The sequence below is a fragment of the Lissotriton helveticus genome, chromosome 8 (assembly GCF_964261635.1).
Source record: "Lissotriton helveticus chromosome 8, aLisHel1.1, whole genome shotgun sequence".
Classification (NCBI taxonomy): domain Eukaryota; kingdom Metazoa; phylum Chordata; class Amphibia; order Caudata; family Salamandridae; genus Lissotriton; species Lissotriton helveticus.
The window spans coordinates 1,703,323,521-1,703,467,699 of record NC_136069.1 but is presented as its reverse complement, the minus strand read 5'-3'; the positions used below and the strand labels follow the sequence as shown (position 1 = coordinate 1,703,467,699).

Here is a 144,179-nt window from a genome sequence, read left to right as displayed (position 1 = left end):
CCCCCGGCGCGCACTATTTGGCCGCGTGGCCGTGCCCTGGAAGGCCGCGCAGGGATTGGCTGCCGGAAGAAACCGGCCGGCGGTGTCGCGGGGCCCCCAGTGAGCTGAGGTGAGCCCCGATGGTGTAGGAAGACCGGAGCGGGAGCCTTCCCCCGCTGGTCCGCGGCCGCGGACAGAAGCTGTGGAGGAGGCGGGGCCGGGGCACACTGTCGGTGCCAGCCCCGCCGCCACAAGAGAAGCACCGCCGCCAGCTCGGGGCCTGTACTGAGACCGGAGAGGGTTCGGAGGAACCAGAGAGCCCCTCCCCTCCAGCACCATCGCCGGAGGGCCCCAAAAGAAGCCTGGGCCCTCCCCACACCGGAAACCCACGCAAGGGCTCCTGTGTGAGCCGAAGATGTCAGGTAAAGCCCGGTGGGTAGGATAGCGGCCCAGTAGCGGGAACTCCTAGGAGCGAGGTGGAGTACCTGGAACCGCCCCTCCCCTCTGGGGAACACTGCGAAAGGGCCCCGTTGGCCCTACTCAGCCAAAGGAAACGCCGGAACTGGGCAAGAACAGGGACAAAGCCCTTTTAGTGACGGCCTGGCCATAAAAGTTAACCCCTGGTTGGTTCCTGACAGGCGGAGATCAGGTCGATGCCTGATGAAATGCTTGATTTCTAGAGAAATATTGGGATCCGAAGAAGTGTTTTGCTTCCTGTCTATTCCTGCCTGATAAAAGTTGCATTACTGCCTAATGAACTGTGGCCTCCTCTTTAATGAAATGTTCCTGCCCAGTGGCATACTCATTCTGGTCTTAATGGAACGGTTGTTTATCCGTTGAAAGGGTTATATCCTCATGAAATGGTAGGCCTGATTACTCAGGGTAATGCACGGCTTGTTCCTGAGTGAGGAAAGGTTAACTTACTGCCTACACTCTTACAGTGATTCTTTAATGGTTGTTTCCCAGTGAAATGTTATCTGACCTCTAAAAAGTGTTACATTTGAGCACACGTTTTACATCTGCTGGAATGTTGCCTGGCCAATTACCTGAATGGGTCTACTGCTCCTCTAGGGAAGTGTTAATTGCACGAGGAGATGTTTGCGTTTACCCTGATGAAATGTGTATGCCCCATGTTAAGGAGCCAGCTGCGCTGATCCATTACAGGTGTTCCTGTCTGGTATTATATGATGTTCTTCCCTTACAGTGGTTGGGTTGGTGTTGTCACGCATGAGGTGTACTTACGCTAATGTTGCAACTTACACTTTCAGCAACCCCCTAAGGATGAGAGCCTGAGTTTGCCCCGCCAGATTGGCCCCAGGTCTACTGATAACTTAATCACAATTTTCTTTATTTCAGCATGGACTTTGGACTCAACCTTTTTGTCCCTTGTAAATAATTCCTCATGATGTACTTGGCTCTGGCGCCAGTTGGCGCCTTGTTGTGATTACCAGTGTATTTTTCCTTTTTACCTTGCAGGTTGGAGATATCACTAAATTTATTCTTTTTCCAACCAAAGGTGGTGGCGTGACTCTTTTGTAGTGTGATTGGTGGGTCGTCTGTGGGTACTGCGTGAATGCTTCACATGTCCTCGAAGTTTGGCCTGCCCGCTTGATGCCATGCTACCCCCTTGGAGACTTGGGCAACCCCCATTTCCAACAGTGAGCTATTCACTGAGAGACTGATCCGAACAATGCAGGCAATACCGCCTCCTAGTCTATCAGGTCAGTCTCGTCTGGTGATATCATGATTGGGGTAAACCAGAATGTCTAGGATTGGCGTGTTATCAATAGTTATGATATCATTATAATGTCACTGCAGCAATTGTTAACAGGTGGGGGAGCGAGGTTTAGTTGCCATAGGGCACGAGATATAGTTACTTTTTTCAGTGATACACATATCAAAAGATACAAAGTCATTTAACCTTTTTAATCAGACTGTTAATTAAACATCTAAGTGATCGGTGGACGGGGGCCCTCTCCTCTTCAGACCAATATCTTCTGCATCTTTCTGTTGCTATTTACTCACTTTTTTCTTACTATATTTCTAAAATACTCAGCCTGCCTATCTTAACCCTCATCTCTTTCTCCTCCTGGACCCTATATTCATCGTGTCCTGCAGGCCCGTCCTTGCATTTGATTCACTTCACCACTCCCCGCATGCACACTGCACCGGCTCTCCTGCATGCACGTCCTTACATTTGATTTACTTCACAACCCACCAAATGCACACTGTACCAGCTCTCCTGCACACACGTCCTTCCATTTGATTTACTTCACAACCCACCATAAAATCTGCTCTATTTTTTATAAATTGGTGTGAGATTTCTTTCGAGTTATGTGAATTACTTATTGTCCATATTGGTTTTGTGAAACGCTTCACACATGTTCCTTCAAGTAAGCCTGAATGCTCTTTGGCACTCTGTCAGGACTCAGCTAAGGTTACTCGCTGTGGAGTGCACGCAGCAATTTTCCAGTATGCCAATTATAAATGTGATTATGTGTGTAATTTTAGGAAGAAGCACGCAGCTGTCAAAATACTGACTGAGCGAAGGTTAAAGAAAATTGAGTGCGTACAGGAGAGCTGGTGCAGTGTGCATGTGGGGAGTGGTGAAGTGAATCAAATGTAAGGACATGCATACAGGAGAGCTGGTGCAGTGTGCATGCGGGGAGTAGTGAGGTGAATCAAATGCAAGGACGTGCGTGCAGGAGAGCTGGTGCAGTGTGCATGCGGGGAGTAGTGAGGTGAATCAAATGCAAGGACGTGCGTGCAGGAGAGCTGGTGCAGTGTGCATGCGGGGAGTAGTGAAGTGAATCAAATGCAAGGACGTGCGTGCAGGAGAGCTGGTCCAGTGTGCATGTGGGGAGTGGTGAAGTGAATCAAATGCAAGGATGTGCGTGAAGGAGAGCTGGTGCAGTGTGCATCCGTGGAGTGGTGAAGTGAAGCAAATGCAAGGACGTGCGTGCAGGAGAGCTGGTGCAGTGTGCATCCGTGGAGCGGTGAAGTGAATCAAATGCAAGGACATGCCTGCAGGAGACCTGGTGCAGTGTGCATGGGGGAGTGGTAAAGTGAATGAAATGCAAGGACGTGCGTGAAGGAGAGCTGGTGCAGTATGCATGCGGGGAGCAGTGAAGTGAATCAAATGCAAGGACGTGTGTGCAGGAGAGCTGGTGCAGTGTGCATGTGGGGAGTGGTGAAGTGAATCAAATGCAAGTACATGCGTGCAGGATAGCGGGTGCAGTGTGAATGTGGGGAGTGGTGAAGTGAATCAAATGCAAGGATGTGCATGCAGGAGAGGTGTGCAGTGTGCATGCGGGGAGTGGTGAAGTGAATCAAATGCAAGGACGTGCGTGCAGGAGAGCTGGTGCAGTGTGCATGCGGGGAGTGGTGAAGTGAAGCAAATGCAAGGATGTGTGTGCAAGAGATCTGGTGCAGTGTGCATGTGGGGAGTGGTGAAGTGTATCAAATGCAAGGACGTGCATGCAGGACAGTTGGTGCAGTGTGCATGCAGGGAGTGGTGATGTGAATCAAATGCAAGGACGTGAGTGCAGGAGAGCTGGTGCAGTGTACATGTGGGGAGTGGTGAAGTGTATCAAATGCAAGGACGTGCATGCAGGAGAGCTGATGTAGTGTGCATGTGGGGAGTGGTGAAGTGTATCAAATGCAAGGACGTGCATGCAGGAGAGCTGGTGCAGTGTGCATGTGGGGAGTGGTGAAGTGAATCAAATGCAAGGACGTGCGCACAGGAGAGCTGGTGCAGTGTGCATGCGGGGAGTGGTGAAGGGAATCAAATGCAAGGATGTGCATGCAGGAGAGCTGGTGCAGTGTGCATGTGGGGAGTGGTGAAGTGAATCAAATGCAAGGACGTGCATGCAGGAGAGCTGATGTAGTGTGCATGCGGGGAGTGGTGAAGTGAATCAAATGCAAGGACGTGCATACAGGAGAGCTGATGTAGTGTGCATTCGGGGAGTGGGGAAGTGAATCAAATGCAAGGACATGCATGCAGGAGAGCTGGTGCAGTGTCCATGTGGGGAGTGGTGAAGTGAATCAAATGCAAGGACGTGCATGCAGGAGAGCTGGTGCAGTGTGCATGCTGGGAGTGGTGAAGTGAATCAAATGGAAGTACGTGCGTGCATGAAAGCTGGTGCAGTGTGCATGCTGGGAGTGGTGAAGTGAATCAAATGCAAGGACATACATTCAGGAGAGCTGGTGCAATATCCATGTGGGGAGTGGTGAAGTGAATCAAATGGAAGTACGTACATGCAGGAGAGCTGGTGCAGTGTGCATGCGGGGAGTGGTGAAGTGAATCAAATGCAAGGACGTGCATGCAGAAGAGCTGATGCAGTATGCATGTGGGGAGTGGTGAAGTGAATCAAATGCAAGGACGTGCATGCTGGAGAGATGGTGCAGTGTGCATACATGTAGTGGTGAAGTGAATCAAATGCAAGGACATAACTGCAGGAGAGCTGGAATTTACACTCAAAATAAAGTGAATACTTTGCAGGAATGTCAAACTATCATTGCGGTCAATGGGAAAAACAATTGGTGACACTCAGCCACTTGCTGGAATGATTCCAGGAACCCTCTTAGTATTAAGGTTTTGCAGGTCGCAGACCGGGAGTCAACAGCCAGAATAATTTGACCTTTCCCAGAGAGTCCAAACGCAAAGGTGACTTGGCTGTCCTCGGTGCTGAACCGGATCCAAGGACACTGTAAAAAATGCAGCACTTGACAAAGCAGTACTTGGCGGTCAAGCTCAGAGGAGCCCCTTGGGTGCAGAGCTTGGAGGGCACCCAGGACCAGGAATCGGCAGGCAGAACAGTTCCATCTAGCTCGGGCATCTCGGTTGCAGAGATGTTCCTGGCTATCAATGGTGCTGAACAGGCCTGCTGAACCAGGTGTGCCAATGCAGACCCATTTGGGATGCAAGGGCTCAACAACTGCACCTCAGAAACTAAGGAGGATATATGCATATGGGCCCCTGTGAGTGGGGCATCAAGTGAGGCAGTCAGTAGTCAGCCAGGTGACCAACACGCCTTGTTCCCAGCAAAATTCATGACGAGATAACGGGTCTTCCAGCGGTCCCAGGAACGAGGTAGGATGCAGAAAGTTTGTGAGTTTCAGCACTACTCTTCCTTAAATGCTTCTGACCATTTACCTTCAGGCTGTTCCATGACGGAGCCCGGCAGAAGGTACTTCTTGGAACTTGGAAGTGTGGGTTGTGTCTGCCGACTGCGGAGGATGAGTACCGCTAGCACTAGGGAGTTCTGGTGAAGCACTTGGGCTGCAGATGGGTTCACCTTCCTTTTGGAACCGGCCCTCTGGTCCTTGATGAGTCGTTGTCCGGCCTTTGCAAAGAGTCAGCCACAGGTGCAGTACTCCGCAACTCTCTTTATGGAGTCCTGACAATGCAGACACTCTTGTATCTATTCTTTTTCCTTATTCTTGAGAGCAGATGTGCGGTTCTGGTGTAGGCTCCTTAAATCTTTGATTTAGAGGCCGTTTGAGAGTGTGAAGGTCAGTGGCCAAGGGACGGTTGACCCTGCGGAAAATTTGCCCCTGAGATGACCGCACAACGGTGGTTGTATGTCATCAAACTACCCAGAACCCACTATTTTTAGGTAAATCCAAGATGGCATAGGCCATCTTTGGCTGTACATTCCAGCTGGTCAACCCTAGAGTTGTTGTCAGCCTTAGAGGAGTGTACGTCTCCTGACTACCTAATTTTCCCAGTATAAATACAAAAAGACCTAGTCTGCAAAGGCACCTCTCTTCAGGCTATACAAAATAAGCAGAGGTCGGGATTCACAATCTTTAGTTCCCATATAAGCCTCTCTTTACTGTTATGAGGTTGTAACCTCCCGCTTTTTGCCTTCAAGTTTTAAAAAAACAGACATTTTTACAGATGGCAGTTACCACATTTTTACCCCTGACCAACATACAGGAGAATTGCTGTGAATGGTGCACACAACTTAAGCATCACATAAAAAAAAATGGCAAGATGACCCCTCACGTGTGCACCACCAATGGATGTATGTCATTACAACGCGTTCTTTACACCGCGATACCTTTACGACGCGCTCATCACAACATAAGTCATTACAATGACTTGCGCTAGAGGCGCTGGACTTAGGGATAGTGTAATTTACTATTCCAACTCCAGACCACGTAACAGTAGGGAAGGTGTTGGAATAGTAAATCATACTATTCCTTTGTATATAGCGCCATCCAGCGCAAGTCGTGCGTTGTGATGACCGCGTTGTAAAGGTATTGCGTTGTTAATTCCGCGTTGCAATGGTTGTCTCCCACCACCAATTGATCTCGCTGGTTGGTCCTCACCAGCTGTGCCCACTTTTATCACCATAGGTAGCCATCTTGCCTTAAAGAATAATAATAGTGTCCAAAACCCAAAACCAAAATAAGGTGCTGTGTAAAGAGTGAGGTGAATAAATGAATCACATCCCACAATGAGATCATGTGAATCTAAAATTAAACAAAGTTGCACTTAACTCAATATCAACTTTAATTTTTACTGTGCACTTTCATTCAAAACTAAAAACTACTACTAAAATAAAGTATACTATGTAGAGAGTCCGAGGAATCCCCAATAGGTAGTCAAAGAAACAAAAGGATAATACCAACTCTCTTTTTATTGTAGTGTGGGCGAGTAGTTAGGCTTATCAGAAGGATGTGTTAGGTTTTTGTTGTACTCACAGATGCAATAAATGAGACACACACTCAAGAATAAATACGAGGCCAATTTGTAAAAATGCTATCGCTTTTTATATAATTTCTAAGACAAAGTACACAGTTCTAAGTAAAGTACTTTCGGAGATACGATTTTGCAAATCATTTTAGCATATCACTTCTATATGCTATTACGCACCATAGGAATCAATTGGGAATAAAATATATAGAAATTCAGGTGATGCTTTCATGAAGTTCACCATTTTGTTTTAGGTTGATGTCAGGCCCAGGTCCAAATTCCCAGCAGGAGAAGTTCGGGAGCATCCCGGATCGTCTGGGAGTAGAGTGTTGAGGTCTTGAAAGCTGATGCGCAAAGACGAAGGAGGCCACTTGAAAATGCACTGCACAGAGGGACATTCAGGCAAGTCCAGCAGTTCTCCTTAGAGGGAGGAGGTTGGAAGGGCCTAGCAACCATGGGAGCATGGCTGGTTGGTTGGTGCTGTGGCCGGTGGGGCCAGGTGCAGAGCGACCAGTTCAGCCAGGCTTCGTGCATCTTGAGGTCCTCGCGGTGAACAGCAGGCAACTTGGGGAGGTTATCTTGGGACAACCGGGCCATCAGGAATGTGTTCTCACATGTCTTGATGTCCCTCCACAGGTGCTTACTTCTGGTGTTTCGGGACTCCAGAGCGGACTCTTCTCTTGGTGTTTGCTGTGCAGGTATGGTACCCCAGGTATTAGTATGCCATGGCCCGTAGGTCCTGGTGTCTCCAAACTTGGTGGGGAGATGAATCTGACCCTCCAGAGCTGGTGTACCTTCCTCTGCTTCTGTGCTGCATTGAGGTCGACAGACAGCAGCAAGCCGGCAAACCGGACTTCACAGGATCAGTGCCTGTGGTGTGCAGGGGAGTGATACCTTCACTCCATGTCAGCTTTGCTGTGATTTCTTGAAGGTTGGGGTTGCTCTAGGGTACTTGGCATCCTCTATGGTTTCAGGACAACACATCAGCATCCATTGTTGAGTCCTGCAAGCAGCAGGCATGGTTTGGCGCCTTTTTCTTTCTGCAGTAGGGCTTCATTTCTCGTGCAGTCGGTCTTGTATGTCCTGATCTTCTCTTGTCTGTTGAATCTAATGTTCCGGTCTAGGGTGTAGTGTAGTTCCTATATTCCCAATAGGCTCTGCTCATTGGAATATTATAAACAGCAGTGTAGACGTAGGACTGAGGTCGACTAGGTCTCTACTGACTATATTAGACTTAATTAGTTTTGCCAGCTAGCTCAGAGGTCACTAGAAACTTTCTCGAATGTTCAGGAAAGAGTAAACTCTCCGGATGTAGACAAGAAGGGATTAGTTTCTGACAACCGCATAAACATGACAACTTTGCTCCCTCAGAATAAAGAGTGTATCTCAAGAATCGTGTGAAAACAATAGACGGTTATTTCACTCAGTCAATCGTGCATACTTAGTTTTACCAGAGCGCAGAGAAATAGAGAGACGGGCGTTTTCAATAAAAGGTGTTATTTGTTGAGCAGTCTTCTTTCTCATGCAAGAGAAATTAATTGCCACACTTGCAATACTTAACATGAAGTAAAGTACGTACAGTAAAAGTAGTATTATGAAATAATACTGTAAAAGCATTGATATAGTTTCTTAGCCATATGATACTTTAAAACGGATAAAATATATACATACATAAAAACATTGACTAACGTACTCAGCTGGTGCTTCTAAGATACGCCTACCCCGGTGTACCTGACCTAAGCCTAATACGTGGGAAGGAGTAAGTAAGTAGCAGTTTAAGTTAAGTTGGTTTTTGCCAAGGAATCTGAATCAAGAATTCTCTTAAGGGTTTAGTCAGATCCGTACCTTGGTAATAGAATGTAGGAGGTCTTGTATCTCTCTCTCTCAGGACTCAATATCCCAGCAACCCACAAGGGTGACTGGAAACACCGGAGCTGGAGTTTTCTCGGCTGGAGAAAAAGACAGCATCTTTCTCAGTGCGTCAAAAGGGGAGGGGCGGCTTCCGTCGGCTCTTGCATCAGCTGGGCTTCCGGGCAAGTAGATAGCCGCTTTGCTCCAAACCACCATGTGTTTGCTTAAGGCAACGTTGGTATATTTATACCTGAAAGGTGCCGGGTTTGACGTAAGGTTGGACATAAGACGTACGTTCTTTCTGGACACCAGGAGTTCTTGTGCAAATCAAAACAAGAGCAGGGGGATTTCCCGAGCTGCTGGAGGCTTGGTTTGTTTAAAGAACACGTTGTACTTTCTAGGAGTCTAGGGAAGTAGCCTTGCCGTATTTGGACTGCATGGGCTATTACTAAATATGGATATGATTCTTATGCCTTTATAAGGATATTATTTATTATAACCATATAAAGGCATACATTGGGAATATCGAATTAGGGTCCTAGATAGAAACACAACACCCACTCCACGTATTAATGTCCATCATTACTAAAACTAAGCAATATTAAACATATAACGATGCATGTGTGTTTTCCAACCCACCCAAAAATACATAATTCGCATTTGAAATAGTATATGGTAAATACACGAAAAATGAGTATTGGTACTGTACGCTTTTCAAGCAGTGTTATCATTCAGTTAAATGCATATATATATATATATATCAGCTGAATGAATTGCGAAAATTACACATGAAATGGCTCTGAATACAGAAAAGAAGGTCGAGACCATGTCATCACTTATTTATACAAATGCTGTACATGTGCTAGAGGCTGAGGTAAAATATTCTCTCTAGAGTTCCTAAAATAGAAGCTCTGTTCTCTAAGAATAGTTCTACTTTAAGCAGAGTAACTTGTGCCACAAAAAGGGTAAATATTTTGGAAGAGAAAAAAATAATTTCACTTTCAGGGGAAAAATAGTTCCAAATGTTTTCAGTAGCTGTGTTTATCAAAAACTGAAGGTCGAATTCAGAGTTGAGGGAACGCTGTGTGCTCGTTGTTTTTAAAAGTTATTCTCGTTGTTCAGGGGAGAACATCATATCAGACAGGCTTGCAAAAAATTAGTCTACATCATCAGGTGAAAGTTCGACCAAATTCAAAAGTGCCGAAATTGTGCATATGTGAGAATGATTGCTATCATCGATGTCAGGATCAGCAATGCTCACAGAAGGTTGTACCTGTGTGGTGCTGCTTTCATCTCGTACTTCACTGCCACCTACTCATAGTGGTGAAGTCTCAACGAATGCAGTCATCAGAATAGGTAACCGCTGGGGACAACACGATGCATGAGTCGTTACCGGATCTAGCAAGGTATCTATATCCATTGGCACTGCTGATGGTAGTTTAAGACAGACGTTCAACACGCATTCTTCTCCGCAAGCATACATTGAAGCACAGGTAAGATGCAATCTTGCCAGATTGGTCTGAATGAAAGAAACCAAGTTGTACTCAGATCTCTTAGCCAGGCTAATCTGAGGACTTTATGATGCGGTCCCGGTAGCATATAGCTAGGATCGTTTCTCCCATCGTTGCTGGAGTCTTGTCTGTGGCTTGGCTTGCCATATCGGAGCAGAAGGATCAAAAATAAAATTCCTGCTATGAGTCCCAAAAGTAGAGGCAGGCCGCCAAATAACGAATGGACAAAATTCGGGAAAATGCCCAGAACTGTTTCAAAGGGTGTAACAGTCCCGAAAAAACTGTCTTAAATACATGTGCGATGCCACTGGTATCAGATATGTTTAAGATTTGACTCAACATTTCTAAGAAATGGACGGGGCAATTTGTTGATAATAGGGAATGTATCTCTGCCGCTGCCCTTGCAACTTACAGATCATACGTCTCTTTGGACAAGATTAAAGGCACAGTTGTCTGTAAAAGAATGGATTTCATTCTGCTTAAAGTATCAATTCGAATAGAAGAGATATTCAAAGAAGGCCAAAATGCAGCCTCCATGTCTGGATTGCTGTGTGGATACAATACTTGCATACAGCAAATGACCCTGGAAGTGACGGTTACGAGATAGGGTTTTCCTGGCACCATGCCACAACAGCTGTGGTCACTTATTAGAACATAACTGCCGTTGGAAAGTTGTCTGAAAAATGGCTCTATCTGTTTTGCAGGAGTGCCATGCAGGTGACATGAAAGGTTATTTGAAGACCCTTCGCAGGCTCCATGCAAGTTAATACCTTGACACTGAATTGTACCACTTAGTGATTTTTTACAATTTTTACCACTAAGGAATACCTCCTTTTTTCCTTCACTATAACATTTGTGTGTGTAAGGTAAATCCCAGGTTGATTTGATGTATCCTTTACCCAACCTTTCATACTGGCCTGCTGGTATATACTCTTGGCAATATTTAAACTGGAAAGTTGTTATCGGAATTGTAATTGTTCCATGTATTATCCATTCAATGACAGGTCTTTCTGACATTGTCAATGGTAATCTCTCAAGTTTTTCAATGCTCAGAATCATATAGTCTTCTCCTTTTTGTGCCAAACTGATTTGTTTATCAGTAAGGTTAAAGATAGAGAATAATGACGTTATGTTGATTAGACGCCATGGCACGTAGCCTGAACGCAGATTTTGCAACGTCCAGCCAAGTTGTACAATAGAACGCAATTGAGACTGACCATGTTGTAACATTAGCAAGTCCTGCTCTATTATATCAATAGCAGATGATACAATGCTGTCCAGTGAAAATATTCTGGAGGACAGAGTCATTAACCCATTGTCTACTACAGAAAGGGATATTTCCAAATTAATACGATCAATTTCTCGTATTTTTTCTGCCGTTTCAATTTGTGTTACATTCGAAGCCTCGTTGTATGCAGCATATATACCGGCCGCTATGAAACGTTTTTGACGCTGTTTGCGTGGTCCCAGTATGAAATCACGCAAATCAGCACCGTCTTTCAGTAAATTCAAGTGTTGCTTAATTTCAGCCAGTGTGGATTTCTGTAGCCACTCCAGGCATAGTTTCCCTACACTGTATGTTGTAACTATCCCTGGATGTTGTCTCTGGGAGTATATTGGGTCTGGCCTGTTCTGTTTTAACCCCTGTGTTTCGTTAAGGAATCTATCTTGACAGTTATTTGTGTCTGCAGGCCAGATCAACCATTTTTTCCAATCAGGATTTGTTCTGTTTTGGATTAAAATATGGGATACGTCTATCTCCATATCTGTAGTGCTATTACTATCAGGTATGGGTTTTGGAATAGACGGTTTATTTAAGTCTTTTGTCTTAGCTAGGCCAAGACGAGTCGTTTGTTGAATTGTGTCATTCAGAAATATTATTTGTTCTGGGATCATGCAGGCCCTAAATAATGCTTCTAGGCCTTGTACCTGCCATTCTTTTGAACCCCAGATGGTTTTTGTTTCAATCTTGTTTTTCCGAAATTCAAAACCAAATGTAGACATTTTGTCACAAAATTTTTCTGAATAAATCAATTTAGTATTTGTCAACATTGTTTTCATTCGTGTCTTATTTAACATTTTGAAATAAAATGTTTCTGGATCACTGTCATTAAACCCTGAGAAGTATTGGAATTTCTCATAAAATGTTTTCGAGCTGCCTTTTGGCAGAGTTGGACAATGTTCCCATTGGTTATAAGTAAAAACATTTCTAGGCTGAGCAGTTTTATGTAAATAGTGATCACCAAAATGATTATAACAATATAACTCTTCATAATTTGATGAACCCTGTAAATAATCATGTTCTGTGAATTTTGCTGACATTACTAAATCTGACATCATATTATTAATGTTTTCAAAGTCCCAATCATCAGAGAAAGTACTTGGTGTCACAAAGTCACTTAAGGAAACCTTAAACTGGTGTGGATTTTTCAAGAACTCAATCGGGCCAAAAATGTCATAATCCGTTTTGTCCCATGCTACCCCACCGGGTATTGGATTGGCTGTGATGTTCACTGATGATAGTTCTCTTTTCTCGATGTGAGAGGATGTGTGAGGCTTTAGGACCAAGTTGATGTTCTGACTTGCTGTGTCCATTGTACTATATTTTCCATCAATAAATCTACCCAAACATAGAACCATGATGTGCCAAAGCAGGAGGAAAAGTACACCTAACACAATCCAAAATTCAATCCATGGTGAAATCAGATATGTTTCTTTTAGTTGGTGAAAAAGTTCAGTTACTTTGTCTTTGAAAGTTTTTGTTGCTGGTGTTTCTTCATGCTCGCTTGGATCTTCAGAAAAGTCATCAAAATTGATGAAGTAGCCAGATGCAGTTCTGTCAATTGTTGGAATTGCTTCATGATTTTCAATTGCCTTTGGATCTTTCTTTGTTTCATCAGCATAGTCTGAGGCTACATCGTTGTAGATTGGTGTTTCTTGACGAACTGTTGCAATTTGGGTTTTAAGAGGCACAAGTTCCATGGCTTTGTTGCATAGTCCTTTTTTTATTCACTGCAGGTTTATCAAATGTGATTAGTATTTCAGTTTGAACCTCTTGGATTGTAGCAAGATTTGGTCTTCTGCTATTTCTTGGGAGTCCACTGGGCCTACTACTTATTATTGGCCACATGATTGTGGTTTTACCACGTAGATGGATACAACTCGGTTCTCCTTTTTACCAGCAAGGGGCGGTAGTACTACTGATCTTGTTCCACTGACAGCTAAGACAGGTACTGCTTTCTGTAAGAAGGCCCAAATTCCTTCTTCACCGTGATCTTCTCTCTGACCAGATCCCCAATCTTTGGTTACAGACCGGTCTTGCTGGGACAGGTGGTTTTTCTTGAGTGGCTGCTGGCTTTAACTTTATATTACTCAGATTTCTTCTTGTTTCATTTAAGTCCTGTAAAACAGCCAAACGGTCTTTGATATCAAAGGCTTTTTCTTCTACCACTGAAGTGTGATTATCTAAGTCCTGAATGTGCATTCTAGTACCGAACAATAGTTCGTAGGGAGTGAGACCTTTTAGATAATTTCTTGGGAGATTGTTAAGACTCCGTTGGACACTTGTTAAATGTTTGACCCACCCATCACCCGAACCTAATACCCTCGCCGTTATAGATTGCTTTATGTCCCGGATTTTCTTTCCACTACCGCATTTCCCTCAGGATGGAAGGGAGAAGAGTACCGCAATGCAATGCCCATGCTGGCCATGGCCTCCTTGTAAGCCCGAGAGCTAAACGCAGGACCCTGATCTGAATGTAGCATGCCAACTGCATATATGCCGATAAAGACTTGCAAATCTTTTATAACAGTTCTGGCATCAGCCGAGCACTGGTGTCTACATTTTAAGTTATCTAGTCTTAAATATTATGGGGACGCATTTCTCCTGCTGGATTTCTGCGTATAGATAGCCTGATGCTTTCTAATAAAGGGGTCCTGGCAATAATCCGATCGGTTCACGACTGCGATCTCTGTTGCAGTCTGGACAATCCTTTGCAAATTTGTAATGTTGCAGGCTCATCCCCGGCCACCAGTATTCTGATTGTAATTCTTTTAGAGGTTTCACGATCTCTTGGTGCCTTAAACTCTCACCCATGTGTGCGTCTGCTATCAATAGAACTCTCCAGTTCGTGTTTGGAATTACTCTATCCCCCACTCCAGGGATTTGAGCAAAAGGAACGGAGTTTGCATCAATTATGTATGTATTACTGAGTGCATAGTTCAGAGGTAATGCTGCATAGTCACTTTTACCGCCAGCATGGTTTCTCCGTCTATGTTTTTTTTAGAACGCTTTTTTTGTGGCTACGGAAGCTGGTTGAACCGCTTCCGCTGTGGGTCTGTTAGCCAATGAATTCCCTGCAACATGAACGCCATCACGTCGATGACTCAGTGTATGTATCACGTGAGTCTTTTGTAGTTATTTCTGCAAAAGAACTACTTGTTCCCAAAGCTTTTTATGCTTTATTGTGGCATCTGTGGCATCTTTGTAATCGTTTTGAACCCAGTTCTGCAAGTCATTATTGTAAGACCTGACACAGAAATGCGAATCACACACTATTAGTGTCGGGAATTCACAATCGGCATTTTCAAGCACCATCTTTAAAGATCTGATTTCAGCTCGCTGAGCTGAACAGTTTCTGAGTGATTCAGTTTTGGTGACTGTCGGTCTGAATTTACCAAAGCGCCAGCGACCTTTAACAATCGCGCACGCTGCATTGTAGGATTTGTTATCCACATTGTAATGTTGTGCAAATCTGTCCATGTAGATTACACATGTGTACTGTTCAAGAGGCAGAATTTCGATTGGCAGAGGATATTCTGGTTCGTATTCTAGATCTTCTAGTTTTTTCATTTTTGGGTCAAAATAGTATTTCACGTTTTCTGCAGCAAGAGAATTTTCCCATTGTATCCTTTTTGGATCTAATGCCACAGCATTCAAATTGCATGGGCTTGTTAATGCCCCAAGGGCTGATTCTGCTGATAAAACAGTTATCTTTCTGCCTTGGGCTTGGGCTTGGGCTCTTTCTTTTGCCACAGCAGTTTGAACCGCTATTAGAATTTTTTCAGTAGAACTGAATTTCATTTCAGCTTGTGTGTACAAGTGTGATTTGTAAGCTATTGGTACCGTTTCTCCCTCATTAGAGGTTAGGTACGTGAATCCGCATCTTCCTGGGATGACTCTGATTACAAGGTTGCGTACGTTTTCGCGAGTTTGCAATTTATTTTAAGCTAACATGTTTGTTTGTAATGATCTTAAAATTTCTGTGTGTTTGAGTCCAATTTATTGGTTTGAAATCAGGTTTTATTAATTCATAGAGAGGTTTAACCCTTTCTGCATAATTAAGAATGTATGTTCTTCCAAAATTTAGGAAACCTAATATTGATTGTAAGATATTCAGCGTTTTTGGTGCTTGGAGTACAGCGCACTTCTCTAAGAAGTGGTCTGCTAGGCTTTTGCCTTCGCTTGATAATTCATATCCTAAAAACAGGACAGTTAGGTCGGCAATTTGTGACTTTTTAAAGTTGAATTTGTACCCTTCAGCTGCGAACCCAAGTATTATGGTGTTCACTCTTTTCAAGTGTGTCTCCAGGTCATCATCTGTGAGATAGATGTCAACGACATAAGATAATGCCTCATCATTATATATTTGTAGTAACTCTGTTACCCTTGCTTATAATAATCCTGGGCTATTCTTGAATCCCTGTGGGAGTCGACAGAAGTGTTTTTGTGACCCCTTTATTGAGAAAGCGGTCAAATACCTGCTTTCAGGTGCAATGTTTTGACAAAAGAATCCATTAGAGATATCTAATGTTGTTTTATATTTTTTGCGCACAATGTTATTCATTAGTGCTGTACTGTGTTAGTTTTCTACTGCAAATGTTTTACAACAGGAGTTTAGGTGTCTGTAGTCCAAAACTAGACGATATAAGTCATCTGGCTTGGAGACTTGAATCAAAGGATTGTTCATTTGTGAGGTGCATTTTTCAATCACCCCCTGGTATTCAAGTTGATCTAAGATCTCCCTGACTTGCTTTTTAGCTTCTTGTTTAACTGGGTACTGCCTTTGTGCAGTGGGTTGATTTTTTAACTGGATTTTGTGAGGAGGAGAATCCTCATCTCATCCCACATGATTTTTATATAATGCAGGTGCTTGGGCCACTGCCCATTTTCTTGCATATATATATTTTTTATGAATTGGAATATGATTTGAGAAGGCAGGCATAATCAATTCTTCGCCTTGAGGGCACTCCCTGACAAACTCTGGTGGCCAGTCTTTCTCAGCTAACAGGATGTCATAGCTCTTTGAAAGGTTATCCCAAAAGAGACCCCTTACTTTCCTAGTTTTGTCCCCCTCTATACGCAATGTTATTTCGTATAATTTATGAGGTTTGCTAACCCTGGTGTCTGCAGTTTCCACCTGAATGTATTCATTTGTGTCCACTGGCTCCAGAAGAATCATCAGGATCTTGCGAGCTATTGTCACTTCTGCTGCGCTGTCTAGCATTGTCTGGGCCCACTCTCCTTTTTTCAGTTGTGTCCTCAGTATCCTCGGCATTTTTTATTCTAATACTTGCTACCTTCTTTTTTGGAAATTGTAATTTTTTACTTTGATGAGCAGGTTCCTTGTCTTTGGACTTGACGTGCTCTTCTTTGTGTTCTGACCGTCCTCTTCGTTCCGATTTCTGTGAGGAAGTCAGAAATTGGTGGTGATTTCGAACTGCTCAGGAGAGGGTTCTCAGTGTTATAGCAAGTAGCAAGTGCAGAGGCGTAATAGCGCGCTCTTTGTGCTCGTGTCTGAGGCATTTTAATTTTAGGTGTTTTTTAATCCTGTAATATTGTACACTGTTCAGTGTTTCTTGCCCGCTTACCTGCACGTTAAATTGTTCCCCCACCGCTATTTTGCGGATCTTTTCCCCACATCATCGCCTATCACCGCCATCTTGGGGATAGTTGGGACGTTTGGTTTTTGGCCGCCATTTCTAGGGCAGCGTTCTAGCTGTCAGGAGGCTCATCACGACGTCGATTTAAACCAGCCGTATGAAAGCGCGCAACGCAGCCGCGCAGCGTGCTCGTCGTGGGCTCGCCAGAGGCGAGCCCATCTACGCCCATCCACGACCAGCCGGGACCAGGGGCCATAACCCCTGGCCATTTTATCAGGTATAGCAAAACTGCTTTGATAGAGCTACAGCATGCTGGGGATCTACCCTCTCAGGAATGCAGAACGCTACTACAACAAGAGGGTTTGTACAAAACCACACGATTGAAGGAGGAGAGGAAAAGTGGCCGGACTGATACCATCTTGAGGTACGGCTTATTAAATACCCGCTCCCTGCAAAAGCACAATCTAGAAATATTCTCACTATTACAGGGGGATGGCCTTGACATTCTGGGAATCACGGAAACGTGGCTCGAAGATGTCTCTAACCCAGATTTGGTGGCCTCGCTTCCCCCGAACTATAAGGCTATCTGCCTCAACCGCCTGGGTACCAAGAGAGGAGGGGGGGGGGGGTTGCGCTCTTTCACAATGGCCACTGGCGGACAGAAAGGGTGCGTGCAGAAAATTGTGGAGGAGCAGAGGTACTGGGAGTGAAATTTGAGATGGGTACCACCTGCTGGGTTATTTTATTGGTATATCGTCCTCCCTGGGCTAAACCAACTTTTTTGGATTCTTTTATGGAAATTGCTCATGATTTTAGATCCCGTTATGAAAATCTACTGATCATGGGAGATTTTAATTTTCACTGGGAGCTTTCCCCAAAAGAAGGGCAAGCTCTTTATTTAGAAGAGGCCCTTGGGGCCATAGGGATGACTCAATTGGTAACTGGCCCTACCCATGTCAAAGGTTATACCTTGGAACTGGTTTGGACCACTGATTCTATATCAGGTCAGCTCACCACTGTACCGTGTGTCTGGTCAGACCATTTTTTAATCACAGGCCAGAAGAAGCTTGGTAAGGGGGTATACAGACAGAAAATGAAGTGGAAAACGGTTAGGAGATGGAATCATATAAATAAGGAAGATCTGATTGGACATCTAGTGAATTCCACAGTTTTAAACATGGCCAACGAGAACGTCGAGGTGGGTAGCCAAAAGCTCCTCGATAAACTGAAGAGAGCCATTGACGTAGTCGCCCCAGCAGAGAGGGTGAAATGGGTAGACAGAGGACCGGGGGCACCTTGGTTCGATGAGATCTTAAGAGCCAAGAAACAGGCCCTTCGGAGATTAGAAAGAGCGTGGAGAAGGGATTATAGCACGGTGCACATAATCGTTATGCACAGGAATTAGTGCTGTATAAAAAGGCTATCCTGTCCCACAAAGCAGCTTTCTTTGAGACAAGAATAGCGTCAGCACGTGTCCCACAGAAAGAAATCTTCAAAGTACTTAATGAACTGAAAAATGTTAAAGAACAGAAACCGGAGTTCTCCCAGGAAGACTGTCAGAACTTCCAGGATTTCTTTACAAGTAAAATTGAGGATCTTCAGGGTGAAATAGCCCGGACCCCTATTTTTGACTGCCCACCTTGTACTCTGCCAATTACCCAGGATATACACCAATCTCTTGACACTTTCCCCTTGATTACTAAGGAGAGGTTTTCTAGTTTGGTGGAGAGAGTAAACTCAGGCTCTCAGGCAGATCCCTGCCCCCTAGTGTTTTTAAGGTGGCTATTTTGGGTTGCGAAGGAGATGTTCTTACTCTCCTAAATAAGTCGTTGGAAATGGGACAGGTTCCGACGTCTTTTAAAGAAGCTCGGCTGATTCCGCTCCTAAAAAAGCCTGGGGCGGATGTAAAAACTTTAAAGAATTACAGGCCCATCTCCCAACTACCCTTCTTAGCTAAAGTAGTCGAGCAGCATGTTCTGACACATCTGTCACAACACCTGGAGACCTGCGACCTACTAGAGCAAAATCAAGCTGGTTTTCGTAAACATCACAGTACTGAGCTGGTGATAGTGTCCATTCTGGATGAATTACGACGCAGAGCTGACAAGAAGATCCCCGGGGCCCTGGTGCTCTTAGATCTCTCAGCCGCGTTTGATACGGTGTGTCACAATCTACTGTTGAAGCGTCTGGGAGATCTGGGCATCGGGGGGACCGTGTTAGGCTGGCTAACCTCCTTTCTGCAGGGAAGATCGCAGAGGGTCCAGTTGTCAGACTTTGTCTCCACTGCAGCAGCCATAACCTGTGGGGTCCCGCAGGGGTCAGCTCTCTCACCGCTCCTCTTTAATATATATCTCCAGCCACTGATTTATGCTCTTAACCACATGGACTGTCAAGTCTATAATTACGCCGACGACACCCAGATCATCATACAAATAGAGGATACATCGGGAGCCCAGGATAGATTACATAACATCTTAAAGTTCACAAGCAATTGGATGTCCACCAACTCCTTAAAAATCAACCCAGAGAAGACCGAGGTGTTGCCCATCACCAGCTCGGGTAACCCTTGGAACGATCGCTTCTGGCCAAAGGAGCTGGGTAGGACTCCGGTACCAGCTGCGGTGGTGAAAAGCCTGGGCATCCACATTGATGGGAATCTGTCAATGAAAAATCAGGTGTCGTCGGTGGTGGGTACATGCGTTGGCCTCCTTAGGCAACTGCGTAAAATCTCGCAGATGCTATCTTTTTCTACCTTGAGAACTGTGGTGTCTGCAACAATTCTAGGCCGTCTCGACTATGGAAACTCTCTTTATGTAGGACTTCCCCAGCAACAACTCTCGAGACTACAAATCGTGATGAATGATGCTGCGAGACTGATTTTTGGAAAGTCTAGAAGAGCACATGCCTCTCCTCCCCTATGTCAATTACATTGGCTCCCAATTAGGCAGAGGATTATATTTAAGGGCATGTGCATTGCGCATAAGGCAGTCTATGGCAATGCCCCAGATATATCAAAGACAGGTTGATACATTATCTTCCAAAAAGAACGCTGCGCTCATCCGAGGAGTCTTTTTGGTCTGTCCTCGCTATCGCATGAAAACCTATGGTGGACGTGCTTTTTCAACCACTTTACCGGCAGTCTGGAATAAATTACCTCTCTGCCTGAGGAAAGAACCAAACTTACTGTCCTTTAGGCGTAAGCTAAAAACGATCCTCTTCCGAGAAGCTTGGGGCTTGGTATGATCTGGGTGACTTTTCCTCTGCATTGATCAGTTTTCACACCATAAGCGCTTACAGACCTATTGGTGATAATTGCGCTATATAAATTTAATAAATAAATAAAAAAAATAAAAGATCGAGAGGGACGTGTATCGATATCTATCAGGTTTTCTCAATTTATCCCTATCTATAAGGTTGTATCTTTTCTCAGAAGGCTCCCTCTGGGGAGACTGGTTTCCTCGGTCCGGAGATCTTTCTCTCCGTTGAGGAGACCTTCCTCTGGACTGGAATAGTTTTTCTCTGGGAGTGGATTGTTTATTACCATCCAAACTCTTTTTTGGAGTATTCAGATTATTCTTAAAAAAGGTTTTTTCAGGATTTTTCAGTTACAGTTTCCCACCCAAACTATCTCTTCCTAGTTCTGCATAGGATTTTTCTATGATTCTGGCAAGTTCAAATGGTTGTTCTGCTATATCTGTTTCTTTCAATTTCTGGCGTATCACCACAGATGCTGCTTCTCCTTTTATGTTGGCTAATAATATAGCCGAGACCTGCTTGAAGTCTTTCAGTAATTTCATACCCAGAGTTAAAGCAGGTTCTGGACCGTATTCATTTTGAATTTGTCGTAGCACATCTGGTATTATCGCCATAGACGGAACATCATGTGTTTTTGTGTATATCGAAGCAAAGACTGTGCCCCAAGTGTCACAGTCCTCCACATGTGGGGCGACCCCCATTGGAAAACAGATAGTCAGAATTCTGTGTTTCTCATGAGGTGTAGTATCAGGAAATACTGCCTCTATCTGAGTGATTTTTTGTGCTAACCAGAATGGAATTTGTTCCTGTTTTGTGGGTATTTTGCCAATGGCTGATTGTATATTCTGTGGTGTGATTTTATTTGTGTTCCCCTGGTGAGGGGTGGTTTGTTGAATTCTTATTGCTGGTTGGACTGTTGAAGTCCGCATGACATATTGGACCAATTGTCTATGTATTTTAATTAGTAGTGTAGTGTAGTTCCTATTATCCCAATAGGCTCTGCGCATTGGAATAATATCTTCAATAGTATAGACGTAGGACAGAGGTTAACTAGGTCTTCTACTGACGATATTAGACTTAAGTTTTGTGTGCCAGCTAGCTCAGAGTCCACTAGAAACTTTCTCGAATAGGCGAGGAGGATTTTAACCTCCCTGGATAGACAATAAGGGATTTAGTTTCTTACAACCATAGAACATGACAACTTTGCTCTCCCTAATCAAGAGTATATCTCTAGAGTCGTGTGAAAACAAAAGACAGCTATTTTACTCAGTCAGTACGTGCATACTTAGTTTCACCAGATTGTAGAGAAAAGGAAGAGACGGGCGTTTTCAATAAAAGGTGTTATTTATTGATCAGTCTCTTTTCTCATACAAGAGAAATGAATCGCTACAATTGCAATACTTGTAGTTAAGTAAAGTGCATACGGTAAAAGCAGGATTATAAAATAATACTGTAAAAGCATTGATATGGTTTCTTAGGCCATATGATACTTTAAAATGGATAAAAGATATACATACATTGACTAATCGTACTCAACTGGTGCTTCTAACTACGCCTACCCCGGTGTACCTGACCTATGCCTAATACATGGGAGGGAGTAAGTAAGTAGCAGTTTAAGTTAAGTTTGTTTTGCCAAGAATCTGACTCAAGAATTCTCTGTAAGGGGTTAGTCAGTTCAGTACCTGGGATTTTGAAGGCTGGAGGGCTGGTATCTCTTTCTCAGGACTCGGTATCCCAGTCACCCGCAAAGGTGGGCTGGAAACGCTGGAGGCTGGATTTCTCGGCAAGAGAAAAGACAGCGTCTTCCTCAGCGTGTCAAAAGGGAGGGGCAGCGTCCGTGGGCTCTCGCATCAGCTGGGCTCTCCAGCAAGTAGTCACTGCTCCTAGCTCATCACCACCGTGTCTCTGCTTAGGGCAACATCGGTATATTTATACCTGAAAGGTGCCGGGTTTGACGTAAGGATGGACATAAGACGTCAATAAAAGATGTCATTAAGAACTGGTCGTTCTTACATTCTTTACAGGAGTTCTCGGACAAAATCAAAACAATAGCAGCGGGGATTTCCCAGGTTTGCTGGAGGCTTGGTTTGTTTACAGAACTCTGTGTGCTTTCTAGGGGGGCTAGAGGAATAGTGCTTGCTTAATGTGACAGCATGTGCTATGACTAATTTGAAACGGGTTTCTGTGCCGTTGTATGGATATTAGTGAATTATAACCGGACAAGGGTCAGAAATAGGAGTATCGATATAGGTACCTAGATAAACACACGACACCCACTCCACGCATTTATGTCCATATTTACTAACCTAAGCAATAGTAAACATAACTAATAGTGCATGTGTATACCGAACCACCCCAAAATACATTTTTTGCATTTGAAAAATGGCATATGCGAAATACACGAAAATGAGTACAGGTACTGTATGCATTCAAGCAGTGTAATCATTCAGAAAAGGATGCACATTTTATATCAGCATGAATGATTTGCGAAATTACACATGAAATGGCTCTTAATACAGAAGAAAAAGTGTGAGACCACTTCATCACATATAAATACAATTACTTGTAAATAAGCTAGAGGTTGAGGTAATGTATTGTCTCTAGAGGTCCTAAAAATAGAAGCTCTGTTCTCTAAGAATAGTTCTACTTTAAGCAGAAGATAAGTGCCAAAAAAAAGGTAAATATTTTGGATTTTGGAAAAAAAGTTTTCTTTTTCAGGGGAAGAAAAAAAAATAGTTCTCAGTAGCTTTGATTTCTAAAGCGGAGGGCCAAATTCAGAGTTCAGGGAACGCTGTGTGTTCGTTTGCTTAAAGTTATTCTTTCTGTTCCAGTGAAAACATCATATCAGACAGACTCTAAAAAAAAAAAACAGTCTACCGCCTCAGGTGAAAGTTCGACCAAGTTGGAAAATGTCGCTACCATGCAGTCATGCGCATGTTCGCTTTCAGTGATGTTTCAATTCGATCAGCATTGCTTACAGAAGGTCGTACCTGGTTGATGCTGCTTTCATCCTGTACTTCACTACCCTTCAATCGTAGTGGTGAAGTCTCCACGAATGCCGTCATCAGGATAGGTAGCTGCTGGGGACAGCACAATGCATGAGCCTTTACTGGACTCAACAAAGTATCTGCATCCAATGGTACTTCTGATTGTAGTGTAAGACAGGTGTCCAACACGCATTCTTCGCCGCATAGCATGCATCTCAATACAGGTAAAACACAATTCTGCCATATGGGTCTGAACGAAAGAAACCAGGTCATATTCAGATCTCTTAGCCGGGCTAATCCAAGGACTTTAGTTATGCGGTCCCGGTAGCGTATAGCTAGGATCGTTTCTTCCATTGTTGCTGGAGTCTTGTCTGTGACATGGCTTGCCATAACGAAGTAGGAGTAGCAAAAATAAAATGCCTGCTACGAGTCCCAACAGGAGTGGAAGTCCGCCAAAGACAGAATGGACAAAATTAGGAAATATTCCCAGGACCGCTTTGAATGGAGTTAACAGTCCCGAAAAAACGGTCTTAAATACACTCGCGATACCATTTGTATCAGAAATATTTAAGATTTCGTTTAGCATTTCTGCGAAGTGTAGGGGGCAATTTGTCGATAAAAATGTATGCATCTCTCCCGTTGTCCTTGCAACTTGGAGATCATACGTTTCTTTTGATGACGTCAATTGAACTGGCGTCTGTAGGAGCACAGTCTTCATTCTGCTTAAAGTATCAATTCGAATAGAAGAGATATTCAAACTGGGACAATTTTTTTCCTCCCTGTCTGGAGTGTCATTCGGAAACAATACTCTTTCACAGAAGTTCCCTGATAAAGAAATCCCTTTCGCTGGACTTTCTCTACGTTAGTTCTGATTTGATGGCTCTCCAATCACGGATCACGTTGAAGCAACATGTGGCCAGTGTTCTACCGCCTTGGACGGACGCCATCTCGTTCTCTGCCCTCGTCCATCACAGTGCCCCAAATGAGTTTCCTATTCATGGTGCGTGTCTTGCCACTATGTGACGTGACTTCGGTTTACAGTTACTGATGAAATGGTAAACCAATAATAATCCATCCTTAGAATGACGTGCAGTTCATGCGGCCGAGGGACACCACTGAGGGGTGGGTAGCTGTCAATGGTGCTGCAAGTGCAGTGGTACCGGGACCTATGGAGAGCACTAAACCCTGGTTATTACAGTAGGGGCCAGATGTAGGTATCCAAATACCGGTCGGTAGTGGCCGAAAATACTGATTTTCGTCCGTTACTGACTGGTATTTGGCTACTGAGATGTAGGGCATCTTAAAATGCAGATTCGGTAATTTTACTGAATCGGTAAATTTACCGATTCGGTAAAATTAACGATTCAGTAAAATTACAGATTCTGTATTTTAAGATTTAGGTGGCACTGTAAACAGTGCCACAGGGCTTTAAGAATTCGTTATTTACCACCAACTATTAGTTGGTGGTAAATAACGTATACCTGTGTATATGCAAATCCGTGCTCAGGGGTGCAACAGGGTGTAAAAGTGACACCCTGCCACCCTTGAATTATTCGGTATTTACTGAATCAGTAATTACCGAATCAGTAATTACCGATTCGGTAATTGACCTTCATTCCTATGGGCCTACAGGCCCATAGGAATGAAGAGCAATTATCGAATCGGAATGGCAATTACCGAATCGGTAAATACCGATTCGATAATTACCGAATCTTAACGATTCGGTAAAAAATATCAAAAATTTACCTACATCAGATTTACCGATTCTAAAATACCGAATTGGTAAAATTCGATATTTTAGAATCGGTAAAAATGCTTTACCTACATCTAGCCCTAGGTTGCTATCCAGCCGAAGTCATGGGGCCTATTTTCTTTGCCTACACTAGGCACTTTTACTACGCCAGGGCTCACCCTCTGGCGAGTTGATGCACATTGGGCCTGTCATGACTGCATTCAAGCTTTAGAACCTCGAGTACTGTCGATAACCAGGAACATAGTGGCCCAGGACTCCTGCGCTCTTACTCAGCGGTAAGCTGGGGTTCGCTCAGTTTGCTAGCAAATAGATGTGTGTTTATGTGTGGTTATGTGAGCCCTTATGCACCAGGCCTGGTGATAATTTCATCATTACTTGCACCGCACCGAAAACATAGGAATTTGAGCCAGAAAGGTTTGAAAGCTGCACGTTTCTTCATGTTTAGTAGTAGTGCTGCTGGTACGACTTAATTCCCTGACCCTGGCCCCCGATGGAAACTTATGCTGGCCTCTCTGGGGGAGGCGGGCACGCACCTTATGTAATTGTTTAATTTTTGGAAAGTGTTAAAATTAGAGGTATTTACAGTCAATACACGTCGAAGAGGCCCCACAATAACGTGTACCTTAAAAAAGCAGTACTTTATTTGTTTCCTGGCAAAGGTTATATCATAAAATGAATCACCGTCTGCCACAGCCCATGCGAGACAGTTCGCAGTGCAGAGCTGCTCCGAGGCGTGCGGGTGCCTCCTGCTGGAGGATCGAGAGTATTGTCGCTGTACCTGGCATCTTTAAACTTGCCCTGTCCTAGGATACGGGGGAGGAGTTAACTTGAGAGGTCTCTAGTCTACATGTTTCAATAATGAAGCTCTGAGGCATTGTGTGCGCTGGCTCTTCTAGGCTTTCCTGTGCCATTCATGTACACACTCCCTCTCTCTACGCCATTGGACAGTGCCTACGTTAGTAGAGCGCATTGATTTTTAAGAGGAAAAGATGAATAAGCTCCCAGTTGGTAAATTTTTTTCATGGTATTGTTTTATTATATCTATTCCTCGGTATTCATTCTGGGCACCTTCTTTGGCACGCGGCAGCTTCAGCGGGAGATTCTGTGTATAAATGATCCGCCCCCGCTGAATTCTGTGGTGGAAAAGCTTCAAGTGTGTCAGGGGGCTGTCAACAACGGGGATGTGTTTAGTGCATACTTTTGTGATGTACTCAGAACACTCGCACTTTACACAATAAAGAGTTTTAGGTACCGTGTGTAGTGAGCCACCCGGCGACTGCAATACTCTGTAGTGCAGTCAACTCCCTGGGTCGGGCGCGGACCAGGGAGTATGCAATAAAAGGTGATGTCAGCGCACGTGGATGACGGCACAAACCGAGCAACTGAGTAGACGTCCCTTATTGCAGCTCCGCTGTCAGCAGTTAGGCCTTCCCGGTCCCTTACTGTTATGTATACAACCATATACAACCATACACGCGCTCACATTTGTATCTACATTCCAATGTCTCGCGCACACATTACACCATTCTAATGCATGTTCATTGTGCGCGACCCGCGCGTGTATTTCCTTTTGAATTCTTCACGTGTCATGTTATGAATTAAATATGCATGTCTCGCTACTAATTACTGTTTGTATTAAATGTATTGCATGTATAAACTGTCACCGGACTTGAGTTACTGCCAACGACTGGAGCCTCCGGATGTATGCTAGAGTGCTTCTTCTTTTGCGAATAAACTCATTATAAATATAATAAATCTTGTGGATTTATACATAACAATTTGGCGACGAGGGACGGAGCATTTTAAACCCTTCGGAAGAAGCATTTCTGAGCATTTCACGACCGATCTTGGATTTCATTATTACTTCCATTTTACATGGTCGTCGGAGCATCTCCTTTTACAACGAAAGCTATTCCTGATATCTACAACAGAAGCATTCAACCCCTGGTCTGGAATACCTTTTCACTGCTTCTCACTTGTAACAGAGCGTCTGTGTGGCGGCTTTCCCCTAACGCCGAAGGAAATTTCTCATCCGTCCTGCGTTTGAATAACGGAACAGGCGGAAGTGAGAACTACACTTCCTTTCAAGACGCTACTCACCGTCAGGTTGACGAACACTAAAGAGGTGACTTCGTTTTCACCATCGGCACCCGTTTCAACGACGATTCCCCAGTCACAGATAAAAGAATGAAATCCATGACACGATTGGGAAACTACATCATCTGAAACAGGAAAACTTTCATTTATTTCTTACATCGTTGGATTAACTCTTCTACATACAAGTAACTCTTATTATTTGATTTTATTTTTATTAGAAAACAAACATTAATTCATTTAATTACAAAAAGTATATTTTATAAATACTTTACATAACTTGAATTGAATTCTCACCAGTATGTGTGCTCAGGGTTACACCCTTTCACCACCACAAAGTTATTGGACAGCTGGTAGCTCTCCTTGTATGCCCTGGATCGAATGGAAAGCTTATTTTTTAAATTATATTGAGACATTAGATACCAATGGGAAAATGAAGGCCCCAGAAAAGAAAGGCATCTTCCTACACTGCTTGGGACCAGAAGGATTAAAAGCCTTCAATCAATTACCTACTTCACAAGCAAGTGGTGATATGAATATTTTTGATAAAGCTATATATGACTTTGATAAATACTGCTCCCCTAAAGTATGCATAGGGATTTCGAGATATAAATTCTTTCAGAGAAAACAGATAAAAGAAGAATCTGTTGATAATTTTGTTTCTTCTCTTAAAACATTGGCATTAGATTGTAAATTTGGTAACTTACAAGAAGATCTCATCAGAGATCAAGTGGTTATGCATTCCAGTAATGACACAATACAAGAAAGGTTGTGGATAAACGGTGATGAAAATTTAGATTTCATAATATCCATTGTTAGGAAAGCTGAACTTTCTTGTAGGAGTGCACAGCGAAAGCTATTCCTGATATCTACAACAGAAGCATTCAACCCCTGGTCTGGAATACCTTTTCACTGCTTCTCACTTGTAACAGAGCGTCTGTGTGGCGGCTTTCCCCTAACGCCGAAGGAAATTTCTCATCCGTCCTGCGTTTGAATAACGGAACAGGCGGAAGTGAGAACTACACTTCCTTTCAAGACGCTACTCACCGTCAGGTTGACGAACACTAAAGAGGTGACTTCGTTTTCACCATCGGCACCCGTTTCAACGACGATTCCCCAGTCACAGATAAAAGAATGAAATCCATGACACGATTGGGAAACTACATCATCTGAAACAGGAAAACTTTCATTTATTTCTTACATCGTTGGATTAACTCTTCTACATACAAGTAACTCTTATTATTTGATTTTATTTTTATTAGAAAACAAACATTAATTCATTTAATTACAAAAAGTATATTTTATAAATACTTTACATAACTTGAATTGAATTCTCACCAGTATGTGTGCTCAGGGTTACACCCTTTCACCACCACAAAGTTATTGGGCAGCTGGTAGCTCTCCTTGTATGCCCTGGATCGAATGGAAAGCTTATTTTTTAAATTATATTGAGACATTAGATACCAATGGGAAAATGAAGGCCCCAGAAAAGAAAGGCATCTTCCTACACTGCTTGGGACCAGAAGGATTAAAAGCCTTCAATCAATTACCTACTTCACAAGCAAGTGGTGATATGAATATTTTTGATAAAGCTATATATGACTTTGATAAATACTGCTCCCCTAAAGTATGCATAGGGATTTCGAGATATAAATTCTTTCAGAGAAAACAGTTAAAAGAAGAATCTGTTGATAATTTTGTTTCTTCTCTTAAAACATTGGCATTAGATTGTAAATTTGGTAACTTACAAGAAGATCTCATCAGAGATCAAGTGGTTATGCATTCCAGTAATGACACAATACAAGAAAGGTTGTGGATAAACGGTGATGAAAATTTAGATTTCATAATATCCATTGTTAGGAAAGCTGAACTTTCTTGTAGGAGTGCACAGCAAGTTAAACATAAGGACGTTTCCATTAGTAGAGAAATTGTTTCCAAGATCAATCATAAATATGATAATAAAAATAAGGATTTCTCTAAAAAGAAACAAACATTTTCCTCCAAAGGAAATTCTGAAGATTTTAAAAATAACTTAAAATGTTATAGATGCAACAGCAAATCACATTTAGCAAATAGCAAAAATTGTCCAGGTTTAAAACAAAAATGTACAAACTGTGGCTTAATAGGGCACTTTACCTCTGCATGCAGAAGAAACAAAGCCAACCAAAAAGTGAAATGTATTGAATTGAGTGACAATAGTGATGATGAAAATTTTACAAATGATTCCAACAACTGTTCTTATGTACTAAACATAAAAGAGTCCACAATTTTGAATGTAAGTGACACAACCACTAAGAAAAAGCCGTTATGTGATATGGTTATTGGAGGAGTAAAGATCAACATGTATGCTGATTCCGGTTCACCCTATTCTATTGTATGTGAATCAGTTTGGAAAAAACTGTTTGTACCGAGATTAAGTAATCACTTAGAGAAAAGTGACATCAATCCTGAAGGATACTCTGGAGGGAGGATAGACATTTTAGGTTTCAGAACTTTAGTTTTCAGATTTAAGAATAGGAAATGTATTGCAAAGTTATATGTTTCAAAAAAGGGTCCTTCAGTTCTTAGCTGGTTTGATTGTGGTAAACTCGACATTGTACTTGATCCTAATAGCCCCAACCCCGTCATGTTGATTGATGAACAAAATGGAATATCTTCTTTAATGTTAGATAAGTTTCCAAAAGTTTTTTCAAAAGACATTGGAAAGTTAACTAACTTTAAACACGAAATCCGTTTAAAAGGAAATGCTTGTCCAAAAATACACAAGGCCAGGAATATTCCTTTTGCCGTTAGGGATGAAGTTAAAAGTGAATTAGACATTCTAGTCAAAGCAGGCATAATAGAGAGGATAGAATCATCTGAATGGGTTTCGCCCATAGTTGTTGCCAGACGAACCAATGGCAAGGTAAGACTTTGCATTGACCTTCGCCACCTCAACAATAATATTATTGTTGATCAATTTCCACTTCCCCGCATTTCAGAAATGTTGTCTGTTGTGGGAGGATCAAAGTTTTTTTCAACAATTGATTTATCAGCAGCGTATCATCAGGTTGAGTTAAATGAAAAAAGTAAGGACCTGACTGCATTTATTACACCTTTTGGATGCTTCAGATTCAACAGAATGCCATTTGGTTTAGCATCTGCAGCAGCAATATTTCAGAGAGTTATGCAGGACATTTTGAAGGATTGCAAGAATACCATCTGTTTTCAAGATGATATCTTGGTGTTCAATGATGACAAAGATAAACACATTGCTGCTTTAGAAGAAGTTTTAGGTGCACTCAATGCGCATGGTCTTACCATCAAACATGAAAAATGTAAATTTGGTGTTCATTCTGTAAATTACTTAGGCCATGAACTATGTGAAGATGGTATCAAACCAAAACCTTCACTTTTAGAAGCTATTGAATCCGCTCCTCATCCTCAGTCTAAAGATGATGCAAGATCTTTTTTAGGCCTAGTCGAATTCTACGCCAGATATGTGCCTGAATTTTCATGTAGAACGTATAATATTAGACAATTAATCAAAAACAGTTACTTTTGACTGGACAAATGAATGTGAAAAAGAGTTTTGTGATGTGAAAAATGCTATTTGTTCCGCTAATGCACTTTCCTGCTTTGATCCCGCTCTACAAAATATCATTACTGCTGATGCCAGCTCAAAGGGTTTAGGTGCTGTGTTTACTCAGAAAACTGAAAAAGGAAAAGAGGTTGTCATTGCACATGCTTCCAGAGCACTTACACCGGCTGAGGAAAAATATTCCACAATAGAAAGAGAAACATTAGCATGTATCTGGGCCTTAGAACATTTCAGAGTTTTTGTTTGGGGTAAAGAATGTGTTCTAAGGAGTGATCACAAACCTTTAGTAAAACTTCTCACTACAGAAGATATGTTGAGAGCCTCAGCTCGCATTGCACGCATGTCCATGCGTTTACAGGACTTCATTTATGATATACAATATGTACCTGGTAAGGAAAATGTTTCAGCAGATTTCTTGTCTAGAATGCCTCTACCCATACAAGAAGATTTACATAATGAATGGGATGATTTCCAGATTGCTTTAATTCATGATGAAGGCCCCATTTCAATTGATCAATCTTTGTGGAAAAAGAAATTTGAAGAAGATAAAGTTTTGAAGGATGTAGCTACATACGTCAACACTAATTGGCCTGATAAGAAATGTTTAGATTCTGATTTAAAGAGCTTCTGGGAAGTAAGAACAGAGCTTTCATGTTGCAAAGACATCATTAAAAGAGGGGAGCGCATTATTCCACCCATAGGTATAAGAAAAGATATAGTGTTACAAAGCCACGAAGGTCATAGTGGTATAGTCAGAACCAAACAACAAGTTAAAAATTTATTTTGGTGGCCAAGTATGGACATGTTCATTGAACGAATGATCAGAAATTGTGTTGTGTGCGCAAATTCTGATAAATCATTAGTGACTCTTAAACCTAATATGAGTACACACAACATTCCAAACAATCCATGGGAAACTATTGCTATAGATATCATGGGTCCCATTGGTCAAGAATCCAAATACGTCATTGCAGCAATTGACATTTTTTCAAAATGGCCCATCATCAAAATTGTTCAGAAAATAGACACTGACTCTGTATTAAGTTTCCTAGATAGAGTTTTTATTGAAGAAGGATTACCAATCAGAATTATTTCTGATAATGGTGTACAATTTTGTTCTAAGAAAGCCAATGATTATTTTACCAGACTTGGGATTATTCATTCCACCACTTCCTTATATAACCCCAGTGGAAATGGTACAATAGAGAGATTCAATAGGGTCCTCAAGAGTGCCATACAATTTACCAGTGGTGATGAAAAAAGATGGGAAGTAGAAATATTTAAAAAAGTATGGATGTACAGAACAAATGTAAATACCATGACTGGATATTCTCCTTTTGAAATAATGAGAGGAAGAATTCCCAGAACTATTGTAAATCCATCATGGTTGATTAGTTCTACATCTTCAAAAGTTGATCGAAGTGTAGTTAAAGAAAATCTTATTCGCACTCATTGTACAAATAAGGAATACTTTGATGGAAAATTTGGCTCAAAAATAGACCCTATAGTAGAAATTGGTATGTTAGTAAAGGTAAAAAAACCATGGAAAGTCAAAAAAGGAGAAAGTTCATTCATGGGTCCTTTTGAAGTAACAGAGGTTCTAAAGAATTCAGTGAGGTTATCAGACAATAAAGTTTGGAATCTCAGTAGAATTGCCATTCTCAAAGCAGATAAGGATATTTATCATAAAGAACCAAATTCTTGTCATCCTGATATGTCATTTTTGGATAGAGAATCAAATGAAGGTATCACACCTTGTTATTCAAACAGTGATTACACTGAACAAAATTCTACTACAGATTCTGATTGTCAAATGAACGACATCAACACTCAAAAAGTTGATATCCAAAATGAAATTTCTGTATCAAAAAGAACTAGAAAACCCAAATGGTTGTCAGACTTTGTTGCTTACATATCTGGCAAAAGTTTAAAAAAAAATTGTGTGTTTTTTTTAAAAAAAAATTTCATTATTTTATAAGGGAGGAAGGTGTGTTATGTATACAACCATATACAACCATACACGTGCTCACATTTGTATCTACATTCCAATGTCTCGCGCACACATTACACCATTCTAATGCATGTTCATTGTGCGCGACCCGCGCGTGTATTTCCTTTTGAATTCTTCACGTGTCATGTTATGAATTAAATATGCATGTCTCGCTACTAATTACTGTTTGTATTAAATGTATTGCATGTATAAACTGTCACCGGACTTGAGTTACTGCCAACGACTGGAGCCTCCGGATGTATGCTAGAGTGCTTCTTCTTTTGCGAATAAACTCATTATAAATATAATAAATCTTGTGGATTTATACATAACACTTACTTCCTAGAAGTCGGTTGAAGCCCCAACCGTATGTCCCAGGGATTGCCCCGTAAGCTCCTCAGACTACTGGTGCCTCTCGGGGTGTTAAATTGGCGACGGGTTGAGAGTGGACCCCGCGGGCTGCCACGTGCCTGCGCATGGCCGGCCTTCGTCTTCGGACGAGTGGTTGGGGCCTACACTGAGGGGTGCTGCGAGCCCGCCCCTTCCCTCAGCATGTTCTCCTGGCCTGCTCAGCTGGTTGCCGGGTGGAAGGTGTCCGTGTCTGCCCTGGGAAAGGTGAGACATGGCGCCTGGCGAGGATGGAGTGGAATAGTTCTTTCGCCCAGCGACCTGGTGAATCAGCGACTGCCCAGGTAGGGTAATGGTATTCGGCTGGGGACGTGGTGTACCCAGCAGTGATGCCGGACTCGCCAGACAGGGCCGCCTCCCTGGTAGTGGGTGCGGTGGGTGGGCGGCCTTGTCACACAGCCGCAAAATCCCTCCTGGATTTCAGCCAATTAGCAGAACTGGTGACGGCGGCTCCGTGCTGGCGGAAATGACTGGGGCAGCTGGAAAAATATTTTGTTGCCACACGGGAGATGGACAATTCAGTCAAGCGGTTGCTGCTGCTGCTGCTGGTGATGAGCTGTATGACCTGTTCCAGGATCTGCCTGACACTGGTGACAGTGACGACTATGAGGAGTCGGACCGGGCCCTGAATCGCCATTTTGATCCGCAGGTGAACCCGGATTTGAACATTTCAAGCTGCGGCAGGCAAAACAATGTGACGATGAGTACATCAACATGTTCTTCGCACGGCTGAGAAAGTTGGCCAGCACTTGTGTGGGTATCGATCGGCAGTTTGAGATCAGAGGCCAGCTTATTTCGGGGTGCAAGTCCATAGAGCTCCGCAAGCTGATCCTGCGACAGCCGGGGATCAAGTTGGATGATATTCTGGTCTTGGGACGGTCGCATGAGTTGCCCGACAGACATGAGGGAGGGCGAGATGGAAGTGGCTCTGGTGCAGAGGTCCACGGGAGCACCGCTGCTGTTCCCGGTGCCCATCAAGGAAGAAAGGGTCGAGGCACTCAAGAAGGGACATGGCCGAGAGGCCGGAGCTGGCGCCAAACGGGAGGAGAGGCGCCAGAGGCGCGAATGCCGGAACTGTGGCATGGCAGCGCATGCACCGAGAGTGTGCCCAGCCCATGGGAGGCAGTGCCTCAAATGTAGCAAGTATGGACATTTGCGAAGGTGGCCCAGAGTGGGACACTGCAAGGTGAAGGTAGGCCTCCGGGACAGGGCCTCCCAAAGTTTGCAAAGGCGGTGAAGGAGGAGGGCCACCTGAACAGCCGATGTCAACAGCTGGCAGTCACAGAGGACGAGGTGGACAATGTATTTGTCATCTCCCACATCCTGGGGGTCAACACTGCCAGGAGGATACCTCCTACCTGCCAGGTGTGGATAGGGGAGTCGTGTGTCCAGGTGCTGATTGACACTGGGGTGTCTGAACATCCTGGATGCTGATCAATATAGGAGGCTCAGCCCGAGGCCTCGACTGATGCCGACCGCGGCCAGGATTCTAACGTATGGAGGATCCACCCCGATCCCACTGCAGGGAGTCATGGATGCGGAGGTCAAGTACAAGGACAGAGTCACTAACACTCAATTCTATGTCACATGTGATCGGGTCGCTGCTGAGTTGCCACACAGCTGAAGATATGGGGTTGGTGATGTTCGCAAAACATATCCACCAGTCGCAGCCAGACCAGATCCTTGCAGAGTTCCCTGAGCTGTTCCTGGGGTTGGGATGCATGAAGGGAGTAGAGGTTCAGCTGCACATTGATGAGACTGTCAACTGGTGGCACTTCGCCACCGAAGAGTGCCGTTCCATCTCAGACCACAGGTGGAAGCCGAGAGGGTGTCAGGTCCAACGCCATGGGTGTCGCCACTGGTAATAGCACCCAAGCCCAAACACTTGGTGGCCATTAGGCTGTGCAGAGACATGAGACTCCCAAACAAGGCCATCCGCCGGGAGAGGCACATCATCCCGACTATTGACGAGATTTTCACGGACCTCAATGGGGCACAATATTTCTCAAAAGTATAATTGAAATCTGGGTACCATCAACCGATGCTGGCGGAAGAGAGCCGATAAATCACCACTTTCTCTACACATGTGGGACTGCGACGTTTCAAAAGAATGAGATTTGGGGTGTCCTCGGCGACGGAAGTGTTTCAGGAAGCAGTCCGAGAGGCGCTGTCGGGCATGGTGGGCGTCATCAATGTCAGCGATGATATCCTGATTTACTCAAAATCGCTGAATGAGCACCACGTGAGGTTGAGAGCTACTCTTCGGAGGCTGGTTGAACAAGGGCTGCCCCTGCATCACACCAAGTGTGACTTCTATGCCACAGAAGTAGAGTTCATTGGGTATCGGTTCTCGGCCCGGGTGTTGCAAGTAGATCCAGCTAAGGTGGAGGCCATCAGGACAGCGGCTATTCCCCAAAAGGCCTCCGAAGTATGAAGTTTCCTGGGAATGGCCAACTACTGTGGCCGGTTCATTCCTCATTTGGCAACCATCTGGGAACCTCTCCGGCAGCTCACCAAGGACGTCAAGTGGCACTGGTCTGACAAGGAAGCACAGGCGTTCGCCGATGTCAAGAAGGCTCTGCTGAAAGGTGCAACCGTCGCATATTTTCAGCCGGGAGCGGCCACAGAGCTTATTGTGGATGCTAGCCCAGTGGGGTTAGGAGCAGTGTTACTACCGAGAACAAATCAAGATGAGTGGGTGCCCATCGCCTATGCCAGCCGTGCCCTTACGGTGGTGGAAACCCGCTATGCACAGATAGAGAGGGAGGCATTGGCCATCCGGTGGGCATGTCAGCACTTCAACATATACCTGTGTGGACACACGTTCACGGTGGTGACAGATCACAAGCCGCTGGTGCCCCTCTTTGCGGGCAGGGCCAGAATTGGGCCTCCACTGATTGAGAGGTAGGCTGTCCAGATTCAGCAATACCGGTTTGAGGTAGTATACGGCCAGGGAGCGAGAAACCCGGATGATTATCTGTCATGGCACCTGCTGGCACCGAGTGGAGTTCAGGGGCAGGAGGTGGATGAATGAGCAGAGGCATTCGTAAGATAGGTGGTGGAGGAGGCCCATCCCCAGACCTTGCTCTTAGAGGACTTTAAGGAAGCGTCGCTGCGAGAGGAGTGTCTACAGGAGGTTGCCCTGCCCGCATGCAACGTGACTATCAGTGGAAGTGGTTCCTAAGGGGAAAATGACAGGCGATCAACCGATAAGGAATATTGGGAAGGTCTTTGGAGGTGCCAAAAGGAGCTGAGTGCTTCGGGAGATGGCATAATCTTGAGGGGCCCTTGCTTAGTGATACCGGCAGCGTTACGGGGCCGAACAGTTGAGCTGGCACACCAGGGGCACCAAGGGATAGAGAAGACCAAGGCCCGCTTGAGAGCTAAAGTGTAATTTCCAGACATGGATCGGCTCGTGGAGGACAAAGTAAGAAAGTGCCAGGCATGCCTAGTGACGGGGGTCGACCCGCCTGAAGCGCCTATCATAATGGAAGGGCCGAGCCAGTCACCATGGGCGCGAGTAAGTTTGGACTTTGGGGGCTTCCGAGATGGATGGCAAATGGCAGTGTTCATAGTGAGCCATTCAAAGTTTCCCGTGGTGGAGGGGGTCGCATCAACAGCATTTGAGTGCATCCAGCCGGTACTGGAGAAGACTTTTGCCTTGCTGGGAATGCCAGAGGAGTTCCGAACAGACAATGGGCCACTGTTCCAGGGACAGGAATTCCATGCTTTCCTCGATAGGCATGGCATACGACATCGGAAAATAACTCCCCAATGGCCACAGGCGAATGGAGATGTGGAGCGTGTCAAGAGGACATTGAACAAAGCCTTAAGGATTGGAGTGGCTAAAGGCAACAACCTGGTATCATGTTTGCACCAGTTTCTAAGTGCGTACCGTCAGACGCCTCACTGCACGACCAAACATGCGCCAAACGACCTCCTGCTAAAAGGAGCAGTGCGGGATGGTATACCTAACAGAGAAGTATGGACTCCTGAGGTCCTGGATGTGGAGCGGTCCAAGGCCCAGCCGTAGACAGAACAACGACCAAGCCAGCAAGAGGAGAAGGGCTCGACGGGCGGACATCAAAGTAGGGGACTATGTGGTAGGAAAAGACCGACACCAGGGATCCAAGTTTCGCACGCCGTTTGAGCACGAGCTCTGAAAGGTAGTGAAGGTCCAAGGAATTCTCGTTGTTGCGGAGAAGGGAAATCAGTGGATAGCCAGGAACATGCTGTGGTTCAAGAAGGCCTGTGGCCCGAGTGAGGCTGTTTGAGTTTGACAGAGAGATGTGGGAAGAAGTGGAAACTGAAGTGCCGATGGAAGGGAGCCAGACAGTCGAAGCCACCCCGGAAGAACAGCGGGAGGTAGCCGAACAAAGTACCTAAGGCCACTGCTGTGACCGTCATCACTCGAGTGCTGAAAGCAGCGAGGACCAGGGCAGGCACCCCCACTATGGGCTATGTAATAATCCGGAGCCGAGTTCCAGGTTGCGGGACTTCTTATGTTAAGGGCTGCTGGATAAAATGCTGAACATGTGACTGCATTGGAGACGCCTCGTGAGGCGATATCTGTAAGTGACTATAATGACATTCTGTTTCGTTGTTTATTCTAAAATCCATAGATTGGGTGGGATGTAGTGAGCCACCTGCCACTGCAATACTCTGTAGCACAGCCAACTCCCTGGGCAGGGCGCGGACCAGGGAGTATATAATAAAAGGTGTCGTCAGAGCACATGGCTGACGGCACAAACCGAACAACTGAGTAGACGTGCCTTATTGCAGCTCCGCGGTCAGCAGATAGGCCTCCCCGGTCCCTTACTTCCTAGAAGTCGGTTGAAGCCTCGACCGCATGCCCCACGGATTGCCCAGTAAGCTCCTCAGAGTACTGGTGCCTCTCGAGGCATTACACCGTGCACCGTAATAAAACTATGACTAAACGTAACTGAGCTGCCCAGGATGAGAGTTCCCGCTGTGAGCCCGCCATGTTATAGGCAGGCAGCGAGACACCTCAGTTTCTCTTAAAGAAGACTACGAAATTCAAGGAATTTCACCATTTGCGGTATAGAATTCTGTTTGCAGCGCTGCCCAGGGCTTCTTCCAACCACTTTACTAAAACAGTGCTCTGGTGGGGAAATGTGATAGTACTATTGGTTTCCTAACAGAAATCTACCAGTGTTAAAGGCGCTTTCTATGATTTTGAGGCCCTGCTACTGCATTTTTATGATGCTGAAACTAGTTAGCAGAACCCTCCCACGACCAAGATCTTTGCAGTGGGACTGAAAGGCATGAATGTCAGAAGCTCAGTATTAAAGTAGATAAAGGAATCCCCTAGTGTCCCCCTTTTTAATGCAGTGCTGTGTTGGGACGTTGTTCCTGCTGCCTGCAAGCATTACTCAAAAGCACATTGGTGAAAGAAAGGCAGGGAGGCTGGACCCGCTAACAGTGAATGGTGTCCAGCAGAAGCATTCCTTTCCTATGCTCTTTGGTGGCCACGGCAGTTAAGGGCAGCTGCAGGAGAAACTTTTAATGAAGGCAAGGGCAGCGATGCAGGGACTTATTCTTTGGCTGGACCCAGTTTATGGCAGGCCAACTGATAAATATTCAGCCTTTCTATCAGACTCAGTGAGGACCTCTTGAAATGGGACCGTCTAGTGGATATGGTCGTCAACATTATCCTTCTCAAAATACTATCAGTGTAACAGAGGCAGCAACTTCTTTCCAGTCGCGCAGCTTGCTTGGATCTCTTTTGCCATCTGTGGGAAGAGCAGGCTGTAGCTTTAACCAACAGTGCCAATAGACCCATGGGTTCCTCCTCCGTTCATTGGCGAATACGGTCGTGGTGTTACCTGGTGTGTTCTTATAGGAACTTGAACCCTTGGTTCTGTCTTGGACAACAGCACAAGAGCCACCCTCCTAAGCTCTGTGCCAGGTCACTGCAGCTTCTGGAAAGATGGGTGCAGAAATCGGTGCATATCACCAACATCATTTGATGGAATGTTCTCTACAACAAATGCAGGTGCCTTTTTAGCTTTCTCTTTCCAAAGGTAGCAATTTTGGGCCGGTTAAAGATCCTATTGCAGTGTAGTACTGTTTTCCGCTCCCATGGAGGGATTGGCACACAGAGGTCCAGGTCTTCTAACGTGATGGTAATGAAGCTGTGCATGAGATAGTACTCTGCAGTGAGTGGAAGACATTCCCCAAGTGAAGTGAACACAAACGTGGGCAGGGCAAAGGGGATCACACTATCTCTTCCATCACCCAATTCATTCTCATAAAAGGGAGAAGAGTCTTAAGGTGATATAATTTTTAGGTCGAGGCTAGCGCAGCGCATGCGCTGCACTAGGAAATCAACCTCTTGGAATCACTTCAGCTTTCTTACGGTTTTGTAGAAGCTTGTGCCTGTGGTGCTCACACACAATTGGCCTTTGCGTCGGGCTTCAGCACGCAATTGGCCAAAGGCGTGTGGATGTCCCAGCTTCTTTAGAAAGATTTACTCCCAGAGCGTTTTGCTCTCTGGAGCCAGCATCGGCGTGCAGAGGCCATCTGTTTTTAAGTAGCGTGCCCGTGCTTGTCTCCCACGCAGTGTCTCTCCCCCCTCGTGCAGGAAATGTATCCAGTTGCCCTCCAGTGTATGTGCATTAAGGTAATGAGATGTTGCCAGAACCTTAGCTTCCAAAACTTTTGTCAAAATAACGATAATGCGTATGTGCCAGGAAAAGCAGCGGGCACTGTTTTACTTTAGGTGGACGGGGCGTGTGGAAATTAATCCGTTCCGCATGAGTTTGTGCTGATGAGACAATAGCAGACACTGTAAGCATCCAATATGGGGCAAACCATTAAGGCTGCGGGAGGGTTGTTTGACAGCACAAAGCAATTTAACAAGTTATCCGTGGGGTTAGCTCCTCCTGCCCTCACCGACACAAAATATCAATACTATCAACTTGTTGATGAGTTTAGGCGATGATGTGTACTTTGGCTTGAGGATGAACCCGTGTTTTGGTTAAGACACCCCCTATGGGTTAATGGATAATCCACGCACTCTTGGGCCGTCCATTGCTTACTACCCTCAGCGCAGGGCTCACCTTCGGTTCCTCCGGTGTGTGTTCCATGAAAAGCCCCTCGACCTCTACAGCAGGTGAGACCCTGAGCTTGTGGCAAGCACTTTCTCTGACCATGGGTCCGAATGCCCCACTTTGATAAACATGGGGATTTGAAAGTGTAACTTTTTGCTTGGGTGTCTGCATTTAACTTTCCTTGCCTTCTCGCTATGACGTGTTTTGTTTCTACATTTTCTCCTTTATGTGCAGCCTTGGGGCCCTCTTTCCCCGATTCAGGACCGCGTGGCTTATTGCTGGTAGTATAGACCCTGTTCTTCATGTCCACTCTATCTTACATCTGTTTTTTTGCTGCCGGTTTTTAAGTTGAATGAATGCATTAGTGGCGGCTGCGAACAATACTTTTGGAGCCTGGGAAGTTGGAGATCTCTGTGTGAAGGCAGGGGAAGGAGGGGAGGCTCCGACGTCCCTCCCACGGATGACATCCCGAGGTGCCGAGTGCTCATCACCCGGACGCCTTCGTGCCCAGGGCGTTTCTCTGGTCTCCTCCATGCCAGCAAATGTTGCAATACGAGTAGCTATAGAGGAGTTTATTATTCATCTGTTAGTGCATGAAAAGAGGGCCTCCCAGTTAGATGTTGAGCCTTGATAACATTTGTTTTTTAGGCTAACAGGGACTCTCAGAGCTGAGGATTCAGTTGTAAAACGACAGACTCGCTTTACTTTTGTAACACTTGCATCAGTCCCACCTGACACATTCCTTCCCCCACAAACTCTCTCTTCATTTCTGTTTTCCTCTTCCTTTCACTCTTTCTCCGTCTTCCCCTCCCCATTAATTGACTCTCTCGCTCACTGGATTTTCTACAATAGCTCTTAAATCTCTTGTGGTACAGCACCCAGGATAAGATGCTGCATAGCTAAACACTTATAAGGTCCCAAAGGCGAGACCTATTGGCTATGCCAATGCTTGTTTTTGATGTATGCGAGTTGCTGGCTGACATGAGACACAGGCATATAATAACATAAGACAAGGTTGGGTTATTTTGATATGAGTGGGTTTTGTGAAACCCGGAAACGGAGGGTTTAGTGTAGCTTTTGTGGAGCAAGCAGTGACAGTGCATAGTTGCAGGCGGATGTGAGATACAGGCAACAGTGTATGCTAGCGCAGGCGTGGTAGCAGTGATACAAGAGCCTTCAGCCTCTGTGGGGGATGGATAGGAAAATGGATAAATTATGAGGATTTGAGACGGTATGCGAGTCACGGGTGGACACGGAATATGAGGTCAATCGAAATAAGACTAGCTGCATGATGATGTAAAGGGCTATTCTGAGATATTAATCGGAACACTACCATATAGATCTGTTTACATTGAGCATTAGCATGAACACATTGGAAGTATCCTACATGAGCACATTGGTGATTAGTAGTGGGGCACAAACGGATAAACAATGAAGGATGTGTGACACCAGATAGTGAGAGAAGAATGTATGAAATGATGCGTATGAAAAACTGTAGTTGACAGACCAATTATATTATATGTCCGTTTAACACTACAGAACTAGATAGAGTGGTACTGGGTAGTATGTTTAAATACAACATATATTTCTCTCTACTATTTCTCTCTACAGACAGATTGGTATGACAGTCACACAGCACCCTAGACTCCACACATGATTGTGGGGCCACATGAGGTAAGAGTTTAGATTTATTTTATTGTATACAACCATACTCTAGCTCATGTAGAGGCAGTTTCTGAAGGTGTTCCCATTCATTTACGGACAATACTCGAGGACAATCCAACTTTCTCATTTGCATACATTACCTGAAGACTAGACGAGTCTGACCTTTTGTGACTACTACGTGGACCCAGGGGTCACATCTATGAATGGCGACTCCAGTATGTGCATGTCAGAGGGTGACTTGACAAGTACCTTGACTTAATGAATAATAGTAATGGACTCAATGTTTAGCAACTAATACCATATCGATGGGAATTTGCAAATACATGGACTCACAATGTTTTTAATTCTGACCTAAAGTGCTCACTCTTATAGACATAGGGCCGAAGTTGGTCATGTGATAATTTTAAGGGACTGACCCAGGGGATGGGATCTTAAATACTTAATTGCTCCTCCCTAAATTGTGATTATATTTATGTTTGTGGCCCTGATGAGGTCTGAGGCAACATTATCAGCAATAGAAGAAACACCTGTTGTCGAGGGCAAAATGCATTAATGGATATCTAATAAAGAACATATGTTAAAACCACGACCTCCACTCTGAATTCTAGAATTCTCAAACAACCCCTTTTTGAACATAATAGTGATGCAACTAAACTTATGTTTGTGTGCATCGATTGTGTTGAACTGAAACCAGGAAATGGTGTTAGACTAGAATTCCTGACTAAGTTGGAATTGGAGTACATTATCTCATTGGAAACCAACTATCCGGGAGGTCTGAATCTGGGCAAAGAACTGTGGGTTCATTTGGATCAATAAGGGTATATCAATGTAGCAAAACAATGACAATGGACTGATTGATAAGCTGTCTCCAAATTGGAACAGTTTCTCCTTTCATTTACTTATTTTTCTTGTATATGTAAAATGTCATCGTTTGTTTCTTTTTTGTATACTTGGTATGATATACTCAGTTTTGAACAGATACTCATTTAGAGTGTAACTTTGGGGATGTTTATGTTTGTGTTGTAAAATACGTGGTCTGTATCACTATTCTGTCCACGTCAGTATTTGAATGTATCATGATAGGTAAAGTGTTTTTTATGAATAAATATGTATTTTTTTAGATTTTTTGTTCTCTCAGATTTATCTTTGATAGCGACCCCTGTGTCCATTGACATCCTACTGGTGAGAAGCAGTTTGTGTACGTCTTTTGTACGAATGGTGTGATAAGTGTGTATCAATCCAAAGGGGCTTTTTTTTTTTACTTTGATGTTTTTGCCTTTGGAGTATAAACCATCTATAATGACAAAATGTCCATTGGGACTAGATTGGTATAATTTTTAATTTAAAGAAATCTTTAATTAGTGATTGTGAGTATTTTCTGAAAGTTTGAATATGGGAAAGTATATGTGCAATATTATAGTGTTTGACTTTCAGTAATATATTAGATATAAAGAAACCCAACTCAAATTTGGCAGCTGTTTGTATCCGAAAGTTGTAACAAAGTTTGTAATCCTATTTTATGTACTGTACTGTGACTCAAGATGGCTGAATAAGTCAAAGTTTTAGAAAAACGTACAAAATTCTGGTCAGAGAAAGGTTTTGTTTAGACTGAAATGTGTAATCTGTGTCTAACGCTATGCAACTGAACATATATATGCTGATTTTTTATTCGAGACATGTTCTGAGTCTCAGTTGCATCTGAATTTCGTATCAGTTGCCCAGCGGAAGTCAGCGATGGCTGTGAGAGAGGGTCGTGGGCTGAACAGGGCAGTGTTTTTTTCGTATATACATATAAGTATGATTAAAATTTAAAGTGATGCCAAAGTTAGATGTAAATGCAAGTTAAAAAATAGCATTTTAATCTCAAAGAACATTTGCCATGGATGGTGATGTCATTAATCCTGTCTTTCAGATGTAATTATGGCTGTTATCGATGATATCACAGAACAAGTCCTGAGCGATGTAATAGGTGCTGTCATATGAGCGGGCAAAAGTCATACGTGGCTAGTAAGCAAGTTATAGTTACTTCATTCATCTATAACTGGAGAATACCCAACTATAATATCACTTAACCATGAAAAGCATATACTCAGGAGCCCAGTCAGATCCTTGCCAGCACGACATCTTCCACAGAGCAGCCGCCTCCATCGCCCCTCAGCTTTGCCGCACCATCAACTGTTCCCTCAAATCCGCCACCTTCCCACATGGCTGGAAACACGCCAAGATCAACCCCCTGCTAAAGAAGCCGTCCTCAAACCAGACTGACCTCAGGAACTCCAGACCCATCTCTCTCCACCGCTTCCCAGCCAAGGTCATCTAGAAGGCAGTTCATGCTCAACTTCGTCCGCGTTCCTAGAAGTAAACAACGTCCTGGACACCTCCCAATCCGGATTCCGTAGCAACTAAAGCACAAAGACCACTCCTCGCCACCACGGACGACATACGCTCCCTCCTCGACCGGTGTAAGACTGCAGCACTCATCCTACTGGACATCTTGGCCACCTTCGACACTGTCTCTCACTGCACCCCAATGACGAGACTCCACGACGCCTGCATCCGCAACAAGGAACTGGACTGAACCCACTCCTTACTCGCCAGCCAGATTCAGCGAGTCAAACCACCCGCTTCCTCTCAGACCCAACAGAGTTCAGCTGTCGAGTGCCACAGGGTTCCTCCCTGAGCCCCACCCTCTTCAACATCTACATGGACCCCCTCACAATCATCGCCAGAAGCCACAAACTCAACATCGTCTCCTATGACAACGACACCCAGATTAACCTCTCCCTCACCAACGAACCCAAAACTACCAGATCCAACTTCCACAGCGGAATGAAGGTCGTTGCTACCTGGATGAAAGGTGCCGTCTCAAGATGAACTCAAACAAGACTGAAGTACTCATCCTGGGACCCACCCCTTCAGCCTGAAATGACTCTTGGTGGCTAGCCGCTCTGGGATGCCCTCCCACCAAGTCGGACCATGCAACGCAACCTCATCATGCTGGACTCGTAGCTCACAATGAACCGTCAAATGAATGCGGATTCCTCAGCCTGCTTCCACACTCTCCGCCTACTTCGAAAGACAATCAGATAGATCCTCACAGAATCAAGAAAGAGTCACCCACTCACTCATCTCCAGCAGACTCAACTAAAGCAACTCACTCTACGCCGGCGTCAACCAGAAACATCAAGAAAGTACAGAAAGTCCAAAATGCAGCAGCCAGACTGGTCCTCGACATCCCCCGCCACAGCCACAACACCCAACTCCTCCTACAACTCCACAGGCTCCCAGTCAACAAGAGAATCACCTTCAAGCTCCTCACACATGTCTAAAATGCTCTCCACAATGAAGGACCAGCATACCTGAACCAATGCCTTGCATTCAGGTACCCACCAGACAACTCTGTTCCGCCCAACTTGCCCTAGCCTCCGCCCCCAGGATCCACAAGACCAGAACCAGAGGAAGATTGTTCTCCTTCCTTGACACAAAGACCTGGAACACCCTGCCCCTCCACCTCTGGCAATCTGCGTCACTGACCCAATTCAAGAAGGCCCTCAAGACCTAGCTCTTCTAATGATCCTACACCCTGAAGGACCAGCAGCCCCCTCCCCCCCCCCGTGACTGGAGGACCTCACGGGTGAGTAACTGCGCTATACAAGGCCCTGATTGATTGTTTGACTTCACCAATAACAATATAAGAATTTAAGTATAAACTTAGAAATGTTGTAATCTTGTTTCTGTTCTATGTATTTTGAATAATTTATTTTCAAGTTGTATTTTTATATGAAAATCTTATTATATACTGCTCACCCAAGCCCACAAGACCCTTCACAACAACGGTATGCATCATGAATGCGTATGTTATGAATTTATGAAGATTTTTGTAGTCAACGCATGAAACTATCTGCAATATATTAAAGAGCAGGATTCTGATATTAAAAGACATCTCTTTATTTTTCCTGTTCTGCATCAGTGTACCAAACAATATCATAAATAAAAAGTTGCGACAAACAGCATCCGCAAACAATGCCACAACTGCTCCATCCTCAATTCACGCGAAGAGACAAGAGCCAGGGCCTAGTGGACATCGAATGTTGAGACCCTGGATGCAGATGATCCTATTAATCTGAAAAACAAGGATACAATTCAATAAAAGGCCATGCATGGTTTGTAAGCAGAGTTAAGGATCAATGAGGTAGCACAACAAAGTAATCTGAATAGGAACGGTTAACCTGGCCAATGTTGAACCTTGACCAGAAGCTCTGGACTAGTTTAGAAGGGTACTGAAAAAATCTCCACTTCAGTCTGCCACATTCACAAAGGGATTCCTGGCAGCAACAAATAGATTTACTGCTGTGGATTCCTCCACTATGAATGGAGAGACACCCGCAGTCATAAATACCACTAAGGGGAACTCTGATATCACCCCCTCCCCCCTCAAAATGGCCAGAGATTAATTTGAGCCAAGGGCTGGATCACACTCAGTTTTGATGGGGTGTGGGAGAAGTGCTTTCTCCGAAGGCAAAATGTTTTACTGAAGAACGTAGCAAATATAAAAATATATATGTTTGCACAGCGGGTTCCATTACACCTTTGCCTAAATCTATGCTTAGAAGATTTCCATGTAGAGGAAAGAGGAGCACAGATACCATGGGACGTTCTCAGTAGTTTATTAAACACACAAAAGATGATGGGAGACATGCTTTCAAAGTGTAGGACGACTGACACTCACTATCCTTCTAATCCAGCATTCTCCCCCCCCCCCATCATGCCATCTCAGGTAGCACAATATGCAAACCAGTCTTGACCCTGCGCCAATAGGAACAGTCCAGCCCGTACAGCCAGGGGAGTTCCTTCCTGAACCATAACACAAGTAACGCAAGACTAGTTTTGCACTAATTTGGGCTCAGTCAGGTGTAGGTTGCTACTAGTCGCACTGTGAGAACTGGAGCCGCGTCTTAGCAGAACTTTGCCACTTAAGGCTGTGCATCAAACATACAAAATGTGATGGGAGGAATGCTTGCACCTTGGCTAGACCCAGGTCAAGCTGGTTGTAGGGCTCAGCACTGCACTACTGTGGGCCTGATAACTGTTCAAAAAGAGCTTTGCATGATCATTGGCCGAGGAAGAGCTGCCACTGAGTCTTCTTGACCTTTCTACAGCCAATGACCAGATTTATCTCAACTTGTAAGGCCGGGCGTCAAAGAGGAGTCCAAGGGTTGGACTGGTCTTTTAGTGGGCTGTACCCAGGAGCTCTGCATCCCACCCCATAAGTCATTGGCTACCAACATATTGCAGACACCAGCAGGAGTCCTCATTAAGCAGGACTCTTCAATCTGTATGCAACTCCTCCCACTCTCTTTACTACATACCATCTTTCATGTAGGTCTTACACCCTGTTGGTTCCAAACCTTGATAGAAACACCACTGGGGTCCATAATACATTACAATGGGGATTCACAGCACTTGCATGCTGGATGACAAAAATGCCTTAAGCTTAACTCAAACATAACTCTGCTAGGGGTGCTGGGTGGTCCTTTGTCTATTTGGTCCTCAGGTTGCTGACTTGACACACTGGGTCTCAACCCAGCTTCTTTCAGGACTCTTACAAATCTTGGGATGATATTTGATGAGGACATTTCCTTCAAGATCCTGAAGTGATCATCAAGTAGTGACGATCATGTGGCAATAAGCCTTCGTATATATGCCTCAGTGTGTCTTTCAGCTTTGAGGTATACCAGCAATTGATATCTAGAATCTGATTTATAGAATTGTAAAGCAAACAAAAAATGGATTTTTTTAAAGTTTCTTTGGGGTTATGCTAAATTGTTGTTCATTTCAAATGGACTGGTTTAGTTGCAAGTGTGGACTATTATGAGAGTTTAATATATATATATATATATATATATATATATTATATATATATATATATATATATATATATACACACACATACACATATAGACGTCCCTGTTAGTGACATCATTGTGATTTAAATATGGTAACTTGTTTCATTGCTATATTTCCCAGGACTTGTGTCCAGTGTTAATGTAGTTATATGTGTCGGTGATTTTGACTTCAGCAGCACCATTAGTCTGGTTTGCTTTGAACTGCCAACAATCACCAGACTTAAATAGTAATATTGCCCTTTATAAACACAAAACAAACATACAAATAAGACTATACCATACTTCTATATTAATGCAGACTATAAACAAAATATGTACAACTTTCACATCATGTTTTTTCATCTTAGCCAGTGATCCATCTCATGATGTCATCACATGCCTCCATTTTACTATAAGACACTGGTGCATTGAAGCTTTATTGCATCAGATAAAGGCTCAAGGCAGCATCACAGCCCAGGGTGGGACCCTCACAACCCTTGGGAGGAGGGGTTCCACCATGGCAGGACCACAAGACTTGCTGCCAGCCTGCTCTTCTCAAGCTGCCCATTTCCTATCATGCATGAACACTCACCGAGTCCTGGTACGCAGTGACGTCCACAAATATTGATTTCGCAGGTCTGACCCCTAGGACAAGGTTTGCCTGGTCCACACATGTCAGCACACATTCCTACACCTAGAATGGAGAAATACAGCAGTATGAATAGACATTATTACCATGTTAAAAACCTGTGAGTGCCCCATTCTTTCACCATAGTAATGAAATAGCATCTTATTGATTGGATTTGTTCACGGGTAATGGCAGGCGGGAGTCGATACGCCATTCCCTCAGAACCTTGAACCTTTATTGGGGCATATCACTAACAACCGGCGATAATTATCGCTAAGCGAACTTAGCGCTAGGATAATGATGGCCAGCTATCGCTGGTTTCCATCACAGAGATAGCGCTATCAGTATACATATGATTAAATAGGCAGGTAAAGCAAACTAAATTTTTTTTAAATTTCTTTGGGATTCTGCTAAAATATTGTTTATTTTAATTTGGCTGATTTCATAATATATTGGGATGTTCTGTCTAAGACATCATTGTGATTTAAATATGGTAACTTGTTCCATTGCTATATTTCCCAGGTCTTGTGTCCAGTGTTAATGTAGTTATATGTGTCGGTGCTTTTGAATTCAGCAGCACCTGTAGTCTGGTTTGCTTTTAACTGCCAAACATAGCTGACTTAAAAAGTAATCTTGCCCTTTATAAACACAACAAATAAAATATACAAATAAGACTATACCTTAGTTATATACTAATGCATACTATAAACAAAATATGTACAACTCCCACATGTTTGATCATCTCAGCAAACGCTGTGTGTCCAGTGATCAGTCTCATGACATCACATGCCTCCATTTTACTATAAGACACAGATGCATTAAGGCTTTATTGCATCAGACAAAGGCTCAAGGCAGCATCACAGCCCAGGGTGGGACCCTCACAACCCCTGGGAGGAGGGGTTCCACCATGGCAGGACCACAAGACTTGCTGCCAGCCTTCTCTTCTGAAGTTGGTCATTTCCCATCACGCATGAACACTCACCGAGTCCTGGTACGCAGTGACGTTCACATAATTTGCTTACGCAGGTCTGACCGTTAGGACAAGGTTTGACTGGTCTACACAGTACAGCGCACAGTCCTACAACTAGAAAAGAGAAATACGGCATTATGAATAGACATTATTAACATGTTAAAAACCTGTGAGTGCCCCATTCTGTCTCCATAGTACTGAAATAGCATCTTATTGCCTGGATTTGTTAATGAGTAATGGCGGCGGGAGTCGATACGCCATTCCCTCAGAACCTTCGCTGACTTTTCTCAACACCGAAATCCAAATCCCACCTGCCTCATTCTGAATCCACCCCATAGAGAAACCCACCCTCGGTATGTTCCAGACTCAAACATGAACAGGTCACCAAAATGGAGGCTGTAAAAGAAGTGACATCTTTGCTTTGGGACTCATGACATCAGATGTTTCCCCCTTCTCCTAGCCCCTAAGCTTGAAGTAGTCTCCTACTTGATGCTGAGGGACAAGAGAAGGGTAAACAGATCAAATTGTATAAGACAAACTGTGCTCAGAACGACTCTGTCCTTTCCCTTCATATCTACCTTCATATGTTAGCTTTTGGAGATATTCGCCCTTAGCGCAAATATCTCCAAAAGTTGGTAATAGGAGATAGCGATGTTAGCGACTGTTTCCAGTCGCTAACATCTTGGCACGCCCACTTTGCATATCATTAGTGATAAATATCACTGACATGCAAAGTGGGGCCCAAGATGGTCGCTATCTCCTATTAGCTGTTGCTAACTGGTGTTAGCGATAGCTTGGTAATAGGGAGATAATTTTATCTCCGCTTTCTTGGCTTTTAAAGCCAAAAAAGCGGAGATAAAACCCCTTGATAATATACCCCTATGTTACCCAATGCATTTGGGATTAAAAATAGCCCTTTCTCAGGGGTTCACTATAAAATAACACAACGTGGCTGTTGAAATTTGGTTTCAAATTACTGTGCTTCACATGCCAAAAACTGTACCATATATCAAAACGACCCATGTATAGCGCTCTCTCTAAACCCGGTGCTACTACGCTACCATTATTCAACACGAAAAATCATTGCACCACCCTCGTCGCTCCTTATTTAAACCTTCCTTCATCTTCCAAAACATCCCCACTGCTTAACCCTATACTGATCTCATCACAAAACGACTCTTATCAAACTCCTACCTTTACAGCTTCTTTCAGCGCTCGAATCTTTCTCCTTCACTTCCTCTGAATGGCAGCGTTTTGGTGCACGCCATCATTTCCAACTGGTTTCACTACTCTGGAGTTGCCCCGCCTCTTAAACTTCACCTGCCGCTCAATTAGCAGTGATGAAATTACTCCTACCTACAACCCCCATAATACATCTCGTCATGAAGGTGAAAGATTCGAGCGCTGAATGAAGCTGTAAAGGTAGGAAAAATGTCGGGGCTCCTTTTTTGGCGGGGACTGGCTCATCCTGGAACAAGGGGGGCAGGCAATGGGGCTCTGGGCTGGAGGGAGAGGGGGCCCGTCTGGCTGGTGGTCCTGGACTCTCCGGCCCTACCCGAGATGCAGGTGCTTGGAAGAAGCAATTTTGGGAAAGCTAGGACGCAAGGAAAGGCGCAAAGCAGTACCAGGTGGCCGCGTCTAGGGGGTAGATGACGGGTAGTTACCTGGAAGGGAAGAAATGGAGATGGGTTGTGGCCTGCTGGTACAACCCACATTCAAGGTGGATCTGGAGATCCTGAATTGTAAATACAATTGTAACCTGTGGTGCAAACGAATACTGCACGACCCTATGTTTATCAATGTGTGTTGGATGGTTTTAATAAAGTTGATCTAATGCGGACAATGCATCAACAAATACAGAGGGCGTTATCTGAGAGAATTAATGAAGACTACACAGTGAAAACCAGCCACTATGGTGCCTTTTGTGGGGGGCAAAAGGGGGGGTAAAGAATGGTGAGACGAATTGCACGTTATATGCCTACTATAGAAACGGACGGATATTTGATCTGTTAGTCCGTGTGTGGATTTATTGGGGGCACTAAAGCCATAAATGGTGACCACGAGGCTGTGGAGCCGGAGGGGAGCTGTAGGCATTACCTACACCCACCCTTGTCTCCGCAGGGGTGGGGTTGGGACTGCAGCCTTACATGTGCCTTCTCCACACTTCCTTCTGTGCAGTCAGTCTTTCATTAGACTATGATGCTGCGGACGTGAGCCGGGGGGGGGGGTAGACACCCCTCCCTCTATATTTAGAGCGGGGACTCCCTTCCTTCCCCCTACTTGAGGCAAAAGGAATCAGGGAAGTGTCCCCTGTACCCTGGCAGTGTGTCTGCTTGGATGTAATGACGCTGTACTGGTGTAATCTGGCTTCAGGGTGCTTTAAACCCCATTGGGCTTAGTAGCGCTATAGAAATCTATTTTCATTTCATTAAACCCAGCCCACTGGGAGCAGCCTCTGGATGTGCACCAGAGGCCCCGCGGGGGGCTGCTTACGAACATTAACACTTCCACTTCCACTTCCTAACAAATACCTTGTTTACTCTCTAAACACAATTTAAAGTTGTGATACTGTAATATCCTGTATATTGAGTATATACATATCTCCCACTACTCCATCTGTAGAACACTCTGGTATGATGTCATTTGGAGTGTTCTATGAAGCTGTCAGTTGGAGTAGGGCTGAGTGCCTAGCTGGGCACTCCTGGTGGGGCTATCAACTAATGTATAACTGATCTCCATCAATATTCAATAAATCTACCTGAATATCACTTACCTGCGTGGAGTAAGTTACTACATTTATTTGGCGACGATTTGGACTAAAGAATCTGCTACCTCTGAGGACCACTGAGGACATCCTGTTCCTACTATCAACCTCAAGTAACTTCAAGCAACCTATAATTTGCTCCAACACTTCATCAGCCCCACCAGTGACCACCCACCGGTCGCCCTCAACGCTCAAGTGCCAGTTCAAGATCCAGTTTCTTCAATGAGGCGTTCCCTATTTACAAGAAACGAGGAGTTGCACTTCCTTTTGCAGTTCAAGCCTCTGCCTGGTAAGCCTGCCAAAAGAAAGGTTTGCAGTCAACAAGAAAACCAGGTAAACAGGGCTGTGTGTGTGATAGTGGCACCTGAACTGTTTAAAAGTCGTTTTAAGCCAAAGGCATCCAGTTAAAATTTGCGAAGGAACAATTAAAATACTCATGTTATACGAGTGCTGTACATCTTGGCATTGACTGTATTTTTTTAATTATACCTAAAGACGGCATCCTTTTGAGAGCACGTTTGAGATGTACAAATTTACACATCGACATCAACTGTCAACCCGGCATCTAAGAATTAAAAGAGCGTGTATTGTTAGGATAAAAATAAACAGTAACTGCATCTTGCCACATTTTGAGTTTGACTGGCGATTTAAAGCTATCTCGTCAAGAATGTACATTTTATTTACATTTATTTTGAATTCCTTATGTGTGGCTGGGAAAAGACTACAGTTGTTCTTCTTTTTCAAATTCAAACCCGACTCGTGCTTCTCACCTTCTTTGTGGTGCCGCGTGAAGCCTCTCCACTTCCATGACGTCTCCTTCATTGTTTAGTCTATTATGCTGCCCGTGGATGTTTTAGAGGCAGAAGCGTGCCGTAAGCCACACGGTGTACGTCGCATGTACGTGCAACCATTTTGACATTACTACGTTTTGACTTCGCTTTCAGTGTTGTCATCAAACAATGGATTTCACATCGGAAACAAATGTCAGTTAGGGTTTGTCAATAAAGTTATTAAACATGACAAACAGAAGGTCAACGTTACTTCTACTTGAATGATGCTGTTTTGTTTTACTCAGCGTAGATAAGAAACATTTGATATATGTTTATTCGGCAACTACATTCTCTAACCAAGGCAAAAAGGCAAATCATCCGGTGGCAAGTTTATTTCTTTAATTTTTCCCTCGTCGTATAACTGCAACACACAGATGTTTGGAGATGCTTATTATGAGAACGTTTTTCCAATACTGCACATTGAACGCTGTACAAAGTCAAAGGTACTGTGTTTTATTCTTCTTGGTGAGAGAGTTGGAGGTTTACCCACAGACTGTTTTTCTTTACTTTATGGATATCTTTCTCGGGGGCTAGTTTCGAGCTCCGGTGTTCCCTCCACGTTGCCTCCACTTATACACGGTGACAGGCACACCACTGTCACAAAGATATGAGGGTTAAAAGTTTATTTGTACTTCTCTATCATTTGAAACTTTCGTAATAATATGTCTATCTTACCAGTTTATGAATGCAATATATGGTTGGTGTTTTTTTTTTACATTACCTATATAGATGATATTATTGTCTCCTTTACTTTAGGGACACTGGTAGTGAATGTGATAAACACACCAATTACATGTTTTAACATAGAAATGGAAGATAAGAGTTTGTTTACGCTTCAAAGTCAAATTGCGTTCTTCATGATATGTTTTTTTAAAAAGTACATGAATGTTAACGGAACATGCGTCTTAGCATGTTTTGAGGTTTATTATATGCAGTAGTATGTCCCGGTGTACTTTAGTTACCTTGTGCCGCATTCATATGTTGTTCTCTGGGTTTTATTAGAACCTTATGTACCCTTACTTGAGGGTTGGGTCTAAGTTTTATCTCTTGTTTTCTGCACAATTTTGACCTCTCTAGAGGTGTGTGTTCATTGGGTCCGCCCATCATCCTGTGCATAACTTGACCTCATGTCGAGGTACGTTTTAAAAAAAATACATGTTTTTTACTCTTGATATTACATGTATACCTTCACTTCAGTGTAGGTTAATGTTTTTTTTGTCTACTATGCACAACTACTCATTATTCCATGTGTTTACCTTCATTTTAGTGCACGTTTTAAACCTTTCTTAAGGAGTCAAATGAAGATTATTAGTTTTACGTGAATTGTGCACAAGTTTTAAGTATCTCGTTTTTCCTCTGCACGTTCATATTTTACCCTGTTGGGTGTATGGTTTAGCTTTTACTGCAGAGGTCTGCTTAAGACTGGGCATTTCTATATTGTGTTTTTCAAACTTATTTCGCTGTAGCCCAGTACTTTTCTATTGTATTATTTATTCTAATGTTTTTTATTGTATAGAGAGGAAGGAAGTCTAGTTTGCTTTTCACTTCTTCTCTATCATCTTAATTTCTCCTGATGTGGTTTACTCTTTTGTGTACTTTCCTGGCCAGTTCGTGCACAGAGGGTTCTCATTGATGGTTTCTGTTTCTTCTCTTTATTTCTTTTCGCATTCATCAGAAAAGAGGATGGGAAACGGGTCTTGTATTTCTGTTTCTTATTATCCAGCTTTACTTTACTTCTCTTTTCAATTCTCTCAGCTTTAGTTTTTCTTGTTATCCAGCTTTACTTTGTTTATCTAGTTCTCTTCTCAATCCTCTCAGCTGTTGTCTTGTTTCTATACGTCTTCTCTCTTTATTTCTGTCTACAGCTTTGTTTCTACACTTCTCTTCTCTTTAATTCTGTATACTTGGTTTTACACCTAAATATCTTCTTTTGCTTTCATTAGAAAAGAGGATATGTAATATCCTGTATATTGAGTATATACATATCTCCCACTACTCCATCTGTAGAACACTCTGGTATGATGTCATTTGGAGTGTTGTTCTATGAAGCTGTCAGTTGGAGTAGGGCTGAGTGCCTAGCTGGGCACTCCTGGTGGGGCTATCAACTAATGTATAACTGATCTCCATCAATATTCAATAAATCTACCTGAATATCACTTACCTGCGTGGAGTAAGTTACTACAGATACCAACTTCCACACATCTGTTTAAGATCAGTCTGGCTTTCAGCTGTTTGAGGCGTGCCACCAATTGACATTTTGAAAAACCTACAAGTGATTTATAAAATCGTAAAGCAAACCAATTTTTTTATTTTTTTTATTTCTCAGACTTAAATAGTAATCTTGAAAAATAAAATATACAAGTAAGACTATATCTTAGTTCTATATTAATGCACACTATACAAAAAGTATGTACAACTCACACATCATGTTTGATCATCTTAGCCAATGCTGTGTATCCAGTGATCAGTCTCATGATATCACATCTCATGCCTCCATTTTACTATAAGACACAGATGCATTAAGGCTTTATTGCTTCAGATAAAGGCTCAAGGCAGCATCACAGCCCAGGGTGGGACCCTCACAACCCCTAGGAGGAGGGGTTCCACCATGGCAGGACCACAAGACTTGCTGCCAGCCTTCTCTTCTGATGTTTCCCATTTCCTATCACGCGTCAATACTCACCGGGGCTTGGTCTGCACTCATGTCCACAGCCATTGCTTACGCAGGTCTGACCCTCAGGACAATCTTCTACTAGTCCACACATTTCAGCGCACACTCCGTCATCTAGAAAAGAGAAATAGGGCAGTATGAGTAGACATTATTAACATGTTAAAAACCTGTGAGTGCCCCATTCTGTTACCATAGTACTGAAATAGCATTTATTGCCTGAATATGTTCATGAGTAATGGCAGGCGGGAGTCGATACGCCATTCCCTCAGAACCTTGAACCTTCACTGACTTTTCTCAACACAGAAATCCAAATCCTACCTGCCTCATTGTGAATCCACCCCCTAGAGAGAAACCGTCCCCCGGTATGTTCCAGACTCAAACATGAACAACAAGTCACCAAAATGGCGGCTGTACAAGAAGTTACATCATCTTTGCTTTGGGACTCATGACATCAGATGTCTCCCCCGACTCTTAGGCCCTAAACATGAAGTAGTTTCCCACTTGATGCGGAGGGACAAGAGGAGGACAAACGGATCAAATTGTATAAGGTAAACTGTGTACAGAACAACTATGTCCTTTCCCTTCATGCCACTGGTGTCCTGACCTCAGAGCAGGGATAGCAAGGCTGGTGACAGGGTTTAAAAGGCTAATGCAGGGGTAGCAGTGCCTGCCTCTGAATGGATGACCGAGGGCTCGGATAAGATGATGCCCTCCTCGTATGGACAGCTGGGCAGGGCGTTCACCTCAAGCTCCCTACGACTCCTCTCCCCGCTCTGTGGCACGCTGGGTCCTGCCATGCGATGTGATATGAAAGTGTATGTGTGAATGTGATGGGGCATGCATGAAAGTGACTGGGCATGTTTGAATATGACATGGTTCATTTGAAAGTGTATGGTATGTCTAAATGTAAAAGGGTATGGGAGAACGTGAAGGGATATATGTGAATCCGAGTGCCACGTGTTAATGTGAAGGGGTGTATGTGAGTGGAAAAGGGTATTGTTAATGTGAAGATGTTTATGTGAATGGCATGTGCGAATGTGAAAGGGTATGTGTGATTGTGAAGGGTCATACATGAAATTCAATGGGTATGGTTGAATGACAGGATTCTTGTAAAAGTGAACGGTGTGTGCCTCTCTTCTACGTCTCTCACCTGTCCCCTCTCACACTCCCCTCATCATCTCTTTCCATTGAATTCTTCATTTGTCTGTTCGTCTGTCTGCCTTTTACTTTCCTACCCATCCGTCTCACCGCCCTCTTGCTTTATCTCTTTTTCTCACTAACTCTCACTCAGTGCCTCGGTCTCATTATTTCGTGAATGACTGTCCATTTCTTTCTCGCACTGAGGGGCAAAATACCAACAACTAGCGATATTTATCGCTAAATGAGCTTTACAATTTTTTTTTTTTCGCCAAGCTTCGCCGGATATTATCGCAGAGATAACGTGCTATTAGCAACGTCTAGCTCCAACGCGATAAAATATTCAGCTATAGCGGCAAAATGCGTGAATATCGCTGGGAATCCAGCGATATTCAGGCATTTACGCCAATAGGTTCTTAACCTGAATATCCAACTTCCATTGGATATACAGGCTAAGAAGTGGTCTGAGCAGGCGTTAGCTTTTGAAGATATTCACGCTTAGCGCGAATATTTTCATTGCTACGCCTGCTTTGCTAATAGGCGATAGCGGTCGCTAACAGGTTGGGTACGCCCACTTTGCAGGTCAGCGACATTTATCGCTAATGACATGCAAAGCGGGCCCCAAACCGCTGGCTATCGCCTCAAAGCTGTCGCTATCAGTTAGCGACAGCTTGCTAATAAGGCGATATAATTATCGCTGCTTAGCGGCCTGAAATCTTCCCTTCCCACGCCTCCATCCTTCTCTCGCTGCATCGCTCACACTTCCCCTTTCACTGTCATACTGTTCCACTCTTCTCTCTCTCGTGTTTCTCCATCGGTCCTCTAATCTCTCAATCTCTGTCTTTCCTCACTCTCTGCATCTTGCTCTCTCTTATCTCACTTGCCCTCTCAATATCTCTTCTCTCCCAATTTTTCTATCCTTGTAACTCACAAATTTCCCTTTTTCATTCTACTTTCCCCTTCTCACCATCTTTCTGCCCATCTATCCATCCATCCATCCATCTCTCTGTCTCTGTCTCTCTCTCCATCTCATCCCCACTGTGGGGCAGAGAGACAGATACCCATTGAAAGGGTAAATCACACCCATATGAACACAGCCAGCTCACACCTCTGCAGAGGGGAGGGGCAAAGCACCCCCTTGTTTTTGTCTTTTGATCTGCAGACCTCATCATTTAGGGTTCACCAGGGGGTGCGGCTCTGGGGTTACCCCTTCAGACCCCTAGCACTGCCTTTGCAAACTCTGGCCTCACAGGTGGCAAAAGAGGCATGAAGAACAGCATGTAACCCATGCAGGAATTGTGCCGTTTCATTTCTACAGCTCTGATTGGGGCATTACACTTTGTTTGGTAAAAGAAATGCATGTCAAATCAGCACTCTTAGGATATATCATGAAATGAAAAATGAAAAATGCTAATTTTTTTTAACCTGTTTTCATGCTTCGGTACGGTTGAGAAAACAAAAAACAAGCAATGGCAAAGTCAATAGGTTCGACCCTTGCAAACTGGTGAGATGTTTAGGTTTTATTACTGTGAGAATATAACACCAGGAAATGCTGATTCAAAACAGCACAATAAGCTGGAGTATAATTTTTATAGAGCAGAGGGGGTCCTTTCAGCAAGCAACTGTACATAAGACAGACATTGAATTTACACCTGGGTGACATTTTAATTATGCTGAAATATTCAAAGTAATTTCACATTAATCTGATGTGAAATCACTGGAAATTAAGCGATTATGTCCACTTGCATAATTATGAGCAAAAATGCCTACACAAGAGTACAGCAACAGAGCACAGGGGATGGCTGGCCGCTGCTCTTCCTGTTCGGTTGCATTTAGCGCTATTTTCTCAGCGCAAATTGCATCATTGGGTTCATTTGGGAAATGATGCATTTTGTGGTATGAAAATAGCACTAAACTACACGCGAGTCCGAATATTTTGGCTGTAACTTGCCATAATAACGCTATTGCAAACTATGCGTGTTACACTCACGCTTAATAGAAACCCTTTTCACCTGTAATTCACCGTAATTTAGAACATTAATGTTGTGTATATAATCTTGTGTAAGGGTTAATTTTTCTTTTTTGTGGTGTTCATGGACTCAGGGGCATATTTACAAGGTCCTATTGCCACAAGAATGTCACTTTTTTTGACATTCCTGAGGCGATACGGGCTTCACCTTATTTAAAAAGCAGTGCTAAGCTACTTCACATAGCTAAATGCGGTCTTGTAAATAAGGCACCCTTTCACGCTGTGGTATATAAATAAATAATACCGGGACTATTTTTGACTATATTAACAATAACAGATAGCTCAATAAATAAGAGGCAGGATCCGATGTGTCCGAGTCAAAAGGATTTATTCAGGCAAAAGGGAAGGGACTGGAACGGGACAGCCTGAAATAAAACAGGAAGGACGGAAGGCAGCTGCACCATTTCATCGACAGTGCCGCATATATATAGTAATACATTTCCAATACATTACATACAGTAGGCGTAACTTATGACAAACGTAAGATAAGAGTGCATGGGTGGAGAAAGAAAGGCGTGTACAGGGCGTGTAATGAAACATGTGGTAGGAAACGTCACGGAAGTGTCATGAATGGGGCGGAAACATGGAGGGGGCTACTCGAGCAGCTGGGACCTTTAACCTAGTGGTGCGCACAAACGGGCAATGACGTGTTACCAGGGAGAACTGGGGGCTATGACTTCTGCACTAGAAGAGGAGACTAAAGTCTGCGGTGTCAGGACGACATGTACCTATGGCATATCTGGTATCTGGTGTTTGGAGTACATGTTGATAGAATCCAAAAGTTATCAGGGCAAAGGCTACTTCACACTAAGACTGGTGCATGCATTATTCTACATGTATTGCGTGTGCTAGGAATATTCTATGAATATTAATACAGTATGTCTCTTACATGGAGACAGAAAGACTAGACCATAGCTGGAACTGTTGATGCAGTTCAGTAGCTTAGGAATGCAGAGAAGGAGGGCTGGACTGATAACTAGAAGCATAACATACTCTTGGCAGACAGGCAGGCAGAGCCAGGCCGGGCCGGGCCGGGCACCGCGAGGCAGGAAATAAGTGAAGGGTCAGGGATGCAGGTGGGGGCTGCATCGCTCCTCGGAGAGGGTTCAGGAGACTGGAGCTTGAATCTGATGTCCGGGCCCTTTTGAGGCCTAGGAACGGGGACAATGCAATGAATTAATGTGCACATTGTGAAACGGGGCAACATAGGCCTAATACTCTTTGCTTTCACGAGAACTGGAAACTGGCATACTAGAGTTGGACACAACTATGATTGCGTCTTTAATCGATCATAGGGGATACATGCATATCGATCATGCACATAGAACATAGAGTGGGGAACACGTAGGCACATATAACATGGCAAAATTTACTTTTCCACATTCCCTCCTTGTGCCCTACGTTTCCATCAGGAAACATCAATATTCATGATAACATCTATCTGTTCATATAGCATCATTTGCTCGTCTCGAATTGTCTTAGAACGGGACATAGGACTAGGAATACAAGAGGTAGCACACATGCCGCAAATCGCAGGGCCACATTGTAAACAGAGGCAGCAACTGAATATGATAATTACTGCTATACCTAGGAATGACAATACTTTCCATCCCCAGGCAGATATGATACTCCAGAGCCAACCGGACCATGTCCAGGTGCCTGGATTCTGGTGTAACTGATGGGCAATTTTATGAAGTCTGGTTATAGCTGAATAAACAGACGGCGCGTTATTTGGAATGAAAATGCAGCAACTAGATCCGATGACTCTACAAGCTCCTCCTCTATCGGCCAGTATGACGTCAAGAACGAGACGATTTTGGAGCACAACAAAACGCATAGCAGATTGCTCTTCGGTTAAGTTGCCTAGAGCGGAAGTAGTCTCATTCACTACTGCTTCAAGGGTTCTGGTTAACCTACGTATTAACTTACTATTCTGGACAGGACCTATAAAGAAAAAGAAACCTTTGTTGAAGTCTTGATACTGTTCTAGAGCAGTTTCAGTTTGATCGACAATTGGGGACTCGGTCTCCCTTTTATGTCTAACGTGTACTAGATGTGTGTTTCTGTGATAATCAGATGGGGCTAGAAAAACTGGTGGCAGTAGGAAGGCAATGTAACATGTTCCATCCCAATCGAGGGGCAGGCGGATATATGCGGTTTGACCACAAACAAAATAGGAATGACGTGAGGCTTTGAAAATAGATTTCCCACTGTCACTATACTCGACCACAGTAGTACAATCACTATGTCCTACATGTGTGGAACCATTCTTTCTGACACATAATTCGCCTTTGACTGGTAGTACTGAAATAGCAGGCAAATCTGGAGTAGTATCGGACTGGACATTCAAAACCATGAAATTCGAGGAATAATTACCTAAATCATATACTTCATTTTCTAGATCTAACCCTGTTCTATGGGTAAGACATTGCTTGTCTGGGAAACATTTTCGATTCAGAAGGGACATATCAGTTGAGGATGACGTTAACGTGGACCATGCTCCACACGAACCATTATGTGAAAACGGATAAGGAAAAAGTGGCAGAACTCCCTTCGGTGTCTGGAAAGGGGGGAGTCGACCACACACCCAACAATTAGTGGCATTGCTGGTCTGGTGTGAATAGTGCAACATTCGGATAAAAGTGTTGTTACGCATAGCAAGACGATAGGATAACTCGTGAGGAGGCAGATCACTAAATGTGTGCTCTAGTGTAACATTAGAAAACATATGTACATGTGAAATAGGAAAACATAAATGTAACGCATAACTTATGCATGTAACCATAAGACTTAGGAACAACAAAAAGAATAGAACGATAATACATCTTTTAGAGTTTTGACTAACTCTCTCACTGTGTGGGTCTATCTCATACATGTCAGGAACCTGTCTAACCGTTTCACCCGAGAGGGACTTAGACAATTAAACTGGCTGACTTACTTTACTAGACCGGAGCTTTGCTTTATACTCCTGCTGCGGAGTTTTCTCTAACAGGGGTATTTTAGATTCATAGTCTGGACAGTCCTTGGGGACGGGGCAGTCCTTGAGAAATGTCTTATTTCTGAGTCCATGAAATTTCTTGATGTGGCTCATATGTAGCCACCCCTTGCGGTTTTCGAGCTTCACTGCAGTCCGGGTGGTAAGGAGGACAAGACGGGGCTGCTTCCAATGGGGCTCCAGCGGACTTGAACGATCAAAATTGCGAACCAAAACAAAATCCCCCGGAACGACTTCATGCGGTTTCACTTCGGTGTTGTCTGGAAATGCAGCGGCAACCTGTGAACGACAAGATTGTAGTGCAGACATCAAGGAGGCAAGGTAATCTGTCAGCATATTACTGTCAACATCGGTTATGCTACGGGGTCTAGGTGCACCCCACATGTTAGGGGGGCGACCAAATACTATCTCGTAGGGAGATAGACCTGAACGGGAGTGAGCGACCATTCTCATGTAAAAAAGGGCAACTGGCAGTGCTACTATCCAATCTACACCTTTCTCTGCACACACTTTGGCTATGCGGATTTTCAAAGTCTGGTTATGTCTCTCTACGAGACCGGCTGCTTCAGGATGGCGTACACAATGGAACTTCCACTGGTACCCTAACAAAAGGGAAACTTGTTGCATGAGCTCGGATGAGAATGGCTGGCCGTTATCTGAATACACGACCCTAGGTAGTCCATAGCGGGGAAAATACTCACGAACCAACTGCCTGGCAGTGGTCGCGGCTGTATAATCTGGAACTGGATATGCCTCTGTCCACCTGGACAAAGCACATACAACTACGAGAACATACTTGAAACCTCGACATCGCTCCATCTGAATGTAATCCATTTGGAGGACCTCAAAAGGGTGGTCAGGAGGATGGAATCCACCTTGTTCCACCGGGACACTTATACCTGGATTGAACTGACAACATATCATACAGGTACGTACTTTCTGCTTGTCTGCTGCTCGTAAATGCTTGTTGAACCAGAGGTTCTGGATACTGTCTAACATGGCTTTTTCTCCTAAATGTGCTGGACTATGTGCGGTGTTAATAATGATTTGAACCATAGAGTCGGGGAGAAACCGTGTGGCTTTTCCCTTCGTCAACCATCCTTGATCTGTCTGGACCCCTCCTTGTTCGGACCATTTCTTGATTTCATCGGGAGTAGCATGTAACTGTATGTCTATGACATCTTGTGTAGGGTCCTTAACTGTCATACAAGTAGTCTGTTCTGGAGTGAGTGTCTGTGTCGTGTTAACTGGAATGTCTGGAGTCTGAGCTGTAAGCTTGGCTGTTCGATCTGCTAGATCGTTACCTTGGGAAATGATATCAGTGACTTTCGTATGTGCCTTGCACTTCATGATAGCGATAGCTGTCGGTAAATGTATTGCATCTAACAGAGCTTGAATGAGGAGACCATGCTGAATCTTGGTTCCATGAGAAGTCATGAAACCTCTCTCCTGCCAGAGCACTCCAAAGTCGTGTACGACTCCGAATGCGTAACGTGAATCTGTGTATATGTTTACTTTCAGGTTCTAGGCACTTATGCAGGCTTGGGTCAGAGCGATAAGCTCTGCTGCTTGAGCAGACAGGGTGTCAATACGATGTGTTTCTATAACTTCGGTTTCAGTAGTCACTGCATACGCGGCTACTAGTTCTCCTGTACTTGTTCTCATACATGAACCATCCACATAAAGTGTCAGGTCGGGATCTGGTAATGCAATGTCTGTCAGGTCTTGTCTAGGCTTTGTCATGATGTTAACAACTTCCACACAATCATGTGTGGCAGGATTTGAAGTAACAGACGGTAACAGTGTAGCTGGATTTAAAATGTTGCAGCGTCTGATTTCTATGTGTGGCTGAAATAATGTCAGTTCATAACCTGTTAAACGTGCAATTGTCAAATGCTGAGTCTGTGTTCGGTTTAAAAGAACTTCCACGGAGTGTGGAACTTGTACTGTCAGGGAGTGTCCTAACACTATGGAATCACTCTGCCTGATAGCTAGAGCTGTGGCTGCAACGGACTTGAGGCACGCAGGCAGAGCCTGGGCCACTGGATCTAATGTGCTAGAAAAATAAGCACAGGGCTTGTATTGTCCTGCTTGATCTTGTGTGAGAACAGATAATGCAGTACCATCACGTTCTGTGACAAAAAGTGTAAAAGGCTTACTGTAGTTCGGTGTTGCTAGAACGGGTGCATTACATAAAGCTTTCTTTAACTCATTAAAAACAAGTGTATGTTCCTGGGTCCAAGGGAGGACAGTCGATACGGCTGCCTCCTGTGTCGTTAACTGTATCAGTGGCTTGGCTAGAAATGCATACTGAGGAATCCATTGTCTGCAGTAAGAAGTGAGGCCGATAAAAGCTCGCACCTCCTTCTGTGTCTTGGGCTGTGGAAGACATGCTATTAACTGGATACGGTCAGGTGTCAACTGCCTACCCCTCTTGGACAGTAAGTGTCCTAAGTAGACCACTTGCTGGACACAGAATTGTAATTTAGAAGGGGACACCTTGTGCCCCATCTCTGCCAGAAAATACAGAACTGTAAGTGACGCACACTCGCAGTCACGTTCAGAACGGGCTGTGATCAGTAGATCATCGACATATTGGAGCAGGGCAGTGTCAGTTGGCATGTGAATATTGTCTAGTTGTCTCTTAAGTGCTTGACTGTAAATGCTAGGACTTTCTGTGAAACCTTGAGGTGCTCGTGTGAATTTATAGCTTCTTCCATTTAAACAGAATCCGAAAAGGAACTGGCTGTCTGGATGAATGGGGACACTGAAAAATGCGTTCTTGAGATCGATAACTGTAAAGAACGTAGCTTCAGAATCAATGGCTGTCAAGAGGGATGAAATATCTGGGACCACCGGGTACTGAGGTATGATACATTTATTCAGTTCTCGAAGGTCAATCACTAATCGATAAACTGGAGGTGCATTTGGATCCGTACGTTTCAGGACTGGAATGATAGGAGAATTACATATATTGGAGTCAGTTTCTACAACCACTCCTTGAACAATAAGTTAGTCAATTTTGGATAAGGCTGCTACAGCCTCAGGTGGCAATGTGTACTGTCTGATTCGTGGCAAAACAACACCTTGCTTCAGAGTCACACGATGGGGTGTGATATGCATACAACCTACATCAGTTGGACCTTGCGCCCATAAATGCTGTGGTACATTCAATAATCTTGGATCAAAATCACGTAATACATAGTGACCTTTAAAATCACGCAAGAACAGGCGGACCCCTTCTGGGGAGCAGCAAATGACTGCCCCTAATTCTTTCAATGTCTTAATGCCTAACAAATTTTCTGGACAAGATTTCGTGAGTAACAAATCTGTAGTTCGGGACAATGGACCAACTTCTAGAGTGACTGGTTTCGATATTTCATTAACAATAGGCTTTCCTGAAAATCCAAGGGAAATATTTCTAGAGCCTGAGAGTGGAGCCCCTGGAACCTCGTCATGACTGATGGTAGTCCTACTTGCCCCTGTATCAATCAGAAACTTTCTGTCTTTCCCCAATACTTGACTGTGTACATAGGGACCCTCTTGATCTACAGGTATCTCGATGAGAGGCAAGCCTACCTCCCTCTCTAGGCTGTTTCATGAATATGGCTGATAATCTGGATACTCTGTCTGTGCATACTGGTACATCTGCTGTGTAACATGCTGTGTTGCAGCTATAGGCTGCGGTGCGGTAACTGACTGTTGTGCATTCTGCGGTGGCTGGGAAGTCTGTGAAACTTGTTCTTGTCTAGGCGGACGTGGTCTTTCTTTAGTTTTACCAGTAGCTATGTTGTGTTTCAGAACTGCACACTCGTTTATAAAATGACCTGGCTGTTTACAGTAATTGCATGTCCCTTTAACGGGAGTTGCAGGATGACTGGCTTGATTCGGACCCCTCTTCTGACTGTCCTGTGGAACAGATTGTGCAACTAATACTTTCATTTTCGTGTCTTTCATACGTCTCCTTTCGTGTTCCTGCTCTTCCCTGATTCTGTTCTGGTGGTACTGGAGCATTTGTAACATCTGTGACGGAGTGTTAGCTTGCCAGGTACTTTCGACTTTCAGGACTCGATTTTTAACTTGTGGACTTGAATTCTCGACTAGTTTGGTAACAAAAAGATGAGGGTACGATTCACTACTTGTTTTCAGACCACTATTAATAATAAAACATTTTTCAAATCTAGAATAGAAATCACTAGTATCTTCGTCTTGTTTCTGTTTACAGGCTGAGATAGCATCCCAGTCTTCCTTTTTCGTGGCTAGTGATCTTGGCAGAACTTGTATCAATAACTCGGGCAATTCTTTAGCTTTATCCCCAAGACCGGTACCTGGTACTCGTATATTATCTTCAGTTTCTAGAGCTGTCCAATCTATCTTTTTCTCTCCCACCTCCCATTCTTTTTCTTTGAGTTTTTCATATATGCCCGCAGGCAACAGGACCTTTAGCATTTTAATGATATCAGGATACGTGTATTCTCCCATACGGAGCATGTCTTTTAATTCACGGTGGAACCCTGCTGGATCTTTGTCGTGACAGGGAATTAACTTTTTCATCTCTAAGAGCTCCATCTTTGTGATAGGGGTGTAAACAAATACTCGTTCTAGACCACCACCATCTTTCTTGACTGGATGTACTTCTCGTAATGGATTCTGTCTGTCTATGTAGAATGACTTTCTGGGGGTGAGACGTGAACAAAATGTGGATTCAAAAACGTTCGGTATTTGTGGCGCTGTTCTAGAATGACGCTAATTAAATCGGTACCTAGACCTTTCCATCTGCACTGGAGTAACTCGTTCAATACATCGTGTAGAGGACCTGGATCAGAATGTTGATCCTCATACAGCGTAATGAGGTGCTGGATCATATACATACCCACCAGTCGCTGTTCGGCCGGGGGCAGTTTCAGAAACATTTGTGCCACTATTTCGTCTGGAAAAGTGGTAGAATCAGTGGTCCACCGGACTGCCGATCGGGCTAGTTCTTGTTCATGCATTGTACTAAGCTCGCTATAACCTATTCGTGATTTCAGAATGTGATCGGTAACTTGGAATACTTGCTCAAGAGAACACTGTTCTGGTGCTGGAGGAGGAACAGCTTTCTTGTAATCTGGGCGTGAATGTCGGTCAGGAAGTCTAGTTCTACCTACATACGCTATTCTGGAGGGATTCTCGTCGTCTACCTCTTCACTAGAAGAGTCATTCTCTTTCTCGGTTGCTTGTTTTGCTTCTTGTTTCTCGTGTATCTTTATGATTTCCCTACGAATTTTCTTGTACATACTCTCTATACAGTTCTGTGTCTTGTGTTTTCCCTCGGCTATATTGTCACTCCACCTAGTCAGGGCTTTCATTTCTTCTTGATCTTTTTCTGGACAATCTTGCTCTCTTATTAAACAGTTAATCAAAAACTTTAAAATCATGAGCTGAGTCTCGACTTTTCTTTGAACCATGGCTTCGTGAATACTTTCTGGATTCACTCCTGTACGGATAAAACGATATATTCTGTCTAGATGTTCTCCCATATCGGGGAGGGTGTCCAAATAGTCGACAACCCGTCTTAAACGTAATGAATATATGACCATATGACCTTCGCCTGGAACTGGATCATAACGGCATTCAGTAAGGGCTCGCTTGATATCTGCGTATGTAGTCATTTTTGGCGTACGCTGTAACGCTAGTTCATGTAGCGTCAGCCGTCTGGTTTGAGGCGGGGTACGAAGAGAACCTCCCCCCGCGGCTCCTAAACTAGAATCGTCGGTGTATACTGTACGTGCTGGTAGAGTGACTGGCAAAGCGGGTACATGTACTGTGGGCTGGGTCGGGGGTGCTGTAACAGATGCTGTAACGGGTGCTGTAACCTGAACTGAACCCACGGAACCAGCGGCTGGAGGAACAGGAATTACATTATTAACGGGAACAGGCGGAATAGGATTTGTATATTCTGGGACTGTATCGTCCAAATAGGACGAGAGAAAAATATCAGCTGCGGTCGGTTTGTGACGTAGCTTAATCGGGACCAATGGCGGCGGAAAATTACAGTGTGCTTCCGGGGTTGCTTTTGGCAAGCCCTCGGCAAGAAGAGGATACATGCCTTTAATAAGGGCATTTCTCTGTCTGTCTGACTGTTCTGCTCTAACACGTTCACCTTCTTCAATTAATTCCCTTTCCTGGGCTTTTTCTGCGGATTCCCTACTTAATTCTGTTTTTCTGAATTCTTTTTCGGTTCTTTTATGAGATTCTTTGCGCCATAACTCGATGGCATCTTTCTGGGACTGTCTGGCTTTCTTTTTCCATAATGCTTCTTCTACTCGCATGATGCACTCGGCATCCCATGTACCTGATACGGGCCATCTATATTTCTCTTCTAGTTCCTTGGTATAGTCCGCCCATAAGTCTAGATATATTATGGCATCTAAGCCATGCTTGTGATACATAAAATGTCCTGGACTGTCCCTAGGAGGGACAGGAACTGCTTCTTCGAGCAACCCTCTTCTGGTCTTTAACTGACGTAATTTCGAGAATAAAGGCATTTCCGGAATATACTTGAAACACAATACACAATAATCACAGTAATAAAACAGCGAACAAAGCACTCATACCACGACATAAAAATACATTGATAACAGTTCGAACAGAATATTACCTGACACACTGAAAACAGAACACATGAATTTCTCGAGAACTGAACTTTCTAGAATTACTGGATGCACTGCTAAAACAGTACAGAACATACCGGTCCCATAAAGAGACACGTCAGGACCCGTATCCACCTAGGTGAATACTTCGTACTGGATCTGCGTACCCAAACCCATCGGACCAGGGACAAACTAATGCTCCTGTCTAGATACTTCCCCTGCGACGGTACTCACCGGGAAAGCAGAAACTGGAAGGCCTCGGACTGGACTTGACTGGACTGCTACGACGTCGGACTACGAACTTCGGAAACTTCGGTTACAGGTGGGCCTCCGGACACTTCGGACCTTGCTCTCTCGGCTTGGGCTCTGGTCGGGACGAACCGCATTCCACACCGCTTCGTCTGGATGTCGGACCGCAGACGCCGTTTCCTCCGTGGGCCTGAGGGAGACTTGAAGCAGAAATATCTGCCGGTGCGCAGTAGAGTTCCGTCACGGCTGTAGAGGGTCAGGGGACCTGCGTGGCATCGCCAGCGCGTGAGGAAGGGGCTCGTCCCTATTCGGGCGCCATTATGTGGTATATAAATAAATAATACCGGGACTATTTTTGACTATATTAACAATAACAGATAGCTCAATAAATAAGAGGCAGGATCCGATGTGTCCGAGTCAAAAGGATTTATTCAGGCAAAAGGGAAGGGACTGGAACGGGACAGCCTGAAATAAAACAGGAAGGACGGAAGGCAGCTGCACCATTTCATCGACAGTGCAGCATATATATAGTAATACATTTCCAATACATTACATACAGTAGGCGTAACTTATGACAAACGTAAGATAAGAGTGCATGGGTGGAGAAAGAAAGGCGTGTCCAGGGCGTGTAATGAAACATGTGGTAGGAAACGTCACGGAAGTGTCATGAATGGGGCGGAAACATGGAGGGGGCTACTCGAGCAGCTGGGACCTTTAACCTAGTGGTGCGCACAAACGGGCAATGACGTGTTACCAGGGAGAACTGGGGGCTATGACTTCTGCACTAGAAGAGGAGACTAAAGTCTGCGGTGTCAGGACGACATGTACCTATGGCATATCTGGTATCTGGTGTTTGGAGTACATGTTGATAGAATCCAAAAGTTATCAGGGCAAAGGCTACTTGACACTAAGACTGGTGCATGCATTATTCTACATGTATTGTGTGTGCTAGGAATATTCTATGAATATTAATACAGTATGTCTCTTACATGGAGACAGAAAGACTAGACCATAGCTGGAACTGTTGATGCAGTTCAGTAGCTTAGGAATGCAGAGGAGGAGGGCTGGACTGATAACTAGAAGCAGAACATACTCTTGGCAGACAGGCAGGCAGAGCCAGGCCGGGCCGGGCACCGCGAGGCAGGAAATAAGTGAAGGGTCAGGGATGCAGGTGGGGGCTGCATCACTCCTCGGAGAGGGTTCAGGAGACTGGAGCTTGAATCTGATGTCCGGGCCCTTTTGAGGCCTAGGAACGGGGACAATGCAATGAATTAACGTGCACATTGTGAAACGGGGCAACATAGGCCTAATACTCGTTGCTTTCACGAGAACTGGAAACTGGCATACTAGAGTTGGACACAACTATGATTGCGTCTTTAATCGATCATAGGGGATACATGCATATCGATCATGCACATATAACAGAGTGGGGAACACGTAGGCACATATAACATGGCAAAATTTACTTTTCCACAACGCCATATTCAGCGTGAAATGGGTCAATGAGGGTTGTGGTGGATTCCCACCGCAACACCCATTGATTTTGACACTGCCCCATATTTACAAGGGTGGCCTAGATATAGGGCAGCGCCAAAATTAAGACCAAAAAAACCTTGTTTTAGCATGGCGCAACAAGGAGACATGCTTTATTTCGCCTCATATTTGCTGTATGTTGCAGTACATATTAACAGCAAAACACCATGCATGATTGTTTCTGTGCAGGAAGGTGTCCCTTCCTGCACATAAACTATCATTTAAAAAACAAGCATTTGCAATGCCATAGGTCTCGCATTTACACGCTTCTGAACTATTGGCATTGTAAATGACAATGCCTTTTATTCATGTTTTGGTTTTTAAAACCTAAATAAAAGGCATTGGGGCCGATTCACAGAACTTATCTGAGATAAAATCCTAAGCTTACTACTTTTAGTATTTACAGAAGGCTTTTAGTAGTAGTAAAGATAAGACTCCTAACTGTCCATTTTTTGTATATGCGGGATTCACTGTTCAGAGTGAGTAAGTCGTGTGTGTGTATGTGCGCATGTGTGTGCTTTGAGTGTGTGTGAGTGGTGTATGTGTATGCAGGCCTGTGTGTGGGGATATGTGCTTTTTTATTTTCTGATTTTTTTCATTGCATGAAGCTTGACGAAACTTCTAAAACGGTCTCACGGACAGGACACCTAATGATATGTTTCAAATACCCAGTCCCCTCTATGTTTCACAAGTGTGGCACCTCCTTACAAGTCATCAAAACTCACATGTAGACAATGAAACAGGCTAAATCAAGCCAATAATGGAGGGTATATTTAATGGATTGTTGCATATTGATTTATATTGGTGGGGTTGACCATTTTCTTAACTATGTTTTATGTAACTGTCCCTTTTAATTATCAATACATACACTAGGTGCCACATTTATCAAAGTGATGCGTTGCCCTTGCATCGCGCAATGTAACGCAACAGTAATGCAAAACTAAAGTCAGATTTATCGAGCCACGAATGGCCACCTTGGACGTCCCTGTGGGGCTCGGTAAATCTGGAGTAACGCAACAGTAATGCAAAACTAAAGTCAGATTTACCGCGCCGCACATGGTCCCCTTGCATGTCCCTGTGGGGCTCTGTAAATCTGGAGTAACGCAAGAAAGCAGAAGTCGCAGCGTCCATTACTCTGCCCATGGAGGCATTCCATGGGTGGTCACATCCGCCATAAATTTAGGCGCAGTCCCAGATTTTCCATAAGTGTTAAACCTGGGAATATGTCAAAATCCGAAGCCTTCCCAAGGGAGGTGTAACGAGGAGAAATATCTGGAGTTTTCCTTGACTTTTATTCCTCTTTCTATGTGTGCTGCATTAATGAGGAAAATCATCAGGTGCCCCTTCCTGCCCCAAAACAATCCTGCTTACAAGCAAGCACACTTGCAGCATGATGCAAAGCGGCCTTCACTGCGCTGGACAGCCAAAAGTACACCCGTGCAAGGAGAGGACAGGAATGCACCATATAATGTTATATATGGGGCATTCCTGCCCTCTCCCTTTTAGGCGGTGCAGCACCGCAAAGTAGCTGCTGCGTTGCCTGAAAAAAGTAATCATTTCGTTCTTGAGTGGAGTGGCATCAATTGTTGTGATGTCATCAGGTTCAAAGTCATGTCGCATCACTTTGAGATTCAAAGTCATATGTCACTGTAGTGTAGTTCCTATATTCCCAATAGGCTCTGCGCATTGGAATAATATCTTCAATAGTATAGACGTAGGACAGAGGTTAACTAGGTCTTCTACTGACGATATTAGACTTAAGTTTTGTGTGCCAGCTAGCTCAGAGTTCACTAGGAACTTTCTCGAATAGGCGAGGAGGAGTTTAACCTCCCTGGATAGACAAGAAGGGATTTAGTTTGACAACCATAGAACAGGACAACTTTGCTCTCCCTGATCAAGTGTATATCTCTAGAGTCGTGTGAAAACAAAAGACAGCTATTTTACTCTGTCAATACGTGCATACTTAGTTTCACCAGATTGTAGAGAAAAGAAGAGACGGGCGTTTTCAATAAAAGGTGTTATTTATTGATCAGTCTCTTTTCTCATACAAGAGAAATGAATTGCTACAATTGCAATACTTAAGGTTAAGTAGAATGCATATAGTAAAAGCAGGATTATAAAATAATACTGTAAAAGCATGGATATGGTTTCTTAGCCATATGACACTTTAAAATGGATAAAAGATATACATACATATATACATGGACTAATCGTACTCAACTGGTGCTTCTAACTACGCCTACCCCGGTGTACCTGACCTAAGCCTAATATGTGGGAGGGAGTAAGTAGCAGTTTAAGTTAAGTTTGCTTTGCCAAGAATCTGACTCAAGAATTCTCTGTAAGGGTTTAGTCAGCTCAGTACATGGTATTTAGAAGGCAGGAGGGCTGGTATCTCTTTCTCAGGACTCGATATCCCAGTCACCCGCAAGGGTGGGCTGGAAACGCCGGAGGCTGGATTTCTCGGCAGGAGAAAAGACAGCGTCTCTCTCAGCGCGTCAAAAGGGAGGGGCAGCGTCCGTGGGCTCTCGCATCAGCTGGGCTCTCTGGCAAGTAGTCGCTGCTCCAGGTTCATCACCAGTGTCGTAGCTTAGTGCAGCATTGGTATATTTATACCCGAGAGGTGCTGGGTTTGACGTAAGGATAGACATAAGACGTCAATAAAGATGTCACTAAGAACTGATCGTTCTTGCAGTGCTTTACAGGAATTCTCGGACTAAATCAAAACATAGCAGGCGGGGATTTCCCAGGTTGCTGGAGGCTTGTATTTGTTTAAGAACTCGGTGTGCTTTCTAGGGGGCTGGAGGAATAGTGCTTGCTTAATGTGACAGCATGCGCTATGACTAATCTATGAAACGGGTTTCTGTGCCGTTGTATGGATATTAGTGATTTATACTGCAATGTGGAGACGTTCCTGCAATGGCCTTATATTTTAATTATACAATTCCATCTATAAATTTTCTAATTGGGTGATAAATACAAATAACATACTAAATAAATTCAAAACATTACAAAATTTATTTTTTCATTTTTTCAGTTCATTTAAATACTGTTTTTCATCCAAAAAATCACAAGAGAAAGAATTACAATTCATATCAAAAACCTTGACAAAAAACAGAAGAATCATAAATATATACAACACGAATAATATCTAAAAATTATTACCCCTTGGTACCAAGCATATCTCTCAACATATTCACATGCTAACAGTCATACCACACTCAACCTCATACTCAAATGGAGAAGGAACTGAATAGACAGTAAGCAGAATAACAATGCTAGAATATTGGCCACCAGATGTACTAATTGGCCATCGCAGCGATATCAAGGTTTTTGATATGAATTGTAATTCTTTCTCTTGTGATTTTTTGGATGAAAAACAGTATTTAAATGAACTGAAAAAATGAAAAAATAAATTTTGTAATGTTTTGAATTTATTTAGTATGTTATTTGTATTTATCACCCAATTAGAAAATTTATAGATGGAATTGTATAATTAAAATATAAGGCCATTGCAGGAACGTCTCCACATTGCAGTGTTCATGCTCCCCTCTGTTCCTGGGCCAAATTTAACCTTTTGAGGGGGTCCCTTCGTACATGTTTATTAGTGATTTATAACCAGACAAGGGTCAGGAATAGGAGTATCGATACAGGTCCCTAGATAAACATACTATACCCACTCCACGCATTCATGTCCATAGTTACCAACCTAAGCAATAGTAAACATAACTAAGAGTGCATGTGTATACTGAACTACCCCAAAATACAAAAACATTTTTTTTTTTCTTATTTTGCATTTTTGAAAAAAATGGTACTTCCGAAATACACGAAAATGAGTATAGGTACTGTATGCATTAAAGCAGTGTAATCATTCAAAAAGTATGCACATTTATGTCGGCATGAATGATTTGCGAAAATAACATGAAATGGCTCTAAATACAGAAGAAAAATTGCGAGACCACTCCATCACATATAAATACAATTACATGTAAATATGCTAGAGGCTGAGGTAAGGTATTGTCTCTAGACTTCCTAAAAATAGAAGCTCTGTTCTCTAAGAATAGTTCTACTTTAAGCAGAAGATAAGTGCCAAAAAAAAAAAAAAAAAAGTGTAAATATTTTGGAAAAAAGTTTTGGTTTTCAAGGGAAGAAAAAAAGTTCCAAACAGTTCCAGTAGCTTTTGTGTTTTCAAAGCTGACGGCCAAATACAGAGTTCAGAGAACGCTGTGTGCTTGTTTGCTTAAAGTTAATCTTTTTGTTCGGGGGAAAACATCATTTCAGACAGACTTTCAAAAAAAAACAAAAAAAAAAAAACAGTTTAGCGCCTCAGGTGAAAGTTCGACCAGGTTGGAGAATGTTGCTACCATGCAGTCATGCGCATGATCGCTTTCAGTGATGTTTTGATCAGTACTGCTTACAGAAGGTCGTACCTGGTTGATGCTGCTCTCATCTTGTACTTCACTACTCTTCAGTCGTAGTGGTGAAGTTTCCACGAATGTCGTCATCAGGATAGGTAACCGCTGGGGACAACACGATGCATGAGTCTTTACTGGACCCAACAATGTATCTGCATCCAATGGTACTTCTGATTGTAGTGCAAGACAGGTGTCCAACACGCATTCATCGCCGCACAGCATACATCTTAACACAGGTAAGATACAATTCTGCCATATGGGTCTGAATGAAAGAAACCAGGTCATATTCAGATCTCTTAGCCGGGCTAAACCAAGGACTTTAGTTATGCGGTCCAGATAGCTAGGATCGTTTTCCATTTTTGCTGGAGTCTGGTCTGTGATGTGGCTTGCCATAACGAAGCAGGAGTAGCAAAATAAAGATGCCTGCTACGAGTCCCAACAGGAGTGGAAGGCCGCCAAAGACCGAATGGACAAAATTAGGAAAAATGCCCAGGACGGCTTTGAATGGTGTCAATAGTCCTGAAAAAATTGCCTTAAATACACTCGCGATACCATTCGTATCAGAAATGTTTAAGATTTCGTTTAGCATTTCTGCGAAGTGTAGGGGGCAATTTGTTGATAATAATGTGTGTATCTCTGCAGTTGCCCTTGCAACTTGGAGATCATACGTTTCTTTTGATGACGTCAAGTTACAGGCGTCTGTAGGAGCACAGTCTTCATTCTGCTTAAAGTATCAATTCGAATAGAAGAGATTTTTAAACATGGCCAAATTTTTTCCTCCCTGTCTGGAGTGTCATTTGGAAACAATACTCGCTCACAGCAAGTGACCATGGAACTCACGCTTACTAGATAAGGTTTTCCTGGCAGCAAGCCACAACATCTGTGATCCACAATTAGAATGTAGCTCCCGTTAGAAAGCAGTCTAAAGAATGGCTCTATTCGCGTTGCAGGTGTGCCGAGCTGGTGACATGAAAGGTTGTTTGAAGTCCCCTCACAGGCCCCATGTAAATTTATACCCTGACATAGACGTATACCACTTAGTGATCTTTCACAATTATTACCACTAAGAAATACACTCTGTCCTTTATTACTATAACATGTGTGAGTATAAGGTAGGTTCCATGTTGACTTAATGTATCCTTTACCCAACCTTTCATACTGGCCTGCCTGTATATATTTTTGGCAGTATCGAAATTGGAAAGTTGTTATCGGAATAGTTATGATTCCGTGTATTATCCATTCAATGACAGGTCGTTCTGACATTGTCAATGGTAATCTCTCAAGTTTTTCAATGCTCAGAATTGTATGTTCTGCACCCTTTTGTGCCAAGCTGATTTGTGTATCAGTAAGGTTAAAGATAGAGAATAATGACGTTGTGTTGATTAAACGCCAAGGCACGTAGCCTGAAAGTAGATTTTGTAACGTCCAGCCAAGCTGTACAATAGAACGCAATTGGGACTGACCGTGTTGCAACATCAGTAAGTCTTGCTCTATTATATCGATTGCAGATGATACAATACTGTACAGTGAATATATTCTGGAAGACAGTCATTAACCCATTGTCCACAACAGAAAGTGATTTTTCCAAATTAATGCGGTCAATTTCCCGTATTTTCTCTGCTGTCTCAATTTGAGTTTCTTTCCAAGCTTCGTTGTAAGCTGCATATATAGAGGCCGCTATGAAACGTTTTTGACGCTGTTTGCGTGGTCCCATAATGAAATCACACAAGTCAGCACCTTCTTTAAGTAAAGTCAAGTGTTGCTTAATTTCTGCCAGTGTGGATGTCTGTAGCCATTCGAGGCAGAGTTTTCCTACACTGTATGTGGTTAAAATCCCTGGATGTGGTCTCTGGGAGTATCTAGGGTCTGGCCTGGTCAATTTGAACACCTGTATTTTGTTCAGGAATCTATCTTCACAGTTATTTGTATCTGTGGGCCAGATCAACCATTTTTTCCAATCAGGATGTGTTCTGTTTCGGTTTAAAATATGGGATACGTCTATCTCAACATCTGTAGTGCTATTACTCTCATGTGTTGGCTTTGGAATAGACGGTTTGTTTAAATCTTTAATTTTGGCTTGGCCAAGACAGGTTGTCTGTTGAATTGTGTCATTCAAAAATATAATTTGTTCTGGGATCATGCAGGCTCTGAATAATGATTCTATACCTTGGACCTCCCAATCTTTTGTGCCCCAGATTGTTTTTGTTTCAATATTATTGTTCTAGAAATCAAAACCAAATGTATTCATTTTGTCAAAAAATGTGTCTGAATAGATTAAGTTTGTGTTTGTAAGCATTGTTTTCATTCCTGTCTTATTTAACAGTTTGAAATAAAACGTTTCTGCATCACTTGTGTTAAACCCTGAGAAGTATGAAAATGTATCATAAAATGTTTTTGAACTGCCTTTTGGTGGAGTTGCAATGTTCCCATTGATTATAATTAAAAACATTTCTAGGTTGAGCAGATTTATGCAGATAATGGTTACAATAGTGGTTGTAACAGTACATCTGGTCATAATTAGATGAACCTTGTAAATAATCATGTTCTGTAAATTTAGCTGACATCACTAGGTCTGACATCATATCATGAATACTTTCAAAGTCCCAATCATCAGAGAATGTGCTTGGTTTTACATGATGAGGATACTTCAAGAGCTCGACCGGGCCATAGATTTCGTAATCAGTTTTGTCCCATGCTACCCCTCCGGGTATAGGATTGGCTGCAGTTTACTGAAGAAAGTTCTCTTTTCTCGATGTGCGAAGACTTGTGTGGTTTCAGGACCAAGTTGATATTCTGACTTGCTGTGTCCATTGTAACATATTTTCCCTCAATGAAATGTCCCAAGTATAGTACCATGATGAGCCAAAGTATGAGGACAAATACACCTTGCCACCCAAAATTCAATCCATGGAGAAATCAGATAGGTTTCTTGTAGTTGATGAGAGTTCTTTTACTTTGTCTTTAAAAGTCTTTGACGTTGTTGGCTGTTCCTCAGGTTCGGTCGGATCCTCAGAAAAATCATCGAAGTTGATAAAGTAGCCTGATGCAGTTCGGTCAATTGTTTCAATTGCTTCTGGATTTCTTTTTGCTTATGAAATTTGCATTGTTTCATTAGCATAGTGAGTGGTTACATCATTGTAGATTGGTGTTTCTTGATGCATTATTGCGATTTGGGTTTCAAGAGGTTCAAGTTCCATGGCTTTGTTGCATAGTCCTTGTTGATTCACTGTAGGTTTATCAAATGTGATTAGTCTCTCAGTTTGAACCTCTGTGTTTGTAGCAAACTTTGGTGTTCTGCTACTTCTTGGGAGTCCACTTGGCCTACTACTTATTATCGGCCACATGTTTGTGGTTTAACCAGGTCGATGGATACAACTCGGTTCTCCTTTTTACCAGCAAGGGGCGGTAATACAATTGATCTTGTCCCGTTAATAGCCAATACAGGTACAGCTTTTCTGTAAGAAGGCCCAAATTCCTTCTTTACCGCGATCTTCTCTGACCAGATGCCCGATTTTTGGAATCCAGACAGACCTTGCTGGGACAGGTGGTTTCCCTTCAGTGGTTGTTGGCTGTTTCAACTTTATGTTGCTCAGGTCCTTTCTTTTTTCATGTAAGTCCTGTAAAATAGCCAAACGATCTTTGATATCAAAGCATTTTTCTTTCACCACTGAAGTTTGACTATCGAGGTCCTGGATTAACATTCTAGTCCCGAACAATAGTTCGTACGGACTGAGACCTCTCAGAGAATTTCTTGGCAGATTGTTAAGACTACGTTGGACACTTATTAAATGTTTGACCCACCCAGCCCCCGAACCTAATACCTATGCTGTTATAGATTGCTTTATATCACGTTTTTTTCTTTCCACAATTCCGTTTCCCTCAGGATGAAAGGGACAAGAGTACCGCAATGCAATGCCCATGCTGGCCATGCCCCCCCTCTAAGCTCGAAAGTCAAAGGCAGGACACTGGTCAGAATGTAGCATGCCCCTTGCGTATATGCCATTTTAGACTCGCAAATCTTTTTTATAACAGTTCAGACGTCAGCCGAGAGCTGGGGTCTACATATTAAGTGAAGATAGTCTCTATATGTTAATGTGACGCATTATTCATACTGGGTGTTTTATATGTATTGCTTAATCCCATTTTGAGCGAAATGCCATGGCAATACACCGTCTGTCGCCACTGCGATCTCTGTTGCAGTCCGGGCAGTTTTTCGCAAAACTGTGATATTGCAGGCTCATTCCTGGCCACCAGTATATTGATTGTAATTCCTCTAGTGAATCCTTAAGCTTAAGGTGTCTAAGACCCTCACCCATATGTGCATCTGCTATTAACAAGATTCTCCTGTTCGTGTTTGGAATTACTCTATCCCCCACTCCAGGGATTTGAGCAAAAGGAACGGAGTTTGCATCGATTATGTATGTATAATTGAGTGGATAGTTGATGGGTAGCGCTGAGCAGTCGCCTTTTGATGACATTTTCACCGCCAGCATTTTTTCCCCGTCAATGTATTTTTCCGAACGCTTTTTTGTAGCTACGGAAGCCGATTTAGTTGCTTCCGCTCTGGCTGTCTCAGCCAATGAATTCCCTGCAACGTGAACGCCATCACGCTGATGACTCAGTGAGTGTATCACGTGAGTCTTTGGTAGTTCTTTCTGTAAAAGAATTACTTGTTCCCAAAGCTATTTTTGCTCAATTGTGGCACCTGTGTCATCTTTGTAACCGTTCTGAATCCATTTCTGTAAATCGTTATTGTATGATTTGACGCAGTAATACGAATCACACACTATTAGTGTCGGGAATTGGCGATCGGCATTATCTAGCGCCATTTTTAACGCTACGACTTCAGTTTGTTGTTCTGAATTATTTTCCACTGAGTGTTTTTGTTACCAGAGGTCTCAATTTACCTCCGCGCCACACGTTTTTTACAATCTCGCATGTGGCGTTATAGGCTAGTTTTCCCCAAACTGAGGGTTGAGCATGTCTGTCTGTATATTTTACACAGGCATACTGTTGTATGGGCAGAATGTCGATTGGCAGAGGATATTCTCTTCCATATTCTAGATTTTTAAATTTTTCATGTTCGGATCAAAATAGTATTTTACTTTGTCTGTAGCAAGGGAATTTTCCCATTGAATCCATTTTGGATTTAATGCCACGGTAGTTAGATTACACGGGCTTGTTAATGCCTCAAAGGCTGATTTTGCTGTTATGGGGAGAAGACTGAGATCATGGTACTGGGTAACCCCTCCCCTACTTCCTTAGCCTCTAGCTGGCCTTTATGCCTCGGTGTCCCCCCTCCTCCTAAAGACCAGATAAAGAGCCTGGGAATCTGGCTTGATAGAGCGCTGAATTTCTCAGTCCAAGCTACCAAAACTGCCTCCACTTGTATGGGGTTAATGAAAATGCTCCGCAAAGTGCTCCCCCTACTTCCTTTCCAGGCGAGAAGGGTCCTGGTCCAGGCCCTGATACTCTCTCGCCTGGATTATGGAAATGTGTTATATCTAGGAGCCCCGGTAGCAGTGACTAAAAAACTTCAAGTCACCCAAACTGTGCCGCCCGTCTATTGTTCAACATTCCCCGCTGGCGATCAGCGAGGGATGCTTTAAAAGAACTCCACTGGCTTCCAGTGGCTGCCAGGACACAGTTCAAGGCCATGTGCATTTTGCACAAATCTTTCCATCAAACTGGTCCGGCGGTTCTGCGCCCTTTAGTGCTACCTTACTCACCACCCAGAGCCCTTCGCTCGGCCTCATTGCATCTGGCAACTATGACAAAAGTCAGAAAAGCCCGTTGGGGTGGCCGCTCCTTCACTCACACGGCGGCGAAACTCTGGAACTCCCTGCCCCTAACTCTCAGACAAAATAGCAATAGAATGTCATTTAGGAGAGATTTAAAAACTTACTTGTTTTCAAAAGCGGACTAATTTCCACCCAGGAGCCTCGACAAACCAATTCAGTCTAAAGCGCTGCGAGGCCTCCGGGTGGTTATGCGCTATATAAGTGGAATTTTTCATTTCATTTCATTTTATTTATAACAGTAATCCGTCTGCCTTGGGCCTGGGCTCTTTCCTTTGCTATAGCGGTTTGAACCGCATGTACAATTTTTTCCTTTATACTGAATGTTTTTTCAGCTTCTGTGTACAAATGTGATTTGTATGCTATTGGTACCGTTTCTCCCTCATTAGAGGTTAGGTATGTGAATCCGCATCTTCCTGGGATGACTCGGATTACAAGGTTGCGTGTGTTATCGCGTGTTTGAAGTTTTGTTTTAGCTAACATGTCTGTAATGATCTCAAAATTTCTGTGTGTTTTTGAGTCCAATTGATCGTTTTTAAAATCTGGTCTTATTAAGTCGTAGAGAGGTTTAACCCTCTCTGCATAATTTATAATGTAAGTTCTTCCGAAATTCAGGAAACCTAGAATTGATTGTAAGTTTTTCAGCGTTCTTGGTGCTTGGATTACAGCACATTTCTCTAGGAAATGGTTAGCCAGGCTTTTGCCTTCACTTGATAATTCATATCCTAAAAACAGGAAGTTAGATGGGCAATTCTTGACTTTCTGAAGTTGAATTTGTAACCCTCTGCTGCGAACCCAAGTATTATGGTGTTCACTCATTTCAAGTGAGTATCCAAGTCATCATCTGTTAGATAGATGTCATCGACATAAGATAATGCCTCATCATCATATATTTGTAGTAACTATGTTACTCTTGCTGAGAATAATCCTGGGCTGTTCTTGAACCCTTGTGGCAAACGACAGAAATTTTTCTGCGAGCTATTTATTGAGAACGCGGTCAAATATCTGCATTCAGGTGCTATATTTTGACAAAAGAATCCATTAGAAATGTCTATTGTTTTGTATTTTTTGCGCACTATGCTATTCATTAGTGCTGCACTGTGTGAGTTTTGTACTGCAAAAGTTTTGCAACATGAGTTTAGGTGTCTGTAGTCCAAAACTAGACGATATGAATAGTCTGGCTTGGAGACAGGAAACAAAGGATTGTTCATTTGTGAGGTGCAAGTTTCAATCACCCCCTGGTATTAGCTTCTTGCTTAATTGGATTCGGCCTCTGTGCAGTTGGTTGAGATGTTAACTGGATTTTGTGAGGAGGAGAGTCCTAATCCCATCCCACATGGTTTATATATAATGCAGGAGCTTGGGCTACTGCCCACTTTCTTGCAAGCGTATATTTTTTATGTATTGGAATATGTTTTGAGAAGGCAGGCATAATCATTTCTTCGCCATGAGGGCACTCCCTGACAAACTCCGGTGGCCAGTCATTTTCTGCTAAAAGGACGTCATAGCCTTTGGAGAGATTATCCCAAAATAGACCCCTTATTTTCCTAGTCTTATCCCCCTCTATACGTAATGTTATTTCGTATATTTTATAGGGTTTGCTAACTCTGGTATCTGCAGTTTCCACCTGAATGTATTCATCAGGATCTTGCGAGCTATGCTCACTTATGCTGCGCTGTCTAGCATTGTCTGAGGCCATTCTCAGTTTTTCAGGTGTGTCCTCAGTATCCTCGGCATGTTTGATTACTTTAATACTGGCTACCTTCTTCTTTGGGAATTGTAATTTTTTTACTTTGATGAGCAGGTTCCTTGTCTTTGGACTTGATGTGCTCTCCCTGTGTTCTGACCGTCCTCTTTCCGATTTCTGCGAGGAAGTCTGAAAAGATCGAGAGGGACGTGTATCAATATCTTGATATCTATCAGGTTTCTTCAAGTTATCCCTATTTCTAAGGTTGTATCTTTTCTCAGAGGGCTCCCTCTGGGGAGACTTGTGTCCTTGGTCGAGATCTTTCTCTCCGCCGAGGAGACCTTCCTCTGGACTGGAATCTTTTTTCTTTGGGAGTGGATTGTTTATTTCCATACTAGCTCTTTTTTGGAGTGTTTAAATTATTTTTAATAAATATTTTTCCAGGATTTTCAGTTAGTTGGGGTTTTACTGGTTTCCCACCCAAACTATGTCTTCCTAGTTCTTCATAGGATTTTTCTATGATTCTGGTAAGTTCAAATGGTTGTTCTGCTATATCGGTTTCTTTCAATTTCTGGAGAAAAGTTATATCCTCTGTTGCCAATTGAACTAACTCTATATGCCTGTGTTAAATCATTTATTTTAACTAAGAGTTCGTTGCTTGACATTTTATTAATGTCAGGATGTGATGTGTAGCTGGCTAGAACCGGCCATGTTGCTCCTGGTCTACCTAGTGGACCGAACCTGGTGATGTGATCATTATGTTTTAGGGCGCCTTTAAACCAGAGCAGGTGCTCTTGGTATTTTAATGGGATTTCCACCTCCTCAAAAGGAGTGTACTCATCCGGAGGTTCCTCTATTTTGGAATAGTGGAATTTTTTTGTTACAGCGTTTGCTGCTGGAAAGTTTATCCATGAATAGAATACCTCTGTCTGCCGACGAATACCACCTCTCGATGTTAGTCCATTTTCTATAAGTTTTAGTGTTCTAGTTTCTTATGTTGACCGGGATGAGTATTGCGTCCAGGTCAGTCTGCAGGAGACTTGTGTCATCCGCTAGGAGTTGAGCTGCTAGTCTAGCTGGCTCCCTTTCTTCTTCGTTGTCTGACATTTTACTGACACAAAGGTTTTTTGTTGCAGATCAGGTTTCCAAGGAAACAAAGATTAGGTGCACAATATTTTGGAACACTGTGGCCCACATGCATCAAGCATTTTTGTATTCGCAAACGGTGCGATTCCTTAAAATCGGCCGTTTGCGAATGCAAAAGTGCTTTTTGGGATGCATGAAGCAATTTTAGAATTCGTAACATGTGTGCGAATTCTAAAAATGCGGGTGCTTTTAAGAAGTTGCAGATGTGCGATTTCTTAAAAGCAATGCATCATTTTTTTTAAAAGTGAAAATTCGCAAATAGGGTGCCAAATTTACCGAGTGGTTGAACCACTCGGTAAATTTGGAAAAAGTGTGTAAAATGTGTAAAATGTTTTTTTTTCAACATTCATGTTACGGACACACATGTCCTTAGGACATGTGTGTGTGCAACATGATGCGAAAAATACATTTCAGGGGTGCATGGGGGGGTCCTTTGGACCCCCCCCTGCACCCATGAAATTTTCTAAGTGCCACTCGCAATTTGCATTGACTCCTATGGGCCTTTTGGCCCATAGGAATCAATGGGAATTGCGAAAATTAAGTTAAGAAATCGGTATTTCTTTGGGATTCGGTAAAAATTGCGATTTTTACCGAATCCCAAAAGAATACCGAAAATATTGATGCATATCACTTTGCATTTCTTAATTTGCGATTCCTTATTTTTCGCAAATTAAGAAATGCAAAAAGACACAATGATGCATGTGGGCCTGTATCCTTCAACGTTGAATAAACCAAAAACTATACATAGGAGTCTCCTCCTTCTAAGTTTGGCGGCATTTAACCTTTGACCCACTCCAGACGTCTTTGGAGTATGTACGGGAGAAATGGTCTGTGTGAAAAAGCACGACTGAGTTACTCTAATGCCTTGCGTTAGATTTATCGCCTTACCAAACGTTGGCCGCCATGTAGTGTAGTTCCTATTTTCCCAATAGGCTCTGCGCATTGGAATAATATCTTCATAGTATAGACGTAGGACAGAGGTTAACTAGGTCTTCTACTGACGATATTAGACTTAAGTTTTGTGTGCCAGCTAGCTCAGAGTTCACTAGAAACTTTCTCGAATAGGCGAGGAGTTTAACCTCCCTGGATAGACAAGAAGGGATTTAGTTTCCGACAACCATAGAACATTACAACTTTTCTCTCCCTGATAAAGAGTATATCTCTAGAGTCGTGTGAAAACAAAAGACAGCTATTTTACTCAGTCAATACGTGCATACTTAGTTTCACCAGATTGTAGAGAAAAGAAGAGACGGGCATTTTCAATAAAAGGTGTTATTTATTGATCAGTCTCTTTTCTCATACAAGAGAAAGGAATTGCTACAATTGCAATACTTAAGGTTCAGTAGAATGCATATGGTAAAAGCAGGATTATAAAATAATAGTGTAAAAGCATGGATATGGTTTCTTAGCCATTTGACACTTTAAAATGGATAAAATATATACATACATTGACTAATCGTACTCAACTGGTGCTTCTAACTACGCCTACCCCGGTGTACCTGACCTAAGCCTAATACGTGGGAGGGAGTAAGTAGCAGTTTAAGTTAAGTTTGGTTTGCCAAGAATCTGACTCAAGAATTCTCTGTAAGGGTTTAGTCAGTTCAGTACCTGGGATTTAGAAGGCAGGAGGGCTGGTATCTCTTTCTCAGGACTCGATATCCCAGTCACCCGCAAGGGTGGGCTGGAAACGCTCGAGGCTGGATTTCTCGGCAGGAGAAAAGACAGCGTCTCTCTCAGCGCGTCAAAAGGGAGGGGCAGCGTCCGTGGGCTCTCGCATCAGCTGGGCTCTCCGGCAAGTAGACGCTGCTCCAGGTTCATCACCACCGTGTCGTTGCTTAGTGCAGCGTTGGTATATTTATACCTGAGAGGTGCTGGGTTTGACGTAAGGATGGACATAAGACGTCAATAAAGATGTCACTAAGAACTGATCGTTCTTGCAGTGCTTTACAGGAGTTCTCGGACTAAATCAAAACATAGCAGGCGGGGATTTCCCAGGTTGCTGGAGGCTTGGATTTGTTTAATAACTCGGTGTGCTTTCTAGGGGGCTGGAGGAATAGTGCTTGCTTAACGTGACAGCATGCGCTATGACTAATCTATGAAACAGGTTTCTGTGCCGTTGTATGGAGATTAGTGATTTATAACCGGACAAGGGTCAGGAATAGGAGTATCGATACAGGTCCCAAGATAAACATACTACATCACTTCCTGTGATATCATTGATGTCAACAGGTGTGTTATGTCACTTCCTGTGATATCATTAATGTCAACGGGTGTGTGATGTCACTTCCTGTGATATCATTAATGTCAACGGGTGTGTGATGTCACTTCCTGTGATATCATTAATGTCAACGGGTGTGTGATGTCACTTCCTGTGATATCATTAATGTCAACGGGTGTGTGATGTCACTTTCAGTGATATCATTAATGTCAACGGGTGTGTGATGTCACTTTCACTAACCCTGGTATTTCATGGGATCACCGTCCAGGGTAGCCCTGTTTATCAGAACGGATCACGTGCCTAGAAAAGGATGGATATTTGATCTGTTAGCCGGTGTGTGGAGCTGGGATTTATTTGGGGCACTAAAGCCATAAATGGTGACCTAGAGGCTGTGGAGCCGGAGGGGAGCTGTAGGCATTACCTATACCCACCTTCGTCTCCGCAGGGGTGGGGTTGTTACTGCAGACTTACATGTGCCTTCTCCACACTTCCTTCTGGCAGTCAGTCTTTCATTAGACTGAGATGCTGCGGACACAAGACGGGGGTGAACCTGGTGGTGTGGAGAGCACCCCCATCCTCTATATTTAGAGCAGGGACTCCCTTCCTTCCTCCTATTGGAGGCAAAAGGAGGAAGTGAAGCGTCCCCTATGCCCTGGCAGGGTGGCTGCGTGGATGGAATGATGCTGTACTTGTGTAATCTGGCCTCAGGGCACTTTAAACCCAGCCCACTGGGAGCAGCCTCGGGATATGCACCATAGGGGCTGCTTACGAACATTAACACTTTCACTTCCTAATGAATACCTCGTTTACTGTCTAAACACAATTCAAAGGTGTGATACCAACTTCCACACATCTGTTTAAGATCAGTGTGGCTTTCAGCTGTTTGAGGCGTGCCACCAACTGACATTTTGAAAAACCTACAAGTGATTTATAAAATCGTAAAGCAAACCAAATAATTTTTAATTTCTTTGGGATTCTGCTAAAATGTTGTTTATTTTAATTTGGCTGATTTCATATTATATATTTGGGATGTCCTTGTCTAAGTCACCATTGTGAATAAAATATGGTAACTTGTTCCATTGCGATATTTCCCAGGTCTTCTGTCAAGTGTTAATGTAGTTATAGGTGTCGGTGCTTTTGAATTCAGCAGCACCTGTAGTCTGGTTTGCTTTTAACTGCCAACAAACATAACCCGACTTAAATAGTAATCTTGAAAAATAAAATATACAAATAAGACTACACCTTAGTTATATATTAATGCACACTATAATGAAGTTAGAATTGGAGTACATTATCTCATTGGAAACTAACTATCCAGGAGGTCTGAATCAGGGCAAAGAACTCTGGGTTCATTTGGATCAATAAGGGTATATCAATGTAGCAACACAATGACAATGGACTGATTGATAACCTGTGTCTCCAAATTGGAACTCTCTCCTTTCATTTACTTATTTTTCTTGTATATGTAAAATGTCATAGTTTGTTTTTTGTAAACTTGGTAGGATATACCCAAATTATCAGACACAGTTTTGCACAGATACTCATTTAGAGTGTAACTTTGGGGATGTTTATTGTGTCTGAATATCACTATTCTTTCCACGTCAGTAATTTGAATGCATCATGATCGGTATAGTGCCTTTTTAATGAATAAATATGTATTTTTTTAGATTTTTATTCTCTCAGATTTATCTTTTTGATTACATCCTCTGTGTCCATTGACATCCTACTGGTGAAAGACGGTTTGTGTACGACTTACACGAATAGTGTAATAAGTGTGTATCAATCCAAAGGGGCTTTTTTGTGACTTTGATGTTTGTTTTTACCTTTGGAGTATAAGCCATCTATAAAGACAAAAGGTCCACTGGGACTAGATTGGTATAATTTTTAATTTAAAGAAAATCTTTAATTAGTGATTGTCAGAATTTTCTGAAAGGATGGAATATGGGAAAGTGTATGTGCAATATTCTAGTGTTTGACTTTCAGTAATATATTAAATATAATAAAGAAACCCTACTCAAATTTGGCAGCTGTTTGTATCTGAAAGTTGTAACAAAGTTTGTAATCCTATTTTATGTTCTGTACTGTGACTCAAGATGGCTGAATAAGTCAGAGTTTTAGAAAAACTTTGAAAAAGCTGGTCAGAGAAAGGTTTGGTTTAGACTGAAATGTGTAATCTGTCTAATGCAATGCAACTGAACATATATGCTGATTTTTTATTCTAGACATGTTCCGAGTATCAGTTGCCCAGCTGAAGTCAGCGCTGGCTATGTGAGGGTCGTGGGCAGAACAGGGCAGCGTTTTTTTCGTATATACATACAAGTATGATTAAAATTTAAAGTGATGCCAAAGTTAGATGTAAATGTAAGTTAAAAATTAGCATTTTAATTAAAAAAAAACATTTGCCATGAATAGTGATGTCATTAATCCGGTCTTTCAGATATAATTATGGATGTTATCGATGATATCACAGAACAAGTCCTGAGCGATGTAATAGGTGCCATCATATGAGAGGGCAAAAGTCATACGTGGCTAGTAAGCAAGTTAGTTACTTCATTCATCTATAACTGGAGAATACCCAACTATAATATCACTTAACCATGAAAAGCATATACTCAGGAGCCCCGTCAGATCCTTGCCCGCACGACATCTTTCACAGAGCAGCCGCCTCCATCGCCCTCAGCTTTTCCGCACAATCAACTGCCCTCAAATCCGCCACCTTCCCCGATGGCTGGAAACACGCCAAGATCAACCCCCTGCTAAAGAAGCTGTCCTCATACCCTACTGACCTCAGGAACTCCAGACCCATCTCCCTCCACCCCTTCCCAGCCAAGGTCATCTAGAAGGCAGTTCGCGCTCAACTTCGTCCGCGTTCCCAGAAGTAAACCACGTCCTGACACCTCCAAATCTGGTTTTCGTAGCAACTAAAGCACAAAGACCACACTCTTCTCCACCACTGACGACAGATGCTCCCTCCTCGACCGGTGTGAGACTGCAGCCCTCATCCCACTGGACATCTCGGCCGCCTTCAACACGGTCTCCCACTGCACCCCAATGACGAGACTCCACGACGCCTGCATCCGCAACAAGGAACTGGACTGAATCCACTCCTTCCTCGCCAGCCGGATTCAGCAAGTCAAACCACCCCTGTTCCTCTCAGAACCAACAGAGATCAGCTGCAGAGTGCCACAGGGTTCCTCCCTGATCCCCACCCTCTTCAACATCTACATGGACCCCCTCACAATCGTCAGAAGCCACAAACTCAACATCATCTCCCATGCTAAGAACACCCAGCTGATCCTCTCCCTCACCAACTAACCCAAAACTACCAGAACCAACTTCCACAGCGGAATGAAGGTTGTTGTAACCTGGATGAAAGGTGCTGCCTCAAGCTGAACTCAAACAAGACTGAAGTACTCATCCTGGGACCCACCCCTTCAGCCTGGGATGACTCTTGGTGGCTAGCCGCTCTGGGGTCCACTCCCACCCCGTCGGACCATGCAACGCAACCTCAGTATCATACTGGACTCATAGCTCACAATGAACCGTCAAATGAATGCGGTTTCCTCAGCCTGCTTCCACACGCTCCGCCTGCTTCGAAAGACATTCAGATGGATCCTTACAGAATCAAGAAATACTGTCACACACATTCATCACCTGCAGACTCAACTACAGCAACGCACTCCACGCCGGCGTCAACCAGAAACATCTCAAGAAACTACAGAACGTCCAAAATGCAGCAGGTAGACTGGTCCTAGACATCCCCTGCCACAGCCACAACACTCACCTCCGACAACTCCACAGGCTCCCAGTCAACAAGAGATTCACCTTCAAGCTCCTCACACATGCCTAAAAAGCTCTCCACATTCAAGGACGAGCATACCTGAACCACTGCCTTGCATTCCACGTACCCACCAGACAACTCTGTTCCGCCCAACTTGCCCTAGCCTCCGTCCCCAGGATCCAGAAAACCAAAACCAGAGGAAGATTGTTCTCCTTCCTTGTCACAAAGACCTGGAACACCCTGCCCCTCCACCTCAGGCAATCTGCGCCACTGACCCAAATCAAGAAGGCCCTCAAGACCTAGCTCTCTAACGATCCTACACCCTGAAGGACCAGCAGCCCCCCCCCAGTGACTGGAGGACCCCACGGGTGAGTAACTGCACTATACAAGCCCCTGATTGATTGTTTGACTTCACCAATAACATAAGAATTTAAATATAAACTTAGAAATGTTGTAATATTGTTTCTGTTCTATGTATTTTGAATAATTTATTTTCAAGTTGTATTTTTATATGAAAATCTTATTATATAAGTCTCACCCAAGCCCACAAGACCCTTCACAGCAACGGTATGCATCATGAATGCGTATGTTATGAATTTTTGCAGTCAACGCATGAAACTCTATCGGCAATATATTAAAGAGCAGGATTCTGATATTAAAAAGACATCTCTTTATTTTTCCTGTTATGCATCAGTGTACCAAGCAATATCATAAATTACAAGTTGCGACAAACATCCGCAAACAATGCCGCAACTGCTCCATCCTCAATTGGCGTGAAGAGACAAGAGCCAGGGCCTGGTGGACATCATCAAATGTTGAGACTCTGGATGCAGATGATCCTATTATGCTGAAAAACAAGGATACAATTCAATAAAAGGCCATGTGTGGTTTGTAAGCAAAGTTAAGGATCAATGAGGCAGCACAACAAAGTAATCTGAATAGGAACGGTTAACCTGGCCTATGTTGAACCTTGACCAGAAGCTCTTGACTAGTTTAGAAGTGTACTGAAAAAATCTCAACTTCAGTCTGCCACATATTCACAAAGGGATTCCTGGCAGCTACAGATAGATTTACTGTTGTGGATTCCTCCACTATGAATGGAAAGACACCCGCAGTCATAAATCCCAATAAGGGGGTGTGGGAGAAGTTCCTTTTCCTAAAGCAAAATATTTTACTGAAGAACGTAGGCAAATAAAAAAATATATAGGTTTGCAGAGCGGGTTCCATTACACCTTTGCCTAAATCTATGCTTTGAAGATTTCCATGTTGAGGAAATAGCACAGATACCATGTGACGTTCTCAGTAGTTTATTAAACACACAAAAGATGACATGCTTTCAAAGTGTATGACCACTGACACTCACTAGCATTCTAATCCAGCATTCTCCCCCCCCCCCACCTCCACCCCCCCCCCCCCAATCATGCCATCTCAGGTAGCACCATATGCAAACCAGTCTTGACCCTGCGCCAATAGGAACAGTCCAGCCCGTACACCCAGGGGAGTTCCTTCCTGAACCATAACACAAGTAACGCAAGACTAGTTTTGCACTAATTGGGGCTCAGTCGGGTGTAGGTTGCTACTAGTTGCACTGTGAGAACGGGGCCCGCGCCTGAGCATAACTTTGCCACTGAAGGCTGTACATCAAACATCTTGCACCTTTGTATATATATATATATATATATATATATATATATATATATATATATATATATATATATATATATATATATATATATATATTACCTACTGGCGGTCGCCAGTAGGTATATATAGTTAGGATTTTTTCCCTATGGGTTTTTTGAAAATTCTATGTCTAATAACTTTGGCGTTTGTGGACGGAATTGGCTGAAATTTTCAGGAAAATGGCACATTTTGTTTCTGAGCAGCCCCTGAAAATTTGGGGGGGTTTCGTCAAGGGGGGGCCGAGAAAAAAGGGGGGTCCCAAAACGTGTTTTTAACATTGATTTTTCCATAGGGCGGTTAGCCTCACTTTTAGCCCGAACGGCTGAATAGATTTGCACGAAACTTGGCAAAATTGTAGGGACTGGTAGCCCGATGTGCCTTTTGTAGGTCTCAATATATGTGCTCCAGTGGATTTTGAGAAATTAACGTTTAAAAAAAGATATATATCTGTAGCAGCGGACCGGGCAGCGCTCCAGGACGCGTACTTTTCGCGCAACGGAGCTTTGTGAAGCGAAGCTGATTGGTTCTCTGGCGTCTGTCAACATTCCAAAAAGTCCGTAGCTGCCGCCATCTTGTCTCTCGGTAGGATCGAGAGACAAGAGGAGGCCAAAACAAAGGGGCAAATAACCATAAGGGGGCATAGTAGATCCTCCCTGACCCCCTAGGTTTAATGTGGAGGCTTTAAAACGGCCCCGCAGGGCAAAAAAAAATAATTTTTTTTTTGTTTTTTTGCGTGGGTAGCGCCCGGTCCGGGAACCGGGAAGCTTTCTGGGCAGCGTACTGCAATGAAAAATGAATGATAGACTTTTATTTTTTAAGGATTGTTTATTGTGTTTAATAATTTATTAAACTTTCTAACGCGGCGCGTCATATGACGCATTACGCGACAACGCAGGTCCAGAATATAGTGAAAATGTCTCCACCAACCAGCGGACGGCACACAACCCCTTTCAGCAGGCTAAATAGTTCTGTTAAATGACAACAGAAGGGACAGGCAACAAGAACCATCAGTCAAAGAGGGGAGGGCAAGTTCTTCTCTACCGGGTCACGTTGGAGCGCTACCGGAACTGATCGAATTGGTAGTCTACAGTGTTTCTGGATGTTTCAGACTGAAGCTGGCGTTAGCATGAGAGCACCACCATTTCGTAGCTCCGTCGTGGCCATTCCACGAGCAATCATGCTAGGCGCTCCCCACCAGAAGCCTGCGGGAGTCGGGGGCCCCCCAAGACTTTTGTAGAATCTTCAAGGATGAGGGGACGCTTTCGAGAATGGAGCCCAAGCTCTAGCAGACAAGCGTCCGAGTTCCAAGGTGTCGCAGGCCCATTTTAGTGGACCACGCCCAAATCTGAAGAGCCGGCCGCCATTTTGAGAGTCCTGTGGCAGCCGCCTATCGCTGCACCGCAAGAGCGGGAGCAACTCAAGTACATGGTGAGCGAGACGCTGTAGTCGAAAGAGCGGGCGGTAAACAGCTGAATAGCGGAAGAGGCACAGTGTAGCAAAAGCGGGCTGAATGGCAAATGAAATGGAAAAGGGCTGCCCCACTACAGCGTGTCTTTAGGTGAAACGGATTGTGGGACAAGGTGAAGAATGGAAGAGTCACCAAAAGGAAAAAAGTTCCGCTTGACCCCGGGAGCCGGCCACCTATGTCGGGGGCGATCTCAGGCCACACCAGGGCAACACGACTTGGGGAGGGGGCCGGAGCCAAGCGCCCCCTCCGAGTCCGCGACATTACACCGTCCCTCGGGGGCCTCCGTCAAGCGGTTCAGGGTGGCACCGCATCACAACAGCCCCCACTTACTTTAAGAATAGTGAAGATGAAGCAATTGCAAATAGGCTTCAGACAATGTTACAAGCACTCCTCAAAACTTTGAACTTTCAGAGTGCATGAGTTGGGACAGCGAGGGGTGATTTGGTTTCTCGGACTGTTTTTCTGGTCTCTCACCACTGGCATACTTTAACGTTTTCTTGTTTCTAGGACATTAATAGGTTTTATCATTACGTTATGTTATCGTTTCTTTGTTTGTTGTTTAATAAAAGTTCATGTTCATGTTCATCAGTGGCCTACTGATTTTCGTTTTCCTATTTTTTTCTTTCCAGGTTGTTTCATGGTAAAGTTTCTGTTAACAGGATACAGTGATCACTTCGTTATTATTGCATATGTCCTTTTCACTAGGGGTGCTCTCTGGTCGGGCCAGATGACGTATCTCTAGTAAATGGTCCGGGTGAAAAAGGTGCATCAATCAGTGGGGAGTAGATAGGCATGACAGATTACAACGGGGGAGAAAGGTCCGCATTACGTACCCTTTCACTACTTGCAAAGATTTTCCTACGTTTATATGCAAACAGGGAATACCTCCAAAAATAACTAATTCCCAAACAGTCAATGTTCGGACAATCAATCAATCAATGAGGAATGAAATAGGTACGACGTGTTAAAGGCTTGCGTTACCTACCCTTCACTATCTGCAAAGGGAGAGAGAATATTCCTATTCTTCCTCGTTTGCAGGTAGAGAAGATCCTTAAGAGAATTAACTTCGAACAATTCAATGCTCGATTGAAACAATCAACAAGGGGTACTGTGAACACAAATGAACGCCGCTTATGTACATACGCATTGCTATTTTCAACAGGTTGTTCCTAATGTTTCTATTTTAGCGAGGTCAAAAAGAGATCCCATTAGTGGCCTACTGATTTTGCTCGATTCCTTTTGTTTTTTTACACGATTTTTCGCTATCTGCAAAGACTAAACAGAGTATTGCGACTCTGTGCTTGTTTGTAAATAGAGAATGAACCAAAGAGAACAATCAATCAAATGGAGAGAGAAGCAGGCACGACGTATTACAAAGGGGGCAAAGGGCTGCGTTAACTACCCTTCACTATCTGCAAAGAGAGAGTACTCCTAATAGAAATGAGGGGTGGGGGGCAGTATTCAAAGCAGATCAGTGTGCATAAACACGAAAATGTTTTTACTTACCACGTACTTGACATTCGACAGCTTATGATATTTGCTATTAAAAAACCATTGAAATTCACTGAAAAAACCATAGGTTATAGACCATATATAGTTAGGAATTAGCATTTACAAAACCTTGAAAATTCACTGAAAAAACCATAGGTTATAGACCATATATAGTTAGGAATTAGCATTTAAAAAACCTTATTTTACTCACACAAAACCATTGAAATTCCATATATAGTTAGTTGCACTAACTATATATCGCGCACCCGCAATCCACTGCTGATCATGTCACATATTACATCATTCATGACATGGTCAGTGACATCACTGATGACATCACTGATGACATCTCAAATGACATCACTGATGACATCACTGATGACATCTCATTTGAGATCATTCTTGTGCTAATACGATAAACCTCTTCAGACTCTAATATAACCTTAGATACACTCAGTGTAAACAGACACTCACACACTGCCACTCATCCATGGAGTTACTCACACACCCAGTCAGTCATGCAAAGAAACAATCTCACCTCCATTTCTTCAACTATACAGTTAAACACACCTTACTTATTGAAACATATACTAACACATATTTACTCTCTTATACAATCCCTGATACAAGTTCACAATGATCGATACAACCACTCACTCATTCAGTGGCTCTCATGCACAGTTATTTATATATGCCAACTCTCACATGTACTGTGTTTTACATATGTACTTACTATGACATGTAGCATTGAGATATCCATTCACTCATCAATACACTCATGCACACAGTCAACTGCCCATGTAGCTGTTTCCACATGCACTCTTGAACTCATACACCTAGTGAATAAACTGCTCACACATCTATGCATAGAGTCACACACCTTCCAGCCACCCCCACACAAACTCAATCTCCCATAGAAATACTTGGGCAACCAATTAATAACACATATAGCCTCTCGTATAGCTAATGATCAACACATGCAGCAGTTTACAGAACAACAGACATAATGATGCACAAATTAAGACAGTTTAGTCACTAACCCATGCATTCAGTGAGACACATTTAATCACTCACTCATACAGTCAGTCATGCACCTACTAAATCCTTCATCCAGACACTTATACATCCACTCAAGACATATTTTAACTTTACAGAAAAATACAGTCACTGGATGTTGTCATCAGTGATGTCATTTGAGATGTCATCAGTGATGTCATCAGTGATGTCACTGACCATGTCATGAATGATGTAATATGTGACATGATCAGCAGTGGATTGCGGGTGCGCGATATATAGTTAGTGCAACTAACTATATATGGAATTTCAATGGTTTTGTGTGAGTAAAATAAGGTTTTTTAAATGCTAATTCCTAACTATATATGGTCTATAACCTATGGTTTTTTCAGTGAATATATATATATATAGATAGATAGATAGATAGACGTCCCTGTTAGTGACATCATTGTGATTTAAATATGGTAACTTGTTCCATTGCTATAGTTCCCAGGACTTGTGTCCAGTGTTAATGTAGTTATATGTGTCGGTGCTTTTGAATTCAGTGGCACCATTAGACTGGTTTGCTTTGAACTGCCAGAAAACATCACCTGACTTAAATAGTAATATTGCCCTTTATAAACACAAAACAAATATACAAATAAGACTATACCTTACTTAAATATTAATGCAGACTATAAACAAAATATGTACAACTTGCACATCAGGTTTGTTCATCTTAGCCAGTGATCCATCTCATGATGTCATCACATGCCTCCATTTTACTATAAGACACAGATGCATTAAGGCTTTATTGCTTCAGACAAAGGCTCAAGCTAGCATCACAGCCCAGGGTGGGACCCTCACAACCCTTGGGAGGAGGGGTTCCACCATGGCAGGACCACAAGACGTGCTGCCAGCCTTCTCTTCTCAAGCTGCCCATTTCCTGTCATGCGTCAATACTCACCGAGTCCTCGTACGCAGTGATATCCACAAATATTGATTACGCAGGTCTGACCCCAAGGACAAGGTCTGTCTGGACTACACTGTTCAGCGCACAGTCCTACACCTAGAAGAGAGAAATACGGCAGTATGAATAGACATTAACATGGTAAAAACCTGTGAGTGCCCCATGCGGTCACCATAGTAATGAAATAGCATCTTATTGACTGGATTTGTTCATGAGTAATGGCAGGCGGCAGTCGATCCGCCGTTCCCTCAGAACCTTGAACCTTCATTGGGGCATATCACCAACAACCGGCGATAATTATCGTTAAGCACACTTAGCGCTAAGATAATTATCACCAGCCATCACTGGTTTCCATCGCAAAGATAGCGCGCTATCAGCGGCGCTTACCTCAAATGCAATAGGAATACCAGCGATAGCTGATGAATGTGCGATTATCGCTGGAAATCCAGGAAAAAGGTAAACTGGGATACATAGGATTAAATAGGCAGGCTATAACCAGGGCCGGACTGGGAAAGAAAACCGGCCCTGGCAAAGTGCTTGGCCGGCCGCCCCCACTCCGGAAAAGGGGGAGGGGGTGACCAAGCTCTTTGCCCGAGCCGCTTTTCGGCAGATTTTGTTACAGGGCCGATTTTGCAGCTATGCTGCAAAGAGGGCCCTGTAACAAAAACGATCCCCAGGGGCCCAAAATCAGGCCCCCACCCTTACGGCCCATAGGGTGATTGCGCGGTGCCCGCAATGGCCAGTCCGGGCCTGGATATAACAATGTTTGAATATAAAGGGGTATAAGTGAATGGGTGCCACTCGTGATTTGTAAAAGACTGTGGACTTGCTTGTGGCCGTATCTGGGGCACTTTGTACAGCGGAGCCCTTTGAGAACCCTTTTCTGTGACCTGGGAGCACACCAGCTCGGTCACCATCGCTGGGGGAGAGCCACAAACGTCACCTGCCTAGGGAGCGGGACTGCGAGGTCCAGAAGTGCTTGCGCCGTCCACCGCGCGCACCTGGCTCCTCTTCCCGCCCCCTCCTCTCCTCCTCTATTTTAACCCCGCCTTGAACACGAACGCGGGACGCGCGCGGACGAAGAAGCGGGCTAAGAGCGGGCCGTTTGAGGCCATTCGAGGACCGGAGAGACTGGACTGGGTCCTCCCACTTACTCCAGGTACTAAGTTATACTCCCTTCTTAATTCATCATTCCTCTACTACTTCTTGGGTCCGCAGGAGCTATCTAGCTCATTATGAGTAACATGGAGACTAGGAGTAAAGCTACCCTGGCAGCCAATGCCCCTACTACAACTGCCCCAAACCAAGGCAAAATTGATGATTATTTTTTGAAGGCCGGTTCCCTTCTGATTGACGATATCACCCTCTTGGAAAGACGAATCTCGCAGGAGATTGAATGGGTGAGAAGATCCTCGATGGGGATCATAGCAATGTCGAAAACCCCAGAGGTAGGCGGACTGTAGATAGTTCCCAGCTTGGCGCATGTGGGGGGGCGCACCGAACCAACAGTATAGATCTCTCTGTAGGAACAGTGAGTGACTTAGATGATATGAGTCTTTTGTCCCTCCCCCTAACACAAATTACCCAACCTCCAAATACCACAGAACCGAGGGAAGCCATTGAAATAAGCACTTCAAGTCCCCCATTTTCGGGGGATGAACTTGCTATTACTACCACCAATACCCCTAACCTTCCAAAGTCACCTAGCACAGACCGAGGGAGAAGGGAGGGTGCTATACAAAAGAGGAAGATTGGGAAACAGAGTAATAAGGAAAGGAAAGGAAAGAAAACGAAGCAATATGCGGGGGTAACACAAAATTCAACTAGAACAGATCATAATAACCAGGAAAGAACACCGCCTAGGATAACAACTGATCCCCCCCCCCCCCCCCAGGTACAGTCTAGGGATACTCCCACTGAATTGCTACCTTCTTCCGTAGAACATAACTCCGAGTCCACGGAAGAGGACTCTTATATTTACCGACTCTTCTGAGGTTTGTCATTTCCTATCGTGCATGAACACTTACCGAGGCTTGGTAAGCAGCGACCTCCACAACCATTGCAGATTTGAGCCCAAAGACCCCTAGGACAAGGTTTGTTTGGTCTACACAGTTCAGCGCACAGTCCTCCTAGAATAGAGAATAGACATTATTAACATGTTAAAAACCTGTGAGTGCCCCATTCTGGCACCACAGCAATGTGCACAGCATCTCTTTGCCTGAATATGTTCATGAGTAATGGCAGGCGGGAGTCGATACGCCATTCCCTCAGAACCTTGAACCTTCGCTGACTTCTCAACACCGAAATCCAAATCCCACCTGCCTCATTCTGAATCCACCCCCTAGAGACCCTCCCATGGTATGTTACAGAATCAAATATGAACAACAAGTCACCAAAATGGCGGCTGTACAAGAAGTGCCATCATTTATGCTTTGGTACTCATGACATCAGACATCCTAGCCCCTAAGCATGAAGTAGTCTCCTACTTGATGCAGAAGGGACAAGAGAAGGGTAAACAGATCAAATTGTATAAGGTAAACTGTGCTCAGAAAGACTATGGGCCAGATGTAGGTTGGTCGGTAACGGCATTTTCGGCCGTTACTGAGCGGTATTCTAGAATTGGTATGTAGGGGCATTATTTTACCGATTCAGTAAATTCCCGATGTAGGTGGGACTCTTCTGAGTCCCACAGGCCCTACAAATTCGGTATTTTATCACAATCCAATTGGGTGTTAAAATACCGAATTCAGGTGTGCATGCACATATGTGCATGCACACCTAGCCATGTGACAGACAGACATGCCCTTAGGGCATGTCTGTGTGCCACATGGCACACATGCCTATTTTTGGGGTACCAGAGGGTGTCAAAGTGACACCCCCTGCACCCTTGCAGAATTCGGTATTTACCGATTCGGTATTTCCCATTGATTCCTATGGGCTTCACAGCCCATAGGAATCAATAGGGAATACCGATTTGGTATTTACCGAATCGGTAAATACCGAATTCTACAGATTCGATATTTCAACATCTGGAAATACCTACATCTCCCCCCTTCATATTTACCGACTCTTAAATACCGAATCGGTAAAATTCAGTATTTAAGAGTCGGTAAATATGATTTACCTACATCTGGCCCCAGGTCCTTTCCCTTCATGTCTCTGATGTCCTGACCTTAGAGCAGGGATAGCAAGGCTGGTGCCAAGATTTAAACGGCTAATGCAGGGGTAGCAGCTCCTCCTTCTGATTGGAGCATTCGGCACTGCCCAATGGCAACTCACGGAACGTTGCTCTCTTCGCGAGCGCTCTTGTTCCTGGTTGCCTAGCTGCGCGCTTCCTTTGGATTGTGACGACTGAGGATTTTGGGAGCAGAGTGTACTCTGGGAGTGATGTCGTCACGTAATTTCATGTTTGTGGCCATTTTGGATTGGGTCGTTCATCAGAAGTGGGTCACTGTGCATCACCTCTTAATTAAGAGCGATGCACATGCTATTTCGTGCGCTTTGAGAAGAATTGACACAGCATTAAGCGTATCTTCTGGGAAGAATATTCTCTTATTGACAGCAGCGATACGCACGCTAGTTTGTGTTTTTGGACAACAGCGACATACACGCTATGTGGTATTTTAAAATAGTTACTGCATTATTATTAACGTGCATTTTCTTTAATAAGACTGACATTTCTAGTATTTACTCCTTTTTCAATGTTTTGCTTTTGTGGAGTTATATAACTATTTATTGTTTCTATTTTTATATATATTTTCTTAACATTCACCATGTCTAATATAATGGTTCCACCTAATTTTTTTTACCAACAGCAGGAGAACCAAAAATGGAATGGGACTTATGGTATCCTATGTTTTTAGCATATGTTGATGTATTGAAAGAAGATGGTTGTTCTTCTAAAAGAACAATTGATTTATTACGCTTATCTTTAGGGGGTCAAGGTATCAAAGAGTTATCAGAATTACCTCCTTTAGAAGATTAACACATCTGATGTTTTTGAAATTGCGATAAAACAGCTTAGTATTAGATTTGGTAAGAAAATCAATATGGTAATGAAACGCTTCACATTTTATTCAAGAGCACAAAGGGATAATGAATCTATTGAGAATTCTATATCAGCTTTGCGTGCTCTAGCTGGGTCCTGTGCATTTGACACTATTAACTATGAACATGTTTTAAGGGATCAAATAATGATGAAAACAAAAAGTAAGAAGATTCAAGAAAGGTTATGGTTAGGAACTGAAACTTCTCTTAAAGCAGTAGTTAATATTGCGAAAGGAATTAAACAATCTGAAAAGTTTGCAAGTGAAATTAGAGGTCAAAGCCAGTCAGTGAAAATACAAGAGTCTGTACCCGAGGTTTCAGTTGTTAAAAGTCAATTTGTTCAAAAGAAAACAAATTATCCTAACAAAAAAGATGGGGTCATGAAAGATAATAAGATGGGTAACAGACGTACATTTATAATTTGCTTGAGGTGTGGAAGTTGAGCATGTAGGAAACTTTAAGATTTGTTTACAATGCAAGAAGAGTGGACATTTTGGGAAAATGTGCCGTTCTCCTCAAAGTTAATTGTATTGCTTTAGATGAGGGGATAACCGATGATACACATGAGATGCAATTGAATTCCTTAAATTCTTCAAATAACTGAAGGTTTTCCTTCATGTTTTGTCAATATTGATGGTAAAGAAGTTTGCATGATGGTGGATTCTTGTGCCTGGTATTCTAAAATTGGCAAAGACCTGTTTAAGGAATTGTGGGCAAATAGGGAATATTCCTGCCCTGATATTAAACCTGGCAGCAGCATAAAATTGATTTGGAAGGTTCTTTTTGGGCAGAGCTCAATTTTAAAGGTAGATCTACAAGAGCGAAGGTATACATAGCTCGCAAAGGAGAGTCCATTTTGGGATGGCCTCATCAAAAAGAAATGGGGATGAAATTAGATCCTAATGCTTCACCACCAGTTTACAATGTATCTTCAAATAATGAAGATTTTATTTCTGACATTTAGGAATTAGAGAAAAATTGGGAGAATATGCTCAATTCAAACACAAAATAGTACTCAAAGAAAATACCATGCCTGTTAGGCATAGGGTTAGGAATGTGCCTTTAGCATATCGTGACAAATTAAAAGATATTCTTAATGATCTAGTAAAGTCTAACATCATTGAGCCTATTGAATCTTCACCTTGGGTTTCTCCAATTGTTTTCACTTAAAAGCAACGGCGAACACCGCTTATGTGTAGATCTTCGCAGTTTGAATAAGGAGATTTAGACTGACAAGCATCCTTTACCAAAAATTAATGAAATAATTTCCACTCTTTCAGGAGCTAGTGTTTTCTCTACTTTAGATCTTGCAAGTGCCTATCATCAGGTTGTGTTAGAGAATGAATCCAAGAACTTGACAGCCTTTGTGACACCGGAGGGCATGTATCGCTATTTGCGTATGCCATTTGGCCTTGCCTGTGCTGCATCTGTTTTTCAACGGTTAATGAAGGAAATGCTTGAAGGTTGTAAAGGGGCTATTGCTTTTCAGGATGATTGTTACTTAAAAAAATGCAAAATTCTTGTGGCGTAATGAGTAACAGATGCAAAAAGGAAATTTGTTCTGCTCCATTTTTCGGGAAAGAGTGTGTTGTAGCTGTAGATGCTAGTAACACTGGTTTAGGGGCTATACTCTCTCAAAAAAAAAAAGTGATGGAGAAGAAAATATTGTGTCTTATGCATCTAGAACATTACGAGGTGCTGAATATAACTATTCTACGACTGAAAAAGAGTTACTAGCGTGTACCTGGGCTGCTCAACATTTTCGTCAATTTTTGTTGGGCACAACATTTTTGCTCAGGACCGACCATAAACCTTTGGTGAACATGTTAGCTGCAGGAGGTGGTAGGGTTCTTACTGCTAGATTGGCTAGATTAGCGGCTAAACTACAAGAATCAGTGTATTGTAGAGTACATTCCTGGTAGATTAAATGTAGACGCAGATTGTATGTCAAGATTGTCGTTGCCCCAATATGATGATGAATGTGATGTAGCATATTAATGGATCTGAAGCTGAGGTGATCTCAGAAGAAGCTTGGAAAAGGGCTATGTCTGATGATGTTACCTTGTGTTCGGTTGGGAATTATGTAAAAAATGGTTGGCCAGAGGAGAGGAAATTAACTGGTGACATTAGTTCATTTTTTTAAATCAGGGATGAACTGATGTGTTCACATAACATTATTACTAGAGGGGACAAAATTGTCCCTCCGTTTAATGTTAGGAAAGATCTTATTAAGATTGGTCCTGAGGGACATATGGGATGTCCACCACTAAGAGGCGTTTACGTGAATTTTATCGGTGGCCTTGCATTGACAATATGGTTGATAGATGGGTCAGGGAATAAATTCCATGTTCTAAGAGTGACAAATCGGTTAAACCATTGTCGGTGCAAGTTTCTCCAATTGAATGTGCTCAAGGTCCATGGAGGAAATTAGGAATTGATATAATTGGACCTTTAAGTATTTCTAATTCAAAAGAAGTTTATGGTTTGGTTCCAATTGATATTTGGCCTGAAATTAAAATGGTAGAAAAAATGACTTCTCTTCAAGTGGATTTTCTTAACAATGTATTTAGTCGCGAAGGATTAACTTCTGGGATAATTTCAGACAATGGTACACAATTCATTAGCAGAGAAATTAAATTGTTCTTTAAAGAACAAGGCATTATCCACAAGAGAGTTTCAAATTACAACCCACAATCCAATGGTCAAGTTGAGCGCTTTAATAGGGTTATTAAAGAAGCTATTCAGCTGGCTGTGAAGAATGGTTTGGATTTGAAGAAATCACTACGTGCCACTTTAACTTATCGCACTTCTCCAAATTCTGTCATGGGTTGTTCTCCGTTTGAGCTGTTAGGGGGTAGGACAGCAGGTTCAAAATTATTGCCATGGTGGATGAAATCTAATTAATCCGACGTGTCTAATTTGGACTTTAATAAGGTAAGGGAACGTGTGAAGAATTATCAGGATAAAATGTGTAACAACGGGTGTGTGATGTCACTTTCACCTACCCTGGTATTTCAGGGGATCACCGTCCAGGGCAGCCCTGTTTATCAGAACTGATCACATGCTTAGAAACGGACGGATATTTGATCTGATGGTGTGTGGAGCTGGGATTTATTTGGGGCACTAAAGCAATAAATGGTGACGTCGAGGCTGTGGAGCCGGAGGGGAGCTGTAGGCATTACCTACACCCACCCTTGTCTCCGCAGGGGTGGGGTTGGGACCGCAGCCTTACATGTGCCTTCTCCACACTTCCTTCTGTGCAGTCAGTCTTTCATTAGACTGAGATGCTGCGGACACAAGACGGGGGTGAACCTGGTGGGGTGGAGAGACCCCCCCCTTCTGTATTTAGAGGGGGACTCCCTTCCTTCCCCCTACTTGAGGCAAAAGGAATCAGGGATGTGTCCCCTGTGCCCTGGCAGGGTGGCTGCTTGGATGTAATGATGCTGTACGTGTGTAATCTGGCCTCAGGGCGCTTTAAACCCAGCCCACTGGGAGCAGCCTCGGGATATGCACCAGAGGCCCCGCACCAGAGGCCCCGCTGGGGGCTGCTTTCGAACATTAACACTTTCACCTCCTAATGAATACCTCGTTTACTCTCTAAACACAATTTAAAGGTGTGATACCAACTTCCACACATCTGTTTAAGGTCAGTGTGGCTTTCAGCTGTTTGAGGCATACCACCAATTGACATTTTCAAAAACCTACACAGGATTTATAAAATCGTAAAGCAAACCAATTTTTTTTATTTATTTCTTTGGGATTATGCTAAAATGTTGTTCATTTTAATTTGGCTGATTTCATAATATATATTGGGATGTCCCCGTCTAAGACATAATTGTGAATTAAATATGGTAACTTGTTCCATTGCTATATTTCCCAGGTCTTGTGTCCAGTGTTAATGTAGTTCTAGGTGTCGGTGCTTTTGACTTCAGCAGCGCCTGTAGTCTGGTTTGCTTTGAACTGCCAACAAACAACCTGACAAATAGTAATATTGAAAAATAAAATCTACAAATAGTAATATTGAAAAATAAAATCTACAAATAGTAATATTGAAAAATAAAATCTACAAATAAGACTATACCTTAGTTATATGTTAATGCACACTTTAAACAAAATATGTACAACTCACATCATGTTTGATCATCTTAGCCAATGCTGTGTATCCAGTGATCAGTCTCATGATGTCATCACATGCCTCCATTTTACTATAAGACACAGATGCATTAAGGCTTTATTGCATCAGACAAAGGCTCAAGGCAGCAGCACAGCCCAGGGTGGGACCCTCACAACCCCTGGGAGGAGGGGTTCCACCATGGGAGGACCACAAGACTTGCTGCCAGCCTTCTCTTCTGATGTTACCCATTTCCTATCACGCGTCAATACTCACCGGGGCTTGGTCTGCACTCATGTCCACAGCCATTGCTTACGCAGGTCTGACCCGCAGGACAATCGTCTACTATTCCACACATTTCAACGCACGCTCCTACATCTAGAAAAGAGAAATACGGCAGTATGAATAGACATTATTAACATGTTAAAAACATGTGAGTGCCCCATTCTGTCACCATAGTAATGAAATAGCATCTTATTGTCTGAATATGTTCATGAGTAATGGCGGCGGGAGTCGATACGCCATTCCCTCAGAACCATGAACCTTCGCTGACTTTTCTCAACACCGAAATCCAAATCCCATCTGCCTCATTCTGAATCCACTCCCTAGAGAGACCCTCCCTCGGTATGTTCCAGAATCAAATATGAACAACAAGTCACCAAAATGGCGGCTGTAAAAGAAGTGACATCATCTATGCTTTGGGACTCATGACATCAGATGTCTCCCCCGACTCTTAGGCCCTAATCATGAAGTAGTCTCCTTGATGTAGAAGGGACTAGAGAAGGACAAACGGATCAAATTGTATAAGGAAAACTGTGCTGTGAAAGACAGTGTCCTTTCCCTTCATGCCACTGGCTTCCTGACCTCAGAGCAGGGACAGCAAGGCTGGTGCCAGGGTTTAAAAGGCTAATGCATGGGTAGAAGCGCCTGCCTCGGATTGGTGACTGGGAGATCAGATGATGCCCCCCTCGTATGGACAGCTGGGCAGGGCGTTCACCTCAAGCTCCCTACGATTCATCTCCCCGCTCTTTGGCACGCTGGGTCCTGCCATGCGATCACCAGATATGGAGCTCTTGCTAAAAGACAAGGTGCAGCGACCTAGGACCAGCGTTGAGGAAAAGCGATGGTGATTGGTGGAACGCGGGAAATCATCTCTGCATTTGGTGATTACTGGGGGCACATTTCAGACCCTTGTTTCTTGTCACTATCCTACTTTAGACACAGATCAGCCATATGTAAATCAGTCTTGATTCCGCTCCAATAGGAACAGTCTACCCTGTACTGCCAGGCCAGGTCCACCTCAGAGGAAATGCAAGAAAACCCAGACTAGTTTCGACCTGTTTTGGCTTCATAATGTGATGGTCTAAAAGTCGTTGTGAACCGATGGTTCAAGGTTCAAAGACACTTTATTCGGATATCATATCCATAAAAGCACAGCTACTCAGCAGGTTAAATGTTTACAAATAAGAGAGTCATAGTAAAATCCATTAGCAACATACAGTATACAATAATCTTTCAAATTCGTGCAAAAATACATGAATAAATATAGAAACTCAAAGATTGGATGTGTGCGGTGGACGGCCGGGGGCCATCCTAACCCTGCCCACTCATTAATTCACCAGCATTGCGGCGAAATTGTTAAACCTCTATTCAAGCGTTCAGCCTAAAGGAGGCAAATCTTTTATGTTTGTGACCATGGCCTGGAACAAGCTCTCCGCGAGGCTGAGGGACATGTTCCTACAACCCCTTTTTTGGGAAACAGCTGAAGGCATGGCTTTTTTTAAGCCCCTGACCATATCTGCCACTCTCATGTGAAGAACCCAGGGTTTTAAATGGGAAAAAACTGGGGGTCACCTGGCATGACGTCATGCTATAACCTCTCCACAAGGGGGGGGGGGGTCATGTGGCATGTCATGTTGTCCCCTCTCCACTAGTGGGAAGTGAGCAGTGCGAGCAGCGCACATCGTTGTGCCTGCTGTCACTGCAGTCAGTCTGTGCCAGGGCACAAAACAGAGCCCGATAGAGACCCGTTTCGAACAGGCCCGGCTCAAGGAATGTTTCTTTGGGTGGGCCAAGGGTACATTTGGGTGGGATCACTGACATAATATCGACGTCATAAATATCGAGATACACAAATATCGAGTGACAAAATATCGACTCCCTATCTACAAACAGGTAAGTACCAAAATATCGACTCCAAAATATCGACTTACAAAAATATAGACTGTCAAAATATCGATTTAAAATTAAGTTAAAACTAATATAGTAATATATATATTTAATATAAACTTAGAAATAATTTTAAAAATCTAATTTTAATAAATAATTTCTATAATTAAAAAAATTATATCACCAAAAATACTACATATATATATAAAAACATATTATTAAATAAACATAACATTTTTAGCGTAGCATAGAAAATGGTTAAAATTTATTGTAACAACTATAGTGAGTTCAACATTAGCAAAAGTGTTGGATAGCGTAGAGGTAAAATTTACTATTCCCACTCCAGTGGGTGCAACAGTAGGGAAAGCGCTGGATAGCGTAGGGGTTAAAATTACTATTCCCACTCCAGGGATGTATGACGTTACAACGCATACTTTTACAACACCTACCATTACATCAAAACTTTTACAACACAAAAACTTTTACAACTCATACATTTACAACGCAAGATTTTACAACGCATATACCTTTACAACGCATACCATTTCAACATAAGTATTGGTAAGTATATAATATTATTTTTAATATAAATTAATTTAAAATATTATAATATAATTTAATTTTATTTAATTTTATTTAATTAATGTAATTTAAATGTAATTTTACTTTATTTTTACAAAGTACCCCTGTACCCCTAAACCCCTAAACTGACCCTGAACCCTAAAAATACCCCTTTACCCAAAAACTGAAAACTGACCCTGAACCCTAAAAATACCCCTTTACCCAAAAACTGAAAACTGACCCTGAACTCTAAAAATACCCCTTTACCCCAGAAACTGAAAACTGACCCTGAACCCTAAAAATACCCCTTTACCCAAAAACTGACCCTGAACCCTAAAAATACCCCTTTACCCAAAAACCCAAACATAACATTTTAAAAATAATTATATACTTAGCAATACTTACGTTGTAATGGTATGCGTTGTAAAGGTATCTGCATTGTAAAAACATGCTTTGAAAATGTATGCGTTGTAAAAGTTTCGTTGTAATGGTAGTGCATAGTAAATGTTGCGTTGTTAACGTTGCATACCCACTCCAGTGGGTGCAACAGTAGGGAAAGTGTTGTATAGCGTAGGGGTTAAAATTACTATTCCAACTTCAGAGAGTGCAATAATAGGGAAAGTAAATACTTCACAAATAGATATAAACATAAATAGTAATACCAATTACAAATAAATAAAATATTTTACTTGTGTATAAAAAATATTAAATATTTATTTATAAATACAAAATAAAATTATTCAATTATAAAAATTGCCTACTCATACTAATTAATTACCTATTAACAATAAATTAATTTACAATTTCAAAAATAATAAATTTTAATTACCAATTATATTTTAATTAATTACCTAACAATTAATTCTAAATAAATACCAATAATTTAAATGACATTTAATTAATTATAATTAAATTACTTCCCACCCTATAAACCCACAACCCGCTACAGACTTATATTACACAAAAAATAAAAATTATTATTAACTTACCTTAAATTCGATATTTTTGTTGGCTATATTCTGTCCAGTCGATATTATGTCCATTCTATATTTTTTACTCGATATTCTGTCCAGTCGAAATAAAAGACTCGATATTATGACTCTTTACCATTTGGGTGGGCCACTGCAGGCTGGATTTGTCGCATATATGTCTGGGCAGGCCTGCTTCAGGGCCTTCCTTTCGCTCTTCTTAGTCTTACAAGGCCCAGTAGAATGCACTCTTTTCCAAATATTATCACTCTCAAAAAGTGTTTTTTCCATGTAATGTTCCTTTGATGGGAAGAGGAGGTTTCTGAGGTGGGAGTGTCAGGTGAGTGACACTTCTCTGGCTCAATCTGTGTGAGCCTTCAGGGAGAATGACTCTTCATTACTACCTCCACCTGACCCCAGACTCTGCAACGCACTCACTCCCTTACAGGCTTGATTATCCACTACTCCTCTCCAGTGCACCTTATCTCACAGCTGACCTTGGGCCCAGCCCCATATCAGGCACAATCGGGCTCCACTTTCATTTTTCCTGGTAAAAACATAGTAAAATCACCTTCAAACTTAAAAACATTGAATATAGCACTAAATATAATTTGCACGCACTTTAAAGTATGTTCCACAGTAGCTCTTATGAGCCAACTGCTAATTTAATAAAGAAAAACAGAAAGGCCATGACAGGGCCAGTTCAGCGCTGATGCAAAAGGCTTTCTTGGGGCCTCACCAATAACCTCTTTCTCCGTAAATACCTTTACTACTCATCCTTCCATGGCCCCCCTATGGACCTCCTCCTCGGATTCCCTCACTGCCACCCTCCACCAGTGCCCCTCATCTCTCCCTAGCTCCCCCCTCCACCCATGACCTCCTCCTCGGATACCCTCACTTCCACCCTCCACCAGTGCCCCTCATCTCTCCCTAGCTCCCCCCTCCACCCATGACCTCCTCCTCGGATTCCCTCACTGCCACCCTCCACCAGTGCCCCTCATCTCTCCCTAGCTCCACCCATGAACTCTTCCTCGGATTCCCTCACTTCCACCCTCCACCAGTGCCCCTCATCTCTCCCTAGCTCCCCCTCCACCCATGACCTCCTCCTCGGATTCCCTCACTTCCACCCTCCACCAGTGCCCCTCATCTCTCCCTAGCTCCCACTCCACCCATGAACTCTCCCTCGGATTCCTTCACTTCCACCCTCCACCAGCGCCCCTCATCTCTCCCTAGCTCCACCCATGAACTCTTCCTCGGATTCCCTCACTTCCACCCTCCACCAGTGCCCCCTCATCTTTCCCTAGCTCCTCCTCCACCCATGAACTATCCCTCGGATTCCCTCACTGCCACCCTCCACCAGTGCCCCTCATCTCTCCCTAGCTCCCCCTCCCCTTATGACCTCCTCCTCGGATTCCCTCACTGCCACCCTCCACCAGTGCCCCTCATCTCTCCCTAGCTCCACCCATGAACTCTCCCTCGGATTCCCTCACTTCCACCCTCCACCAGTGCCCCTCATCTCTCCCTAGCTCCTCCTCCACCCATGAACTCTCACTCGGATTCCCTCACTGCCACCCTCCACCAGTGCCACTCATCTCTCTTAGCTCCTCCTCCACCCATGAACTCCCCCTCGGATTCCCTCACTGCCACCCTCCACCAGTGCCCCTCATCTCTCCCTAGCTCCCCCTCCCCTTATGACCTCCTCCTCGGATTCCCTCACTTCCACCCTCCACCAGTGCCCCTCATCTCTCCCTAGCTCCTCCTCCACCCATGAACTCTCCCTCGGACTCCCTCACTGCCACCCTACACCAGTGCCCCTCATCTCTCCCTAGCTCCCCCTCCCCTTATGACCTCCTCCTCGGATTCCCTCACTTCCACCCTCCACCAGTGCCTCTCATCTCTCCCTAGCTCCCCCTCCCCTTATGACCTCCTCCTCGGATTCCCTCACTTCCACCCTCCACCAGTGCCCCTCATCTCTCCCTAACTCCCCCTCCCCTTATGACCTCCTCCTCGGATTCCCTCACAGCCACCCTCCACCAGTGCCCCTCATCTCTCTTAGCTCCTCCTCCACCCATGAACTCCCCCTCGGATTCCCTCACTGCCACCCTCCACCAATGCCCCTCATCTCTCCCTAGCTCCACCCATGACCTCTTCCTCGGATTCCCTCACTTCCACCCTCCATCAGTGCCCCTCATCTCTCCCTCGCTCCCCCTCCACCCATGAACTCTCCCTCGGATTCCCTCACTTCCACCCGTGCCCCTCATCTCCCCCTAGCTCCCCCTCCACCCATGAACTCTCATCTCTCCCTAGCTCCACCCATGACCTCTTCCTCGGATTCCCTCACTTCCACCCTCCATCAGTGCCCCTCATCTCTCCCTCGCTCCCCCTCCACCCATGAACTCTCCCTCGGATTCCCTCACTTCCACCCTCCACCAGCGCCCCTCATCTCTCCCTAGCTCCACCCATGACCTCTTCCTCGGATTCCCTCACTTCCACCCTCCATCAGTGCCCCTCATCTCTCCCTCGCTCCCCCTCCACCCATGAACTCTCCCTCGGATTCCCTCACTTCCACCCTCCACCAGTGCCCCTCATCTCTCCCTAGCTCCCCCTCCACCCATGACCTCCTCCTCGGATTCCCTCACTTCCACCCTCCACCAGTGCCCCTCATCTCTCCCTAGCTCCCCCTCCACCCATGAACTCTCCCTCGGATTCCTTCACTTCCACCCTCCACCAGCGCCCCTCATCTCTCCCTAGCTCCACCCATGAACTCTTCCTCGGATTCCCTCACTTCCACCCTCCACCAGTGCCCCTCATCTCTCCCTAGCTCCCCCTCCCCTTATGACCTCCTCGGATTCCCTCACTGCCACCCTCAACCAGTGCCCCTCATCTCTCCCTAGCTCCACCCATGAACTCTCCCTCGGATTCCCTCACTTCCACCCTCCACCAGTGCCCCTCATCTCTCCCTAGCTCCTCCTCCACCCATGAACTCTCCCTCGGATTCCCTCACTGCCACCCTCCACCAGTGCCCCTCATCTCTCTTAGCTCCTCCTCCACCCATGAACTCCCCCTCGGATTCCCTCACTGCCACCCTCCACCAGTGCCCCTCATCTCTCCCTAGCTCCCCCTCCCCTTATGACCTCCTCCTCGGATTCCCTCACTTCCACCCTCCACCAGTGCCCCTCATCTCTCCCTAGCTCCTCCTCCACCCATGAACTCTCCCTCGGACTCCCTCACTGCCACCCTCCACCAGTGCCCCTCATCTCTCCCTAGCTCCCCCTCCCCTTATGACCTCCTCCTCGGATTCCCTCACTTCCACCCTCCACCAGTGCCCCTCATCTCTCCCTAGCTCCCCCTCCACCCATGAACTCTCCCTCGGATTCCCTCATTTCCACCCTCCACCAGTGCCCCCTCATCTCTCCCTAGCTCCTCCTCCACCCATGAACTCTCCCTCGGATTCCCTCACTGCCACCCTCCACCAGTGCCCCTCATCTCTCCCTAGCCCCCCTCCCCTTATGACCTCCTCCTCGGATTCCCTCACTGCCACCCTCCACCAGTGCCCCTCATCTCTCCCTAGCTCCCCCTCCACCCATGAACTCTTCCTCGGATTCCCTCACTGCCACCTTCCACCAGTGCCCCTCATCTCTCCCTAGCTCCACCCATGAACTCTTCCTCGGATTCCCTCACTTCCACCCTCCACCAGTGCCCCTCATCTCTCCCTAACTCCCCCTCCCCTTATGACCTCCTCTGATTCCCTCACTGCCACCCTCCACCAGTGCCCCTCATCTCTCTTAGCTCCTCCTCCACCCATGAACTCCCCCTCGGATTCCCTCACTGCCACCCTCCACCAATGCCCCTCATCTCTCCCTAGCTCCCCCTCCACCCATGACCTCCTCCTCGGATTCACTCACTTCCACCCTCCTCCAGTGCCCCTCATCTCTCCCTAGCTCCCCCTCCACCCATGACCTCTTCCTCGGATTCCCTCACTGCCACCCTCCTCCAGTGCCCCTTTATCTCTCCCTAGCTCCCCCTCCACCCATGACCTCTTCCTCGGATTCCCTCACTGCCACCCTCCTCCAGTGCCCCTCTTCTCTCCCTAGCTCCCCCTCCACCCATGAACTCTCCCTCGGATTCCCTCACTTCCACCCTCCTCCAGTGCCCCTCTTCTCTCCCTAGCTCCCCCTCCACCCATGAACTCTCCCTCGGATTCCCTCACTTCCACCCTCCACCAGTGCCCCTCATCTCTCCCTAGGTCCCCCTCCACCCATGAACTCTTCCTCGGATTCCCTCACTTGCACCCTCCTCCAGTGCCCCTCTTCTCTCCCTAGCTCCCCCTCCACCCATGAACTCTTCCTCGGATTCCCTCACTTCCACCCTCCACCAGTGCCCCTCATCTCTCCCTAGCTCCTCCTCCACCCATGAACTCTCCCTCGGATTCCCTCACTGCCACCCTCCACCAGTGCCCCTCATCTCTCTTAGCTCCTCCTCCACCCATGAACTCTCCCTCGGACTCCCTCACTGCCACCCTCCACCAGTGCCCCTCATCTCTCCCTAGCTCCCCCTCCCCTTATGACCTCCTCCTCGGATTCCCTCACTTCCACCCTCCACCAGTGCCCCTCATCTCTCCCTAGCTCCCCCTCCACCCATGAACTCTCCCTCGGATTCCCTCATTTCCACCCTCCACCAGTGCCCCCTCATCTCTCCCTAACTCCTCCTCCACCCATGAACTCTCCCTCGGATTCCCTCACTGCCACCCTCCACCAGTGCCCCTCATCTCTCCCTAGCCCCCCCTCCCCTTATGACCTCCTCCTCGGATTCCCTCACTGCCACCCTCCACCAGTGCCCCTCATCTCTCCCTAGCTCCACCCATGAACTCTTCCTCGGATTCCCTCACTTCCACCCTCCACCAGTGCCCCTCATCTCTCCCTAACTCCCCCTCCCCTTATGACCTCCTCGGATTCCCTCACTGCCACCCTCAACCAGTGCCCCTCATCTCTCCCTAGCTCCACCCATGAACTCTCCCTCGGATTCCCTCACTTCCACCCTCCTCCTGTGGTATATAAATAAATAATACCGGATCTAGGTTTTACTGGACATAGTAATAACAGATAGCTCAATAAATAAGAGTCAAGATACGAGGTAGTAGGAGTTTTGCAGGTTTAATACAGCATAAGGACAGGACCAGGACAACCTGCATAGGAATAGGATGGCAGGGCCCAGCAGCTGCTGGGGCTGGATCTGGGATGAGCGCGCCAATCATTTAATAACAATACACGATCATATATACTAAAACAGTTGCATTACAATACATACGATAGGCGGAGCAGTGGGTGTGATCAATAGCAGTCGCGAAAGATAAGGGTGAAAGTGGGTGTAACAGAGGCGTATACATAGACATGTGATGCAAACGTAACAGAATATGTCATGAATGGGGCGGAAACCATGGAGGGGGCTACCTGAGGAGCCGGGACCTCTAACCTGATGGTGCGCGCAAGCTGGCAATGACGTATTACTAGGAGAAGCTGGGGGCTTCGAACTCTGTGCTAGGAGCAGAGACTGAAGTCTGGAGAGTCAGGGCGACATGTACCTAAGCAGTATCTAGTATCTGATGTTTAGAGAACATGTTGATATGAACTAAGAGTCAGGAGGGGAGAGGCTAACGGACTCTAAGACTGGAGCATGCATTATTCTATATGTAGTGCGTGATGAAGAATATTAAATGACCATTAAATGCAGTATTTCTCTTACATGGAGACGTAAAGGCTAGACAATGACGGAAACTATTGATGCGATTCAGTAGCTTAGGAATGCAGAGAAGGAGGACTGAACTGATAACTGGAATCATAACATACTCTTGGCAGACTCAGAGGCAGAGCCAGGCTGAACCGGGCACTGCGAGGCAGGAAGTAAGTGAAGGGTCGAGGATACAGGTGGGGGCTGTATCGCTCCTCAGCGAGGCTTCAGGAGACAGGAGACAGGAGCTGAATCTGGTGTCCAGGCCCTTCTGAGGCCTAGAAACGGGGACTTTACAATGGAATAACGTGCACACTGAGAAACGTGGCAACGTAACTTTACATAGGCCTGATATTCGTAGTATTCACGAGAACTGGAAACTGGCATACTAGAGATGGACACAACTGTCATTGCGTCATTAATCGAACATAGGGAATGCATATGCATATTCAATCATGCTCACATAACATATGATGGAGGACGCGTAGGGACACAGAACATGGCAAAATTTACTTTTCCACATTCCCTCCTTGTCACTACGTTTCCATCAGGAAACATCAATATTCATGATACCATCTATCATTTCATACAGTATCATTTGCTCGTCTCGAATTATCCTGGAACGGGATCTAGAACGAGGCTTGGGACTAGGAATACATGATGTAGCACAAATGCCGCAAATCGCAGGGCCACATTGTATACAGAGGCAGCAGCTGAATATGATCGCTACTGTAATACCTAGAAAGGACAAGACTTTCCATCCCCAAGCGGAAATTATATTCCAGAACCAACCGGACCATGTCCAGGTGCCTGGATCTTGGTGTAACAGATGGGCAATTTTATGGAGTCTGGTTATAGCTGAATAAACAGACGGCGCGTTATTTGGAATGAAAATGCAGCAACTAGATCCGATGACTCTACAGGCCCCGCCCCTATCGGCCAGTATGACGTCAAGGACGAGACGATTCTGTAAAACGACAAATCTCATAGCAGATTGCTCTTCGGTTAAGTTACCTAGAGCAGAGGCAGTCTCATTGACTACTACTTCAAGGGTTCTTGTTAACCTACGGATTAGCTTACTATTCTGGATAGGTCCTATAAAGAAAAAGAAACCTCAGTTGAAATCTGTATACTGTTCTAGGGCAGTTTCAGTATAATCGACAATGGGGGACTCCCTTCTATGTCTAATGTGTACTAGATGTGTATTTCTATGATAATCAGATGGGGCTAGGAAAACTGGTGGCAGTAGGAAGGCAATGTAACAGGTTCCCTCCCAATCGAGGGGCAGACGAACATATGCAGTTTGACCACAAATAAAATAAGAATGACGTGAAGCTTTGAAAATAGATTTCCCACTGTCACTATACTTGACAATAGTAGTACAATCGCTATGTCCTACATGTACGGAACCATTATTTCGGACACATAATTCGCCTTTGACTGGTAGTACTGAAATTGCAGTTAAGTCTGGAGTGGAATCAGACTGAACATTCAGGACCATGAAATTCGAAGAATAATTACCTAAATTATACACTTCATTTTCTAGATCTAACCCTGTTCTGTGGGGAAGACCTTGCTTGTCTGGAAAACATGTACTGTTAAGAAAAGACATATCTGTTGAGGATGACGTTAACGTGGACCATGCTCCACACGAACCATTATGTGAAAATGGATAAGGAAAGAGTGGCAGAACTCCCTTCGGTGTCTGGAAAGGGGGGAGTCGACCACACACCCAACAATTTGTGGCATTGCTGGTCTGGTGTGAATAATGTAACATGCGGATGAAAGAATTATTTCGCATAGCGAGGCGGTAAGAGAGTTCATGAGGAGGCAGATCACTAAACGTGTGTTCTACTGTAGCATTAGCAGACTTATTTACATGAGAAACTGAAAAATACAGATAAAATGCATAACTGGTGCAGGAAATCATAATACTGAGAAATAATATGAAACATAGAAAAACGATACATCGGATTGAGTTTTGACTAACTCTCTCACTATGGGGGTCTATTTTATACATGTCAGAAACAGTCTAACCGTTTCACCTAGGGGAGGACTTAGACAATCAAACTGGCTGACTTATTTTACTAGACCGGAGTTTCAACTTATACTCCTGTTGCGGTGTTTTCTCTAACGGGGAGGGTGCAGTATCATTGTTCTTTGCGGGACAGTCCTTGAGAATAGTACTTTGGCAATCCTTCAAATCCTGGGAAATGTTCTTTGAGACGGGTTTCAGTCCATAAAATCTCTTTACGTGCGAAAGGTGCACCCAGCCTTTGCGTCCCTCCAACTTCACGGCTGTACGGGTGGCGAGGAGGACCTGTCGGGGCTCCTTCCAGCGTGGCTCCAACGGACTTGAGCGGTCAAAATTGCGAACCAAGACCATGGATCCTGGAACGATTTCATGCGGTGCCACCTCGGTATTGTCTGGAAATGCGGCGGCAACCTGTGAACGACAAGAGTTGAGGGCAGACATCAAGGAAGCTAGGTAATCTGTCAGCATATTACTTGAAACATCGGTAATACTTCGGGGTCTGGGTGTACCCCACATGTTAGGGGGGCGGCCGAATACGACCTCATACGGGGACAGACCTGATCTGGAATGTGCGACCATGCGCATATAGAACAAGGCAACTGGCAGAGCTACTAGCCAGTCCACACCTTTCTCTTTACATACTTTGGCGGTGCGAATTTTCAAAGTCTGGTTATGTCTCTCTACGAGACCGGCTGCTTCAGGATGGCGTACACAATGGAACTTCCACTGGTACCCTAACAAAAGGGAAACATGCTTCATTAACTCTGAGGAGAATGGCTGGCCGTTATCAGAATATACGACCCTAGGGAGTCCATAACGGGGGAAGAACTCACGAACCAACTGCTTGGCAGTGGTCGCGGCTGTGTAATCTGGAACTGGATATGCTTCTGTCCACCTGGACAAAGCGCATACAACTACAAGGACATACTTGAAACCTCGACATCGCTCCATCTGAATATAATCCATCTGGAGGACTTCAAAAGGGTGGTCAGGAGGTTGGAATCCCCCTTGTTCCACCGGGACACTTTTACCTGGATTAAACTGGCAACATATCATACAGGTACGGACTTTCTGTTTGGCTGCAGCTCGTAAATGCTTGTTGAACCAAATGTTCTGGATACTGTCTAACATGGCTTTTTCTCCTAAATGTGCGGTAGTGATAATGACTTGAACCATAGAGTCGGGGAGAAACCAAGTGGCTTTTCCCTTCGTCACCCATCCCTGATCTGTCTGTACCCCTCCTTGTTCAGACCATTTCTTGATTTCATCGGGAGTAGCATGTAACTGGATATCTATGACATCTTGAGTAGGGTCTTTAACTGTCATACATGTAGTCGGATCTAGGGTGTGTGTCTGTGTCTTATTTACTGGAATGTCTGGTGTCTGAGCTGTAAGCTTGGCTGTGCGATCTGATAGATTATTACCCTGGGAAATAATGTCAGTAACTTTCGTATGTGCTTTACATTTCATGATCGCAATGGACGACGGTAAATGTATGGCATCTAACAGAGCTTGAATAAGGAGACCATGCTGAATCTTGGTTCCATGAGAAGTCATGAAACCTCTCTCCTGCCAGAGCACTCCAAAGTCGTGTACGACTCCAAATGCGTAGCGTGAATCTGTGTAAACATTAACTTTCCGGTTCTTAGCGTGTATGCAGGCTTGTGTCAGAGCAACTAGCTCTGCGGCTTGAGCGGACAGGGTGTCAATACGGTGTGTTTCAATAACTTCAGTGTCAGTAGTCACTGCATACGCGGCTACTAGTTCTCCTGTACTTGTTCTCATACATGAACCATCCACATGAAGTGTCAGGTCTGGATCTGGAAATGGAATATCTATCAAATCTTGTCTTGGCTTTGTCATGATGTTAACTATTTCCACACAATCGTGTGTGGCGGAATTCGAAGTAACTGACGGTAACAGTGTAGCAGGATTCAGGATGTTGCAGCGTCTGATTTCTATGTGTGGCTGGAACAGTGTCAATTCATAACCTGTTAAACGTGCAATTGTCAAGTGCTGAGTCTGTGTTCGGTTTAAAAGAACTTCCACGGAGTGTGGAACTTGTACTGTCAGGGAGTGTCCTAATACTATGGAATCACTTTGTCTGATAGCTAGAGCTGTGGCTGCAACTGACTTGAGGCACGCAGGCAGAGCCTGGGCAACAGGATCTAATGTGCTCGAAAAATAAGCACATGGCTTGTATTGTCCTGCTTGATCTTGTGTGAGAACAGATAATGCTGTACCTTCGCGTTCAGTGACGAAAAGTGTAAAAGACTTACTGTAGTTTGGTGTAGCTAGAACTGGAGCTTGACATAGGGCTTTCTTTAACTCATTGAAACTGAGTGTGTGTTCAGATGTCCAAGGGAGGACAGTCGATACGGCTGCCTCCTGTGTCGTTAACTGTATCAGTGGCTTGGCTAGAAATGCATACTGAGGAATCCATTGTCTGCAATAAGAAGTAAGGCCGATAAAAGCACGTACCTCCTTCTGGGTCTTGGGCTGAGGAAGACTCGCTATTAATTGAATACGGTCAGGTGTCAACTGCCTACCCCTCTTGGACAGTAAGTGTCCTAAGTAGACCACTTGCTGGACACAGAATTGAAGCTTCGAAGGGGACACCTTGTGCCCCATCTCGGCTAGGAAATACAAGACTGTAAGTGAGGCTTGCTCGCAAGCACGTTCAGAACGGGCTGTGATCAGTAGATCATCGACATACTGGAGCAGGGCAGTGTCAGTTGGCATGTGAATGTTGTCTAGTTGTCTCTTGAGTGCTTGACTGTAAATACTAGGACTTTCTGTGAAACCTTGAGGAGCGCGTGTGAACATATAGCTCCTTCCATTTAAACAAAATCCGAAAAGAAACTGGCTGTCTGGATGAATAGGAACACTGAAAAACGCGTTCTTGAGGTCAATTACAGTAAAGAATGAAGCTTCGGAATCAATGGCTGTCAACAGGGAAGAGATATCTGGGACAACTGGGTACTGAGGAATAATACATTTATTAAGTTCTCGTAGGTCAATCACTAATCGATATACTGGGGGTGCATTTGGATCAGTACGTTTCATGACTGGAATGATCGGAGAATTGCATACATTGGAGTCAGTTTCTACAACCACTCCTTGAGCGATGAGCTCGTCAATAATTTTGGATAAGGCTGCTACAGCCTCAGGTGGCAATCTGTACTGTCTGATTCGTGGTAACACTACACCTGGCTTGAGAGTCACACGATGGGGTGTGATTTGCATATAACCAACATCAGTTGGACCTTGCGCCCATAGATGCTGCGGAACATTAGACAATCTGGGATCAAAATCTCGTAATACATAGTGACCCTTGAAGTCACGTAGGAACAATCGTATTCCCTCTGGGGAACAGCATATAACTGCACCTAATTCTTTCAGTGTTTTAATGCCTAACAGATTTTCTGGACATGACTTAGTAAGTAACAGATCAGTGGTACGGGACAATGGACCTACTTCTAGAGTAACTGGCTTTGATATCTCATTTACGATAGGTTTTCCTGAAAATCCAAGGGAAACATTTCTTGAGCCTGAGAGCGGAGCCCCTGGAACTTCGGCGTGGCTAATTGTGGTCCTACTTGCCCCTGTATCAATCAAAGACTTTCTGTCTTTCCCTAATACTTGACTGTGAACATAGGGACCTTCTTGATCTACAGGTATCTCGATGAGAGGCAAGCCTACCTCCCTCTCTAGGCTGTTTCATGAATATGGCTGATACTCTGGATACTCAGACTGTGCATATTGGTACATCTGCTGTGTAACATGCTGTGTTGCAGCGATGGGCTGCGGTGCTGTAACTGTCTGTTGTGTATTCTGTGGCTGAGGAGTCTGTGAAACTTGTTCTTGTCTAGGCGGACGTGGTCTTTCTTTAGTCTTACCAGTAGCTATGTTGTGTTTCAGAACTGCACACTCGTTTATAAAATGACCTGGCTGTTTACAATAATTGCAGTTTCCTTTAACGGGGGCTGCAGGATGACTGGCTTGATTCGGACCCCTCTTCTGACTGTCTTGAGGAACGGATTGTGCAACTAGTACTTTCATTTTCGTGTCTTTCATACGCTTTCTCTCGTGTTCTTGCTCTTCTCTGATTCTATTCTGGTGGTATTGGAGCATCTGTAACATCTGGGACGGGGTATTAGCTTGCCAGGTACTTTCGACTTTCAAAACTCGATTTTTAATTTGTGGGCTTGAATTCTCGACTAATTTAGTAACAAAAAGATGAGGGTATGACTCACTACTTGTCTTGAGGCCACTGTTTATGCTAAAACATTTCTCAAATCTGGAATAATAATCACTAATATCTTCGTCTTGTTTCTGTTTACAGGCTGAGATTGCATCCCAGTCTTCCTTTCTAGTTGTCAATAATCTGGGTAAAACTTGAATCAATAATTCCGGTAATTCTTTACATTTTGCTCCAAGACCGGTACCTGGTACTCGTGCCTTATCTTCAGCTTCTAGAACTGCCCAATCGATCTTTTTCTCTCCCACCTCCCATTCTTTTTCCTTGAGCTTTTCATACACCCCTGTGGGCAACAGAACCTTTAACATTTTAATTATATCTGGATACGTGTATTCTCCCATACGGAGCATGTCTTTTAATTCTCGATGGAACCCTGCTGGATCTTTGTCATGACAGGGGATTAATTTTTTCATCTCTAGGAGTTCCATCTTTGTAATCGGAGTGTAAACAAACACTCGTTCTAGTTCGCCACCCGTTCCTCTAACTGGGTGGACTTCTCGTTACGGATTCTGTCTGTCCATGTGAAATGGTTTACTTTCTGGGGGTGAGACATGAACAAAATACGGGTTCAAAAACGTTCTATATTTGTGACGCTGTTCTAGAATGACACTAATTAAATCGGTACCTAAACCTTTCCATTTATACTGGAGTAACTCATTCAGGACATCGTGTAACGGACCTGGATCAGAATGTTGACCCTCATACAATGTAATGAGGTGCTGGATCATATACATACCCGCCAGTCGTTGCTCGGCTGGGGGCATTTTCAGAAACATTTGTGCCACTATTTCGTCTGGAAAAGTGGTAGAATCAGTAATCCATCGGACTGCTGATCGGACTAGTTCTTGTTCATGCATGGTACTTAACTCGCTGTAACCGATTCGTGATTTCAGAATGTGATCGGTAGCTTGAAATACTTGTTCTAGAGAACCTTGTTCTGGTGCTGGATGATGAAAAATAGACTTGTGTTCTAGGCGTAAATGGCGATCTGGAAATCTAGATTTTCCTACATACGCTATTCTGTCGGGATTCTCGTCGTTTACCTCTTCAGTATCAGAGTTACTTTCTTTCTCGCTTACTTGTGCTGCTTTACGTTGTTCGTGTATCCTTATTGTTTCTTTACGAATCTTCTTATACATACTTTCCATAGCACTGATGGTTCTGTGCTTACCCTCGGCTATATTATCACTCCACTTTGTCAGGGTTCTCATTTCGGCTTGATCTTTGGTCGGATAATCTTGTTCTCGTATTAGACAATTAATCAAAAACTTTAATAGCATGAGCTGGACTTCAGCTTTTCTTTGGCACATGACATCACTAATACTTTCTGGATCATTCCCTGTACGGATGAAACGATATATTCTGTCTAGATCTTCTTTCATATCCGGTAGGGTGACTAGATACTCGGTCACCTTTCTTACGCGTAATGAATATAAAACCATACTATCCTCGCCTGGGACTGGATCATAGCCGCATTCATTAAGGGCTTTTCTTATTTCTGCTACAGACTGATACCTGGGCGTACGCTGTGAAGCTTGCATATGTAATTCGGCTGTCGTTAAACGCTTGTGTGGCGTCGGGGTTTGAGGAGGACCTCCTCCTGCGGCCCCTAAACTAGAATCGTCGACTGATCCTCTTCGTACTAGTGTGGCAGGAAATTGAAATGCGGGCTGAACTGGTATGGCGGGCTGGACCGGGGGGACCGTAACAGGTACTGCAAGGGGTACCCCGGTGTCTGGAGGAACGGGAAGTGCCTGATTTACAGGGACTGGCGGAGCGCGAACAGGATTTGCATATTCTGGGACTGTGTCGTCCAAATAGGACGAAATAAAAATATCAGCTGCGGTCGGTTTGTGACGTAGCTTGGTCGGAACTAATGGTGGCGGGAAATTACTGGATGCCTCTGGGGTCGCTTTTGGCAGGCCCTCGGCAAGAAGAGGATACATACCCTTAATAAGAGCATGCCTCTGTCTGTCTGACTGTTCGGTTTTAACTCGTTCACCAATATCGATTAATTCCCTTTCTTGGGCTCGTTCCAAGGATTCTCTACTTAATTCTGACTTTCTGATTTCTTTTTCGGTTCTTTTATGAGCTTCTTTGCGCCATAACTCGATGGCATCTTTCTGTGACTGTCTGGCTTTCTTTTTCCATAATGCTTCTTCTACTCGCATGATGCACTCGGCATCCCATGTACCCGATACGGGCCATCTATACTTTTCTTCTAACTGTTTGGTATACTCTACCCATAAATCTAGATATAATATGGCACTTATGCCATGCTTCTGATACATAAAATGACCTGGACTGTCCCTAGGCGGAACTGGAACTGCTGCTTCCAGCAGACCCTTTCTAGTTTTTAACTGACGTAACTTAGAAAACAAGGGCATGACTGGACTGTAATCTAGACACAATACACAATGAACACGATACTTATTCCCCATTCATACCACGACATTAAAATACATGAAGAACATTTAAAATAACAGTTCCAACAGAATACTACCTGGAATACGGAACACAGAATACATGAATTTTCTCGAGAACAGAAATGACTAGAACAGAAACTAGATGCACTGCTGAAACAGTACGAAACTTACCGGTCTCATACAGAGACACGTCAGGACCCGCATCCACCGAAGTGGACACTTCGTTTGTGGGACTGTGTACCACCAACCCACGGACCAGAGTCAATCAGATTGACCCTGTCTAGATACTACCCCAGCAACGGTACTCACCGGGCAGCAAGAACGGAAGGCCTCGGACTGGACTGGACTGCTTCGACGTCGGACGGACGAACTTCGGACTTCTGTTACGGGTGGGCCTCCGGATACCTCGGACCTTGGACTCTCGGCTTGGGCTCTGGTCGGGACTCGCCGCGTTCCTCCACCGCCTCGTCTGGATGCTGGACCGCCTCCTCCGTCTCCTCCGTGGGCCTGAGGGATACTTGAAGCAGAAATATCTGCACGTGCACGGTATGGTTCCGTCACGGCTGCAGAGGGTCAGGGGGCCGGCGTGGCTTCACCGGCGCGTGGGGAAAGGGCAAGTCCCTATTCGGGCGCCATTATGTGGTATATAAATAAATAATACCGGATCTAGGTTTTACTGGACATAGTAATAACAGATAGCTCAATAAATAAGAGTCAAGATACGAGGTAGTAGGAGTTTTGCAGGTTTAATACAGCATAAGGACAGGAACAGGACAACCTGCATAGGAATAGGATGGCAGGGCCCAGCAGCTGCTGGGGCTGGATCTGGGATGAGCGCGCCAATCATTTAATAACAATACACGATCATATATACTAAAACAGTTGCATTACAATACATACGATAGGCGGAGCAGTGGGTGTGATCAATAGCAGTCGCGAAAGATAAGGGTGAAAGTGGGTGTAACAGAGGCGTATACATAGACATGTGATGCAAACGTAACAGAATATGTCATGAATGGGGCGGAAACCATGGAGGGGGCTACCTGAGGAGCCGGGACCTCTAACCTGATGGTGCGCGCAAGCTGGCAATGACGTATTACTAGGAGAAGCTGGGGGCTTCGAACTCTGTGCTAGGAGCAGAGACTGAAGTCTGGAGAGTCAGGGCGACATGTACCTAAGCAGTATCTAGTATCTGATGTTTAGAGAACATGTTGATATGAACTAAGAGTCAGGAGGGGAGAGGCTAACGGACTCTAAGACTGGAGCATGCATTATTCTATATGAAGTGCGTGATGAAGAATATTAAATGACCATTAAATGCAGTATTTCTCTTACATGGAGACGTAAAGGCTAGACAATGACGGAAACTATTGATGCGATTCAGTAGCTTAGGAATGCAGAGAAGGAGGACTGAACTGATAACTGGAATCATAACATACTCTTGGCAGACTCAGAGGCAGAGCCAGGCTGAACCGGGCACTGCGAGGCAGGAAGTAAGTGAAGGGTCGAGGATACAGGTGGGGGCTGTATCGCTCCTCAGCGAGGCTTCAGGAGACAGGAGACAGGAGCTGAATCTGGTGTCCAGGCCCTTCTGAGGCCTAGAAACGGGGACTTTACAATGGAATAACGTGCACACTGAGAAACGTGGCAACGTAACTTTACATAGGCCTGATATTCGTAGTATTCACGAGAACTGGAAACTGGCATACTAGAGATGGACACAACTGTCATTGCGTCATTAATTGAACATAGGGAATGCATATGCATATTCAATCATGCTCACATAACATATGATGGAGGACGCGTAGGGACACAGAACATGGCAAAATTTACTTTTCCACACTCCAGTGCCCCTCATCTCTCCCTAGCTCCCCCTCCACCCATGACCTCTTCCTCGGATTCCCTCACTGCCACCCTCCTCCAGTGCCCCTCATCTCTCCCTAGCTCCCCCTCCACCCATGACCTCTTCCTCGGATTCCCTCACTGCCACCCTCCTCCAGTGCCCCTCTTCTCTCCCTAGCTCCCCCTCCACCCATGAACTCTTCCTCGGATTCCCTCACTTCCACCCTCCACCAGTGCCCCTCATCTCTCCCTAGCTCCTCCTCCACCCATGAACTCTCCCTCGGATTCCCTCACTGCCACCCTCCACCAGTGCCCCTCATCTCTTAGCTCCTCCTCCACCCATGAACTCCCCCTCGGATTCCCTCACTGCCACCCTCCACCAGTGCCCCTCATCTCTCCCTAGCTCCCCCTCCACCCATGACCTCTTCCTCGGATTCCCTCACTGCCACCCTCCTCCAGTGCCCCTCATCTCTCCCTAGCTCCCCCTCCACCCATGACCTCTTCCTCGGATTCCCTCACTGCCACCCTCCTCCAGTGCCCCTCTTCTCTCCCTAGCTCCCCCTCCACCCATGAACTCTCCCTCGGATTCCCTCACTTCCACCCTCCTCCAGTGCCCCTCTTCTCTCCCTAGCTCCCCCTCCACCCATGAACTCTCCCTCGGATTCCCTCACTTCCACCCTCCACCAGTGCCCCTCATCTCTCCCTAGCTCCCCCTCCACCCATGACCTCTTCCTCGGATTCCCTCACTGCCACCCTCCTCCAGTGCCCCTCATCTCTCCCTAGCTCCCCCTCCACCCATGACCTCTTCCTCGGATTCCCTCACTGCCACCCTCCTCCAGTGCCCCTCTTCTCTCCCTAGCTCCCCCTCCACCCATGAACTCTCCCTCGGATTCCCTCACTTCCACCCTCCTCCAGTGCCCCTCTTCTCTCCCTAGCTCCCCCTCCACCCATGAACTCTCCCTCGGATTCCCTCACTTCCACCCTCCACCAGTGCCCCCTCATCTCTCCCTAACTCCTCCTCCACCCATGAACTCTCCCTCGGATTCCCTCACTGCCACCCTCCACCAGTGCCCCTCATCTCTCCCTAACTCCCCCTCCCCTTATGACCTCCTCCTCGGATTCCCTCACTGCCACCCTCCACCAGTGCCCCTCATCTCTCTTAGCTCCTCCTCCACCCATGAACTCCCCCTCGGATTCCCTCACTGCCACCCTCCACCAATGCCCCTCATCTCTCCCTAGCTCCCCCTCCACCCATGACCTCCTCCTCGGATTCACTCACTTCCACCCTCCTCCAGTGCCCCTCATCTCTCCCTAGCTCCCCCTCCACCCATGACCTCTTCCTCGGATTCCCTCACTGCCACCCTCCTCCAGTGCCCCTCTTCTCTCCCTAGCTCCCCCTCCACCCATGAACTCTCCCTCGGATTCCCTCACTTCCACCCTCCACCAGTGCCCCTCATCTCTCCCTAGCTCCTCCTCCACCCATGAACTCTCCCGCGGACTCCCTCACTGCCACCCTCCACCAGTGCCCCTCATCTCTCCCTAGCTCCCCCTCCCCTTATGACCTCCTCCTCGGATTCCCTCACTTCCACCCTCCACCAGTGCCCCTCATCTCTCCCTAGCTCCCCCTCCACCCATGAACTCTCCCTCGGATTCCCTCATTTCCACCCTCCACCAGTGCCCCCTCATCTCTCCCTAGCTCCCCCTCCACCCATGAACTCTCCCTCGGATTCCCTCACTGCCACCCTCCACCAGTGCCCCTCATCTCTCCCTAGCTCCTCCTCCACCCATGAACTCTCCCGCGGACTCCCTCACTGCCACCCTCCACCAGTGCCCCTCATCTCTCCCTAGCTCCTCCTCCACCCATGAACTCTCCCGCGGATTCCCTCACTGCCACCCTCCACCAGTGCCCCTCATCTCTCCCTAGCCCCCCCTCCCCTTATGACCTCCTCCTCGGATTCCCTCACTTCCACCCTCCACCAGTGCCCCTCATCTCTCCCTAGCTCCCCCTCCACCCATGAACTCTCCCTCGGATTCCCTCATTTCCACCCTCCACCAGAGCCCCTCATCTCTCCCTAGCTCCACCCATGAGCTCTTCCTCGGATTCCCTCATTTCCACCCTCCACCAGTGCCCCCTCATCTCTCCCTAGCTCCCCCTCCCCCTCCACCCATGACCTCTTCCTCAGGTTCCCTCACTGCCACCCTCCTCCAGTGCCCCTCATCTCTCCCTAGCTCCCCCTCCACCCATGCACTCTTCCTCGGATTCCCTCACTTCCACCCTCCTCCAGTGCCCCTCATCTCTCCCTAGCTCCCCCTCCACCCATGCACTCTTCCTCGGATTCCCTCACTTCCACCCTCCACCAGTGCCCCTCATCTCTCCCTAGCTCTCCCTCCACCCATGAACTCTTCCTCGGATTCCCTCACTTCCACCCACCACCAGTGCCCCTCATCTCTCCCTAGCTCCCCCCTCCACCCCTTCCTCGGATTCCCTCACTTCCACCCTCCACCAGCGCCCCTCATCTTTACGTAGCCCCCCCCCTCATATGCACGTCCTTTGCTGGATAGCTCTACTCAGATCGGTGTAGTGTGTGTCAGTACTTTACACAACGCACACATTACACAGAGACAATGAATCATACAAGTATGTTAATCAGTCTACAGGGAATGTCACATAAGCCAGTGAGGATTGCAAGGTGTAGGATTCACGCGTCATCCATACTGGCGGGCAGGATATTTTAAGAGTGTTTGGTCTGGGGAAACACAACCTTAGGATTTAAAGAGTATTCCATGGGGGTCAGATTTACTGATAGAAATGTATATCTGCCCAAACACACTCATTTTAGCAACATTAGAATAATGAAAGACTGGGGCAGTTCTAACTATATCACAAAACAAAAAAGTGAAGTTCTAACTATACCATTCATGTTTGTAGGCAGCTCTTTGATGACAGTTCATTGGTTACTGTCCTATGACAGGATTGGAACTTCTGAACTCCAAGTAACACAAGGATCTCTGAGAGAGGCAGTAACCCACTGAGCTATCCACATAAAACACAGTTCATCTGCATTTAAAAACTACTAACAGAAAAATGATTGCTCTCCAGCAGGATCATTAATCACCAGCGTTATATGGACACTTTGTATTGTCTTATTGTTGTCCTGCATCGGCCATTGATAATGATAACAAGCATTGGCCTAGCCAAGAGGTCTCGCCTTTGGGACCTTATAAGTGTTTAGTTATCCAGCACAATATCGTTGGTGCAACAACATCAAGTGTTGCATGGCTAAACACTTATAAGGTCCCAAAGGCAAGACCTATTTGCTATGCCAATGCTTGTTTCTTCTGCTTTGTTTTTCTAGATGAACAGTGATATGCAGAAGGACGATATTATGGCAAAATGTTTATTTTTTTAGCACTTCATGTAATTAAAGAGCGTTATTTTTAAAATTACTTATGTTAAACTGATATATATTTTGCAACAAATATCTATCTGCTTTTTAGTGCGTTTAATTTTACAATACAAATTCTACTTTTATTCTCCACCCATCTATCTATTTCATATGAAAAAGCAAAATACCAAGGATATTGGTGTATTGTGGGAAGGCAAGCGTGTGATCATGTATTATAAGGAATAAAGTACACCCTAGCATACATTAATGCGATATTGCAAGTTACCTCTACAACCTTATAAAGGAACTTGGCCTTCAGCCTCATTCTTCTGTATAGTCGTGGAACTTGTCTGTAACTTGCTAAACCCTTAGTATGTGCAGTAGGGTTATTTAAGCTATATGTAATATACCTACGTGTAGGTTTCTTCATTCATCAGTCTGCTGTCGTGTTATTCTGATTTTTACTGCGCCCTCTACAGCTGTCAGCCCAATTCAGCCACAGGATAGCTTCACAGTGATCAATGCCATCTGTTAATTTGACCCGGAGCCTGAACTCACCCAAAGTAGTTCCGTTAAGTGTCCGCGACTGCTGCGCAACTAACGGGAGCTTTCTCAGGCCAAATATCTTTGCTTTCAGCCAATAATATTATTTTAGACTGAGGAGGGCCTGCCAACTCCCCCAACACTAGATTTCGCACAATTCTTAACAGATCCCTTGAAAATTACAGTCGAGATTAAAAGTATTCTGGAAATAAAGTGAATACTGCGACTAGGACAAAACAATGAGGAGGCAATTTCGCTTTTAAAATGAACATAGGCTTATAAAACGGTAACGTCCATTTCTGATGAGAAATGTATCTTATACTGCGCCGACTTATTCACGCGTTTGATATAAAAAAAAACACAAATGGGCGAGCGCAAGTACTCATGGGACAAGCCGAGCCAGACCTGAGGGGGGGGGGGTCGTTATGATGAGCTGAAAGGTAGCGCCTTCCTTCTTGGGCGCTTTTACTGAGTGTTTTAGGCCAATCTGCTTCCGTCGCCTCTGAAAACCAGCATTTCATTTTGATTCGGTTTCTTTGGTGCAGTTTTATATAGCGCCAACTGGGCCTGAAGGTATTGGAGCGCTTTTCATGAGCACTCGTAACATTAACACACGGCCCCAGTCATTTTTAAGCAGAGTGAATAGGTGATTTGCCCAAAACCACAGGACGTTAAGCCACACCGAGACTTGAACCAGGTTACCAAGGTCCAGAGTCAGCACTTCGGGTCATTACGCCACACCCTCCCACCAGACTGTTAAAACGTTATATTTAAAGACAGAGCGGCTAGAGGCAGTGTGTTCCTGGTGTTTCTAGAGTTTCCACACAAGGCAGCTTTTCATTGTGTGTCTGTGGGGGCGGGGGGGGTGAAGCACCTTGGGCTCAATGTCGCTGCCGCAGCCAAGCCCTCGGTGCTAGGCCCACCCGCTAGAACTGCCGGTGCTCAGACCCGGTGAGACCCGGCCCTCTTAAAGCCCTGGAAGAACCCTCAAAGGCCCCAGGAGCCCTCGCCCTGCTTTACTCAAAAGTGCTTCCTCGGCCTTTGTATAGCGCCAAGGGGCTCCCTTGGGAGGGACAGCAGCGCTTTACGAATCCCTGATTCAATTCAATGAGATACCCCTCCCTGCCCCTCGCTGTTTTACTTGTCCCGGTGCTCATGTATGTTCCTGTGTTTGGATTCAGCTGCCCCTGCAGTCTGGGGCCTCTCGAGCTGCCAACAAGCCTCACCCGCCTCAAAAGTAACCTTGGTTCGGGCTCTTACCGTGATATGACGCTGAGAACACGTCCCCGGCCCAGAGGGCGAGGAGGAGCAGGGAGCCGGCGACCTTCATGCTTCTGGAGTCGGCGGGAGTGAGCCCGGGGCTGAGCCCCGATGGCTTTTATCCACCCCTTGATTGGACGCCTGTCCAGAGGCAATGACGTCACCCAGGGCCAGGTGACCTTTGTAACCTGTCCCTCTCATCCGGGGCTTTCCCAGCACAGATGAAAACTCTGCGTCATCTGGGAAAAGCCCAGCATCGACGTCATGTTACATTTCTTCTTTTAATGGTTTTAATCCATCGAGGGTTCTAGCCTCGACCCCCCCCCCCCCCATGTTTTTTATATCCCCCTCAGCGTCTTTGCATTCGATGTAAATATTGGTCAGTTAAACAATGTTGAGTCCCAGGAGACTGCAGCGCCTCGAGGCCAATGAATATTGATTGGCAGGACGCAATTTACAACCCCTGAGGCTGGCTAGGAACACAGGGACGGCGGCCTGCGAGGGACACAGACCACCATGGCTGGGTTTGCATTTCTAAAGCAGGCCTCGTCCTTCAGAGGAGCCGGCAAAGCTTAAAAAACAAAGAGATGTTATAGTTAGGGGAACATGTCAGTTAAAACCTACAGGATTAAACAAACAAACCCACGGAAACCCACCAGTTATAGTAACTATAACTCGCGCCCGCCCACGCCCTGCTAATGACCTCACAGATTGCATCAGTTATTTCTATTTGTTATTTTGAAGGTTTTATATAGCGCCAACATGACCCTTGGGGTATCAGAGCGCTTTACAAGTGAGGTAATTAAAACAAAGAGACAATGTACAAAAGGAACATAGTATTTAAAAATAATGTCTTGTCTCCAGCTGGTGGTTCTCAGAGTCCGATACAATGTTCAAGTGAATTTCGTCATGGGAAGAGATTTGACTTTTTTTGAAGGCGGCAGTTGAGGGGTTAAGTCTCGTTTCTGGGGGTAGCGCCTTCAAAATCCTTGGAGCAAATCCAGAGAAGGCGCGGTTATAGGTTTTCTTCTTGGCAAATCTTTGAGGCTTTAGAAGAAGGTTGCTGGCGCTCTTGGGTGATCTGTTTCCACACGAAAGCTCCAGTTTCTGGGCCGGATACCTCAGGGTGTTGTGATGTCGGGCTTTATTATTATTATTATTATAAACACTTGTAGAGCGCACGGTAACCCTACGCGCATCCTGGGGCTAAAGTACTATACAGCCCAGAGGATGTCAGCGACACATGAGAGAGCGGCATGTTATCCAGAGAATCTACTCGTACCCCCCACGGAAAGGCGTATTATATCTTGGGGAATAACCAGGTCTTAATTTTCTTACGGAACAGCAGCAAGCCTTGTGTTCTCCTGATTCCTAAGGGGAGGTTGTTCCAAAGACGATCCGCGGCCACGCTGAAGGCTCTTCCTCCCAGCGTCACCCTCCTTATTTTGGGCACTCTTACGTAGTAGCGGTGCGGAGATTCCAGGTAGGCTTGTACCACTAAAATCTATCCTGAAGTGGCTTAGGGCCTTGTTCATTAAGTGCTTTATACACAATACACAAAGATTTGAAACGGATCCGTTGGGCTACTGGGAGCCAATGTAGATCCGCCAGTGCTTGTGTTTGTTGAGAAGCCACGAGGTCGGGAGAGTGCTAGCTTCGCTGCTGCCGCCTGGATACTTTGTAGTCTGGTAATCAGATACCCCGCGGATTCCAAGAGCAAGGCTTTGCAGTAACCCAGGCGGCTAAGGATGGTACTCCTAACGACCGTTGCTCTGACCTGAATAGGCAGCAACGGCAGCAGCTTACGAAGACCGCGAATTATGGAGAAACACGTTCCCACTAGTTTATTAACATGGGTCTCCAGGTTAAGATTCTCAATAAAACTGACCCCCAGGTTACGTACCGTGTTCACTGGGGTCAGTGTGCCATCTGAAGTTAAGGGCCAGAAATCTATTGGCAGGCTTCGGGCAATCCCCCCCTTCCTACACTGAAGGACCTCCGTTTTCCCACTGTTGAACTGGAGAGAGTTTGCCTTCAGCCACTTTGTCGTTTCATGCATACAAGCATGAAAAAATCCAATGATTCCGCCTGGTCCCCCTCCAGGGATATCAACAGCTGCGTGTCGTCGGCATCATTAATCACGCTGACGCCTTAATGATACCCAGCAAGGGCTGCTTATACGCATTAAACAAAATAGGGCTGATTGACGACCCCTGCCGTACCCCATGAGGAACTTCCACCATTTCTGACCGGTACGGGGGGAGTGCCACCGCCTGTCGTCTATCCGACAGATAAGATCGCAGCCACCCAAGTGCTACTCCTTTCACTCCAAAGGTCTCTACCTTTGAGAGCAGAGTGTCGTGGTTCACCGTATCGAATGCGGCGGACAGGTCCAGCAGGATTAAAATTTCCGACTGGCCCCTGTCCATCCGCATGTCATCTAACACCACCACTAAGGCTGATTCTGTCCCATGACCCGGTTGGAAACCGAACTGCTCCCCTTCCAAGAGGTTATTAGTCTCTAGAAATTGAGACAAGGTCCTGCTAACCAAACGTTCCAGGACCTTGACTGGGTAAGGCAGGAGGGAAATGGGTCGGTAGTTCTTATAGCTGCATGGGTCAAGGGTAGATTTCTTCAAAAGCGGAGTAATGACAGCCCGCTTTCATTCCACAGGCACAATCCCTGTGTCAATAGACTGGCATCATAGCTGTCGTAGAATGGGAAAGATCTCTGTCCCAAACTCCTTCATCAGCCTGTGGGGTAGTGGGTCCGAAGGGGAGCCAGAAGAGACCCCTGAGGCCACCCTAACAAACTCCTCCTCCGACGGGGTTGGAAACCTATCCCGGGAGACCCAGGAAGCGACTATCTCAATAACGCCCTCCTCATTTAGTCCTCTGGCCCCCTGTCTGGGCCGCTGAGGTAGGTTGAGATTGTTCCTTCATACTTTCCACAATTTTATTTATTTTATCTAGGAAAAAACATGCCAGTCCATCGCACAATTCCTGGAACGGTTTAATTTTACTCATGGTACACTCAGGGTTAGTCAGATCTTTCACTATTTCAAATATGTCCCTGGATTTATTGAAGCTCTTTAGTATCATGGATGCAAAATACTCTGCCTTGGCAGTGGATATTTCTAGTTCGTATTTTATAATTGTACACCTCCAGCTAAGTCGATCTTCTTCCAAATACTCCCTCCTCCACTGTTTTTCTGCCTTTTTACACGAGAGCTTGAGGCTCCTCAGTCTCTCCATGTACCAAGGGGCAGATGGATTTCCACTTTTCTTAATGACTTTGACTGAAGCGATCTGATCCAGCTCCTTAATTAGGTATTCGGATCGGAGAATGCCGTATAGTTCTCTGTTATCTGCTTCTCAGAGTTAAACAGAGCCTCCATTTGAAACACAGGGCTTTATGAGTCATGCAGGTGGTTTTTAATTGAATTCTTGCTTCGAAGGGTAGCCAATTGAGCGCTTTGAAGTCCGGGGAGATGTGGCTATTTCTTTTGGAGCCTGTGATGAGTCTGGCCGCTGAGTTGAGAGATGCTCTTAGGGGGTTTGTTGTAGATCTTGGGTGTCCACAGAGAGTTGCCCTACCATATCCTAATCTGGGAATTACTCGTGCTTGGACTGCCGGCTTGAAATCATTCACTGGGAGGAAGGGTTTTAATTTTCTCCGAGTGCTCATCTGAAAGTTTGCTCCTTTTGCTGCGGCACTGATATGTTTTTGCCTGTTTAGGTTACTGTCCAGAGTTACTCCCAGTGATTTTGCTGAATCGATTAGAAGAGGTTGGCAAATGAGTGCTGTAAGTTGTTTAAGCCATTCGTGTATGGTGGCTGGTTGGTTAGGTGGGGTGATTAGTAAGAATTCAGTTTTAAGGGCGTTTAGTTTGAGGTGGTTTTCAGTCAACCATGACTGAGTCTTTTGTAAAGTTAGATTGAGAGATTTGATGTCATCCGGAGAATTTATCTTTAAGTATAGTTGAGTGTCGTCTGCGTACATGTGAAAGTGAATATTTGATGAGTCGAGAATCTCATTGAGCGGCTCCATGAATAGGTTAAACAGTGTAGGTGAGAGGGAGGAGCCCTGCGGGACTCCTAATGTGACTGGGACGGTTGTGGACAGAGAGATTGGTTGATCTTGAACCTTTGGGATCTATTCAGGAGGAAATAGTTAAACCAATTTAGTACTGACCCTGATAAGCCCATTATGTACTGCAAGAGATCTAGAAGATTATCATGTTTGACGGTGTCAAAGGCCGAGGATAAGTCAAGCAGGATAAGTAGGCAGGTTTCGTTCTGGTCTGGGATTCTTAGTGCGTCTACTATGTGGGTCATAGCCGATTCATTACTTTGCCCTGCCCGGAAGTCAGATTGGAATTTATTGAGCAGGTGGAAATTGGTGATGTGGTTGTCTAACTGGCTGAGAACACATTTTTCTAGGAGTTTAGCTTGAGTTGGGATGTTGGAAATTGGTTGGTAGGTATTTAGGTCCGTGGGGTCAGCTGTCGTTTTTTTGAGGATGGGGGAAACTTGTCCTGATTTGAGAATTTCAGGAATAATTTCTTGGACTAAGGAGGCATTGATAATCTTTTTCCAAAGTGGTAGTAGTGCCCAGGGTCGGATTGGCTGTAGCGGGCACCGGGCAATCCACCGGTGCGCCGCACGGGTGAGGGCTGGTTTTGGGCTCCTGGTGGCTGTTTTTGTTACAGGGCTGTTTTTTCAGCATACCTGCAAAATCGGCCCTGTAACAAAATTGTCCGAAAACCGGCCCCGGTAAAGTGCTCGGCGGCACCCCTAACCCCCGGTGGGTGCGGGGGAGGGGGTGCTGGCGGAGCACTTTGCCAGGGCCGGTTTTGGTTCCCAGTCCGGCCCTGGTAGTGCTGGTCAAAGATCTTTGAGGTAGTTTGCAGGAAGGGGTTCAGAGAAGTGGTTGGAGGGGTTCAAGGACGTGAGTTATTTTAGAATTGCTTCTTCGCTATAGTTTGTGAAGGTGGCCCAAGAGGCGTTATTTTTGAGGACGAGTTAGATGAGTCGGTGATTGGGGTTGCTAGAATGTGAGATGATGAGTCTCTCTGAGTGTTAGACTGAGCTAATGAGGCCTTAAGTAGGTCAGTTTTCAGGAGTTCTGTTTTTTTCATGAAGAAGGAGGAAAATTCTTCGCATCTGGGTGGCGTACATTCTCCAGCTTGGGGAGGTCGAGCTAGGCCACCAGGTTGAGTGTTGACTAGTTCAAATAGTTTTTGGGGTTGCTTCTTGGCTTGTTCTAGCTGATTTTTGAAAAGGTTTGCTTTTGAGTGTCTGGTCTTTCTACAGTACGAGTTTCTGGTGGATCTGAGCAGTTTGAAGTGATCTGTGGATGACGATGACCTCCAGCGCCTTTCAGCTAATCTAAGGGCTCATCTGTCCTCGTTGAGTCTGCCGTCATACCAAGGTTTAGACTCTTTTGTGGAGATCCTCTTCAGTTGTAGAGACGCGGTTGTATCTAAAATCGAGGACACAGAGTTAAAGTAGTGTTGTGTCAAAACTTGAACATCAGTTAGGTCTTCCGGGGGGAGCAGGAGGTTGATACTGGTGGATGAGGATAGGTCTGTGAGTGTTTTCTTTACATTACTTTTCCATATTTTAGGTCTCAAAGGCTGTACTGAGTGTTGTGTAACTGATTCCTTGACGAAGAAGGTGATGGAATGATGATCGGACCAATCACATGGGAGGATTGTGCTAAGCTGGATAGCGTTTGGGTTGGCAATACCCATGTCAAGGGTGGAACCTTTGACATGTGTGGGGCTATTGCAGATTTGGGTGAGGTCAAGGACAGAAAGGAATCGGGTCGTTTGTGTTGTTCCAGTGGCGAATGAAATTGCCAATGAATATTTCGGTATTATGTTGACCAGTATGAGTGGTCACGATATCCATGAATTGCTCAATGAAGGTGATGTTATCGCCTGGTAGAACATGTGCAGCGAACATATTGGTTTGTTATTACTTCTGATATCTAGGCAGAGGTTTTCACATGAAGATAGATCCGGTGAGGGTGAGTGTTGGACTTGGCCTTTTCCCCCCAAATTTTTCGCTTTTGACCCCCTTATCTAGATTGTCTCCCCCATGGGATTAAACCTGTATAGGCCATGAGTGGTGTGAGACCCCTTGTGAAAAATGTAATTACAAGAAATAATGTGAGCACTTGTAAAATCCCCCATTTTAAAACTGCACCTGATTGAAATGTATTGTATTTAAAATGGATGCCATGGCCCTGGGTTTTGCCGCTGGACTGACATAGGTCAGCGGACTAGATAATATTACCCAGCTACCCCTAGTTTTTGGAGGGAAAGCCTGGCACCCAGGGTGCTCACCCCATCCCCTAGAACCAGTTTAGGCTAGATGTGCCAACATTCTAGAAGGTTCTGGCACTGCCTGGGAGGAGGGTATAAATAGGGAGAAGTGTCACCAGAGAGTCAGTCAGCGCTGGGACAAAGAAGAGAGGGGATCTGCTGTGAGGTGCTACCGCCACATGGGCCTGTGAGCTGGGCCCTGCACCCCTATAAACCCCCCCCTCTGTTGTCCCCATGGGCCCCTGACAAGGGAGGGCCCCTATCCAGGTCACTGACGCTATTTGACCAGGTACCACGCCAGCGCTGAGGGAAAGAGGTGCCCAGAAGAGGAGGAATGCTGTGGGCTTGAACCCCCCAGGAGGTGAGGAGTGTGCCCCTGGGGCTGGCTGTGGAACTGTTCGCCCCCCCTCCGTGAGGTGCGCCAGTCAGACGCTGTCTGGGGAGGTTGGTGCCCCCAGGAGGCTGTGGCCCCTTTGGAAGTGCTGCTGCTGCATTGCCCTTGAGCGTTGGACTGGGAGGAGCTGCATGTCCTTAGAAGCCCTGGACTGCCTACTCAGCGCTGTGGGAAGAGAAGCGCTGTATTAGTGTCTCTAAGCGCTATCTTGTGTGCCCCTGCGAAGCGCTGTGAAGTTGTGAGGCGCTGTGTTAGAGCGCGCTTCTGTGCCCAGGATTACTGCCACTGGTATCAGCGCTAGAGACTGTGTGCCCTGAAAAGCGCCGTATCCTGTGCCCCTGCGGAGCGCTATGAAGTAATTGACCCTTTGGAAGCGCCACTGGTGATTGCTGCCTGGAAGCGCTATGCCCCTGAGAAGCGCTATGACCGCCTGCTGAAGTGCTATGCTGCCCGGGAACTGCTGGGCTGACCGAGCGCTGCATGCCCCCTAAGATGCGCTGGCATCGTGTGCCATTCAAGCGCTGTGAAGCTTCTCCGCGCTGAAAGCGCTGCTGCCCCACTCACCGCCGCAGCCGAGGCTGCCCTGAGGAGAACTGGAGTTTGCCCCGGCGGCCCTCGGTGCCAGGAGAGGGCCCTGAGGCAAGAATCCCTGGATCACGTGACGGGGGCGCATCAAGCCACGCACCCGCCGCGCACTATTTGGCCGCGTGGCCGTGCCCTGGAAGGCCGCGCAGGGATTGGCTGCCGGAAGAAGCCGGCCGGCGGTGTCGCGGGGCCCCCAGTGAGCTGAGGGGAGCCCCGATGGTGTAGGAAGACCGGAGCGGGAGCCTACCCCGCCGGTCCGCGGCCGCGGACAGAAGCTGTGGAGGAGGCGGGGCCGGGGCACACTGTCGGTGCCAGCCCCGCCGCCACAAGAGAAGCACCGCCGCCAGCTCGGGGCCTGTACTGAGACCGGAGAGGGTTCGGAGGAACCAGAGAGCCCCTCCCCTCCAGCACCATCGCCGGAGGGCCCCAAAAGAAGCCTGGGCCCTCCCCACACCGGAAACCCACGCAAGGGCTCCTGTGTGAGCCGAAGATGTCAGGTAAAGCCCGGTGGGTAGGATAGCGGCCCAGTAGCGGGAACTCCTAGGAGCGAGGTGGAGTACCTGGAACCGCCCCTCCCCTCTGGGGAACACTGCGAAAGGGCCCCGTTGGCCCTACTCAGCCAAAGGAAACGCCGGAACTGGGCAAGAACAGGCACAAAGCCCTTTTAGTGACGGCCTGGCCATAAAAGTTAACCCCTGGTTGGTTCCTGACAGGCGGAGATCAGGTTGATGCCTGATGAAATGCTTGATTTCTAGAGAAATATTGGGATCTGAAGAAGTGTTTTGCTTCCTGTCTATTCCTGCCTGATAAAAGTTGCATTACTGCCTAATGAACTGTGGCCTCCTCTTTAATGAAATGTTCCTGCCCAGTGGCATACTCATCCTGGTCTTAATGGAACGGTTGTTTATCCGTTGAAAGGGTTATTACCTCATGAAATGGTAGGCCTGATTACTCAGGGTAATGCACGGCTTGTTCCTGAGTGAGGAAAGGTTAACTTACTGCCTACACTCTTACAGTGATTCTTTAATGTTTGTTTCCCAGTGAAATGTTATCTGACCTCAAAAAAGTGTTACATTTGAGCACACGTTTTACATCTGCTGGAATGTTGCCTGGCCAATTACCTGAATGGGTCTACTGCTCCTCTAGGGAAGTGTTAGTTGCACGAGGAGATGTTTGCGTTTACCCTGATGAAATGTGTATGCCCCATGTTAAGGAGCCAGCTGCGCTGATCCATTACAGGTGTTCCTGTCTGGTATTATATGATGTTCTTCCCTTACAGGGGTTGGGTTGGTGTTGTCACGCATGAGGTGTACTTACGCTAATGTTGCAACTTACACTTTCAGCAACCCCCTAAGGATGAGAGCCTGAGTTGGCCCCGCCAGATTGGCCCCAGGTCTACTGATAACTTAATCACAATTTTCTTTATTTCAGCATGGACTTTGGACTCAACCTTTTTGTCCCTTGTAAATAATTCCTTATGATGTACTTGGCTCTGGCGCCAGTTGGCGCCTTGTTGTGATTACCAGTGTATTTTTCCTTTTTACCTTGCAGGTTGGAGATATCACTAAATTTATTCTTTTTCCAACCAAAGGTGGTGTCGTGACTCTTTTGTAGTGTGATTGGTGGGTCGTCTGTGGGTACTGCGTGAATGCTTCACATGTCCACGAAGTTTGGCCTGCCCGCTTGATGCCATGCTACCCCCTTGGAGACTTGGGCAACCCCCATTTCCAACATTTGGTGGCAGCGGTGGGATAGGACTTGTGTTTGCGCAGTACCACAGCGGCCACGGGTTACACTGCAAATAGAGCTTTGGATGTAATCCGAGCCTTGTTGTGGGGATTATTGCTGTTTGGCTGAATATTGTTTTTTTGATTGCTTCCTCCTGAAGAGTATTCTGAATTGTCCCCTTGTTCCACTGGGAGGGTGTGTCCCGGGTGTACCTCGCCACGATGGGGTTGATTTACCAGGAAGTGGAACTGATGGAGTACACCGAACAGGAGGTGATAGACTTCCTCCTGGAGAGAGGGATACCCCCAGTAGGGAACATCAGGAGGAATTTGTTTCTCTATGAGGCCCTCAAGAGGGGAGAGCCCTTAGAGATTGGTGGGGACTTGTCTGACTACCCCCCCGAAGTTTTGAAGGGTCAGTGGGTTACAGACCAGAAAGAGGGCTCCCCATCCAGTACCCTGGGAGGAAATTACTCCGATGAGGAGGAGGAAGAGTTTGAGAGGGCAGAGACGCCAGTAGTTGTGGAGGACACCAAAGATAGGGAGTCTCGCACTGGGTCCTGTCCAGGGGGCACTGCCCCATCCCTTTCCCTGTCCCCAGAAGAGTGGGTAGATAGGAGAGAAGAGAGGGAGCATCAGCTGGCGCTGGCAAAGCTCAGGCATGCCGAGGGCTTAGCGCAGCTGAGGGTAGAAGAGCAGCGACTAGAGACTGAAAAAGTCCTAGCGCTGGAGAGGATGGCGGAGGCGGAGAGGGCCTTCGCCAGAGAGAGATCAGCTCAGGTGGGTAGGTTGTCCCCTGAGAGTGGTTTTAGGAGTCTGGATTCACCGAAGAGGGTGGGATCCAGTGGTGGCAGCGAGTGTAGGTCCAGTGCAAGGAGTCCCACTCCCGAAGCCCAAGAGACTGTGCCTGATTCCCCGGAAGAGGAGGACGGGTTAGTGTTTAGGGGCAGGGGAAAGCTGTTCCATCAGTCCTGGGGAGAGTTCGAGGAGGAGTGTTGGACTGTACTGGAGGATTGGGTGGTGAGGAGAGCAGTGGAGGATTGGGAAGGGCTGTGCCATGCCGTTATCCGGGAGCACATGCTGAGGAGTTGTTTCCAAAGACTGCGTCACCATCTGTTGCGGTGCGGGTTCTCAGACCCCAGGGAACTTGCACGGGAGGCAGACCTCTGGGTAAGTGCCAGAGCATCTGGGAAGGCTGAGGGGAGTGATCCTGAAGGGAGTGAGATGGGGGGTGTCCCGAGGTGCCCCAGCTGTGGTCACCGGGCCTGGAGTGTTCTTTAAGAGAACCCCAGGTTGGGAGACTAGGCTGTCCCGATGTGTCATCCAGAGGAAGGGATCCCCTCATGTCAGGAGGACCCGGAGCATCAATAATCGGAGCTCCAGTGATTCGGGGGTCTGACCAGTCACAGGGTTTAGATCCTGGACTGGGGTTCCAGGTTAAGGGGTTGCCTGACCCCTAACCCCCGGTGGGTGCGGGGGAGGGGGTGCTGGCGGAGCACTTTGCCAGGGCCGGTTTTGGTTCCCAGTCCGGCCCTGGTAGTGCTGGTCAAAGATCTTTGAGGTAGTTTGCAGGAAGGGGTTCAGAGAAGTGGTTGGAGGGGTTCAAGGACGTGAGTTATTTTAGAATTGCTTCTTCGCTATAGTTTGTGAAGGTGGCCCAAGAGGCGTTATTTTTGAGGACGAGTTAGATGAGTCGGTGATTGGGGTTGCTAGAATGTGAGATGATGAGTCTCTCTGAGTGTTAGACTGAGCTAATGAGGCCTTAAGTAGGTCAGTTTTCAGGAGTTCTGTTTTTTTCATGAAGAAGGAGGAAAATTCTTCGCATCTGGGTGGCGTACATTCTCCAGCTTGGGGAGGTCGAGCTAGGCCACCAGGTTGAGTGTTGACTAGTTCAAATAGTTTTTGGGGTTGCTTCTTGGCTTGTTCTAGCTGATTTTTGAAAAGGTTTGCTTTTGAGTGTCTGGTCTTTCTACAGTACGAGTTTCTGGTGGATCTGAGCAGTTTGAAGTGATCTGTGGATGACGATGACCTCCAGCGCCTTTCAGCTAATCTAAGGGCTCATCTGTCCTCGTTGAGTCTGCCGTCATACCAAGGTTTAGACTCTTTTGTGGAGATCCTCTTCAGTTGTAGAGACGCGGTTGTATCTAAAATCGAGGACACAGAGTTAAAGTAGTGTTGTGTCAAAACTTGAACATCAGTTAGGTCTTCCGGGGGGAGCAGGAGGTTGATACTGGTGGATGAGGATAGGTCTGTGAGTGTTTTCTTTACATTACTTTTCCATATTTTAGGTCTCAAAGGCTGTACTGAGTGTTGTGTAACTGATTCCTTGACGAAGAAGGTGATGGAATGATGATCGGACCAATCACATGGGAGGATTGTGCTAAGCTGGATAGCGTTTGGGTTGGCAATACCCATGTCAAGGGTGGAACCTTTGACATGTGTGGGGCTATTGCAGATTTGGGTGAGGTCAAGGACAGAAAGGAATCGGGTCGTTTGTGTTGTTCCAGTGGCGAATGAAATTGCCAATGAATATTTCGGTATTATGTTGACCAGTATGAGTGGTCACGATATCCATGAATTGCTCAATGAAGGTGATGTTATCGCCTGGTAGAACATGTGCAGTGAACATATTGGTTTGTTATTACTTCTGATATCTAGGCAGAGGTTTTCACATGAAGATAGATCCGGTGAGGGTGAGTGTTGGACTTGGCCTTTTCCCCCCAAATTTTTCGCTTTTGACCCCCTTATCTAGATTGTCTCCCCCATGGGATTAAACCTGTATAGGCCATGAGTGGTGTGAGACCCCTTGTGAAAAATGTAATTACAAGAAATAATGTGAGCACTTGTAAAATCCCCCATTTTAAAACTGCACCTGATTGAAATGTATTGTATTTAAAATGGATGCCATGGCCCTGGGTTTTGCCGCTGGACTGACATAGGTCAGCGGACTAGATAATATTACCCAGCTACCCCTAGTTTTTGGAGGGAAAGCCTGGCACCCAGGGTGCTCACCCCATCCCCTAGAACCAGTTTAGGCTAGATGTGCCAACATTCTAGAAGGTTCTGGCACTGCCTGGGAGGAGGGTATAAATAGGGAGAAGTGTCACCAGAGAGTCAGTCAGCGCTGGGACAAAGAAGAGAGGGGATCTGCTGTGAGGTGCTACCGCCACATGGGCCTGTGAGCTGGGCCCTGCACCCCTATAAACCCCCCCCTCTGTTGTCCCCATGGGCCCCTGACAAGGGAGGGCCCCTATCCAGGTCACTGACGCTATTTGACCAGGTACCACGCCAGCGCTGAGGGAAAGAGGTGCCCAGAAGAGGAGGAATGCTGTGGGCTTGAACCCCCCAGGAGGTGAGGAGTGTGCCCCTGGGGCTGGCTGTGGAACTGTTCGCCCCCCCCTCCGTGAGGTGCGCCAGTCAGACGCTGTCTGGGGAGGTTGGTGCCCCCAGGAGGCTGTGGCCCCTTTGGAAGTGCTGCTGCTGCATTGCCCTTGAGCGTTGGACTGGGAGGAGCTGCATGTCCTTAGAAGCCCTGGACTGCCTACTCAGCGCTGTGGGAAGAGAAGCGCTGTATTAGTGTCTCTAAGCGCTATCTTGTGTGCCCCTACGAAGCGCTGTGAAGTTGTGAGGCGCTGTGTTAGAGCGCGCTTCTGTGCCCAGGATTACTGCCACTGGTATCAGCGCTAGAGACTGTGTGCCCTGAAAAGCGCCGTATCCTGTGCCCCTGCGGAGCGCTATGAAGTAATTGACCCTTTGGAAGCGCCACTGGTGATTGCTGCCTGGAAGCGCTATGCCCCTGAGAAGCGCTATGACCGCCTGCTGAAGTGCTATGCTGCCCGGGAACTGCTGGGCTGACCGAGCGCTGCATGCCCCCTAAGATGCGCTGGCATCGTGTGCCATTCAAGCGCTGTGAAGCTTCTCCGCGCTGAAAGCGCTGCTGCCCCACTCACCGCCGCAGCCGAGGCTGCCCTGAGGAGAACTGGAGTTTGCCCCGGCGGCCCTCGGTGCCAGGAGAGGGCCCTGAGGCAAGAATCCCTGGATCACGTGACGGGGGCGCATCAAGCCACGCACCCGCCGCGCACTATTTGGCCGCGTGGCCGTGCCCTGGAAGGCCGCGCAGGGATTGGCTGCCGGAAGAAGCCGGCCGGCGGTGTCGCGGGGCCCCCAGTGAGCTGAGGGGAGCCCCGATGGTGTAGGAAGACCGGAGCGGGAGCCTACCCCGCCGGTCCGCGGCCGCGGACAGAAGCTGTGGAGGAGGCGGGGCCGGGGCACACTGTCGGTGCCAGCCCCGCCGCCACAAGAGAAGCACCGCCGCCAGCTCGGGGCCTGTACTGAGACCGGAGAGGGTTCGGAGGAACCAGAGAGCCCCTCCCCTCCAGCACCATCGCCGGAGGGCCCCAAAAGAAGCCTGGGCCCTCCCCACACCGGAAACCCACGCAAGGGCTCCTGTGTGAGCCGAAGATGTCAGGTAAAGCCCGGTGGGTAGGATAGCGGCCCAGTAGCGGGAACTCCTAGGAGCGAGGTGGAGTACCTGGAACCGCCCCTCCCCTCTGGGGAACACTGCGAAAGGGCCCCGTTGGCCCTACTCAGCCAAAGGAAACGCCGGAACTGGGCAAGAACAGGCACAAAGCCCTTTTAGTGACGGCCTGGCCATAAAAGTTAACCCCTGGTTGGTTCCTGACAGGCGGAGATCAGGTTGATGCCTGATGAAATGCTTGATTTCTAGAGAAATATTGGGATCTGAAGAAGTGTTTTGCTTCCTGTCTATTCCTGCCTGATAAAAGTTGCATTACTGCCTAATGAACTGTGGCCTCCTCTTTAATGAAATGTTCCTGCCCAGTGGCATACTCATCCTGGTCTTAATGGAACGGTTGTTTATCCGTTGAAAGGGTTATTACCTCATGAAATGGTAGGCCTGATTACTCAGGGTAATGCACGGCTTGTTCCTGAGTGAGGAAAGGTTAACTTACTGCCTACACTCTTACAGTGATTCTTTAATGTTTGTTTCCCAGTGAAATGTTATCTGACCTCAAAAAAGTGTTACATTTGAGCACACGTTTTACATCTGCTGGAATGTTGCCTGGCCAATTACCTGAATGGGTCTACTGCTCCTCTAGGGAAGTGTTAGTTGCACGAGGAGATGTTTGCGTTTACCCTGATGAAATGTGTATGCCCCATGTTAAGGAGCCAGCTGCGCTGATCCATTACAGGTGTTCCTGTCTGGTATTATATGATGTTCTTCCCTTACAGGGGTTGGGTTGGTGTTGTCACGCATGAGGTGTACTTACGCTAATGTTGCAACTTACACTTTCAGCAACCCCCTAAGGATGAGAGCCTGAGTTGGCCCCGCCAGATTGGCCCCAGGTCTACTGATAACTTAATCACAATTTTCTTTATTTCAGCATGGACTTTGGACTCAACCTTTTTGTCCCTTGTAAATAATTCCTTATGATGTACTTGGCTCTGGCGCCAGTTGGCGCCTTGTTGTGATTACCAGTGTATTTTTCCTTTTTACCTTGCAGGTTGGAGATATCACTAAATTTATTCTTTTTCCAACCAAAGGTGGTGTCGTGACTCTTTTGTAGTGTGATTGGTGGGTCGTCTGTGGGTACTGCGTGAATGCTTCACATGTCCTCGAAGTTTGGCCTGCCCGCTTGATGCCATGCTACCCCCTTGGAGACTTGGGCAACCCCCATTTCCAACATTTGGTGGCAGCGGTGGGATAGGACTTGTGTTTGCGCAGTACCACAGCGGCCACGGGTTACACTGCAAATAGAGCTTTGGATGTAATCCGAGCCTTGTTGTGGGGATTATTGCTGTTTGGCTGAATATTGTTTTTTTGATTGCTTCCTCCTGAAGAGTATTCTGAATTGTCCCCTTGTTCCACTGGGAGGGTGTGTCCCGGGTGTACCTCGCCACGATGGGGTTGATTTACCAGGAAGTGGAACTGATGGAGTACACCGAACAGGAGGTGATAGACTTCCTCCTGGAGAGAGGGATACCCCCAGTAGGGAACATCAGGAGGAATTTGTTTCTCTATGAGGCCCTCAAGAGGGGAGAGCCCTTAGAGATTGGTGGGGACTTGTCTGACTACCCCCCCGAAG

At 45.0% G+C, this 144,179-nt stretch overlaps 1 protein-coding gene across 2 annotated transcripts; it reads right to left on the bottom strand.

Moving 5' to 3' along the window:
• Positions 1-45,655: 45,655 nt before the first annotated feature.
• Positions 45,656-104,238, bottom strand: LOC144772149 (uncharacterized). Of its 2 annotated transcripts, XM_078656298.1 has the most exons (5): positions 104,136-104,232; positions 55,492-55,593; positions 49,227-49,328; positions 48,209-48,310; positions 45,656-45,854 (listed from the first exon to the last, which is right to left on the bottom strand). In XM_078656298.1, the coding sequence occupies exons 1-5, from the start codon at positions 104,215-104,217 to the stop codon at positions 45,850-45,852; spliced, it is 393 nt and encodes a 130-aa protein (XP_078512424.1). In that variant the 5' UTR covers positions 104,218-104,232; the 3' UTR covers positions 45,656-45,849. The 2 variants fall into 2 exon arrangements, 1 of the variants encoding a protein (XP_078512424.1); XR_013599673.1 differs by lacking the exons at positions 48,209-48,310; positions 49,227-49,328 and having other exon boundaries at positions 104,136-104,238.
• Between the last annotated feature and the right edge of the window lie 39,941 nt (positions 104,239-144,179).

Coding starts and splice junctions, on each gene's coding strand:
- LOC144772149 (XM_078656298.1), bottom strand. CDS start 104,217: ATGTGTGGAATAGTAGACGATTGTCCTGCGGGTCAGACCTGCGTAAGC. Junction 49,329..55,491: donor TGAGTGCAGACCAAGCCCCG/GTGAGTATTGAC, acceptor TCTCTTTTCTAG/TTGTAGGACTGTGCGCTGTA. Junction 48,311..49,226: donor TCACTGCGTACCAGGACTCG/GTGAGTGTTCAT, acceptor TCTCCATTCTAG/GTGTAGGAATGTGTGCTGAC.